The sequence below is a fragment of the Sander lucioperca genome, chromosome 6, assembly GCF_008315115.2.
Source record: "Sander lucioperca isolate FBNREF2018 chromosome 6, SLUC_FBN_1.2, whole genome shotgun sequence".
In the NCBI taxonomy this organism is placed as follows: Eukaryota; Metazoa; Chordata; class Actinopteri; order Perciformes; family Percidae; genus Sander; species Sander lucioperca.
In genome coordinates this window covers 8,111,206-8,213,730 of record NC_050178.1, presented here as the reverse complement: position 1 = coordinate 8,213,730, position 102,525 = coordinate 8,111,206, and the positions used below count along the sequence as shown (strand labels likewise).

Genomic DNA, 102,525 nt, shown 5'->3' with positions numbered 1-102,525 from the left:
TCCACACAATTATTTTATAAACATATGCATGCTGTAATGTCTTTATATAACTTAACTATATATATATATATATATATATATATATATATATATATATATATATATATATATATATATATATATACACACACACATATATATATATATATATATACATATATATATATATATATATATATATATATATATATATATATACATATATATATATATATATATATATATATATATATATATATATATATATCGGTATAAAAGCAATACTTGTATTTAGCCTACTCAGAAAGAAAAAGGGCGAGGAATTGAACATATAACAGCCTGGTGGATAATCTGTAATGCAGTGTAGTGAGGGGAAAACTGAGGCAGCATGGTCCTTTTTTAAGAAAAACAAAAAGTGAACTTCCTGTTTCGGGGTGGTCCAGACTGTGGAGAAAGGGAGGGAGGAGAAGGGGGTGCGCATTCCCGCATTGGCTGTGCAACAAACTCCAGGGAGCTTTGAGGGACTCCATAGCCCGAACATGGGGTTCAATTTTGTCACCGTTTGCGTAAAGTGACTCTGAAGTAAAAAGCTATGGAAAAGCACGTCTGAAACAGGATAAAGTGTCGGTTTCTGTGAAGAATTCAGTCATCTCCATCCGAGTGCGTCTTGCCAGAAAGTCGAGAGAAAGAGAGAGAAGGGAGGCTTTACTGGTAATTCAGCCTTTCGCAGTCCTTGGACACTGAGCTCTTCCAAGGACTCTGGGAATCAAGTCAAAAAGTTTCATGCTGAGTGTTCCTGCATTAACCTGAGGTAAGTAGTACTGATGATTCATATTCGCTTTTCAAATCACAGGAGACCATTGAAATGGCTAATTACGAGTGTATTCGTGGTTGGAACGTTGAGTTTAATTATTCGGCACTATTATAATCACTGTCGTACTTTCTGAAGTGGTCAAACATCTTGCAGTTGTGTTATTATGTTATTAGTGAAGGTTTAGTACGTCCTCTTTTGGCTTTATCTCTTCAGGTGATTGTGCGTGACTTTTACACGTTGACTTAAATTAATAAGGCTAGCTAGTTTACTCTTCCTGTACACTCTAAATTTCAGTAATTGATTTGCATAATATTTGAACTAACCGAGCAAAATGAGTTTAGCCACTGTGATACGCCGGTTTTTGTGGATTAATTCCTCCTCATCGCAGAATAGCGTTGGTCCTGTCTTTGGACAATATACTGGCACGAACGAGTTTAGACATAAACAATGTACATTTTCCTGCATGTATACGTTGATCTCTCGGGGGGAGTGCTTTTTTAGGGGTCTGACTACAAGCACAGTTTAAAATCATCTGGCACAGACGAGGATCGCAGGGCCATCCGAGAACAGCTGTTTCTTGTAACCTGAAATACTTGAGGTGCCGATATTTTTTCCAAATGTGAGTTTCTGTCAGGACACCCACAAAACAACATCATCACAGAGCTCTGTGTGAGGCTGCAGGAGTGATAAAGCTCAGGCAAAAGCTGGCTGAATATTTTGTTGCATTTGGGGTTTTCTTTTGGCTAAAATAAACATGCATTGAATCCTCCCGTAATCCATATCTAATCTGAGATAGATTATTGAATCTAATCTTATTATATGAGGTGACTGTAGCTGCTAATGTGGGAAGATTAGGCTGCTGGTCTTTATGTAGTGGCCCTGGGCTGGAGAGCGTCAACAGTGGACTCAATAGAGCAGCCAAACACTTATTTATTCCAAAGTGACAGTGAGAAGTGCTCAGCACACAAACTCACAACCTCCCTAAACAGTATTTGCACAGACACACTCACATACACATAGAGAGAGTGTATTTGTAAGCCACAAGGGGCCTTTAGATCTCCAAAAACATGAGAGTGAAAGACAATAATTTATTTGGAACGTTTTAAGTGAAATTGTGGATTGTGTACCAAATAATTGTTCTATTATTTTTTGTTTTAATTGATTACATTGGGCAGGAGGTTATGTTTTGTGAAACTTTAGTTTCCGTGTGATGAGAATTGTCTTGTGTGTGCTGGAAAACAAGCTTGTAAACACCTCAGACATTTTGTTTGATTACAGGAAAACCGAAAATATAATCATGTAAACAGCAGGGATTCAGCTTTTTACAGAGAAGCACTCGGGCCCTTCTCAAGGTTGAGACGGGGGAGAGTTTCGAAGGAGGAAAGTGCACTTGTCCTTTGGCCATGTCGTGTGAAAAGCTCTGCAGGGGTGCTTCCTCACCCTCCCTGGTCTTTATCAAGTGTGTTAAGGCCAAAAGGCTCCTTAATGGGAATGCTCTTAAACAAATAGACCATACAGGAAACAACTGTCCTCCTATCCAGTCACAGGAGAGGACTGATGTGGTTTATCACAACCATATCAGAGAACTGATAAGTCTCTATCAGGCTGAATACAATTGGATTTAGTGGGATGAATTAATTGTCCCGTTAGTCCAGTATAGCAAAAGTTGGTGGATGATTTGTACACTTAAGCAACATTTATAGCCAGATCTGGAATATAACATATCTAGACTCGTCGTAAGTCTCTCTGATATTAATGATGTTGTTTCATTTATGTGCGTTGGCCGCCTACATGACACACTGGTACCCAGAGGCAGGCAGCAACAAGTGGTGTGTTTTTGTCCAGATTCCATTTTGGTCCGCTCAGCAAGAAACATGTGTCACGTGATGCCTGCAATCCCCCCCTCCTCCTCACCAATCCTCTTCCCCAACACTCTCCTCCCATCTTCCAGTGAGAGGGAGGTAAGAGGGGGGGAGGGAGAGAGGGGGCGAAAGACCACCCTCACTGGGATCACAGCCCCTCAATCAGACCCTTTCACACCCTGTGAACCTGAAACAATCAGGGTTTAATAGCAGCTGTCTGTCTGTACCGGCCCTGGCTAAAACCATGTAGGCTCACAGTGCGGAGCAGATCAGCTTCAGCCGCTGAGAGAACAGAGTAGACAGCCCTGGGGATGCTCCAAAGGACACATAAGCAAAGACACACACACACACACACACACACACACACACACACACACACACACACACACACACACACACACAATCAAACTCTCTTTCTCTGTCTTTTCTCCCCTGCTACTCTTTTCTCTTTTCATCTTTTAGTTTTCCTCCCCTACTTCAAGGCTTCCACAGTTCGCCGGTGTCAGGGTCTGGTATTTGAAGGTTATTTTGGTTCATCGGATAGAGATTGTGTTGTTTTCAAACTGCTGCAAGGCTTTACTCACATTGTGTGTCGTCATTCATGGACATTGTTCACTAAGACCAGTGAGTTGATTCTGGTCGTTGGTTGTTGGTTTTGGTTATAATTGAGCCAAACTTTATCCCATGGGAACCATCGGAATATCACAACGAGAAACCACAGCTATTATGTGCCAGTATTCTGTCTTCACTGTCCAAAATAATTGCATGAGGTCCGATTGCACCAATAAGAATCCCTCTTTCTAGACATGTAACATTGAACACATGAAATTATGCTGAAATGAGAATGAATGACACCAAAGGGCAGAGGCATTAGCCACTTTAAAAAAGCTTGACTCACATTAGTCAAAGGGCACAGATAATAGAAAGGGGAAATGTTGCAGTCATGGGGAATATTCTGAAAATCATCCAGTCACCCATTAGAAGGCGTATCAGACAAATTGTTCTACAGAGATATTTAGTCCAAACCAGTAGAAAAATTATTGTTCTTGTGTTTTAGTTAGTTGTAATATTTGTTCTTCACCTGAGAATTGGCAGCAGTCAGGACATCCCATAAACAACCCTTTAATGAGGGAACATTGATGTTGGATGATTCTGCGATTATTCTGATTCGGTGGTGTTAAGGTTAGCAGAAGATTGTGGTTACGGCAAATAGTGTATAAGGTTCAGTTTGGGTTAGGCAACTAAAACACTTAATTAAAGTAGGGGAAGGATGCTGGTTATGGTTTGAATAAAAAAAAAAAAATGCAGTAATAGTCTGTAATAAGAGGTTAACGCCGGTCTTCCGCATGAATGTTAGATGATCTACATTCCCATCCACCACCCTGACCTTAAACCCTGTCTCCCAAGAAATGCCAGGTTTACTTTATTAATATTTAATTAATAAATAAATACTATAAATTATAAACCTTGATCAGCAAACTTGTGTTGCCCAAACTTAATTCATGATGCCAACTCCGGTCTCCGACCCCAAACATCTCACTACAAATTCAATGTTGTAAAAAAACGTAGCACTTCCCTCAGTCGAACAAACATTGCCATGGAACCTAATCCAAGTAGCAGATACGTTTTCTCTAAAAATGTATATGGCAAATTAGTAGTATACACGTGTATTTTGAGGGAGACATGGTTGCTGATCCCCACACCCTAACACTTACTTTCTTCCTAAATACATAAAGGGCCCACAACGTCCTGTGACACTTAAGGCGTCTGACTTTAAGGTGGACCAGCTATTCTCATTTTAGTGACAAGATAATCAGCTGTTCTGACAACCAGATAAAACTACTTTCATATTGCTCATAGTTGTAGCAATTGCTCCTCCCTCATTATATATACAGGAAACTCAGGGAAGCAATTTAACTTATTTCTGCAAAAAATTAAATATAAAATAACTTTTTTCATGTCTTTATTTTTTGCACCAAATTACAGAGAGTAGTATCGATAAGAGTATTAATAAGTATCAGTATCGATAAGCAGTATCTGTATTGATAAAATCCTAACGATACATTTAACCCAGTTGTTCCCAACCTGGGGTCCGGGCCCCCCTTAGGGGGGTGGCAAAGATCACAGGGGGTGCGCAAGTCTTTAACTGGTTTGAGGTTGAGGTAAAAAAAAAAATTTGCACATGTTAAACAAATTAGGATAATACACTAGAATATATAATGAATACAAAAGTCTGTATAAAAACTATATATATATTTCTTTTTTTTTTTTTTTTTTTTTTTGTTCTCGCTTAAAATTGTAGGCAGCCAAACCTCCGGGACCTCTTAACCTGGGACCCTTGCTGTCATCAGGTCAGCTGCTAGCTGCTATCATCCTCGTTTGTCCTGCAGCCACGGCATCACTATTTTATGAATGAAACATGGCGGAGAAACGTAAAAGTGCTGATAACTCCTCTATATCAAAAAAGAAAGTAAGGCTCTATCTCGAGAGTAACCTCAACTTTGGTTTCAGGGGGGGCTCAGCTTTTCTTAGACATGAGTAGGGGGGGCGCAAAGGAAAAAAGGTTGGGAACCACTGATTTAACCCATCTTTTAGGCTACATAAGATGGGTGAGGGCAGCCGTGGGGCGCCCGGGGACCAACTCCTCTTATTTAGCCAGTGCCTTTTGGTTTAGGGGGCACTGACAGGAGTACTAACCTAACATACATGTTTTTGGTAGGGGGAGGAAACCGGAGCACTAACCCACGCAAACACATGGGGGAACATGCAAACTCCACACAGAAAGGCCAAGACCGGGGATCAAACCCAGTACTCAGTACACACAGGCCAACCACTGAGCAACCGTGCTGCCACTGAGCCACAGTGCAAGGTGGCCCTGTCAAAGATCAAGTCACATGTGGCGCAGCAGGCAGCTTGGATTTTACAGTAAATGCAGGGTTTTTGTGTGTGCCTGTGGGAATATGTGTGTGTTATACAGATTTAAGCATTGCTGATGACAGTAAGAGGCGGAGTCATTCCCTTCCCCATCGTCCCTCCCTCCTCCTTCTTTGAATGAGGGTGGTGGTTTTTGATAAATTTGTGTGTGTGCATGTGTAAAAGCAGTTAGGCATGCTGACTGTTAACTACCATCTCATGTGGTTGATATTAGAAATCAAACTAGTGCTAATAGGAACCAGGAGAGATTGTGAATTGCTCTCACATGCAACAACAACCCACACTGATACTTACTCATTTCTCACTGTTACTTTAACTGCGTTTGTTACAATGGGCTTGTGGTTGGCTTTTCTTTGAGACATGGTAGTCGGCTGTAGATGACAAAGGCGAAACATTAGCCGCATCTGTGGAGGAGGCAGAGAAAAACAAGATCAGGGATTTTTGATAAAAGTGAATCAAAGCTTTAAACTGCAAGTGATAACAGCATTAATTAGTTGTTTGCAGGTATGTGTTCGTGCATGCAGAGTATTTATATTCTTGCAAGATTGGCTGTCCACTTGTCTTCGGCCGTGTGTGTGTTTCAATGTGTGTGTTCTCAGCCGCTGATGACTCACGGTGTGCTGTCCTGTCGGCAGGCAGAAAGTGAAGAGGGGGCGGTGTTTTGTTATTTTACCATGTTGCCATAGCCACGGTGCATTTGGGTGCTGCCATCATCAGTGTAATTACAACGCAAGTGTCTTGACACTCACCCTCCTCACTGCCTGCGTCTCTCTGACGTCCACCAATAAGACTAGTGTTTCCCTCTTGCTGTCAGCCAGGGAGGGTCATCCTGAGAGTTTTGATGTGATATCATTTGAAGCCTTTTGAGTTCAACATAAAGAAACATCTGGATGAAACCCTGCTCCAGATTAAAGATGCTTTCTTTTTCTTCCGTCTCTAACACAACTGCGATCCCTCATTTGAACTTTTAAGTAGAGAGGTGTAGATTACTCCTCCTTAGCAGTTTGTATGTAAGCCATTAAATTTCCCAGCGCCGTTTTATGTGATGAGCTATAACATTTTACTGCTGGAATAATTATTTCCGACTTGTATGAAGCGAGAGAGAGACAGAGGCAGATGCTAACTTGAGTTGCAGAGACATACCCGTGTTCCGTGTGTTTGTGATGAGCCTTCTGGACAACAAGTCTGTTATCTGAGATGAGATAACATCAGAAGATCCTTGGCTTGGCAGGTGATCTTGGGCAACTTGCAGTTCCACATACCACACACACTCTTTTTAATGTACACAGCAAGTATCTAGGCATTTTAATCTATAAAGTAACGCAGATATTTGTGATCACTCATCTAGTGGTGTGCAGCATGTTTTATGTTTGCTGCACACGAGGGCTGAGAGCTTCTTGATATTTGACGCAGCACCAGTCGGCACCAGCAGTGAGTGCCTATTGGGGCTGATTATAATTTGTCTTTTTTTTTTTTTTTTTTAAATCAGTGCCAATACTATACCTGAGTTTCAGTACTGATAGCAAAGCAATCATTTTCAATAGCTTAGTTTTGGAACTATAAACATGTTCTTTCACTCAACTGATCAGTGTTAAACATATAGAACTAGATCAGGAAATATCAAAGAAAAGGTAAACAAGTCTACAAATGTGTCCGAACATTCAATTCCAACTTTAGATGTTTGACAAGTGTTTGATACTCGGTGTTAAGGACACATTTCAGTCGAGTTTTGATACTAAGAGACTGGGCAGTGGGGTAATGCTGTACCTGTAAAGATCTTGTGAAGGATAGATCAAGCAATTCCAAAATTTCCAAGATAAAATGTGTGAGATTCTCAGTACACAATACACAATACAGAATGTGTATTCTCAGCTGTGTAAACTTTCCATAAGATTTGTGTAAAAAGCTATTTCAGATTTTAAAGAGCGAGTAAATGGAGCTCAGGTGCATCCACCCACTTGTTTATATTTTGAAGTAAAATGAAGCAAATCGCAATGTGTTCCAGGTTTATAGAGTCAGAACTCAAATTTAAACAATGGATGACCCACACCGCATTCACCTCGTACTGCATGTTCATGAGAAAAGAATAGTGTGGTCAGCCTTCTAAAACCACAATAAAAGATGAAGCTTCTTTCTCTTTGTATTTTCTTCTCCTCCAGATGTTTCCAGTTCTGAATAAATCTCCCTCCTCATTCCCATTCTCTCTCCTCCTCCTCTGCTGCTCGGCCTCTTGTGTCTTTTTCTATTCCTGTTTCCCTCTGTAAGTAAGTGACAGTTGTGAGAAGCTACAGTGGCTTGCTGATGCCACGTTAACTAGATCAGATGCCATAACAGGAAGTCAGTCCACATGCATGGACGTAGCACAGTGACACAGGCACATGACTTACTACCACTGCAAGCCAAATGCAGGCAGAGCCGTCACCGATACACTGACATGAATCTGCTGTGGGTCAAAAGGTAACTGCACCCTCAGTCAAACTGCCTCATATTTACTACGGCAGATTTGACATGACATTCTGTCTGCAGAGCGCTCTGATCAGACTTCAGGCTTTGTGTCGAAAGGTGCAGACTCTCACTGATGACTCAGATAAAACTCTGCAACTTCATTTTAATTCAAAAGTAACATCTGATTGTTTTCGTAGCAGAAACGATGCTAAATCCTCCGTCAAAGAGAAGCATCTGCGGCCAAACCAAACTCATTTAGGCTGAAGAGCTCTGCAGCACGTGATTAACTAAATTGATGTGGTGTGCTTGTTTTGTTGGTTTTGTGATAGCCTAAACTGAAGTGAACTGACTGGATGTTTTCTTCTGTAGCATCAGATATTGTTTACAGTTATGTTCCCTGTGGTCCGGTGCCATAAAACGTAAATGGAAACTAGCAGTCTAACTCTGTGTTGAAGCTATTATTGAGAAAATAATTCCCTTCAGGAAACAATAAACTATTGGAAGTTTGTGAGATGTAATTAACTTTGTTTCAACAAAGATTTGCTGCCGTCTCTTTTACAGTAGAGATGAAGAATTCCTCATGAAGATCATACAGTAACACAGAAAAATACAGTTCCTGTGCATTTGCTGCATATTTGCAAACTTAATTAGGTCTTTAGAAAAATAATATTATTGGCACACGTTGAGAAAGAGCTTTCCATTTTCATTAACAGTGGAATTTGTTGGAAAGGAAAGAAGGGCAAAAGAGAGTAAAGGGTGAACGAGAGAAACATTTCATAGTGAGTGTGGAGGAGGGAGAAAGAGAGGGAGAGAGAGAGAGAGACATGCAGATTGTTTTAAATCCGCAGCGAGTCAGGCTCTCAAATTTATGCCCATGGGCTGCTTCTTGGGTGGGCTGCAGAGAGGGCGGTGCGCTAGCTGGAGCAGGGGAAAGTTGCCGACTCCAGACTGCTCGCCTTGCTCTGAAGCTTGGCTTTTCCTGCTGGAACACATTTACAACTCAACCGTGCTGACTGGCTAACTGACTGCCTGGCCCTGCCCTGCCTGACTTAACTACACTGACTGACTTTTTCTGTTGCTTATGGAGCAACCACCACTTTCAATGTTTTAGATGGTTTATCTCATAAAGATTTCTGTTCTTTTTCAAAAATGACACTTTAAATCAAGTTTAAAGAAATTTTAGGCGTAAACTGATTTCCCCCCCAAGAAATAGTTTGTACTCCAGAAACAATTCCCATCTCTACCCAAGAACGTGGATCAGATAAGACATAATTCTGTCTCCTCTGTATTTCATGCCAGCAGTGACTGTTTGTTTTGCTCAGCATGAGAAAGATCCAGGCCCATATCTAGCCTTCGAATAGATTCTGTGATGTTTAGGATGAAGGAGAGTAACTCACTCGACAACCAGCTATCAGGCAGTTCCACGGTGGAGATTCAGGACTGAAAAATAAGCCGCTCGTGGTGGTGTCAGCTTAACATTACATATAATAAAAAGTAAAATGTAGAAAGAATCCTGTGGTACTAAAAATGTATTTCTAACTTGAATTTTAACAGATTGTCTAATGTAACTAGTGAAACACCTTGTTGCCTCAAACATTATAAACCAATTTTGAGTTCTTCCTCATGTTGTTGTGTTGCACTCAAACACGTTTCTCTAAGTTTAGAAAAACAGGGAGTAACAGTAACAGTGCATGACTGAATACACAGCGAAGGGATGACATCAGCAGCATGTAAATCAGCCTTGCAGCATAGCAAAGATTTTAACTTAAACCACACGCACGCACACGCATGCATACCTACTACAACAATAAGAGGCCAGAAGGAAGTAAACAAGTAGTTGCTTTAGTATGAGCAGGGATCATTTATCTTAAAATTGTTGTCAAGGCTTTAATCACAACATGCATGTTATCCTTGAAGTTAAAACATAGAAACTCTGCTTTATAAAGAAAAGAAATGCATGTGGGTGTATTTCTTCCTCCCAGCAGTCTTGGTTTATTCCAGCCAGTGCGTCTGGCTGCTCTGTGAGCTAATTCGCTCTGAAGGTATTACGGTTATTGGAAGGCTTGTAAACCATTAAGTCTTTATTTACAAGAGAAAGAAAAGAGGGTCTGGGTAGCTCTTTGGGGGCGAGCTAGGTCTTGGTACGGGCACTGACCCCACTGTAAGTGATCAGAACAACTGAATTTCTAGGGCCGTGGGAAACCTGGTTCTATTTGCAGCAGACTGCAGACCACTCCTCAATTACATAATTGTGCCCATTAATTACATGAGGAGGGCCTTCATTTCCTGGTAGCCAATAACTAACAAAAAGAGCCAGTAAAGAAGGACTCTAAGACACACATGGTTAAAATGTGTGTGGTGAAACATGGCCTCCCATGTATAAGAGCCGCCCAAGGTTAAAAAGCCACATACAGTATATTGTATTTATAGCGTTATGCTGAGAAGAGTGTGTGAACATTCAAGAAGCTCATAATAATGATAATTTTATTCATATAGCACCTTTAAAAACAGTTTTACAAAGTGCTTTGACAGACAAAGCAAGGCGAAGACATGTAAATCTTCATCTTATAGTCAAATTTCAGAGGAGTGAAGTGACGTGGCAACACAGCTGTTGGTTTAACACTTGTTCTTGAGGTTAAAATCTTTAGACAGCTTGTTGTTTCTTTAGCATCAGTAACCACTGTTGTTGGCCACACACAAAGCTCCCTGCAGGTCATTTCTCATGGAGAAGACCCGGAGAAATGGCTCACCTACACGTTGTGACTGGATGGATGCCGGCGTGATGGCTGTGGTGGGTTTCACACCGCGACTGTGCCACTGAGGAGAACTTCTGTTTGAGAGGAATGGTTACGCTTACCTCAAAGTTTCAGCATGTTTGGAGAGAATGTAAAGAAAAAAAAATTAAAATTTATCAATCAAAAAATTATCAATGAGCCTACATGTTTGGTTTCCAAATGCCCAAATCTCAGTTTAGAATTTAGCAAAATTCAGCTCACTTAAGGGACAGGTCCACAAGATGTTGATATGATTGTTCCTCCTGTCTAAATTGACCGTAAAGAGATCCTTTCCTAAACTATTTGAATATACTGTAAGTGATGGGGAAAAAGTTCTAGGGCTACAAATAGTTATTTTCATTATTGGTTAATCATTTTGTCTATAAAATGCCCCAAATAGTTAACAGAAAGCCTGTTAAGAGTTCTCACAGCCCATGGTAACATCTTAAAAAAAAAGCATTTGTTTACTGTCATGTATGACAAAGAAAATCATTAAACCCTTGCATTTGAGAAGCCAGAAACACCAGATATTGACAAAATGACTAAAAGATCATTTGATTAATTTTCAGTCGATCTGCTAATTGAATAATGAACTAATTGTTGCGGCTCTAAACAATATTAAACCTGTCCTTTGGGCTAAGGATGCAACACTATGACAGTTCTGTGGTTCCCATGCCTTCAACTGACCTGCTGCTGCACTCAGCATGAAACAAATGTTGGAATGACAATGCGGCTGTTGCAGCTGTTGTTTTTTCAGGTCCAGAGCTGTTGTCCTCTCCTCCTCCTTCTTCTCCTCCTGTACTTCTTTCTCCTTGATGCTCTTCTTGTCGTCATCACTGTCCTCATGCCAGGGGGTGCAGAGCGGGATCAGCCTGTAGGACAGGGGCTCACACAGTAACGCACCTGCCAGCAGAAGTCTGGGGAGAGCGTGGGACAACGGAACAAGTAACTGGTGGGGGAGAAATATTGTCTTTCTGCGAGTGTCGGAGAGAGACAGAAAGAGGGCAGCGTACAGTGAAAGAAAGAGGCTGTGAGAGTGAGTCTCTTGGTCTTTGGACTGCGGGGAGGATCGAGGTACCATGCTGGGCATTTATGCTGGGCTTATGGGACCAGACTCTGAATACACAGAGGGTCAACAGGGATCCACGCTCACTTTTCTTTTCACACAGTAGCACAGCACTGTGTGTTCGACTGGCGACCTGTACAGGCTGGTTCTCTGTCTTTCGCCCAATGCATGCTGGGAAATGTTCTAATGTATTCATCGATAGTACTGAAGTACTGTGTAGATTAACTGATAATTGAAAATAATTGTTAGTTGCGGCCCCATTAAAAATGAAATACACTTGATCTACAAACACATTTTTTGAAAGTTTACCAAACTTCAGAAATCAAAATTGTTCTTATAAGTGTATACCTGACCTGATCGACCAATCTTCTGACTACTTTATGAGTTTTTGTAGTTGTTTGTTGTGTTAATTGCTCTTTGTTAAAGCAACTGGGCTTGTAGTGAAATACTGACTTCGGAATACACAATAGAGTACACGATTACTAGGGCTTTCAATCGATAGAAATATTTAATTGCGATTAATTGCAGATTGTCCATAGTCCATAGACGTGATGTACTCCGGTGGTAACTCAGTTCACATGGACAGTACATGCAAATAACTTGAGTCTTGTCGAGAGAATCATCTGGAAGGGCTTTGAAACTCAACTTGCCATTCAAAAGACCCTTTTCTTTCTTTTCCATTTATGCTCAAGGAGGTTTGTTTTCCTTTTTTGGGGTCTTGAGCTGCATTTTAATGATCATTAATTTAGTTCATAAATGTAAGTAATAAAGCCTGTTACACCGAACGGGAAGTCTCTCTTCAGATTAAGTGTATTGCTCTTAAAAGAGCCTTTTATTTGTGATTCAGGATCAGGTTTAACCTCCAAAGCCGTACAGGGTGCATGTATGTGTGTTACTGCTGCATCGCTTCCTGATTTCCCAAACTACGGAGTGGCCCGAGGCCCAAATCACATGCAAGCCTTAACAGTCTGTGCAAAAAAATGAGTGGCGGTAAAAGGAATTTGCGTTAACTCATTATTATCGCGTTCATTTTGACAGCACTAACAAATACACAACTTAATAGAGATCAATCAAGACATGTAAGCTTAAAAAAGCAATACGCATAATAACATTTATTCTAATGTTGCTTCCGTTGGTAGTAACCCGGCAAAAGGCCCAAATTTTAATGTGAGGTCCTATAACTGTGGCAATCTCTGTCTCTGCATGAACACAAAACCATACAGTCTCACTTCAGTTCCTCCTAAATGTGACGACTCCACAGCAGGTTGTGACTTTCTTGGACTTTCCCGACTGCTGATTGTTTCCCCAGCAGTTAAACCCCCTTTGTCCATCACTCTGTTCCAGTTATTTTTATTCAGGACGGGACAGGCAGTTGTTCTGCTGCGGCACATTTATTGGCCCTTATTAGCGAGCACCTGTAGTCTATTAAAAGCCCTGTTTTGCTGACAGACTGACAGATACATATTGTCTTTTGAGTTCTCAGTGTGGTGAAAGGAACACTTCATTTGGGATATGAACGTAAATTTGTTATGCTAGACACAACAATCGCTGGATGTTCTCAGTTTCAAACACTGAAACCCACAGGATCCCACTCATTTATCAACTCCGGTATTCTCATGCAGCTGTGGAGTAGATATGTGGTGAACACTTGTGTGTGTATTTGTCTATGTGAATGTTAAGTGTTGCGTGCATGTGCTTTGGCGTATAGGGGGCGAAGGGTCCCAGATGTGGATATTGTGCAAAAAAGGAAGTGATTATCTTAACCTTTGGGTCCAAGCTTGTGTCCGGTACTGTAATTTCATTGGTGCAAATGTTGAACTACTCTGCATAAAGAACACTGCATAAAAACATTCACTTTACACATGTCAAATTTGAAACATCATTCAAGCAAACCAATGTGTTTGCTGAACAGCTGCCACAATGCCCACAAGTCATTCTGATATAATGGTAGCCTAAATATAAAATGTAGTAACTAGAGAAGGGTCCATAAACTGACTCAGAATTGTTAAGCAATTTAAAGTGTATGTGTAAAGTGTGCAAAGAGTGAATTGAATTGGACAAGGTTGCTAATGAATTACTTTTTGTAAGAGCAAGAACGTGTTATTTCTCCTTCAAAAGTCACATAGTCTCGCTTTAAGTAACGTATGCTTATGGAACTTCAAATGCCTTTTTTTACTTTTTCTTTTCTATAAATGAATTTGTTATATACCCAACTATTTTTTGGCTGGGACTAGTAACTTTCTGGAGTCTTTGCTAGTTGCCTGGCAACTGATCCTAGCCAAGAAATAGCTTGGCACAGAAACCCCATCTAATTCTCTTCAAGAAAGTGTCTAAAATTCTGCAAGAACGCTTTCTTGCAGATAAGCTCATTTCCCCAAATGTTGAGCTGTTTCTTTAAGTCAGTCTTCAAGTCCTAAACTGGAGTTTGGACTGGAAAACCTATTTGCTTTTTATTTCATCATTCTTTTTAAAGATTTTTTTTTGGCATTTTAGGCCTTTATTCGATAGGACAGCAGGTTCAGGTTGTAACTGAACCCGCGGCCGCTGCGGCGAGGACTGGGCCTCTGTACATGTGCACATGCTCTACATGGTGAGCTACCCAGGCGCCCTCATTTCATTATTCTCAAAGAATCTAACAATTTTCAGGTGACACACCAGGGACGTTGTTAGGCCTATTTTAACTGTCAGCTGGTGGAAAAGGCAGAGACGGAGGCTCAACGAGCGAGGTAGAGAGAGACGAGAGAGAGTGCACCAGGTGACATTAAAACAAAGCAGTAAATCAGAGAAATAAACAGTGTGCAACTGTAGCAAGCATCTCACTATCACTAACGTTATCCAAATTCATATTTAGAAACAACAAATAATAATCCAGCAACAAAAAGGCTGGTGCGAAAGTTAGACAGAAGTACAAAGAGTCAATGGCTATGAAGATGATACACCGTCTCGTCTCATTGGTGTAAACTGGCAGCTTTCAGAACGTATCAGACCGGTGCGTTGCAAGTAGCTGCAAGTTTCAGCTCGCCTCGTCGCGAATCTTTGGTCAGAACTTGCTACTGCACCATAGACTGTATGTACTGCATACAACTATGATACAGAGTGAAATTGTAAGTTGTTGTTATTGACTTTTAGTTGCTTAACTTTATCTAAGTTTACTTGAGGTGAAGATAAAGGGATATTTTAATTGGCTATGGAAAACAATAGTAGCAAGAGTGAATGAGTGAAATACTGTACAAGAAATAACTAACTTAGTTAGCTATTTGAAGTTCTCTATTCTTTGCCATTAATATAGCCTGCTATCTCTATAGTATTTAAAACAATATCAGTCCCCATAGAATGTTGTCACAGAAAACGAAATGTCATAGTGTCACTGTTATTGTACCGGTATATCCTTTAATTCATTGAGCAGATGGATACTGGCAGATATTTTAGAAGAGAGAGAGAGAAGCAGGAGTTTCACAGGGCAGCTGATTCTGAGGCAGTAAAGTTAGTGGTCTACAGCAATGGGGTCCGGGGACCCCCAGGGGTCCTTGAGGGGGTTCCAGGGGGTACCCAGCAAAAAGTGAAATAATTTATTTTCACTATAATTCCATCCATAATTAACACAATGACAGAATGCATGACTATTTTGGCCATGGCTTTCATAGACTTTCTGTAATAAAACATCTAAAAGCAAAAATCCTATCAGATGGGGACCCTTGGACAAAATCTAATCAAATGGGGGTCCGTGGTCTAGTTTCTGTCAGTTTGGGGGTCCTTGATGTCAAAAAGTTTGAGAACCACTGGTTTACAGGGCTAGAAAAGTGTGGGGTGTTTTGTTTTCTTCTAACAGGCATTTGTTGGCAGGTCTAGGCACTAAGGCATAGCTTCAACTAAATTATTTCATGATATTTATTATATATGCTATATTTTGACCAACTTAACTTTCTGCATGCATTGGCTGTAGTAAATTAGTATTTAGATGTTGCCTAAATGTAGGCTAGGCCATACATACATACATACATACATAGTAATCATAAACTTTTATTACTCCGCCATCAGGTTATTAAATTCAGACACTAGCTACTTTAAATAGTAGGGGTGGGACAAATAATCAATTCTGAGATGCATCGCAATTCTCTCTAGAACGATTCGATTATCGATTCTGATAAGTTAATAATTGATAAAAAAAAAAAAAGACTACTGTCTCCAGACAAGTACAAATCAGAAAACAGAGTGACTGAAAGAGGATGGGATAATGGACAACAACTTAGAGTTTAAGCAAGAGTGCAGAAAAAAAACACACAAAAATGGCCAAAAGAAAAAAAAAAATTGTATATTGTATATATACACGATTTAATAAGACATACATAAAATAATTAGGCAAAACACATATAGGCTGTTCATCTCCTTTATCGCATGACATCTGACCACCTCATGTTTCATGTTCTAAGAAGCCAATTATCCACCTTTAAACATGACTGAGCCTCTGACATGGAAGATTACTCTGAGAGGTGACTTTCACAAGCATGTTTAAGGCTTAAGCATGGAATGACTACAAAATAAAAACCTTAAAACTTGTGTGTGACAAATACTGTATATGTCAAAATCTAAGCTTTGTCTAGCTGCTTTGTCTAGGAAGTGATTAGCAAACTCTGAGTAGCAAACTCAGATTGATACTGTATGTATATTTTTTTAAATCACACATGGAAATGTACATTAAAAAATTGTTGCATCGAGATGCATCGATAATCGGTTTAGAATCGAATCGTTGGCCTCTCAATCGGAATCGAATCGAATCGTGAGGTGCCAAGAAATTCCCACCCCTATTAAATAGGATCCTTATCAACAGCTTACATGATAAAGTATGCAAAAATGGCCTGCAGAAGAACTCAGCAGGAACACAGTCTGGCCTAAGTAAGTTCACCCCATGCAGCTTTGATGTATCTGAAAGCTAACATTAGAGTAACGTTTGTAAGTAAGATTTTGCAAGGGAAAGTTTTGCAAAGCCTGGGGGCTAAGCCCACCCTGTCTTTCCATCCTGGTGGACAGGGGAGGAAGCAGTGACATTGTTGAATGAGTTTGGCTACAAAATCAGATGATCACAAAATTTTACTTTTCCTCCAAGAATGCTGACGTTTCTTAATAAGTTGATGTTTCCCCATCGCAAAATGTTTGTTCCCCCCTTTGATCTCTGCTTAAAAGTAATGCATTTGATCAGCACTGAGGCTTTAAAGGGTCGTCATTGGAGCCAAATAAATAATGACAGCGCAGTCCTGATGGTTCTGTGGACCCTGGCCCACACCTGATATCGCAAGCCAGGAATCTTTGACCTACATACAAATCTCCCACTTTTATGTGCAGTGTTTTCTTGCAATGATCATATAAGAAACTTAAATAGCACTGACAAATCAATGTATAATTGCAAATAAACTGATCAGCAAGGGATCAGATCCCTTCACATGTAGTTCCAGTTGGTGGTGAGTTAAGGTCTTGTGGTTGCTACCCCCCTCCCTTCCTCCCTCGTCTTGTGTGTCCCAGCTCACACTCCAGCTTCCTGTGGGATAGAGCAGAGCCTCGGGGCAGAGGGATGTCTGTTTCCAACCATCGAGCTCTGTCACACATGCTCCAGCTTGTCAGACTGAGTTTGTGTGAGGGTGATTGGGTGTCACAGTGACTATGTTTACATGCAGATAATATTCCAGTTTTTGCCCTAATTCCGAAAAAGACGATATTCCGACAAAGCTGTTTACATGGCTAATGAAAGTGAATATTCACCTAATATTCCCGTTTACATGTAGCCATGCAAAACAGGATTTTTTCAAAGTTTACCAGCATCGGCGGATTTGTTGGACTATGCGAACGCAGCGTCCCTCTTTCATTCCTTCAGCCAACTTCTTAAAAATGTCGGGGTAGCGATGTTTGCGCATATCCAAAAACCTGTTGATATACAAGTCTTTGATAATGTTTAAAAGTAGCTGTGTTTCTCCTTATCAGGACTGCAGCCTTGCAAACTGTTGGCTGGTTGGTTTGTGTACAGAAACCATAGCAACGCACAGAGCTGACCATAAGCCATAAACAGGCAAGAGGCCGTAAACTGCGGTAAAAACCCAGATTGAGACGCATATTCCGAATGCGCTATATACATGTCCAAAGAATGCCTCTAAAACCTGAATAATACCGGAATAACCCACGTCTTAATCAGAAAATGCTATATTCAGAAAAAGGCCTTATTCGGAATAAACTCACATTAGGAGTTCACTGTGGTCCAGGTTCACCTCAGGTTGCCTAAACATAACTTTGTCTTTGTTTTATTTCAGGGACACAACTCTGTAAAACATGTACTGTCTCTTGTTGCATTGGAAATTAATGGCTTGAATACATGATACTTGCACACAATTCATTAGTGTACAACTGTTAATTCACCTAAGATAAACACAGGAAAAGTTTGTGTGCACTCTCATGTGCCAATAGCTTATATATTTGTGTGCAACTTGCCAAATTAATTTTTTTATGACAAGAGATTTAGCTTTTGGAAATGTGGATTTTATGTGCTTGTTGCACAGCTAAAACTTTGCAGTTTTCCTTTCAGATAATATCTACTAGGGGTGCAGTGGTGGCCTAAAGGTGGATAAGCGAGCTTGACCGGGACCGGAAAGTCTTCTGTTAAATCCCCAGACCGACGGGATAAATCTTGCCCCTCCCTCTTTACCGCCACTTAGGTGCCCTTGAGCAAGGCCCTTAACCCCAATAACTCCAGTGGAGCTGCTCAGTTTTAAACATACTAAAATAGGTGATACACAAGTGTTAACTTTTTCTGATACAGCTTTCCGATACAGTGCATGAAACTGTAAACTCTGCTGTACATTCACTTGATGTCTCTATCTATCTATCTATCTATCTATCTATCTATCTTTCAAACTCTGTGCCAACTTATTTGATGTCCGAGCGCTGCTTGGGTGAAGACAGACGGAATTTGTGTCTGAGATGACAGCTACCAACGGAGGCAATATCAGTCTTTTCCCAGGTTACAATCGGTATATTTTCCCGGGACAAATTACACTGCAGTAGTCACGTGTCCGATCGGCAGTGATGGAAACTGGACGTCCTAATAGCCTTTTTTTCACAAAAAGTTGCATTTATATGCAGGTTTTTTAACACGGGTAAACCCGTTTAAATAACCAATAGACCATTTCGATAAATTTTCATCACTGCGGATCACAGCTGGAGCTGATAAATACCCGTGAATACTGATTGTAACTTTTCCCACTGCAAACAAAAGCCAGATGTTAGTCGGTGCAAGTGTGTTTTTTGTTCAGTGTGAAAGGGGTATTATTCAGTCTCCTTTAAACTTGATGCCGACTAATTTGGAACGGTGTCTGAGCAGGGCTTGGGCTGAGATGGACAGAATTGTGGCCGAGTAGACAGAAGTTAGCATCGGAGGCGATGCACGTCAAAGTATCACGCTGGAAAAGGGGCGAAAATTTGCGTGTCTCGGGTGCCGTTTCCATCATGCTGATCGGAGCTGGAGCCCGGGAGTGAATGTGATTGTAACCTTTTCCACTGCAGACAATAGCCAGATGTTAGTGGGTGTTAGGGGATTTTTGGCCAGTGAGAAAGGGGTATCAGTGAAACTTGTCTTGGTCTATAACATGTCAGAAAGAAGTGGAAAATGTGTGTTCTACTCAAAAACAATTTGTCACATTCGCAAATTTCCTCAATCATATATTATGCACATTGTTTTTTAAACTCAGAAAAACTAATTCTGCATTATTTTATTTAAACCAAAATGTTACTGTAATTTCACACAGTTAGGGTTTGGGCATGTTTATGTGGTTCCACGCCATACCTGATCACTCACAGGCAGCATGTTATGAGACAGTCTGCGGTGTACAAACATCAATGGGATCTGTATGTATTTCTGTGTCGTTAAATTGAACCCACACACACGCACGCACGCACGCACGCACGCACGCACACACACACACACACACACACACACACACACACACACACACACACACACACACACACACACACACACACACACACACACACTTTACCTCAGTACTTCTTCCCCTGCTGGTTGGCCATCAGAGCTGACTGGTGGTGTGTGGCTTACCACCATGTCATTTGCTGGAGGGCTCCTGCTGTCTGTTGTCACCTGCGTGCACACACACACGCACACGCAAGTTTTGTTTCCCTTCTCTGAATGAGCCAGAATTAAGGATAACCTACCATTAATGCGACAACCTGAACATGCAGAAATATAGGTATAGTTTCACAGACCAACCTGGTAAACAGTTCATACTTATTTGTAAAAAATATGTCACTTTTTATTTTCTTAATGCAAAAGAGATGATAAGTAAGAGATACATTTTATTACAGTACTCTTAATAAGGCAAACACGAAGTGAATTTCTTTATGTGCCTTTTTTAACTTTGTATGAATGTGACGGCATTTAATTCAGACTTGAGCTGGGATGGAAGTTTTACCTTGTGACTTTTAAAAGTAACTCTGGGTGCTTATTCAGACGTGGGACTGACGTGTTAAATTAGCATCACATTAAGATAAAGAGATGCATGTCTTAAAGGGGCTTAGGTAATTTTTTGAAATTTGACATTTGGAATAACGCTTCAAAATTCAGGGTTGCCACTGTATGGATATGATAGCAAAAATATGTGAGATATGTAAGAACCAGGCAATAACAATATGCAGTGTGTATGTACACATGTATGCATACATTCATGCGCTCACATTTCTTAATACAACCCTTTAATACAACCCTCAGGTCAACAAGGAAGTTGTTTAACCTTAGCCAAGTGGGGTTTGGAAGTTGAGGGGAAGTGAAATTAGGAAGTAGAAGATAATTCATTGGTCCTTTCCTCTCCTCTCCGTAAACACATTGAAGAGCAAACGTTTTTAACTTGGAGTGTTAGCGCCAGAGCTCTTCTGCTAACTGACCCGGGGCTCTGAAGAGCTGCACATAACAGGCGCCAACATTGGCTTTTGTGTGCAGGAGGGTCTTTACATAACCAAGCACATTGTCTAGCAACCAGCCAGCTACTGAAGGGCCTTGTAAATGGAGGAGGGGGTCTGTTTGAGTGGAGGCGAGTAGCCGGGTTGAGAGGCTAGTGGAGCTAAGCTAAATCATGACTAAAGGCTAGTTTGTTAGCCTGATAATGCCCCTAAGGGTACTGACGCAATGAGCTCCCTCAGCAGCAAAGGGACTATTAAAAAGAACTCTTTTGTTGCAGTATTAGTTTTAGTATAATTTAGAAAAATACTCACATTTAAAGATAAATTATTCCTGCTTGTACACACAAACCCTCATTTTCTAAAGGTGTTTTGAATGGCTCATGTCATTCTCATTACAAAAAGTCACATTTTTGCCAATGTAAATAATTTCCTCGTTACCTAACGCCCCTCACTATCCTCCCTACCACATTACTCCACAAAGCCCGGCCTTCTTCACCCTGTTTCCAATGTTTGGGTCTGAGCCAGAATTCCCTTGCAACTGCCCAGGATGTTGAGGTATATTTTTCCTCCCCTCTCCCAGCGATTAGTTTTTTCAAGATGTTTTCTTTTGGCAGAAAAGAAATGTTTGCATGTCTCTCTCATTGCGCCATCCAGATCACACCCAAAAAAACTACACAAGTACTGTCTGGAGTCATTTTTAATATTTTAGTGGTGGATCTTGTTAACAGGAAGGAAATCAATTAAATTCTGATTATTATTTTAAAGTATTCATGCCTTGTTACACAAGTGTTTATCAGTGGATACTGACGAAAACTGTCAGAACTTAAGGTAAAATTCTTACTATTATTCTAGTAAGATTCTAGTAGGCTATGTATATTAGGCTATGTAGTGTGTGTGTGTGTGTGTGTGTATATATATATATATATATATATATATGAATGTATCTCTGAAGAAACTTATTCAGTTTGACTAACACCAATTGTTCTCAAACAGTTATCTCTCACTGATAACTGTGATTTTGACACAGCGACTAATTATCAGCTCCATACTTCACCTTAGATCAGATGATAATGACCCATTTATCACCGACACTTGATGCCCCTGTCATTCTTAACAGCTCCCTGCCAGGACAGAGGAAGCTTTTACTGCGGTTTCTGAGATGTTGCTATTGTCTTCCAATACACAAAAGACAAGGTGTCCTGATGGCCCGTGATGGCCCCTGCGTGAGTCCCTAGACGGCCCCTAGTTGCACCACTGAGGGTTTTCTCGCTATTGTCACCCTGGCTGCAATCACGAGGCACAGCTAGAGTATGGAGGCAGGGGGAGGTGGATGTGGCTTGTATGGGTGCTTTGAAAAGATGTGTGAAATAGGAGTATGGGTATTAAGGGTCTTGGCTCAGTTGGGGGTCTATTGTGCTGAAGGCTGAGCCCCCTACTGGCATCCATGATCTCCTCCATTGACAGAAGCTCTGCTCCGTTCCCTGTGTGTTTTTTGTCAACCTCTTTCTCATTACTCCATCTCCCTCCCTCGCTTGCTCTCTCCCTTGTCTCTTTACCTCCCTTCTTCAGCCACAGAATGTGGAGAGTCCTCCTCTCTCCTGTTTGAGTTAAAAGGCTTCACACTGATGCGTTTCATGGCTGCGAATGGTGACGATGACAGGTCACTATAGCCATAGTGTCAACTGCTGCTGTATCTATGCATTTTAGAAGCCCTGTAAGACAAATATACTATAACACTGAAATGAGCTTAAATGCGGAATTCCACTCGTCAACAACCACAAAATGTCAGTGTTTTTGAATTTATTTAACAGTTCAGATATATTTCTATCACCCTACATTATGGTCTGAATGTTGTTTCAAAGCTCTCTACCCTCTCTACATGACTGTAATCCTGGTGGTGAATATTACTGTAAATCCCTTTTATTTTATTTTTTATTTATTTTTGTAATAAAACTGTTTCAGGAACAGGTCTAGAAAATACCAGAATAACAAACATGACCTCCTCGGCGGAGGTAACAAATCCAACATTTGTGTGTAATCAGAAAATTGTAACACCTCATGTTATTACATGCCCCAAATTCCCAGAGATATGACAGAGTACAGGACCTATGTGTCCTTAGTGGTATCTTGAGCCCTGCTCTTGGTTCCAGTTTAGGGAAATCTTTATTCTGCAGCAGACAATGATATTTTAATAGTGTGCTTCCACGTTGATGGCAACAGTTTGGAGAAAAGCTGTTCTTGTTTCAACATGAAATGCAGGTCCATGTAGTGGTTGGCTTTCTGATTTTTCAACATATTAATGCCTTTTTTTATTGGGTTTGCTCACAATCTGGATGTTAATTCAGGTGTCCACATACCTTTGACCATATAGTGTGTGTCATTGAGAATCTTAAAACATCTGTTACACTATTTGATGTGCAAGCTTGAGGCATTTTCCACTTGAGATAAGTATGTACACAATTCTTTTAGCTTTGATTTAAAGTATATTCTTCTCTTTCTAATCTGTCTTTTCTCTCCGTTCCCTCCACAATGTGCTCGGGGTGATTCGGTCGCAGGTTGTTAGCGTGTTTCGGACAGATTGTGAATGTGTACATACACCTATTTGCACAGCGTTATCCAGCTTGTGTGAGGCCAACAGGAGTCGTGCGATTGTCAATAGCAGAAGTCAATAAAAACCTGTCATCGACAAAGAGAGAACAAACAGCCGCGGTTTGTTCAGGATTTCCTAACAAACACTCCACAAGGAGGGCCGCCGATAGTGGAGAGAGACAGAGAGGGAGAGAGAGGGAGGCAGTGAGGACTTGACTCTCCCTGTATAACACCCGATCAAACAGGGTATTGTCTCACTCATCAGGTTATTCTCCGGAGAGGAATTATTACAGTGACTGGATGCTGATCTAACCCCCTCTTAAAAACATACATACATACAGTGGTGAAAGGAAACAAAAATAGCAATACCACAATATTAAAGTACTAAATTATGAATTGATTCAAGAAAGAGTATGTAAGTACCATCAGCAAAATGTACTTAAATCAAAGTAAGAGCACATATGCAAAAAAAAACATTTTAAAGTGTAATTATATTGTACTATTGTATTATTATATTACTGAAGCATTAACATATAAGCACTTTTTTATGCTGTTGGTATTGTATTATGAAAATACACAAGTAACCTCAGTTGTAAATCCAACCTCCTGTGCGCACATACTGTACATGTAATCCTAACCACAAGAATCAAGAGTTCACAGAGTCTTTCAGTAATGACCTTGTTCTATAAGTTATTGGACTTATGGCTGACATCCTGACATCACCATAAAAAAATCAAGAAGTTGTTTGACCCTCCCATGTCCCTTGTAAATCTCTTCAGCTGGTGCAGACCAGTCGGACTGGGACAAATGTGCAGGCTGACTGCCTGTGGCCTGCGGAGAGAAAATAAGGAAGGACTGTGGGACCTCGTAAAAAAAAAAATCTATCTATCGTAAGTGTCACCGTTTGGCTTGTCAGGAAGTTTACATGTGTTGGCTGTGGTGGCCTTTAGTTTTTATTCTTGGCACTTGTTGTGTGGTTACTTTCTGTAATTTTTCTTTTCTTACTTATTTCACTGGATATTACACTTCTATGATAATATGTTTTTACTCTCAATTTTTCAAGTTGTATTAATTCACTTTGTCAAACTATTCTTGTTAAGAGCATCTGCAAATAAGTAAATGTGTGAAATGTGAATGACAACAGTGTCCCTGGCTTGCACTGTCCCTCGGGATAAGCCACCACAATAGGAGCGCAACACTAGAGCCCTTATGCAAACAAAGTGTTCTTGAATGAAGGAGGCATTTAAAAATGATCGCTCTCCACAAACAGAATGCGACCCTCCTCTCTGTCCTGCAGTCCCCCTCCTCTTCCCTAAACTCCCTCTTTTTGTCATTCTCGCATTCTTTTTTTCTCCCTCTCCCAATTCTCGTCTGCCCCCTTGTCTGTTAAACACATTTGGCCTGTGCTAAACCTGGAGTGACAAATACTCCCTTCCTCTCGTCATCAAAGGGCTATATCTGTGTCCTTGTTTTCTCAGAGCTTTTGAGGGGCAGATCAGTGGAGGAATGGTAAGGGGAGAAGGTGCTGCAGTACTGGATATAAGTTGGAAAGAGGGAATAAGTGGCCAGAATGAGAGGAAAAAAATAAGGGGGGACTGAGATCGGAGGTGGAGAGTGGAGTGATTAAAATTCATCCCACGGTGCAAACAAAAGGAGGAATGAAAAAGCGGGAGAATGCAGCAGAGAAGAGTGAGTGTTGAGGGGGGGTAAGAAAGATTTGGGGTGAAAAGAAGATTGTAAGCCTCAGCAGATCCCTGAACAGCCCCCCTCCTCTAAATGACTGCCTTCGACTCACAGCACAATTATCCTCTGAGACAACAGAAAACAAGGGAAGAAGAGGGAGGGGGGGGGAGTAGGAGTAGGAGAAAGATAGATGAAGAGCAAGAGGGAGAGAAGGAGAGAGAACATTAATTATTCGGCAGGCTTTTCCTCCCAAGATTTGCAGAGGCAGGCTGAACAGGGGGTCAACAATTGACTCAATTACAAGACAAACTCTCCAAGGGCCCTACACCGACACTCACTGCGGACCCTGCAGCTCTCGGACAGGCTGTTTTTTTCTCCCCTTCTTTTCTTTGCCGGTAAATGTTTGCCCCTCTTCAGGTGCCCCTGGCAGACGCAGGAACTCCAGCCCTCAGCTAGACTTTAACCTTTTCAGCCACTGAATGATTCCCCTCTCGGTTCTCCATGAGGAGCTGGAGGGAGAAAGGGGGCGATGGAGTAAAGAGGCAGCAAGAAGGGCTAGAAGCTTTCTCTTTGTCAGGCTTTATAGCTGGTAATGAATAAGAAACGTCTGGTGACCTAAGAGGATGTTTTTTTTTTCTTGCATCGCACAGGTGGAATTTTTTCTTTAGGTCGGCCTCGAGTAACGGCTAAAACTCTTACAGACGCGAAGGAATTAAAACAAATTCAACTAAAATTCAAAAGGGATTTCACATGTACCATATTATTACATCAGCCATAGTCACTGTGTAATGTTACTTAAGGTGTTTTACAGTATATCAGGGCATACAGTAGGTTTGTATTGTTGTATTATTTTTACACTGGCGGTTTATGTTCTTGCAGTCAAACCCGGTCATTTTTTTTAGTGTTATATAGAATATAATCAAATACTTGACACATTTCAGAAATGATTTAATAATGCTTAAAAAAACTTAAGATATTATTATTCTATTGAATGAAATATGTTTATTAATAGGGCAGTACTTTTCTTTAGGCAATATGCAGATACATGCACTGGAATTATTAACGTCATGAATAAATTCATCGTCAAATTCAGAGAAGATAATAAACTAAAAATATAAGTGATTTAGTGTTGCTCTCTCTTAAAATCGACACTCACAAGAGAAGCAGCAGAAGTCAAGGTATACTGACTTTTAGTAATCGGGTCAAACTCCAAAAACTCTGGATCCTACATTTCCCATATTGCAACTCAATAGCATCTTTCATTAGACCCTCTTTGCCTCCTGGATGTTCACTTTCAAAATCCACACCGTCAGTTTGTAACACAGGGTTGTTAAAAATGTGAAGTCTCAAGCTAACCCTGATGACATCATCAACATTATAATAATATTCATATCATTCATATGTGAGGGCTAAATGACATCATATACTTTTTCTTGCCTCTTAAAACATTTTACAGATACAACACCTGCATTTTCTATTTGCAGTGACACTGTGAACAAATGAGAACTTTTGGGAGCGTTTACAATTGTTCCTGGTGACCCTGCATTGATAAGGTCGGACAATACAGTGAGGAATGGGATTTCAACAATAGGTCTCCAGTCTCTCTCTTCTCAGTCAAAAGGACTGCTCAAGCATAGTGCCGCTCAACACTGTTCACTCTTTTTCTCCCTCTTTTTTTCTGTTTCTCTTCTTCCATCAACTCGCTTTTTCTTCACTTGTTTCCCTTTGTCACAATCATTTTCTCTACCTCTCTGTCTTTCTATCCCTTCTGATTCACCCCATCCCTCTTTTGTAAAGAGAAAGGAGAGCATGAATACCACACACAGACTGTGAGTCGCCCGCTGCACAGCAACATTACTGCCGCCAGATTTTTTTCATCAAGTGAATCACTCTATACCACCTTTTTTTCTCTCTACAGGAAACAGTGGCAAAAATGTACTCTCCCTGCCCTCCTTTTATCTTCAATTTCCCCTACGTCAAATCCAAAAGCTGTTTTTATGTAGTTTGTGTAATGATTTTATGTAATTAGTTTTAATATATTAAGATTTGTATCCCAGGATATTATGTATACATGGGTCCTTAGGCAGGGTCCATGTGAATATCAACATTTCTCAAGATAATTTTAATATTGTGTGTCTATTCATTAAGAACTTGTTTATTATTATTATTATAATGATACTCAAAAGGTCAAGATGTATTCTAAATTTGACTCAAAAGGATCAAAACGTTACATAAGGCAACCTAATCATATCCTAAGCAGACATTTATAAGTTATTGTCTTGAATACTATTTAAGATAAGATAAAACTTTATTTATCATGAGAGAAATTGCTGTGCAGCAGTTGCAATACAAAGTGGAAAGAGTGCAAATACAGAAAAAGGTGCAAATAAGGTCCAAAATATATACAATGCCAATATCAGGATAAAAAGACAAGACATTTACTGTGCATTATACAGTTTATAATTTTTAATTTAATTTTTACTGGTTTGGAAAGTGTGAGCTAGAGTAGATTGACAGTGAATGTTTGATTGTGATGTAGATGTATAACTGCACAAGCCATTAACTCACACCGATACTGATATTCCTGTGCAGTGGAGAGAATGACAGTAAATGTGGGGAAATAGGGAGGGAGTGATACACAACCAAATGTTCCCAGCCTTTAGCTTTAACAGTAGCTAGTTAACTTTAGTTTGCTCTTGTTGTGTAACAGATGTTACTGAGTCAGTTGACCGATTTTAGGAGTCTACTTTTGCTATTATTAACACTATGTTTCAGCACATCACAGATACATGTTAAAATTATTTATTTACAAAAGTAAAACAAAAGTAAAACAAGCAACAGCCAAACACGAAGCACCTTACATAAAGACATGTTTGTTCCTGCTTTTGGTCCCCACTTGCTCTAAGTTAGTCATATTATATGGAAAAGATTGCCATTGCAAGTGCTCACATCAGACAATTCACGATGGTTGTATGTTTGCAGAGTTGGTCATGTGAGGGTTCAAAACACCCTCACCTCTGTATTGTTCAGCACCAACTCCGATATATCAGAGCTTTCAGAAAAATCTGATTTCTCCACTTGATTATGACAATGGTTGTTTAGGATAACTGCGTTTACAAGTCTCATGTTTTTTATGGTTACTCCTACATGACATTAACGCAGCATTAAGTAAATAAGTGACTGACTCGAGAGAAAGTTGGGAAATTCAATCACTTGTCACCAGAGAGGTCGCTGTTCAGCAAATGTTATGTAGAGTCATTTTAGTAACACTTGCATTAGTGGTTTTAATTTTTATTGCCAACTGTATTGTAGTAATTTTCTTTTCAAATGTGAAAGGGCACATTATCTCATACAGGACAGAGCAAGTAATGAAAGCTCCAAGCTTTGTGTGTGTGTGTGTGTGTGTGTGTGTGTGTGTGTGTGTGTGTGTGAGACCAGGGCTGTAATTAGTTTGCATTAAGATAACTAAAAGGCAACAAATCAGCTGGCTGTGAACTGGATGTGGGTGAGGAGCTTAAAACACACACATACACACAAACTGATGCTTGCACACTGTCACACAGGGCCTTTCCCAGTTTGTACATCCCAATTCCTCTCCTCGCGTCTTTGTTCCGCCCACAGGAGATTTGAGCTGAGGAAGAGACTTGGGGAGTCAAGGCAAAAGGCATTTAACAAACGTCAGACATCCATGCTCGGAGCTGTCATTTTAAAGCGATGTCAATTTAATATGATTTGCGGCACAGCTGCATCAGCTTTTCCATGATAGTCATATGCTGTATTTTATGATCTCTTGTCAGATGAGCAGAACAGTGTTCATGACAACTTCTATATTTACTTTTAATTCAATTCACAATGTGGCATAATGTGATAAGTATGTACAAATGTCTCACATTTTTATTTGTTGTATTTAAAACACACTATTTATAATGCACAGTGTATAGCCTTTATAAGCTATTTTAGTGTAAAACACTACAAATGTTTGTATGAAAAGAACTATACAAATGTAAGCAGTATATTATATCCGCATGTAGGCTTAAAATCATCCACCCTCCACCCACCTGAATGAATTATTTTCTCTGATTCAGAGACCTGCATGGACCCTGTGTTGCTTTTTAAATTATGTATTGTATTAATGTATGAGCAGTGACAGACTGGGATCAAAAAACGGCCCTGGCATTTGCAACACACCGGCCCTATTTTTGTCAATAACCTAGCTTGGAAATTAGGAACTCTGCCTTCCGAGTGATTTGCCCAAATTCCAGATGGCCAGTCCATCACTGTGTATGAGTGTTTTCTTTTTACGATTTCAGTAATTGTAAATGTTTCCATGGGCACAGTAATGTAACTGCAGCTATTATTGTGGGACATTTCAGCAGCAAAACTAAGTAGGTTTAAACTTGACAGAGGAAATGCAACTACACATTTAGCTTCTGAAATAATCATAAATTAAACTGTTTCTCAAGCGTCACTTACAAATTAAGCTGTCTGTCCGACTGCAGCTCTGCTATGTTCACATTTTAAAGAACGTTTATAATATTTTCCTTATTGATCATGTATTATTTCACCCACCCACTACGTGCATTTTAGGAATTGGGACGTCCTTCAAGAAGGAGTGCTGAGAATGATTTCCGGGTGACAAGCCGAAGGTTCAAGAAGTTGAGGATGTACAAATTTCTCACAATTGGGAAAGACCCACAGACACAAGAAATACACTTATTATAACCACAGTTTAGGTTTTCCCCTCAAATAAACAGTTGCACAAACTTGTGAAATGAAACTTCAACAATCTGAACTGAAGCTCATTTAAATTGATTGCAAAATCAATCCTTAAGTTAGGAACACATTTTACAAGATTTTCTAATTGTAGTTGAGAGACACCCCACACACAAAGTGTTGTCACTTATTGTATTTCATTCAACTGTGGACATCACACATTACACAATGACAAGATTTCAGACTTTCTTTGGATTCTTCTGAGCAGCCACTTTGCAGAAGTCGTCCACCAATTGTTTTGTGCTCACTACTAGACATTCACCAAAAACAAAAGGACAGAGAACATAATCTGGCTGTGGAAAAGGGCTTAAAGTGCTCATATTATGCTTTTTGGCTTTTTCCCTTTCCTTTATTGTGTTATATATCTTTTTGTGCATGTTATAGGTTTACAAAGTGAAAAAGCCCAAAGTCCAACCCAAAGGCACTTACCATCTCCAACAGAAAACACTGTTCACAAACTGCTCCAAACAGCTCTATTGTAGTCCAGCCTTTACTTCAGTGACAAACGCTCATCACTTTGTAACACACGTTATAATGCTCGCCTAGCTGCTAGCATGGCACGACCTCATGCTCTGCAACTGACAAGCTAGCAGGGCTTACCTAGCTACTGCACATGTGCGACTCCCAACAAAGATGGAACAGAAGTGAGACTCTGTAGCTAAAACAGAGAGCTCAACACACAGGGTGAAAAGAGGAGCTGCAGCAATGTGTAGTACAACAAAAATATAGTGTTTTTTGAAAATTAAACCATCTAAACCTATTCTGGTAAAACCTCTAAATACAATTATGAATCTGAAAATGAGTATAATATGAGCACTTTAAGGTGAGCGTTCATGCAACTTGACAGTCTTTGCAGGACTTTTGTTTGTCCATGTTTATTTGTCGCATCAGTAAGCATCATAAAAAGTATCACCGTCAGTAGATGTTATGATTAATTTATTAGGTCTCTGTGATGTGTAATCAGAGTAGCTACAGGTAAGTGAGTATTATTCAAGGTATGAATCGACACTGGCACAAGGTTTTACTCCACAACACCCACAATTCATTAGTTCTTCAGGAACAAAGGAAGAAATCAGGACTATGCATGCCATAAACACATATGTGATATGTATGGGTAGCAATGCCACAATAATACAGGAGAACCAAACCCCACTTTAACCGACAACAAAACACAACAAAAAAAGGTTTCAAAGCATTAAAAACTCTGCAAATGTTGCATGTAACAAATTCAATGTGTTTTCTAGGCCTTAGGCTATGTGTTCTGGTGAGAAATGTTAATGTAAACAAAACAGTGAAAATACAACTGGTTACATTTAACATAGTGTATGTGACGTGTAAGAATGAGCACCAGAGTTATCTACTAATACAAAGACGGGTTTTAGGCTGGAACCGTTGCCGGTTCCCACATCAAATCAAAGGGTTCATACTGTAGTATTTCCCTTTTTTTGCAAGGCGCCGTCAACTTGCATGTCTCAGCCATGGAACCAGTAGAGCTGGGGGTAAACGATTATTTATTAAACGATTAATCGGGCGATTATTTTATCGATTAGTCGACTAATCTAACGACTAATTGGACGATTAATATAACGATTATTTTTCTGTTGCTCGATTAATAAAAACCATAATGTATCTCAAATAAATACCAAAAAATTCTTAATAATATATTTTATTAAACAATTTTGCACAGCAAAAAATCTTCTGCTTTACACAAAATAAAATAATTATTTTACTGTTATACAAAATGAAAGGCCAGCCTGTTTACTCTTTTACAGTACCAACATAACTCTCTTGTTCAAAAAAATCAAGTTGTAGTGCAAAAAAGAAAAACACTGTGCAGTGCACAGTACAGACATTCCTTGGATTGTTTAACACAACATAACAGTCCCAACATAAAACCTGATGCATAATCAAACTGACTCTCTTAACTGCTATTCTGTAGGTTTACATGCTAATGCAGCACTTTGGTGGTGCTAGGCTAACCAACGCACCTTAGCTCTCTGTGCAGTTTGTTCGTGCTAGGTTAGTAGCTAACGTTCACGTTAGCTAACGTTAGCTACTATAGATAGCTGTGTTCTGCAGCTGTAAGTTAGCTACCATTCAAGCCAACATTAGATTATAACTAACGTTAGCTAAACACAGCTGCCTAGGCGCCAGTAGCTAGCTAACGTTAACGTTAGCTACTAACCTAGCACGAACAAACTGCACGGAGAGCTAAGATAGTTAGCTAGCACCACCTAAGTGCGCAGGCTACACAACACACTATACAAACATGAAATTAATTTAGCTAACGTTAGTACTTGGGACTATATTTTAAGTATTCCCATACCCTCGATGATTAAGGGCGAGCTGTTTTTTTAGGACTTCTTCTTTTCATGGGGCTTTTTGCAGAGCTTTGTTGGGAATTCTGTGAGGAGGTTGCTGTTTCCTGCAATGTTTTGGTCTCCCACATGTGTGTGTGGCGAAGCATCGACGCAAAAATACGACGTTGACGTAATTTTGACGTCGATGCGTCGACGTCATCGACGCGTCGCTGCAGGCCTAGGAACCAGTGATGTCAGATGCAGGGGTTGAAACAGACATAAGCAAAGGTTTGCACTGAATGAGTTTCCATACTAAACAGACTCACAACAGGTTGAAAAGCTTAATGCAGACCACAAAAACTGCTAGCAAATCAGTACTGTACAGAAAACGCTACAATCTGAGATTACATACTGCCAAACTTGGACACAACGGGCAACAGTCACGTAACGGTTGGTATATTTCACTAAACATAATTGGTTTACAAAGCATCACTGTTCACACAAAATGAATGTTGATTCATGTTACTGGTTACCATTAACATTCGGTCAAAGACTGGCCAGATTAAGATGTGTAATCGTCTGTCAAATGCTGCAGTTTACATCAGAAAATTGTAGATGTTTTGCAATCACAGAAGTTTTCTGCTATTTGTGCATGTAAACACTGATCATATCTCATCCATGAGGAAGAGGCTCCCTTTCACTGTGTCTCAGCCCTAAATTCCAGTCTGTATCTCCATGCAGTGCTCAGTGATGCACAGGGAGCACATGCACGAACACACATAAACACTGACTCTCTCTGCAGACTCGAGCATATAAAGGCAAACTGTACACGAGGCTCACTTATTTACACATAAACTGCCTCACATACACTGAAAAAAGATAGACATGCAGATATACACACGTGTATACAAACGTATACACACACACATACTGTATGTAAATAAGAGGGGCACGATTTACGTCAGCAGCTCGTAAATGGCTCACTAAAGGCACACACATGCACACACACACACAAAGGTAGACGAGCTTCAACCTACAATCAAAAGAAGCCGTCCACCGTGGAGAAATAACATTGTTCTCATTGTTCTGTATGCAGCCGTGCACAGGGACCATCTACAACAAGGCCGCCCAATTTGGGGCCCGCGGGCCAAGTTTGGCCCGTGCTCTCTTTGTTTTGGCCCGCCACGCATTTGACATGCTCATGCTTATTCTCCTCTTATTTTAAAAGTAATGACTATGAAATGTACATTTTGTGCAGTTAAAAAGTACGTAATCCGCACAGCAATGTAAAGCACAGTGCTGGTAAAATTCCCATTTAAATTACATACATACGTTTTATCTACGGAGAATGGCAAGAATTACTGTATTTTTCAACATCGACATTTATTTTTGGCCTGTGGCCTTCCGTCCAGATACATTTTGGCCCTTCATATGAAAGAATTTGGGCACCTCTGGTCTACAAAGTGCAACACAGAAAAGATACAAAAAATTATTCAAAAACGTCATTATTATACAGTGTAGTGTCACCAAAATCACTTCACACATCAATTGTCTCATTTTCATTATACTAGTTACAGTTTGGAAAAAAGAGAAGTTATTGAATATTTTTGTAGTAGACTCTTTTCGGTGTTGCACTTTGTTGACAGTCCGGAAGTCACACACACACACACACACACACACACACTAGGCAGCACTTTTTAATAAGTGATTGCTTGCTTCTGTAATAATGTATGATTTGTGAGAGTAACAACTGAAATGTATACACACAACAAAAAGTATTTTTCAGTCAAATATGTATTTGTGTATATGCAAACAGAAATGATGTACGTGTTTATTTGCATATAGAGTATGTGGACACATTGTACTGCTAGGAGGGAATGCACATACTTACATACTCAGGACAAAACCAGTTAAGAACAAGGCCCAAGAGACATACTGTACTGTTGCAGAATCTTCTTCCCCTCCCCCTCTCCCTTCTGTAGTATGCATCTTTTTATTTTTCGCTCTAATAATTAGCTCGTAAGATATCATGGCTGCTGCTTGGCGTCAGTCAGTCCTGGGATCTCAAAGATTTAACCCTCTGTGTGTATGTGCATGGGTGTATGTTTATGTGTGCGCGTGTGTGTTGTCTGCGTTTGTTTAGTTTGTAGACTCCTCTGGACGGCCATGACTCGTCTCTTCCTGACAGCATATGATCCTGAACCCGGCCAAGCCTTTCATTCGTTCAGGGAAAGTGTGTGTATGCTTTTGCCTGCCTGCGTGTGTGTGTGTGTGTGTGTGTGTGTGTGTGTGTGTGTGTGTGTGTGTGTGTGTGTGTGTGTGTGTGTCTAAGTCTGAGTCACAAGCTAAGCCCCAAACACCAGCTCAGGGATCCCAGCCAATTAAAAGCTAACGCAGGCCCGGATGCCTTGCCCCTACCAACATCTGGGTATTAAACTAAACGCCTGCGATATATTAGTTATGAAGTCAGCAGCTCTGAGAAAGACCACACAGAAGAAGTGCACATTTTACTGTATGTCTCTGTGTATATGATCCAAATAGCTGCTCTGTAATTTGTTCACTGTGTAAATCGATGAGGTTTGTTTAAGTAAATGGCAAGCAGAATGAAAAAGAACATCATTTTCATCCCTACTGTTTTGTATCAACACATTGCAGCAGTCAGTTCAAATTTAATTTATAGTTTACTACAGATTCCTAGTGGGCACACAAGAGTTGTGGATTGAGAAAAATGTGTGCACAGGAGAACACATACACACACAAAACCCATACAAGGCAGGTATCAAAATGAACAGCAACTGTAAAAATACACTAAATAAACACTTTATGAAGATGCAGAGAGTGAATCAGGAGCAAATCCATGGAAAAAGAAGGAGGTAAGAGGGTGAAGAGGAAAGTTGAGGGAAAGCACAAGTGTGAAAGTGATGATATAACATCGTATGATACAATGACCCTTGATCAAAGGGTGTATACACAAACATACACAGAGACTCACACAGACGTGCACAACTGTGAACTGGTGAAGACAAGTCTCCACATGTGTGTTCTGCTGCTGGAACAAATTTAAATACAGTTGGAATTGATTGCCTTGCCATATTTGTAGTCTTGATTATTTATCCTTTATCAGATTTGTCTTGTTTAAATTAGGAAACCTACAAAAATGGCTGCTTGTGTTTTTACAATTGCTTTGGCCCAATTTTCACAAGTTTCAACCTTCAAAACTATTACAGTAAGACAACATTAAACACTGTATTGAGAAGTGTGACATATTTTCTTACATAAAGAAATGACGATATTACCCCAAAGTACTGAAAAGTATAATTTTAGTATATGAATAAATTTGCATTCTATAAACAAGTTGGGATAGTGACCGAGAACACAATAATTGATACTGTGAGGAGCAAGTTTTTAATCTGTCTGTTGAATTGCGTTCATCCATCTTCTCCATCTAAACGTCTACCAATTTGTTAGTCTTTCCATATAACCACGTTTTACTGCCAGTCATTGCATTTACAGTATCTGTCTCTCAGGTTGACCCTGACTTTAAAAGCCCCATTTTGAGCACCTGGTAGTAAAATCCGATCTGAGTGGACAGCTCCAAATACAGCTGAAAACTCACTCAGGAAGCATTGAGATCCGATCACTCAGACCACATTCGGAGGTGCATTCTTATAGCAGTGTGTACGGGTGTGTGTTCGGCCAATGTGTGTTTTTTTATGTTATTATCATACTGTCGGTGTTTTTGTTTCTGTGCTGCCTGCTCTTATATCCTATTGGCTGTCTGGAGGTCTGTGCAGCACGGTTGCCTGGAAAAGACAGCTGCCAATTTCATAAAACGTCCCCAAATTATTCACCAATATGTAGGATATTACTGTAGACATTCCTGCTCATACGTTGCAACTTCAATTTATTATATTAATTAGTCTCGCATTGGCAGACCTATCTGCACAGTGCTGTGTTAGCTCTGGAGAAAACCAGCGAGCCTGAATGGTCCAGGAGTGGCCGTGAACGGTTTAATTTCCTATAAATTCTTCACAATAAAAGTCTGCGGTTATTTTGTTACTTAAAAGCTTTTATAATGAAGCAGCAAAATCACACAATGTTTGGCCTTCATCAGCAGTAACTTAACGACTCATATAAGCGAACATGAAATGTAAAATAAAGCAGATATCGAAACTTACCTTCAGACTACAGAGATTCAGCTAGAAACTACCTACGTACTGAGAGCTGAACAAACGTATTTCTCTCCTGCACAGGTCTCGGTGCCATCAGTAGACATCCTTATGTCTGCACAGACTGTGGCCAGTGCTTTTTCATTACCCATCACACGTTTCTAATGTAAGATTTATGTGATAGGAACAACTGACATGTATACACACACACACACACACACACACACACACACACACACACACAACCAGCCTATATGCAAACTGAAATGATGTATGTGTTTTTTTGCATATAGAGCGGGGAAGTGAGATCCGATCACAAGTGGTCACTTAGGCGGATTTCGAGACACATTTCACTGCCAGGTAAAAACTCACGTACTTAGAGCTGTCCACTTGTCATCGAATCACTCAGGACAAATGTTAAAACCAGGTCAAAACAGGCATTACATGTATACATTAGTACAGCATCCTCCCTTCCTGAAACAAAAAAGCCCAGTAATGGAAAAATTAGCAGTCAACAAATTCCACATAGCTTTGTCTTGATTAATCCTGCCCAGTTGATTTTATGGTTGTGTTGTCTGTGTCTTGTTTCCCTTCTGTGAGAGGCTCTCAGAGCTGTGGTCACTGTGTGCGTCTGGTGGCCTGCAGGCCTCGTTGGCTGCGGTCGCTGTTTGGAGCGACTGTGCAGCGGTTTCTCAAATACAAATACACATAAACACATCCCCTCACATAGTGCACTGTCTGGCTAGGTCTCTCTCTGCCTTTCTCTGTCTTGCTCTTGTTTGGTATCCGCCCCCACATGCTCTCCCTCTTCCATCCCCCGGAGCCCCTCTGTCTCCCTTTGCTCTGTCTCCTCACCAGTTTTCCACCTCCTCTCTCTCCTCCCTCACTTCCAGCTGTGTTATACAGCTAAGGAATATAAGTAGCAGCAGGCCGGCTATAAATATCGTCTGCCCACCCAAGACTGTTAGGATTATTATTTTTCTTATAATCACTGTGGTCTTTCTATAAACCGAACAGATTATTATCTGGTTTTTGTCCCCGTTTCAATGTGTAACAGCCAGCTCCAGTGAATTTCTGCAGAGGACATTTTCCTTTTGCTGGTGTCAGGGAGATGTTTGACTGGAGATGATTTTCAAGGCCTTGATTTGTAGTTTACCTGCCACAGTGACAGTAAAGCCTCAGCGGTGATGAGTAGAGTGGACAAAAACAGGAGGAAAAATGAGTATAGCTGCAGAAGGATGAGAGGAAAAGAGCAACAAGCAGCTGGGTGACGTTTGGGAGTGCTGGTGAAGGTGAAGAGGAGTGCTTAGTGTGATTTACAATGACAAAGCTCTGTTCTTCTTTCTTGAAAATGGGGGTTGGGCTCCTAGTTGTTTATAGATGGAGCATTTTCTACGCGCTGCCTCGGTCTACAGCTGGGAGCCAGCTGTGTGAATCAACCTCTCCTCATCTGCTTTATTCATCTATCCTTCTCTCTTTTTTTCCTCCCCCTGTTTCCTCCGCTTCTCCTCCTTAAAAGGAGTTCAAAGAAATATTTGTGGTTGGGGCATTACCTACCTGATACACAGACATAGTCGTAGAAAAAGAAAAAAGAGGGGAAGACATGAGTTTGATGTTACTTGGTAGACAGAGAGGGGAGGAAGGTGTGTGGGGGGAGGAGAAGAGACTGGAGGTAAAGAGAGAGGTGGGAGGAGAGAAGGGGAGCAGGGTACAGGAAACCACAGGTATGTGCAGGATGGCGGGTGGGTGGCCTGGAGAGAGGACAGAGGAAAAGGGGGATTGTGGAGGAGTGAAGGAACAGCAAGTTATTGGTCGAGTAAAGAGGAAGGAAACACTCACATGTCCTCTTGATAGGGTTGTTGGTTGTAATCACTAAACCGATAAATGTTAAACATCGAACTGCCTTTGAGAAAGCAAAGCTGCTCAGCGGCCAGCAGTACAAAACTGTGCTTGTGCAGGCAAATGAAAACACTATAAAGTCACTGACTGATCAGGCCAACAATTACAAAGGTGGTAAAACAGTAATCATGAGTGTGCAGCAAAGGCAGTGTGTTGCTCGAACAAGGCAGCTTTAGTAAATTAGGCACCAAAATTGGTTGTTTGGTAGTGTATTTAGCAAGCACTTTACCTTTTTTCCTCTTCTCTACACCCTCAGCGGCTGTACGTAACCCTATTTTCCTCTGCAACTGCTGCTCCTGGCATAACTTTTCATCATGTTGAAAAATAATATGGCTTTCAGCTTGCCTTAACTTAAAAAAAAAAAGTTCACTAAAGCTCATCAGTTGCTGTTTTCTGCTCTGTTTGCTCGACTCCTTTTTACTGTGCTTGGTTTAGCCCGGCTCACGGTTCTACTGTTTGTAGTCATGTTGAGCTGCTGCTCTCAAGCCCTGATGTCTGTCATCAGTCACTCCGGCTGTGTAGCAACAAGGGATCAACTTTTCATTCTGCCATTTCGACAAGGTGAGAACCCCAGCAGTGAGACATCAGCATCACAGCTTCCTCACAACACAGTTTACAGTACAGGGATACATGAGGTGTGAATCAGTGTGGTTGAAACCTGGGTTATGGTGTTGACTGTATTCAACCACAGTGGTAGTCTAGTAAACATTAGTTTAGGGCTTCAGGGATTCTCCTTTCTCAACATAGCTGTCAAATGACAAGTTTCTAGTCTTCCCCTTGTGAACCCAAGATCATTAGTAGTATTGTAGTCATGTGAGGACAGTCACTCATTTCAGGTCTCATTTAGAGGGGGGTCCATGACATCAAGATTTATCTAATGTATTATCTTCTAATTTAGTGATTTCATTTCATCTTTTTTATTTATTTCAATCAAAATGCATGAATATTTTTTTTTTTTTTTTATGACTTTGATTCTCATTTAATTTTACAAGCCGACTGCATCACAAACGCTACTAGTTTCTTCTGTGAGTTTTAAACATAGGGCTCCCAAGCGCTGCGATGCTCTTCCTTCTCTTCATTGAAGCCTTTATGTTTACAGGCTTGTGGTGATGCGCAATGTGCTATAGGTGCCAAACAAAAATCTATGTTTGGTACTGCCAATTTGTTTTGTTTTGTCATGGTTCATGTGTGCAATAAACATTACACTTCGTGAGAAAAAATTGTGGCAGAAAATCGTGATATCAATTCTAAGCTAAAAAATCGTGATTCATATTTTTCCCCGAATCGTGCAGGCCTAATCACAATAGTACTGAAAGTCAATACAACTTGTTCACCTACTCACAGTGATGCTTACTTTTGTTTGGTATCCATTGAATTTGTCTTTTTTGGCTTATAAGCAATTAAAGCTGTTTAAATAAAACTCAAAGTAGCTGATTAAGTAGATATGACATTAAGCTTCCCTGCAGCAGGTCATTGAATAGGGCTTATTGTACATTACAGTGATGTCTCCAGCCCTGTGGCCTTTCGGTGGTCACACCATTAGCCCCCATCACATTACAGCAGCTGTGAGGAATTCAGAGAGTCTGAAAAAGGGGTAAAAAAAACACAAGGGAGGCTGGTGGGGAAGAAAAGCAGGGAAGGAGGAGAGTCTGTGTTGGGTGGGGGTTACAAAAACAAAGCCAGAATTTAAAAACAAAGTTTACCACCGAAGGAAAACAACAGGCCTAGAAAAAGTTGGTGGGTGAGGAGAGAGAGAAATAAAAGAGGAAAAAATGAAAAAGAAAACGAGGTAGAATCTGGACTGTGGTTGGCTGCGGGCCCGAGCCCCCGCCTTTTTCCCCCCCCCCCCCCCCATGCTCAGTCTCCTGCCCTAACACAACAGAATCCCTCACAAGCCTAGCCACATCAGGAACGGCTGGCTACATTATAGCTGCCATTATCGTCTCTCAAGTCATAACAGCCAAAGAACACCCACCTCGACTGCAGCTCCGCCAGGAGGGGGAGGGGCGAGGGAGAGGTCGCAAGAGCAGGAATGAGCCGAGAGAGAGGGAATGAGGGAGAGGGTGGAGACAGCGGGGGAGAAGAGGGGGAGAGAGAGAGAGAGAGAGAGAGAGAGAGAGAGAGAGAGAGAGAGAGAGAGAGAGAGAGAGAGAGAGAGAGAGCAGGAGATAGCCAGAGATAGAGATACAGAGCAAGGGAAAAGGCAGAATGAGAAGGGGGAAGTAGGAATGAAGGAGAGGGTGGGATAGTTCCAGATGGGTGTTTACACTGCACGACATGCTCCAAAGATGTGTGTTTAGTTTGATTAAGGCTGTTTTTTGTTGTCTAAAGTAAAAGATTATCCAGCAAACACACACTGTATGCTCACATTCCCATCTGAGAGCAGAGGAGAAATGAGGTTAAGAGGAGAGGGGCTGTCATTAAATGCCACTTTCTACATTGGCTGGGGAGGGAGGAGGGGGCGATGTGCGAGTTCCAGTTTAGTGTTACACCCAAGAGTAAAGGAGCGTAGAAGCAGAGTGGAGCAAGTCTGGATCAGGCCTTTTGTCTGACACAACCAGTGACCTGTGGAAATGTCTGTCCTCTCTGGAGACTTCCTCAGAGGGAGGACGACTGACACTTAATGGGAAAGTCACAAATGGCCAAACCTGTGCAAGAATAAACAATGTTTCTCTTTGTATACCACAAATACAAACTATCACCTGAGAACTGAAGTTTGTGGGACAAATGCGTACCTAAAGCCATTATGTATAAAGTCACCTATGCAGTCGAAGCCCTGCAACAAGTGGGCTACAACATATGTGAAGCTTATAGTGTTGATTTGCTGATTAATAGTTAAGATAATATTACACTTTAACGTCATCAGAAAGCATGAACACACTCGCTGAGCCATGTTCCTTTTAAATACAACATGGCTTGGTTTCATTAAGTGAGACTGTTTAACTTTTAAAAGATTAAATAGCACGTCATTCCTCTTAATAAAAATCCCTTCTTGCTTAATTCAATACTCAGGTGTTGCTGCTACAGCTTTACTTGGTTTGGTATGACCAGTTTGGTGGCTAATGTTAGCAAACTTTGATTAGAATTGTTAGAATGAGGCTTTTCTACTTGACCTACTGTGTTATGCATTAATGTGTAATGCGTTAGCATTAGCATTGTCCTGTAGCAATGCAAAACATAGTGTAAATTGTGTACCTAGTTTGCTAACATAAGCTACTGGTCATAACAGACCAAGTAAGGCTGTAGCAATAAAACCGCTGAGTGTGTTGTACTAAGTAAAGGGTTTATTGCTTGAATTCAACTTTTGATTTCTAAGAGGAAGAATATGTCAGATCTGCAGATGTAGTTAGCATCAGCTTTTGCTGAATGGTGAGTCTTCACAGTGCAGCGGTTGGGTTTCTGACAGTAAATGAGTAATAGACAAATTAGGGATACAAATAGTTTTATTTATTGGTGGTAAGCTGTGTTGGTTTGGTGAGTAAGTAGGTAAGGCGGAATAGAAATGTATTAGGCTAGACCACAGTCAGGGCTTCTCGGCTCGTTTAAAAATATCCAGTAGGCTAATATCATCTATCCAGGATACCATCCAACTTCAAGCATCCATGAGCTTGTCTCTGTAAAAATATTACATTGCCTGGGAGCCATGCTTTAAAAAGACACATTTTGATTGGTTATATTTTAGAGGTCACTTTGGTGTCTTCATAAACCATAGATTTGATCTTCCAAGAGTTTTAAAATGTTTTCTTCTTTTTCAAAACAGGATGATTTTCTATATATTGTGTGCCAACTACTAATGCTACATTCATGGCCAGTTTTTTCACACCGGTTTCATCATATTCCTGTGTACGGTTGATGACGTTGAGGACAGAGCAATTTAGAGGTGTCTGGCTTTTAGGTGTGGCTTACTTGTATGGGGTGGTGATGTTACAAGCTTGGGAAGCTGGAGTGTTTGAATAGAGAGGTTTTGAGTGTAGAAAGTGGCTGGACATCCTGTCCTCATCCTTGGCCCTTTGGTTCCTGCCCAGCTCGCTGTGCCGCAGCAGAGCAGACTTGTTTAGTTAGCCGTTTGATTTATGGCCTTGGGGTTTTTAACATGCTTCTGCCCCATCCCTCTAAAACCCAGCACCACAAAATTACACTGGGGAGCAAACTCTGGGAGTTTCTCATAAGATACTGACCTAAAATAGCACAATGCCATGGTACCTGTGTCAGTAGCACCATGCATGTATGAAATATGTGCTTACATGCTGTACAAAAATACATATATCAAACATGTTCACATAGCTTACAGTAGATAGGTGCATTAACACATGCGTTTTGCACATTTGTACTGGGATTTATTGTTGTTTGACGTTTTGTAAATATATTCAGTATCAAATAGGGCTGGACCGAATAGTTCAAAGCTTCATTTAGAACATTGACATTCAACTTGTTCATCAACGTTCGAAATCTTGATTAATTAACTTCACAAATGTATATATAAATGATATATCTAAAAATTCTAAAATATCTAAATGTAATTTCTAGAAAACAGGAATGCTCAGACTTATTCTACATTTGGGTTTGCTTTACGGTAATTCACTGGATAAGAGCATACTCTGTAGCCTAACATGCAAATTAATTGCACAACACACAGATGAGTTTGTGTACACATAGCTACAACAGTAACACTCACTCACACATGCTGCCTTGCTCCCTGGAGAAACATCGCAAACATAAAAATTCCAGCTTGCTTATGCGCAGGTGGTCTCATACATTATTCACTTTTACTCTGAGATCCATCACCATTTATCATGTAAAACACACTCTCTCTAACATACACGCTGCACTGCAAATACACTTGTCCCCAAAACTCCATTCTCATACACACCTGCCACTGTGGTTAAGACAGTACAAACTGCTTTGCTATATTCACAGTTATACTCACTCTTTGACACACATTCTCTGCAGACTTGGTGGCCACTGAATTATTATGCTACCCCCTGGCAAGACTGACAGGTGTGTCAGTGTGAGTGTGTGTGTGTGTGTGTGTGTGTGTGTGTGTGTGTGTCAGGCTGCCTGGCTACCCCCTTCTTGGTATTTATGAGTTCTGGACAGCTGAGGTGTTCTGCGAGATCTCTATTTAGCGCTTCCGGCTAATTATCATACACACATCCGAAGCAGCCGCCCACATCATTTAGCCACTCGCTAACTTTGCGTATCAAATCCCCCTGGTGGCTTGTGGGCTTAAATAGGTCCCTACTGCCCTTTTAACACTTGTGCTACTACATAACAGGCCTGGCAACCTGTTACACTCAAACCACAGAGCTTTCATCTGCACTGGTAGTGAGCTTTCCCAGTTTGGGAGTGAGCACTTGTCACATGAACAGCAGCAATGGGATATTTTGATTCCACATGCATGGCAAGGATTTTATAGAGTTAAAGAATATGGTGAATAGATATAATAGATTTTAAAACTCTTTTAAAATCAATGTATATATTTATTGTTGCATTTTCTTTGAGACACAGCATGTTTCTGATCAAAAAGGGTAAAAAAAAAATATTGACACAAAAATGATGCAATAGGCCATGTAATTAAGTTGATTTGACAAATGATCAAGATTTATATGAACACATTTTTTGGCTTTTTTCCATTTGTGGTAGCTCTGACATCAGTGTTTATAGTCACTTGTAGGTCCTAATTACCTGTGTAACCATGTAAGAGCCCACAGTCCTGACTATTAGTACCTGCACTGATGTGGTTGGATGTAATGAGCAGGTGCTTGTTCCCAAGAATTACCTTACACATGCACTCGTGCTGAGAGATACCATCTCAATATGAGTTTCATACAAAAAATGCTTTGTTCTACTTTCATTTTTCTCTGTTTGTGTTGCTAACATCGAATAACTATTTGTTTTTTTAAGCGTTGAGGCAAAACTCAGAGTTTCTTGTGATCGCTACTTTTCAGGATGGGAAGGTTTGGCAGGTTTTTAGTGTCTATCAACAGTGTTTGAGGTGCATTACTTTGTTTAGAGAAGAGAGATTACAGCCAACTCCACTGTTTTTTCACAGGGTTTTGTCTAATCTGTCGGGAGTGTTTCAGGGCACATTAGTGCCATCACATGAACTGATTTTAAAATCTCTAACATACAATTACCAGAGCTGAGAGTTGTATATTCCTTTCACCAATTCAAGTTTCTATTTATGTGACATTAATGTTAATTTTATGTAATCATATGTACTTGTGGATGTCATGATTTTGTTAACCAATTAGAGCTTTATATGCTTATATTTCTATAAATGTGTGACTGCAGGAGGGCAACTCAAGCATTGTGCTCTCTCAAAGTACCCTATCGAAGGGTTGAACAACTTCTTAATACTCGGACAGAAATGAACACTCAAACCACTGCACAACTGACCTTTAAATCCCATTTAACAACAAACCCGTAATGGGGTTTGCCTTCAGTTTACCTCAATGTTATGCACAGACTGTGTTCAACATGTTGTTGTTGAAATGTCTTTTTTGTTGAATTGTCTGTTGTTGAATCTGTCGTTGTCGTTTATCTCTTTTCCATATTATTTCCATTGTATGAAACTTTATATTTTTGGAAAATGTTGTAGCTATTTTATTTGTATCTGACTGACTATAGTTTTTAAACATTTTGCAAGTATATTTATTAATATTTCAAACATACAACTAATCCAAAAGTTTATGATGGATTAAAGCAGGTATGGATCATCTACAAAATATTAATCTAAAATTCTAAATCCAAATCTTTCTTTGCATGTCTATTCATTCTGTTTAAACCCAGTATTTCTGCACAGTTACAGATAAAGATTAGGCTACACTAATATTAGCCTATTGTTATTATACTATTTGTAGAATTAGATTCCAGCGGGGGCTGTGTAGGATTGTTTCCGACTTGCGTGATCCAAACATTTCCAAAAACTCCAATGCGTTGTTTCTGTCGTGAAATAATGTTGCTAAAAGCTAGGGCACGATTATTATTTCATCATTATTGTATGCCCTTATTGGATTAGCCTACATGTATTTATGTTGACAAAACTGACAAGTTATATTCATTAAAGAATTAATTTAATAGGGTGATGACGTCATTAAATATGACGACAGACATTCAAAGCTTTATTCGAAAACCTCAATAGAAGCTTCAAATGTAAAAAATTACATTCAGTACAGCCCTACTTCTAACCTACAGTATTTGACTTACTGCAAGTTCAAATTTGAATGCAAGACTGCAGGATGTATTTTTACTATGTGTTTAAAATGATTTCTATTGCGGTTTTTACATTTCTACTTTTACTTAAGTAATGGATTTTTTTCCAGCTTTGTTTAAATTAAGTATGACTCAAACTGTTTGGCTTGATTTGGTCTGTTATTACCACCCTACATATTCTTTTTTCTTTCCCCAACCGCAATTGTTTTTGTTTATTTGCCTTTTCTTTCTAGTGTAGTTTAGTTTGGTGGGGTTTGTTTGGGTTTCCTCACTTCACCCTAACCGTATCCTTGTCTTTGTGTGACAGGTCCAGGGTGTACGGGGAGCAGTAGGTCTCGGAGCTCCAATGCCAGTGGACATGCAGCCACACCAGGGGCTGTATCACTACGAGACCTCACCCAGCCAGCCCTCCAGGGGGTAAGACAGTAGTGTGGCTGCATTTTAACCTTTATTTGTCATGGTGAATTCCACAACGGTTTCACATAAGAGAAATATATGGAATAGTTCAACATTTTAGGAAATACGCTTATTTGCTTTCTTTTCAAGAATAAGCTAAAACTTATTTTATCGATAAGAAGATCGATACCACTTTCATGTCTAAAAGTCAAGTAGCTAAAGTGATTTCAGGGGGAGTTACGTGTTGACCTCAACCAATGCTGGATGTTTGTGGCAGACACCCATATGGATGTGAGAGTTAAAAGAATCTAAGAATATATCACCCAATATTCCTTATCTTTTTTTCTTACAAATGTACTAAGCATAACATATTACAGTTGTAAAACAAACTTTTCAGTGCTGTATAGAGGACAAACTGTGTTTTTTTTACTTAGCAGACAACATATACAACAATAACGGTATATCTGTGAGAGCTAATGTCAGTCAACATATGGACCCAGCAGATTAATGCAGGCTTACATGTTTATTGACAAACAGTTCATCCATCCTCCCAGCACATCTATTGCATGGGTTGACAGATATGGTTGGCACAATGGTATAAAACCTGGCAACCTCGCTGTGATGACAAGACTGAGATGACAAGTTGTGCAGTCACTGCTCCTGGCCCAGCATTAACGCTTCCCCTAAAATCACAAATGTAGTTATTTTCTGTTTTTGTACAGGTTTGACTTGTGTCAATAAGTTTGAAGGTTTTGGTAGATATATTTTCTAACTTTAGACAGAGGCCGGCTAGCCGTTTCCCCCCACTTCCAGTCTATATGCTGAGATTGATCAATCTTCTCAGAAATCGCAGAAGTCCATCTCTTAAAGCAGGGATCATACTCATCTTAGAGGCTCGGAGACTGTTCCTATTTTAATCACACAGATATTCTGAGGATGCAGAAGTCTAGGTCTCGCTGCAATTGTTGTGGACACAGTGCTAGCTCAGCCCCTCACTCCTCCCCTCTTCTCCCTCCCTTCCTCATGCCACCCAGGTTGCGGGTGGACTCGGCCTCTCTCTGACAGCTGCTAATTACAGGCTGACCAGGCCCCGCTGCGCTCTGCATGACTGCCTCGCGCCCCGCTCAGGTTACCTAGAGTGAGGGAGAAACAGAGAGAGATGGAGAGAAAGGTGGCTGGTCGGGACAGAGAAAGACAGAGGAGCAGGAGGAGGAGGAGGAGGAGGAGATAGAAAGTGACAGACAGAGACAGAGAGAGAGAGAGAGAGAGAGAGAGAGAGAGAGAGAGAGAGAGAGAGAGAGAGAGAGAGAGAGAGAGAGAGAGAGAGAGGTAGAACAGAAGGGATGAATGGGAGAAAGGAGGAAGAATGGGAGGGAGAGGTAGAGTCGGGGGGAACCAGCACAGTGGATTAGAGAGGACAGATTAAGCTCCTGTGTGGAATACACGTTGTGGTGAAAGAATTAAAAACCTGAAAGGATGATTTAGGAGAAGGTGGATAGATGAAGTCTGCCCCTTTAGGAGACTAGGAGAGGAGCGAGAGAGAGAGAAAAAGACAGATTTTGAACTAACCAGTGAGACTGAAATAAGGTCAGAGAAAACATTGAAATTCATAAGAAGGTTGGAAAGTTCCAATGGAGCTTCCCTTCTCTAGTTCGGTAGGGGAAAACCCAGATGAGTAAGTTTCCACAGTGTAGACCAACATAAGGAGTATACCCCATCTAGTGGCAAGAACGAGACATCACAAGACATTAGAGCAGAGATGAGCATCTGGATCTTTTTTCTCAGAGTTCAGCTCTACAGACAGTGCTTCCTTCCATGTCTACTAACTCTAAAAGGTTACTATAAAAAGGTGGAATTTATAGAAGCTTTTACAATTGCAATTTAAAAAATGCCATAATCTTCTCTCATTTATATGGGCCCAAAAGTGACACAGGAAACATAATAACAGAAATATAATATCCTTTCAATATGTATTGCCCATTTGGTTATTTATGTATTAAGTTTTGGTAAAATGTAAATTTCTTTTATTTATTTCTAATTTATCTTTCTCATTAATGTCTTACATGTATTCACTTTAGGGTCCCTAATCTACTCACCTACCACTACTGAATATGTTCCTCTGTAATGCTTTCTACCTCTCAGTGACTTGCAACACTCTTGAACCTTAAAATGTCTATTTTGTGATAAAAGTACAATGTTTCAAGCCCAATTTTGCTCTTCATCATGTATAGAGGAGAAGGCATTTTAAAGAGAACATTGTTGCACTACATTCTACCAATTCTACATCATGTCTTTTTGCAGTTGCCATTTGATTTTGCACATTAGTTTAGATTATTTCTCATAATCAATAACTGTTTCTTTTATATCTGCAGCCTAGTCCCATCAGAACAGTCTCCCTACAGCGATGTGTCCTCGCTGCGCGCCCCAATCCTCAACGGCCCTTCCCAGGACTGCCGCGCTATGTATAATCACATGACTCCCAGTATGACTCATGGATCAGGCCCAGGACAGGGGATTGGCCACTGCATGGATCAATATATGAGGCCCCCTCAGGCCCCACTGCCACACAGTATGATGGGCCACAGGGGCATGCCGCCCACAGAGGGTGAGTCAGAGTATCTTTTACATCTCCTTAATTTTACAGCTGCTACTGATTTGGGCATACAGATACCTGAGTACCTGAGTCTTTCTACTGAGTAAGAAACAGAGACTACCCAGATTTTAACAATAGAAAAGATGTTGTACTGCTGAGATATAAATGTGTCAGCAGCTTGAACTAATCTAAATTGAGATCAAAATAGACCCTGTAAACATTAAGTATGTAAATAGTGAATCTGAGATGCCAGTGGATTACTGTTGCATTATGTTACCATCCCTTTGTTTCCAATTCTACTTCACCAAGAGGAAGAGTCTAGACTATAAAACCTCCCAGGACAGTTAATTGGCTCTCATCCTCACTTGTCATTTCATAAAAGCTAGATTTTACAAGTGCTACGTGCTGCTGTACCTACAGTAAAACTTCAAATGACATGATTGTTGTGTGGCCAACCCCAATTCAAGTAGCTGTCTTTTCTTGTTCAACCAATGAGCTCATTAGATGCACAAGACTGCAGGTCAACATCATGTGTAGTTGAGATTTTAAACATGCACACTGGCCATTGTGAGTTACATAAAACTATAAACCCATTGTCTGCCTGCGTTAAATTGACACCTCAGACCACTTACGTAGGCTACGGCGAAAGCACTGCGTAGAGCGTGGAATCATAAATCCGCCTTAAGAGATGTTAATGTGGATCTTTGCAGTGGTAGGTTTCATTGTTTTTGTCTGTTGTCTATCCTTAATTTCTAACAGGTGGCAATAGCACCCCCTACTGTAACCAGAACAACATGATGTCCTCACATCACAATTTCTGCCAGATTCAGCCTGGCTCTGATCAGATTTGCTCAGTCGATGGTATGTCAACACTACCCACTCTTTCCTTAAATCTAGTCTCTAAAAGATTTTGTACCATCAAAGCTAATCCTCCTGCTCCCCTTTTAGGCTCGAGGTTCTCCACGCCTCGTTCCATGCTGAAGCTGAGTAAAAAGAGAGCTCTGTCCATCTCTCCTCTGTCTGATGCCAGTGTAGACCTGCAGACAGTGATCCGCACATCACCCAACTCCCTGGTGGCCTTTGTCAACTCTCGCTGCAACCCTAACGGGGCCAGTTCTTATGGCCATCTCTCTGTGAGCACCATGAGGTCAGATATTTTACTAATCTATGTTAAGCACAAAAATGCATTTAAAAGCCAGAAATATCCATATCCATCACCTCAGACTAGTAAGGTCTAATATTCAAGGTAAGTGATTTAAGGTATCTGCTACACATTTCCTTTTCCCTTAAAATAGAATATGCAATATTTTACTTTGAGGCTTGAAGTTTGTTGTTAGTTCCTATCCCCTCATTAGCATATTTATTACCTTACATTTATCTTCTACTTCAAAACACCATCCATTATGAGCGTGAGCTAATTACATCTCTAAAGCCACCACAGATGGTTGAAAACAGACATCAAATGCAGATAAACTGCAATAAAATACATTTAAGAACAAATCAAAACTTTGGTGAAATTCAACAGTGATTGATAGCTGCAAGCTAGATGCTCAATTGCTCAGCAAACAGCTTCAAACAGTACACATGTAGATATACACCAAGTCAAATGAGGAAACTTGGCAAATAATTAATAGAAACCTACACCTACAGATTTTAATATTTTAGCAACTTGGCCACCGGTTATATTCATTTTGATTTGACCCGTATCATTAGCTTTTAATCTCCTAAAGTCATCATATTGTTGTTTTCTCTGTTACTCCACAGCCCGTCCCTCGGCTATTCCAGCAATATAAACTGCCAATCCAGGCAACAAGGTTCAATGTATGGAGGAGGCGGAGGGACGCCTTTGGGTGGACACACACCAGGTCCCTGCCAAGGTTCCCGCTTACCCCCCCACAATCCTCGGCTTCACGCTCCACCCAAGCATGGACACGTAAGACAGCTCAATCACTCGCTATACAAAGCTGTCAGAACAATTCAGTATCAGTGCACTCTTTGCTTGGGAGAGGATGGATGGGAGGTAGGAATAGGAAGCTAAAACAGGTCTACGATAGGAAGAATTCAAATGTACAATTGTATGAATGTGAATAACTGTGTGAAAGTGTCAGAAACAAAAGGTGACATGATGTGTGTTTTGTTTTGTAGCTAAAAACAGAGCCAGGGCTGGGAGGTATGATGGATGGCATGAATGTGAAGAGCCTGGAGGAGCGGTCAGAGGGAGATGTGGCCAGTCCTTCTTCTACTGGCACTCAGGTACAGAAACAGTCTTATTCTCACAAGTAGTTTTCACCTTCACACATTTCCATTTTAGTTTTTGCATTAGATTTGTCAAAGACAAAGGAGTAAAAACATTTGTGGAGTCAAGAAAAGTGAGTGGAGGACAAACAAATTGCTCTTGGTATCTACAGTATATACCTAAGGGATTATGCATTGATCGGCTTACCATGGTCACTTGCCAAAGAACATTTTTTAAGACCATTAAAATATATTTTCATGCATTTTGCAATCTATATTTTTTATTTAAACAATAACTCTGTTTCCCTGTTAACACCTGAGGGTTTAACTAATACCTCAGGTGTACCTCAATTCCCATGCCATAAGGTTCCTATGCAATGCAAGCATTGTTCACTGCTCCAGTAAATAGGAGGAACTTATACGACATGGCAATGGGAGATATTTCTTGTCCGCTCAGCTCATAGAACCACATCCATGCATAGAACCCTTTGGCTCAGCTACGAGCCGAACGTTAGCCAGCTAACGTTATGATAGCAAGATTTAAAGTCCATAACTTATTGCGTACGGTTGACAATCAGTAAATGTAATTTGACAGTATGAATACAAGCTAGCTATTAGCCATTGTCCCCAAATCAATATCAAGACTACTGTCGGCTGCAGCGAGTTGAATAGTGAATGTGATGTGAGATGATCGCTAAACACAGTGGTGTTTTAGGTGGAAACAGTGGTGGGGCATCAACTACTTTGCACAGACACAAAACCGACAGAATACCCTATTTCACATTTCCCACATAGTTAAATGACTGGGCAATATGCCTACCTGTTCTCAAATTGCTGTTGTAATGCATTCCCATCAAATACCACGTTGTCCTGCTGCTTTCATGTTTGGTAATCCTCTCAGAAAGATGCTTGAGATCCTGAAAGCCCGTTCTTGACTAGGTACCATCCCATCCTAAAAACACACACGGGAAGCAAAAAAGTAAAAGTGTCTTCTGTGATAAGCTAGCTAGCAGTTAGCCACGTTTCTTGGAGAACCACTCCAGGTTATATCGAATATTTCTTACCAAGGGTTTGGTTTATAACAATATCACTGAGGTGTTAAATCTAAAGTTTGTCTTTAAGAGGCAGACTTTCAAATTTGTGCTGTAGAACATAATCCACATTGTTCACAGTGACTGACGTTACTTTCTTCTTTAAAACAAATACTAACGGCTGCCAGTGGCTAATAGCCAATCAAGTCGCAGCTGGGCAACAAGCAATCAACCTCACCTGGCACCAATTTTATACCATCCAATTTCATTGCCTAAGGCTTTGGGCATGCGCATTGTTGTTTTTTCCACAAAAAATAATATAGTAGAATAATGAATAAATAACAGCAGCAACCGAGGATTTTTATGTTATGCATTAATCCAGAATTATATTAATTTCTAAATTACTCAGTACCACTAAAACCACACATTTTCATCAGGACCCCCTCCTGGGTCTACTGGATGGCAGGGATGACTTGGACAAGGAGGATGGGAAGCCTGAACCAGAGGCCATCTATGAAACCAACTGCCACTGGGAGAGCTGCAGCAAGGAATTTGACACACAAGACCAGCTAGTTCATGTAAGAGATAGCTCAACCAATATTGTAGAATAGAGAGACAAAAAAGCAGGAAAAATTCAGCATTTGTAACATCTACAATATACCACTTTGATTATTAAAGGTTCTCTCTATTTAACAGCATATCAACAATGAGCACATCCATGGAGAAAAGAAGGAGTTTGTGTGTCACTGGCAGGAGTGCTCTCGAGAACAGAGGCCTTTCAAAGCCCAGTACATGCTGGTGGTTCATATGCGCAGACACACAGGAGAAAAGCCACATAAGTGCACTGTGAGTGTACCTTTAGTTTTCATCTATATAATTTCTTTCTCTCTGTTTCTATCTCTGTTTTTGATTGGCTATTGAAAGTTGTAGTTTTAGTAAGAAAGTATGTTGACTTCTGTTTTAGTTTGAAGGCTGTAATAAGGCCTATTCTCGCCTGGAGAATTTGAAGACCCACCTGCGCTCTCACACCGGAGAAAAACCATACGTGTGTGAACATGAAGGCTGCAACAAGGCCTTCTCCAATGCTTCAGACCGGGCCAAGCACCAGAACCGAACTCACTCCAATGAGGTACTGTAGTATGCACCACTGGAAAGTAATCCAGTAATCTAAATTGAACAATACCTTGACAGCTAAATTCATTAACTGTCTTTGTACATTATTGACAGTGATACTGTAGTGAACCATACTTTATCTTTCAAAGGCTACTGAGCCTTGTAGAGATTCACACTGAAAAATTCACTGACATTAGTTTGTATTGGGTCAAGAATGGTAATCAGCTACATATGAGAGACACTTTCAGTAGCAGTAGAGTAAATTTTGGTATGCAAGACTGTGTACACACAAACATGATTTTCTGTATTGACAGAAGCTTTGCTCTTTAACAGAAACCATATGTATGTAAGATTCCTGGCTGCACTAAGCGGTACACAGATCCAAGCTCTTTGCGTAAACACGTTAAGACGGTGCACGGCCCTGAAGCCCACATAACCAAGAAGCATCGTGGAGACACAGGACCTCGACTCCCTGGTTCAGCTATGACCCCTGGAGGCCAGAGCTCTGAACTACTGCTGGAGAAAGAGGAGACACGCAGGGAGGACTGCAAACTTCTGGCTCCTGAGACTGCTCTGGTGGGTGATGCATTTTATGTATGGCCTTGCAAGATCCTTTAAAATAAACAAAGCTCCAATGTTAAAACAGTTGGTGTTTTCAGCCCATTTGGTACAAATCATATATACTTAGCATTTCTGCCATTTGAAAAGGGTTGTCATGACAATACATTTATATTACTTCTTTCAGAAATCCCAGCCAAGCCCTGGTGGTCAATCATCATGCAGTAGCGAACGTTCTCCACTGGGAAGTGCCAATAACAATGACAGTGGGGTGGAGATGAACCTAAATGCAGCTGGAAGTCTGGAGGATCTCACAGCACTGGAGGATGGAGTTGCAGGTGGAGGAGGGGAGCCAGGAAGTGTAGGAACAATGGGAATGTCAGCACAGGCTTTAAAGAGGCTGGAGAACCTGAAGATTGACAAGCTGAAGCAAATCCGCAGGCCAACCCCTCCTGGCCGCTGTGCTAACAAGCTACCTGCACTTCCTGGTATGTTTTTGGATGAAATAAACATTCTTAGTTTATATTTGTGAAGTCTGAGTTGTTGCAGAAAATAGAATATTTCAACTGGGCTGGAGAATGAATTGTTACAACATAACTGACCTATGACTGATAAAGAATTCAGGGATTGTTTTAATGGTGCATCTAAATTAACATTCTTGGTTTGTATTAATGAAGCTGTTTCCTCCTTTTGGATGTTCATTCTCAGGTCCAGGGGAGAATATGGGAATGTGTGCACCTTCTCCACTCCTCTCAAATCGACGAGTTATGGAGCTGTCCAATCACGAGTTAGGAGGTGGCACATCCATTGGCTGCTCTTCTAATGACAGGAGAGGAAGCGGTACCAGCAGCCTAAGTTCTGCATATACCGTCAGCCGTCGGTCCTCCATGGTGTCTCCTTACCTGTCCAGCCGGCGCTCAAGTGAGGTCTCACAAATGGGAGGAACGGGAGGGGGAGGGTGTCACCTTCTTGGCCCAGAGCAGAGTGGTGGAGACCCCCTCTCTCCTGAGACCAATCGCAGAGGAGCTCCATGTCCTGGAGGAGGATTGCCAGGTCTTCCAAATTTAACACCCGCCCAGCAATACAGCCTAAAGGCTAAATATGCTGCAGCAACTGGTGGACCACCACCTACTCCTTTACCAAATATGGAGCAGCCAGGTACTCCAGGCAGAAGAGGAGGTGTTTTGAGTGAGTACCAGGGGCAGCCTCTGCCTCCCTTCCTTCAACCAGGTGGGCCACGTAGGCACAGTGCCAACACAGAGTATGGCACTGGTGTTATCTACCCTCACCAGGCTCCAGGTAACAACAGCAGGCGAGCCAGTGACCCAGTTCGATCAGTAGCAGATCCACAAGCTCTCCCCAAGCGCTTCAATAGCCTTAATAATGTAGCTATGATGGGCCGAAGGAATGCGCTGCAACACCGTGGCTCTGACACCAGTCTTTCCCGCCACCTGTACTCCCCTCGTCCACCTAGCATTACAGAGAATGTAATGATGGAGGCTATGGGTATGGAGCCCCACCTTGCCCCTGTTGATGCCAGGGATCGTTCCATGATGATGCCCCCTGGAGAGAGAAGCTTCATGGGATACCAGCAACAACATCAAACTCTTGGAGGAGTTGGAAGTTCTCTTGGAAACCAACTGTCCCCAAGCCATGAATCTCTGAGCTGCCCAGACCAGGGTTACATGCAGGGACACTACCAGAACCAGGGAGGGGAAGTCACTTCCAGGGCTGGTGGAAATCCAATGGGCCAAGCAAGGCCTAGTCACTCAGAGGGCATGTCTAATACACTTCTCCAGCAGGCCGAGTACAGTATGAGCACCTGCCAGCTCAGTCCCTCGGGCCCCCATTACCCTAGCATAGGCCAGGGTGGTGATGCTGTGGGCCCATGGAGTGATTCACACAGCCAAATCCAAACTTCAAACCATGCTCTCCAGAACCAGCGAGGAATGCAGTATTCAGATCCTAGCCTGCAGCCTCAACAGACACAAGCCCACTTCAACAATCAGACAGCCCTCTACAACAGTCCTGATGGAACCCACAAACTCACCATCAAGCCTGAGCAGCAGTTTCACCCTGGGATGGGAGGTGGAAATGCCTGTCAAAGTGCAAAGCTCCAACAGCAGCGGATGCTCCTCCAGCAGACTCAGGGTTACCCACAACAGACAGGCCAGGTCCTGATGAGGAACTCTAACAATACCAGCTGTGACTTTCAAGGGCAGAACCAGAACTCCTTCCCCAGTGGAGGGGGCTTGAGCTTGGGTTGTGCTGGTACTGCGCTCTCAGATGGGCAGAGGTCAGAAACCCCCATGATACAAGTGAAGGAAATGATGGTGAGGAACTATGTACAGTCACAGCAAGCACTCATGTGGGAGCAGCAACAAGAACAGCAACAACAGCAGCTGCAGCAGAGTGGAATAAAACCTCCTCCAGCATCTGATAATATGGATGTGAGTGCCCAGACAGCAATGATGCAGCACAGTCCACAGCACCAAAACCATAATCTTTATTCCAGCCAGCCCTATCCATCCTACCCCAACCAGAACCTGGTCATGAGTCCTCCAGCCCACAGCCGAGTGCCCAGCTCTGTGACACCTAAAGACCAGCAGCTGACAGGTCTCCAAGGCTCATGTTATGGCCAGGAGATGGTGGTGCCCAGGCCCCCTCAGGGACGGAAACCTCTCAGTCGCCAGAACAGCCTATCACAGGTAGGAGGAGGCTACCTCGCTAGCCCACCACACCTTAGCCCTGTCCACTCCACTTCCAGCCCCAGGCGAGCGGTCCGACTTCCTCCAGTTCAGCATCCACAGCACCAGCAAAACGAAATGTTCTCTCCTTCCAATAACAACAACATGTACTATTCGGGCCAGATAAACATGGATATGGACAAACACATGGACCCCCAGAATGGACCTTGTCTCAACCAGCAGCACAGTATGGGGTCCAACCTGAACCCATCAGGTGGTACAAAGCCTGTCCCTATGACTCCCTATCCTGAATCTGGCCCCATCTCCAATGCCTTAGAAAACCTGGACCTGGATAATGCTCGCATAGACTTCACCTCCATCATTGATGATGCTGAGTCTTCCTCATATAGTCCAATCAACAATCCCCTACAGGGTCAGCCTGGGTCTTCCTCCCAGGCCTCATCTCGCCTCACCACCCCCCAGACTTCTGTCAGCCTAGCTGCAGGCTCTGGCCTGTCCAACATGGCTGTAGGAGACATGACGTCCATGCTTACCTCTCTGGCTGGGGAGAATAAATACCTGAACACACTGTCTTAGAAGAAGACTTTGTGGCATATTTTTCCAGATGAACAATCAAGTAGAGGCCTTGGCCAGTTCTTAATGTTTTAATTGAGATCCCACATGGAAATGTATGTACTGTAGCCCAGTATCTAGAGGCAGGCCTGCCATAAAGGGGGTCAAAGGGTACAGATGACCCCTGCCCGAAGGTCAGGAGTGGCCCATGCCAAGGTCTATGGTGCTGGAGAGTGTGGATGAGGGGCCCAATTTGTAAAATGTTAACACCCCTGTCCATAATTCCTGACGATGGACCTGTCCAGAGGTAACCAGCCTGGGGTTTAAAACACTTAAGTGCTGTTGCTTATACTGATTTTACCTGTTACATTGCAAGAAAGGTCAGTTAGAGTAAGATAGACAAACTTTTGAATGGACCATTTCATGTAATGGATCATAAGTCTGGGCTGTTTTTTTACATCCCCATAAGCCTTGATACGTAAACCCAACACACATTAACTTTTATTCAAGTCAGGATCAAGAACTGGCTAGGGGTCTGTTGCTACTGGATACCCATGTAAAAGGAATAATGATTTGTTGTAATATGTTTTGGTTGCAAGTTGAGACTAAGCTACTAATGTGATCCCATCACAGGTTTCAAAATTGTAAGAATCCCCACCCAATACCTTAAAACCAAAGGTGCCTGATCAACCTCCCTCGCTGTATTGTTCCTTCGCTGCCTTGGTACTTGTTTTTTTTTGTGCCTTACTGTATACTGTAGAGCTATATGCCTGATGTGAAAGTGATATTAACCTTTTTCCAAACAGGTATTCTGGTCACATGGGGCTCTGGCAACAGTGGAGCAGAAAAGGATGCATGTAAATAAGTTTTAAATACATTTATATATGTTGTGTATATGACAATGAGACAGTGGATAAATCATCCCGTCTTGTGATAGACTGCTTGGATTCTGAAGGCCAATATTCAGACGGGAGTTTGTAAGACGGTTGTTTGAAGAGCTGGGTGAAGACTAAAGTTCTGTTTTTAGTGATTGAGAAATTATTTCTCGGTGCTACTAAATATTAATCTGTATTGCTAAGGATTTCTATTCCTTTTCATGAAAAAAAAACACTCTTTATAGTGGCATATCAGTATTCCCACACATGCACAAATGCAGTCACAGACACACAGATAGCCTACACACAGACACTCAGGACTTGTTGGTGTTTGAATCTTTGGTATTTAGATTACATGTATGTTGTAATTGCCTTTCCAGACAGAGAGTTTGCACTCCACATGTTTACTGTAAGTGTTCCTAAAGCAGCTGTGTACTTTTTTTTCCAGTGGTGTTTATAACTGCAAAACAGAAAGTTCATTGCTCTTTCTAAGGTACATACATAGGGGATTATGAGTAAAGGTCAAATATAATATGTGTGCAACAGTCCCTGCTACAGTACAGTAAGTCTGATATGCCTTCGCTCAAAATTAACCCGACCAACGACTCGTACATGACTCAGCTGAGGATGACGGCTATTTTGAATGAAACCCGAGTCAGCTGGTCTGTATCTGTAAACAAATCAGTAATAGTTGTCCATGTATGAGAAACTGAGGTACATTCACAGTACAGTGCTGCTGCACTTTGGCTCTAATCCCAAAGAGGAGTTATTTGGAAAATTCTGCATTACTAATTCAGGAAAGGGGATCAAGAAGTGGGAATTTGATCAATCGCTACCACTGTAGTAAAATACATATTGCATGGGTACACTGAGGTACTTTTTTGTGACTTTTGAGCTGTTACGGAAGAAGGCTGCAGCTATTGGTAGGACAACTAATTTTACACTGTGGCATTGCACTGACTACAGCACTGTGTGGAACGGTCTCTGTCTCTTATGACTATTCACATGAACCTCATTTTGATAGCGCTAAAGAATTATCACAGTATTTTTCAAGAACATATCTCAGCACAGCAAGACTCTATGAGGCCACATTAAAGTATTGCTGAAGCATTTTACAAGACTTTTCAGGATAAAATAGTAGCGTCACTTGAAAGTTAACTAAGCATTAGCGGGAATGAACATTTCTTCATTTTGGAAAAAGTGTACAAGCTACCAAAGACACCTTAAATTGACTGACAAAAAGATGCACAAATAGTCTATTTTAACACAACACTAACACTAGCAATAAGGGCATGAGCATTGATTGATAGTGCTGTTCTTTAGAATGTATGAGATGTTTTGTATAAAATTATCTTTTTATATCAATGAACTTTATGGATGTTGCCTTCTATGTGTGCGTTTTTTTTTTTTTTTGTTTTTTTTTTTTTAACTGTCATCCTGACTTTTTTGCTGGCAAAAGAATATCACATTTAGCAACAGAAAGCTAAAATAGTAGCATTAACTACAATAGACAGAAGTCAAGTGTTATATTTTGTGTACAATTTTCTACATTTTTATACAAATGTGCTATATTTTACCAGTTTATGAATAAAGATGTTCAGTGGGATGGATGTAGGTTTGTCAAACTTTTATTTTAATGTCCGTTGTTGTACAGCAATGTGGCCATATCTGCACAATGTGTACATCAAGAAGGTTTAAAGTAAAGACATGGGTATAATGCCTGCTCTGCTGGATGACATTTGTTTCTGTGCCTGGTGGATTAATGCAATGACTTCTTTCGTCCAATAGAGTGCAGTACAGCCTGAGAACAAGCACAGATAGCCATACCATTTACCCCAGAATTATTGAAAGTCTAACCAACTGACCAAGCAGAGGACATATCTAAATCATCCTTCCTTTTTTCCTTGTCCTTATTGGACCCCTTGTTATGAATATGATTTAGACCTGCCTGTCACGGCAGCTTATTATGAGCTGCAGTGATCTGCTAGGCTGCTATAGTAACTAAGTTGGGGAGCATTAAAAAATGGCTGCTCTCTGTGACATCAGTGCCTGGACGGGCTCTCTGCGTTCAGTGGCGACTGGCACTGTCGGCCACTGAATGCTGTAAGAAAGAAAAACTACACAAATCTTGCTCGTAAAATATTATCAACATGACATCTCTGTTTTAAAAGACATCAAATAAGAGAGTGGTGGGAAATCTTGTAGAAGATATGGTAGTAAAAAAGTTCATACCCATGATGACACTGTTTTATATTATGATACTATACACCAAGGGTTTCCCAATCGTTTTGGCTTGTGACTCCTTCAAATGAAGTTATTTCTATTTGTGACCTCACATCACAGGATATAGTGCCGTGGAAGTGAGTTATGAGCAGTGCAACCAAAGAGTGATTTCCCCCTCAGATTGAAGCATAACTAGAACAAGTAAACCTAATTCTGTGTATTTCTTCTCTCTCATCCCTTTACTGTAATCACCCTCTTGGCCCCTCAGATTTATCTAGGAACTGATACACTTTTAGGCCTACTTAAACTACATGACATAGTAAAACTAATAGCCTAATTATAAATAATTAAAATTGGGTAATTACACCATGGCTACTGAAAATATTAATTTCCCATGTCAATTGTTTGTTCAAAATCTTGTAACAAACATAGTCCCAGTCAAAATGCACCTTTACTAAAATAGGGGTGCAAACTGTAGCCTAATTGTCGGTAACTACAGCAACAGTACTCTCACTTTTAACGAACCAAGTTATGGTTTAAACTGACTTTAATTTTTAAAGCGTCCTGACAATTTGAACACACCTAGGGTAAGTAGCAATATTAACCACTAAAATATTAAACTACCTGTAGAATATCCTGATAGCTTCTAGAAACTATAAGGGACTTATCCAGCTTGTCTGTCAGTTTTGTATTACACCTCGTCATTAATGTGCATGTGCTGTGTTTGGTGATCTTAAAAAGATGGTTTACACTAACTACTTTAAAACTGTATCACCACCATTACTTTTTACAGTGTTGGATCATTTTGGTTCAGGGGCCCCAGTGTGCTTAGACTATATTGGCATTGTGGTGTTGTGGCATGGCACAGTAGACTCACGGCAGCCACTACAGCCTGGCAGTGGTGCTAAAGTTGACTCATTTGCTCCGAGGCAAGGGGAAGTTCTCCTGACGGACTGGCATATCCAGAGTTGTTTTTGAAACAATAGCTGAATCTCAACAAAAGGGTCAAATAGGGTGTTTGCAGGAAGGGCAGCTGATAGGAGATGAAAGGGAGATTAATACCATTTTGCAATATACACATCTTTGAAAATATCAGTGCAAGGAATACTAATATTATAGCTATAGACTCATAGCCTACACCACGGTAAATTTGAAGAGGTCACTCTTTAGATGTAGCCTACCAGATTATAGACATCATGTGTGCACAATACATCAAAAGTCGTTTTTACTCATTTGAAACTACATTCAAACTGTCACCCAATTCCAATGAGGTGCACAAATTAAAGTAAATCAGAGGTAGGCTATGCTTTTTAGAATGGTTGATGTAAATATTGAATAGGCTTGCTGTATTTGTTTAATGTTTAACTAAACTCCTGATTTGACACACGTACATACATTTCAGATCTAAAGCACAGTGACTTTCACTGATTCTTTTTCTGGAAACATTGTCCTGCCTCATTCCAAGTCATTGTTATGCAAAAGGACAATAGCTTCTTCTTCACAAAATTAGTGTGTGTGTGTGTGTGTGTGTGTGTGTGTGTGTGTGTGTGTGTGTGTGTGTGTGAGTGTGTGTTTAAACTATATTCGTGAACAGGTTTGAGTTAAACTCTAATGTAAAAAGTTAGACAGTGATCTCCTCTTTTCTGCAGAGTTACAAATGGAAATGCCAAAATAAGAGTTTTTTTCAAATGCAAAGAAGTGGGCAGCATAATGACTTTTCTCTTTTCTTGTATTGCCATTCAGAGGGAGGCTTTCTTTTCCTTTGTCACTAAGGTTGGCATATAATTAACTCCTGCTTAATATGCTGTTTAAGGGCTCTCCTCCCCATGCAAGAAGCTTTGAACCCATAGACCACAGTCAGGGACAAAATCCCAGTGGGACTGCTTCCTCTATGCTCCTCCTTGTGTGTGTGTGTGTGTGTGTGTGTGTGTGTGTGTGTGTGTGTGTGTGTGTGTGTGTGTGTGGAGACAGTAGAAGGTTATAAACTATAGCGCCACAGCATTGGGTACTTATTTTACACTGCACAACTATTAAACCGAAATAAGACATGCACACACATTCAGTTATCACGTGAATAAACCCTTACAAACGGTGTGTAATTAAGTGCATCTAAATGAAGTGCATTAGTGTATAGTAGATGAGTGTTTTAAAGTAAAGGGCTCAGGAATAAACAACAAAACCTATAGCTCTAAATTCCACGAAGCATGCAACAAGCTTAAAACTATACATTTAAACAAATCAGGCCTGAGTTAGAAATGTACAATTTGATTGAACTCAATTGAAATTTTGAATAAATAACATATTCACTTAACCTAGCCAACTGATATACTACGCATATGAACATAACTTAACATAACATAACAGCTCCCAGGACCTCTGAAGCACCTCTGCACCTCTGTGACCCTCATCTGCAGCAAAGTTTATTGCCCCCACCTCCTCAACCTCTGCCCCCACCTCCTCAACCTCCTCTCCCCCCTCTTTTTCTCATCCCTCTCCTCTATCCATCCAACCACAAAGAGCGTGATGACCCTTCTGTCCCTCTCTTTCTTCGGCCCTCCGCTCTCTCCCCACCATCAGGATGCTTTCTCTGCCAGAATCCATTAAGAGACAAACCCACAGCATCCATGATGGGTGAATGAACGAAAGGGGATGTATTTTGTTTTTCACCATAAGCTGATAATGTAGTGAACAAGGTCTTACTTAAAATGTGACCTTGAGCTATATATACAACATGTATAGTACTCGTAATTAGTGATTGCCTTATTGTGCTAAGGTATGCTCTTGTTTCATCTGGGACTATATATATTTAGTTATTATAAGTAGCCTAATTGATTTGTAGTGACTTTTTATACTAATCTGGTGTGTATGATTTGATAGTGTAGCCTAGTTAACACCTAAAATCATTGTATGATTCGCCTATAATTTACTTGTTGTGGGGGATTTAGGATTTCAATTGAATCATCTGTCTCTAAAAAATGCGTTCAGGTAATCCGTCTTTCACTTCTCTAATCTGTTTCACAGTGTCAAATCCCAGTTTGTTTACTCCGCTCAGACTCTATAGCAGGATACATTATGCGCTGTGAAAAGCTACCCGGCTCGCTTGTATTATCTCGCAGAAACCCTAACCCTATAGGTGGGGGGCACTAGAAAGCCAAGGTGGGGGTCCTGAACGCTGCGTTAGAGTTTTATTTCGGATGTTTTTTTCAGTTGCAAAACAGATTACGGTCCAGGCTGCAACACAAAGGACTGTCAATGCACTACTTCCTACAGCCATCTAGGGGTGAATGGGGCGCAGGACGGGGTCCACCGCAGGGTACTTGAGCGCAGGTGCGACGTGCATAATAACAGTCAAGCCGTAAAACATGAAGGAGGGGAGTGGAGGGGGGTGGGGTGCGCACATACCTGTGCTCATTAACCTGCAGTTAGTATAACCTCTGCATGGTGAAAATGTAGCAAAATGAATCAAAGCCTCATTTGCACTTCGCCGAACAACCTATAGAATCAAGGCAATACGCTACCACTAGAAGCTATGTATGTGCACACAGTTATTGTCATGTCTTCCTTTTCCTTTGCTGTGTTTGATCATGCTGTAGTCCTCTGCAGCAGCAGCCCGGTCTTGCTCCCATTTGTGCCCACAAGTCGTATTTGTTTGTTTTTCTATATTTCTCTGTAGCCTATAGTGTGTGTGTGTGTGTGTGTGTGTGTGTGTGTGTGTGTGTGTGTGTGTGTGTGTGTGTGTGTGTGTGTGTGTGTGTGTGTGTGAGGAGTTTGCGCTGCAGCATCGATGAGATGCAGCTTCACAAGTTAGCTTTTCTGATCAGTTCTGTCAGTCAAAATGACACAAGCAATGAGGAAAAGTAAAAACTTAAACTCCAGCATCAAGTTGCGTATCGCTCGTGATTAGGTCCTCTGACCGTTATAATTTCTTTTAAATCATTTAACAGATTCAACTGTAGACTACTTACCCAGAAGCAATAGGCATATGGTAGAGCCTATTCATAAAATTATAACGTATTTTTGGCGATACTGTATAGAGGAAAAGTTAAAGTAGAGTAGACTGTAGGCCTATTCCCACGTTTAGATGGAGAGAACCAGAGCATGCTGATGCATCGAAGCTCTCGGGATTCCCTCTCTGAAGAGGAGGTGCAATTTAGCGAATACGGGACCATGTTTTGTCAAAGTATAACGAGTGTTTTAACTGGTGGGCTATAGCCTATATACGGGGCTCACTAATATTGACTACTTTGTAAATGAGGACGGTGCACGTTTACGACGCCAGGACTGACCTCAGGGGCCAACCTCTGCTGCTGACATCACTCCGCATCGCGGCTCGTCGCCTCTGCCTGGAGTCCCATCAAGGTCTGAGTCTCCCGCTGTGACCTCATCACCATTCATTCTCAGGCAGGCACTCAGGACAACACACTCACTCGCACCGCTCCCTGGACAACTTTTTATAAACGAAATAAAGCGTGATGATGACAGAAGAAAGTAGGGGCAAGCGAAGGAAACAAGCCAACCCCAGGAGGAATCGAGGTAAGAATCGTGCAGCGCTGGAAAGTTTGAAGTAGTTTGAAGTTTGAGTTGGTAAATGATGCAGGCAGATATTGCAGCAGCGGACAGAAGCTCTCATGCGAACCGCGTCGATTTCGTCTGCAGTTTGTAAACACTAAATTTAAAAATGTTATCGTTAGTTTGACTACATTCATGTTTTAGACTCACGTTTTTGCGTTCGTGGCTTGTTATTGCCTTGCAGCATAAATTGTAGGGATGAGCAGTCAATTTTCGCCTGCCATTAGCAATCACTGAGATTATTCTACCTGTAGCCAATACACACATCTGGGCAAAACCCTGAAATGAAAGCCCACAACCTGTGGCTGCACACGTTTTGTCAAATCCCATGACCCTTAACTTGAAAAAAGTTATTTTCTAAATCAATGGTAAATCATCAGTTTATTAGAAGGATTCACACTGTCTTAAACCTTTTAGTGAAGTCAGAATCATACTTTGATTTTAGTTATTTTGAGTAAGAAATATTTTTCTGTCAAGCAGAAAAGCTTCTTTCAGTCCACTGTTAGTGTACTTCTTTGTGACATTCTTTTACATAGACTACTGTGTTGCTTAACCTACTCTGAGACCGAAACTTTCTTGTTCCCATATTATCTTCTATGCCGTGCTATGCAACGTGATATGACATGTTACTTCAAATTTTGACTGTTTGATACTGTTTTTTCATCAACATCAAGAAAGTAGACTGCATCAGAAGTATTAAGATGAAAAATTAGTTTATGTGGGAATGTTTAACTGATTTAAACCTATTGCTTTTCTTGAACTTCAATGTCCTCCGTGTCATAACTTTTTTGATGTATGAAAAAAAAAATTACACAGATAGTAAGTTTAAAAATATATTTAACTAATTTTGGCTATTGAGTTTTTCTATCACATATGTATAAAGGTTTTAAAAATATGGTGCATTTATTTAAAACAGCTTACCATGTGCATGTGGAATACATTCTGCTGCTCATTTTGAATTCTAACATGACTATCACTCACCTTATCAAGAATGAGTGGAAAGCTTCAGTTGACCTTAAAGATGTCAGTTATCAATTTCTATAAATGCACTTCCTACTACAACAGTGCTGAGAGGAACCTCTAGACCAGAGATCTTCAACAGGGGGTCCTCAGAGTTACTGCAGGGGGGCCTCCAAATTGTTAATTCTTTTTTGAAATGTTTTGAATCCAACATATTATTAGCAAATATAAATCATTCTATTTGTGAAGAAAAAAACCCACTGATGATGCTAACTGGCCTGTAGGTACGGTAGTCACTAAGATAGCTATCCCCAGATCCAGGTAATCCTAAGGATTCACTGCTCCACATGTATGTTTAACATTAAAACATGATTTGTAAAATCATGCCAACAATTATTATTTTAAAAAGCTTAGTATTCTATGCACAAAAAAGGTATGTATTAAGGCCGTAGACCACTCTACATGTTAGTGTAGGCTCAGTTTAATATGCAACTTATTTTATAAAATATATGTAGTAGGGAGTCCCTGCTCCGTCTCTCTTTCACTTAAGGGGTCCTTGGCTTAAAAAACATTGAAGACCCCTGCTCTAGACAGTATGCTCAATTTAAGGACTTTGTTAAGACTTTGTTCTACATGCATCTGGTAGTGCCTTGTTTGTGTGTGGCTCTAAACTCACAAACAGAAGAAAGGATACACACACTTGTGCATGGATACATATATAAACCTTTGTTTTTCCTGCTGATGAGGACTGAACATTTATTTTAAAGTACATTTCTACTTCCCTAACCCAAAATAAATTATCTACAACACTGAACGCTTCTCTAACCCTAAATTTAACTGGCAAATCCTTTCTAAATAACCAAAATGTAAACCTAACATTGAATACCTTAAACCTAAATTATTGTAATACTAATGGGGTGTATCGGTGATGTGTTCCTGCCAGTGTCTTGTTGCTGGCTCTGTATTTAATACAAAGTTGTTAGGTGTTGCAGGGAAAGCCATAACATATCCCCAACAAACCTAACCATTACCCCAAATGCAAACATAGCTGCAAACCCAGAAAAAAAACAACACATAATTAAGTTGGCCTCTAAATGTTCTTTTTCATCTTGCTATCACTGAGAGGATATTTTGTCTTCAGAAACATCACATACACACACATACACACACAAACATTGCTGGCTTTATTCTTGACTCTCTCGAGGTTCATGAAAGCCATTGCAAACCATGTGATGTGCTTGTTTGTCTCTGATCTGACACACAACCACCATAAACCTATTTACTGTAAGGAGTCCGTTTACTTATATAGTTTATTAGTTTGCTGTAAGTGTTTCCTCATTTTATTCAGAGAGGTGTGAAGCCCAGCAGAGTGTCACCTCTGTGAGATCCTCGCTGGCTGCCTAGCGATAACGGGTACTTGTGTGTGCATGCGTACACACACACACGCACACTCTCACCTTTGACTGTCACGTAGCAGTTTGTCGACCAACTGCACTCTATTTCACAAATCAACACCATCACACTACCGTGAAAGCTATCAGCAAAAAGGCACACTTACTGACAAGGACCTGTCACTTATCAGACCACCAGCAAAAAACAGTCTAGTTCCTTTAATTCCTGCAGTGACCTCAGAGGAAAGCATGTATCACTTCTGGTCAATTTCCAGTAACGTTTACTAATTAATGGTGGGTTTTGAAGAAGTAAAGGCATTTTAAAAGTGCATGTAAAGAAAAAAAAGATTATAAATTGATATTTAGCTGAGAATCCGAAAACTGTAAATCTCATGTTAGACTGTTATCTTTAATATATTCTACAATATATTATCAGTAAGGGCATAAGTTCAAGCTGCTTTTTTCCCAATTGCACTACGAATTGTTAGCGAATCTGCATGCATGCATGAGCTGATGGCATGCTTTTACATATGTGTATGTCACACATGCGTCAGTGCATGTGAAAAGTCTGTGAGTGAGTGTGTGTACATCCTCGTGTAAATGTAGAAATGTGTGTATTAAAGCTCTGTGTTGGATTTGGAATGTGCTGGGCTAAAGGCGGCTGTGCGAGTAGGGAGTTAAAGGTCCTTGATAAAACCAAATGAATTTGGCAGGCCCGACTCATAAGACAGCGATTTAGGGATCTTTTCCAAACCAGAAGAAAGAGAAAAAAACATAGGCGGACTTTTCTTCTCTCTCCAAGGCGCCTATTGATTATGTCTCTGTCTCCCCCAATAAAACTGTCAATGTTCACCAATCTTAAGCAACGTGAGGAAATGACTACCCTTCATTCCTGGCAGATTGAAAACAGTCCTAAGACAAAGGAAGAAAACATATCCATTGGAGATGATGACCTGTATTTACTGGCTGTCAGTTAGTGATTTGAGTTACAAAGAGTGTGAATTAATTAGCTTAGCACTCAGCAGGTTCAACATCCCCCCTTCAGGCCTGTATACACAGTCAGTTAAACCAATGATTTCTGACACCATGGGGTCATTTGCCTTGTTCCTTATTGAGAGAGATAATGGTGGAATTCATCCCATATTTGTGAATGATCAAAAGTGTTGTTGTTTTTTTGCTCAACTTTACTTACACTTTTTTGTGTGTTTATCTCTAAAATCACTGGATGATGAATAGATGAGATAATATATATTTTCCTCAACAAAACATTATGCCATGATAGCTTTTTACAGTGAAATACATTTATAAAGAAATTAACGAAAATAACTGAAATTTCATTTCAGTTTTTTTAAGACAAAGCAACTCTTTAATATCCGTTTAATCCAATTCCAGTTTTAAAAAAAAGTCATTTATTTAAGTCCTCTGGCTGTGTTATGTACAGGCTTTCCACTTCCCTCAAACTCATCAGGCATCTTCGCCAGAATGACATCCGCACAACAGAGCAGACTCATTCAAAGGCTCGCTCTTGAATCAGATGTAGGATTACATTTCATGAGCACCCTCACAAACATATTTAGTCCTGTGCCTTGCACTTTATGTTGTGTTTGTCCATGAAAAACCTCCCTCTGTTGTTGAGTTGATGTGCCTTTTAAGAGAGAGCTTTCGCTCTCCCTGTTTCCCTCACTCCCTCATTCTCGTTTTTCTTCTTTTTTCAAGTGCCAATTTATTTAAACTCCTTTCCCCTTTTCTTCTTTCTCCTTCATTGATTTCCAAACCCCAGTCTTTGTATGCAGCTGGGGCCCAGCTGTGTGTCTGTGACTGTATGTGTGTGCATATGTATGTATGTATGTGTGTGTGTGTGTGTGTGTGTGTGTGTGTGTGTGTGTGTGTGTGTGTGTGTGTGTGTGTGTGTGTGTGTGTGTGTGTGTTGTGTGTGTGTGTTTGTGTGGGTTTTTCTGGCACAGTACTGCCACTGTGAGCATAGCACACTGTACACAAAGGACTCAAGCAGCAGAAAAGAGAGCGAAAAAGAGAAAGAGAGAGAATAGAGGGGAAAACATTTGAATGTTAAAGACTGACGCGCTTGTACAGTACAGAGTGGTGGGGCCGGGCCTTTTGGACTGGGCCTACTTTAACGGCAGATGTATCTGCGCTTTGGGATGAGGGCTGGGGAGAGTGAGACAGCAATGAAGAGCCCAGGCACCACAGTTTATTACCAGGACTCTTCAAGAGGCTCAGCTCAGGCGTCAGAACCAACGGGTGGGAGGGATAGAGGAGGAAGAAAGTAGAGGACGATGACAGAGGTGGGGAACTGATGGGGTTGACAGGGCTGAAGACAGCGAAAACAGCTCTTCGGCGTGAGAAGACAAGAGATGGAGGGGCGTGAGGAGTAGAGACAGAAGAGACGGGACAGGCGACAGAGTGGGATAATCTAAGTTTTTCCTCATTTGTTCCTCAACTTTCCCACAGCTCCAAGTGTCACAGATTTCACCCATAGCTCTATGTGTGTGATGCCAGATATGCACTGCAGTAATGGGGAATCCCTTGATTGAGTCCCTCTGGTATTTTTCACATGTTTATTCAATTATTGCTCTTTCTGATGTTTCAGATGTGGCCACAGCAGTCCCATCTCTTACTGTACATTTCTGCCGCGTGGCTGCCACACTGTCGATCCCCTCCAGGCGGAATTATTTGGAAAGTTTTTCGGTGCCATTGCAGGATTTATACATGTAGAGGGGTTTTCCACCATATTAGCTCCTGCACATGACTGTTTGGAGTTGTATGATCTCTTTTGTCGAGATCCCTTAGTAGATGAATGTGATAGCCATCATCCACCAATAATTAGAAACAAGTTGAAAAAACAGTGCTAATAGACCAGCATAGCACAATGGTGAATACATGTCTTCATTAGAAACTTGAGAGCTGAGTTTATGTCTGACGATCACACTACTTTAAACTGTAAGATCACGCTAATATACAGATCATGAGGTGTGTGTGTGTGTGTGTGTGTGTGTGTGTGTGTATATATATATATATATATATATATATATATATATATATATATGTGTGTATATAGGTGCCTGGATATTCACTTTTCACACGTTCAACACCAACTGTATTTCTTGCGGTTTCTCACTCATATACAGGCACAATTTTCACATCAAAGGTGTTTTAGCTGATAAGGTTTACATGCTGTATAGTTTTGTATTGCAAATTGATCCCTTTTCATTCTTGACATATGCCATTTGCAGTATTATTATTACATTCTTTGTCGTTACTTTGGCAAGACTCCTCGTCATTAAGTCTATTTGTGGATCTTCCTTGTGTGCAGACAGCCTGGGTATTGTGTGTTTGATGCTGCACATGTTTGACAGAAGAAAGAGGTTAAAACTATCCAGATAGGCAGGCTCTCTGCACACAATTTATAGATATGTGCTGTTTTATCACACCTCAAATTAAATTTGGAAACCCTGCTTCAGCTGTCATGTATTACAAGGCCCAGATGGGTGGCAGAGAGAGAGAGATAGAGAGAGAGAGAGAGAGAGAGAGAGAGAGAGAGAGAGAGAGAGAGAGAGAGAAGAGAAAGACATTGGACAGGGAGAAGGAGGAGAGCAGGCAGGCAGGCAGACTGAGAGTGTGCCAGTATCTAGATACTGTATAGCAGAGCAGCAGGTTGAAAGAGGAACAGTTTGATATGTGGTGTGTATAGGCAACAGACGGTCACATTTGTTTAGGATCTCACCTCTGACGCCAGAAAACCTCAGACCTGCTGGTGTTTTTGGTTTCATCAGTTAAACACTTTGTTCTTTTGACATGCTTCCATGGGCGATTTTAGACCCTTTTTAGAGGGGCTCAAGCCCCCTAAATTTCATCTCAGCCCCTCTAAAAATTATAATAATTATGTGACAGTCACATTCTCATTAGGGGCTGAGCCCCCCTAAAGGTCTGATCCTACAATCGCCCCTGCTTGCTTTTCACCACTTTTTCTGCCTGTCTTTTATTCTTTGCACCTTTCACTGAGTCCAAGTTGATTTTCTTATTGTTTTGATGTTTTAAACCTAAAAATGTGTCTGTCTCGCTTTGTCTCATGTGTATCTGTGTTTCCACTTGCCATTAGCAATATATACACACACCACTGCAGCTCACAAAACATATTGTAGAACTCAATAGCTGTATCAAAAGAGAAATAATCAATTACCATGTTTAGCTGTGCATTGGATTCACTTTGTGATGACAAACAAAGGGACATTGTTACTCCAAAACCAGAGCATGGCGCTAAATACAGAAGATAAAACATGTGCTCTATATGGATTCATTGTAGGGAATTGATAGTAGGAGTGGGTGATATGGATACATTTGCCTTTTACTGTATGTGAAGTTTTATGATACGATAGACGTATGTCATGATATAGTACATTTTTTGGAAAAACAATTAAAGAACTGCTGGTGGATAAAATAATCAATCTAGGAGTGCAACCAAGGATGATCTATCAATCATTTCATTTATGAACTGTTTAGTCTATGAAATGTCAGTATAGTGAAACAAATCTGTTACAAGTTCCCAGAGCAGAGGGTGAATTAACAGTCCAAAACCCAAATGTATTCAGTTTACAATGATATAAAAGTGTGAAGCAGCGAATCTTCACCTTTGAGAAGCTGGAACCAGGGAATGTTTGGCTTTTTTGCTTAATGGATTAATTTAATAGCCAAATTGTTGACAATTAATTTTCTGTTGATCGAGTAACTCTAGTAAACTCTAAACCAGATAAAGATAGGCCTACATCATCACATCAATGCAAAATTATGCAATATTTCTGTATAAACCTGCTCAGTCCTCCATCATAATTTCTATCTGCAAATAAGGTCAGTATTTCTATCAGCCTGTGAGAAAAAAAGTTAAACTTGGACAGACAAGAAGAAAGGCATGTCAGAGGTGAGCCAGCCAACTCCCCCTCTGTCTCCCTGTACCTGTGATCACCTGGCACCACCTTCATCTGACCTGCACATCCCACTCTCTTCACACACACACACACACACACACACACACACACACACACACACACACACACACACACACACGCTTACCTGGGAGGGAGTGAACACATTCCATCATGGAGCGAACATGCTTCACTGATCTTTTGGCCCACCTGTTACGGTCTTAAATTTTACACAAATCTTTATCTATCTGACTCCATTTCTCTCAATAACCTCCTCACTCTTTCTTTTGCTGAAAATGTCTCATTTTAAACTCATTTCCACTTTGTCTCCAACAGACACCTTTCAGTAATGGCAGCTTCGCCTTCTCAAATTTCTCATAGGCAATTAATGTGTTCACTCATTAATTCAGTGTGACACATTGGTCATGTTATTACTGGTGTAACAGAAAAGTATCTCCAACGTAAAGATCACAATGAGGGAAACTGTGAGAGTTTATGATTAATGAGTAATGAGAATGCTATTTGTGTAGTTTTATGCCTTTAAACACAAAACACACTGTTTAAACTCCAGACAGTCTCAGACAGAAGAAATATATTAATGTTTGCTAGCTGCATGCAATATTAGATCTGCAAATTAATCTTTGGTAGCTCAGGTACGATAAAGAACAGGATCCATTCACCGGAAGTATTTTGTGCTAGAAAGGAAGCAACACCAATAATATCAGTAGACATTGGTCCACTCTGTCATTTATCACTGTGTAACAATCTAGTAAACAGTCTTATCTCATCTTTGTTAAAGAATTTCTCATGATACGTGACAGGTTATCATGTTTTTGTTGGTATTGCAAAATTACAAAACCAGGGAAGGTTTTAAGTTAAAAAGACCAGTCACTGTTCAAAATAAACGAATAGGCAAGGAGAATAAAAAATAAGTCAAAATAAATCAATTTATTTTTCCTCTTTGGCTTTGTGGCTGACTTTGGTACCTCAGGGAAACAGTGTAGTTATGATTATACGGTGCATGTGTCCAGCATGCAGGAGGGATGGAAGGGGAAGTAAAGTCATAAGGCAGTCTGGCAGCATATCAGAGGGAGGTAACGTCATCTAAATGATACAAGTAATAGGTAGGTGTGAATGTGTCCAGGCCTGATATTGGGACAGGGCTCTGAATTTCAGACACAGATCTGGAAGGTTGACTTTATTGTCACTTTTTTTTTTCTCCCCTTCTCAGATTTGCAGCTTTTTCTGGCTCTCATCTGTTGCCTTTCTTTCTTCTCAGCCTCTTTGTCGCTATTTCTCTTACTGTTTCAGTGTTCTGTCTTCGTTTCTCTTTCTCCTCTGTCTTTGTTATCCCTTTGATTCTTTGAAACTTCTTCTGCTTTCTTACCCTCTCCTACATCCTCTGTTCCTCCTAGCCCAGACTCCCCAAGTCCTGTACGGTCGCCATCATCCCCCCTCCACCTCCTTTCCCTGAGCGCCTCCCCTGTCCCACTGACACCACACGCTGCTCCCATCCCCCGAAAACCACTTCAAACAGCTAGCGCCATCAAAGCCCACAGTCAGTCAGCCAGGCAGCCAGTCAGCCAGCCAGCCAGCCAGCCTTCTGCTTCGACTTAAAATTACTGTCGTCCCAGTCGCAAGGCTGCTTTCCTCTTCTGATACACATCAAAGATCCTCTTAAACTCCCAAAGTTTGCTTTTTAAACCTTTCTTCTTGTTGAGTCTTTTTTATATACACATTATTTCACTGGTTGAGGTCTCTTTCTCTCCCTCTCTCTTCTTGCCATCATTTTTTTCTCTCCAACTGGGCCAGGTCAGTAATGACATGCACACACTCTCTTGTGTGGTTCTGCTGTCTTTGCATTTTTCTCCATGACTTTAATTAGTTTCTTTTTCAAGGCGTTGGTTCAGGCTGCAGAGCACACATTCACTTTCTCACACACACACACACAAAGCTGTTACTAATGAACATATGTGTGTGTGTGTGTGTGTGTGTGTGTGTGTGTGTGTGTGTGTGTGTGTGGGGATTAATATGCAATATGACTCATACATCTTCCTAATCAGAACTGCATAACCACTAAAAGACCAGTTTAATAGTGCGTTCCCATTTTTGCTGCCTGTATTTCTCTGTGTGCGTGTTTAAGGGGCAGAAAAAGTGTTGAAAGAAAGGCAGGGACTAAGAGAGAGAGAAAGAGAGAGAAAGAGAGAGAGAGAGAGAACATAGATGGTGTGTGCAGACATGGGAGGAACAATTCAGAGAAAAAGAAAATAGAAGCAGAGTGACACATTAGAAAGGCATCCTTTCTATGTTTCAAAGCCTCTGAGGTCACATCACTTGAAATGTTTCGGTGTATCATCATCTTTTGAGTGGAGGATGTAATGTCGACATACGCCAGAGGATGGCGCCCCGTCTGTATGTTAACCAGGCAGGAAGGCTGCCGGGTCTCATCTATAGGCTGTGTCTATTAAAACAACATTTGTCATTATAAAACAACGTATATTTAGATACAGCTATATCCTATACTCTCTAATTTTACTGAATGAGTTGTCCAGCAGCAGCAGCAGTGGATAACAGTCTGTTGATGTATTTTCAAGTTCTTTGCTGACTATCAGGACATCAATACATTTTACTTTTAGTGGAATAACAGGTTGAGATTGTTACTATTGTCAGTTATAGTGGCAGTAAGAGCTGTAATATTAGTTGAATTTATGTCGCTGTGACTGCATGTGTAGTGCATACCTTCACATGGTCTGCTCTGATCTTTTTATATCTTATTGTGGGTTTCTCAGAATTCTTGTATCTTGTGTTTTAAATCTGCTTTGAGTGGTTAGCTTAAGACATTTTGGGCTTTAATGCAGTAAATTGTCTTTTTCAAGAAAACCACATCACGCAAAACACCTCTAACAGATCGTATACACAGATGTTTGAAGTAGACAAGGTCAGTGGGATACCAGGCATATTTGTTTCACAAACAAATCTCCCGTAGTGAGTAACTGAAAGTTGCAGCCCGAGTTGAACTAACAAAATCCCACATTGTATAGCTGTTAAGCTCAAAGAGAAGTTTTATTTAGCGTGCACCCCTATTAAAAAACTTCAGAACCTTTGTGCTCTGTCAGAGAATGTTTTAATATTCAAAAGGAGCCACTATTGTGTGGTTTCTTGCGCCAACGTACAAAATAAAGAGCCACATCAGAAAGCTGGAACAGTCCCTGAGCATTTTCATGTGTAAAGAAAAAAGAGGGAAAACTAATTTGGAGGGGGGAGACAGGGGTATTTATAGAGTGGTGTGAGAGTATTTGCAATGACAGGAGCCTAATGAAGTGGAGTATGGGTTTTGATTCACAGTGTGGTGAGTGCGTGGGTCCCTCTGTGACCGTTACTGCATTCCAGCACCGATCCCTCACTACACGGAAACCAGTGCGGGCCACAGGAGGAGGCGGAGGGCCAACTCAAAATAACGTGTTCCTCTAACCGAGCTAACCTTTCTTACCAACATCAGTCCTGCTTCCAGTGCAGCAGATGCACACAGGGCACGATGGCACTGAGCTCAAAACATAATAACAGGGCTTTGTTCATATATGCAAGCTCTCACAGCACAGTGTAGATACAGTAGTTAAGTTAATTTTGCCACTACTGGTGAGTCATTGACATGGCAAATGAGTCACATTACACAATCTATGACATAGCAGGGACTTCCAGAATGATATCAACAAAGTCTTGAACAAAAGTCTTATTTAAAAAAAAATTGGTAGTCCTGTGGAAACTGTATTGTGTGTGAGAGCTTATTACAGATGTGTAATGAGAAAGCGAGAAAGGGACAATGAGTGAGATCAAAGGCTGTAAGTCATCATCATTGTAGTGAACGGTGTGAATGTTTTGGATGTTAAGTTGCTGATAGAACAACTAAGCAATTTTTTGGCACAGTTTAGAGAATTCAACTGAAAGTATAGGTATTTTATATATTTTTGTTAGATGTAAACTTCCTATATCTTTGCGACAGAACAGATACTTAAATGCATTATTTAAAAAAAATCTTCTCCTTTTTACTGTGAAAGTGGAGAGAACACTGTGTTACTTTTGCAAGCTGCCCATAAAGTTCAAAAAGTGGCACTAAAGAAGAAAGCCACACTCATCTGCTTTGAAGGTGAAGGCCGGTGTCAAACAAGGTAAAACATTTCTTTGGTAAATGTCATGTGGTGGTCGACAGGACAGGTAAATATGGCGGCAAACATGTTAGGCAGCAGCAAACAGGAAACCTCCAAAGGAAGGAGACAATCAACCACATGGGCTCTTTGCACACCTCTTCTCTCACACCTTGCCTCATTTGTGCAAAAAGGATAACTGATTGCTGCATATTTTGCATACAAATTGATTCTGTCTCAGATGTTAGTATCAGAGAAGTAGGGGCTTTAGTAGTTTTTAGTACTTATTGTTATCTGTTAATGAGAAAAGTACAGTATACCACACAGCTGAAAGGTAAAGGAAAAACGTGAAGCACCACTTGTGTGGTAGACAAAACATTTGAACCTCGTTAAATACATTCTAATATGAACTTTGACTTCTATTCATTTTCATCCCATCCCTACTGTGTTTCTATTTGTCTAAAACAAACAGGGAAATAGCAAATGAGACTGAGGTGCTCATCCACTTTTTACCCAAAGCGGTTTGTTTTGGGTGATCTGTGCACCTCCTATGGCTGAGATGCTTTATGTTAAAAAAAGCATACCCTATGGAAAGAGGCGGCATTATCAGAAGATAACAGCTGACACACTGAATAATGTAGGGTATCATTGCCTCTTTAAGCTCTACCTGTGAGAAATGTAAAACTATTAATTTGGAAGTTCCTGTGGAGGCAGTTGTCAACTCTGTGAGAGTTGAAATCATTATAGGCCACAAAAATATATCATGTATGTCTAGAGTTGACTCACCACAATCTAAGAATACATAGCTCGGCTGAGAATCTACAAGACGGGATGGATGTATGTACCCTGTGAGTGTGTTTCTCCGTCTTCTTCACACCGCCTCTCCATGTTTGTCTGCAGTTTAACGCACTGTACCTCCAAGGAAGTCACAGTTGCCTCACTGTTTCACTAGCATGTATACGCACCTTTGTGGTGCGATTACCGGTCTGGGCCACAAGTTATTTGGGAGCCCTTTGCTGTCCATGTTCACTCTAACTTGCTTCTATTTCTTTTATTTCTGTCTCTGTCTGAAATGCATAAACACAGACTGACACTGTAAGATAGAAAATGCTGTTTGAGTGTATGTTTAGTATATTTAACAATCACGTCATATTTGTGCTTTGTGTTTTTAATCACAAAACAATACAGATGGTGAAAAAAATCCCATATGTTAGTTTGGCAAATTAAACCTTAAAATAGAAGTGTTGTATTTAGTGAATGCACACATACTCAATGCAAAGATGTGCAGTATGCACGGGTAAAGTGCAAAGATGAGTAGAAGGAGATAAGATGTAAAAGCAGAAAAAAATGTTGTCTATGAAGGTGAAAGATAAAGACAATGGCAGACAAGTCGATATCCTCTCAGTTTCATCACAAGGTAGATAAGTTTGCCCTGCATACTTTTGTTACAGCTTTGTTAACTTTTTGTTTGGTGGTTTTGCTGTACATTAGTTCACTTTATTTGCTGTTGGTTTAATATGTTGGTCTTTTGAAGTCACATGAGAGCAGGTTTCCACTCAGCAGATGTGGTTCACCATTGGGTGCAGTGATGTGACATGTAGATAGAGAATAACAGATCAGTGATTCTGATTTCATTTGACTTTCAGAAGCTTGGGCCCTTTCAGAGCAGCCATGGCAGCTATACACAACACCACACTATGTTACAGCGGGTGTCTCGGGGGATGTGCTTTGATTCGCAGAGGCTCCTCTGAAATCGTGCTGAGGAGCTCATATGTTAATAATGAAACTAACAGCAGCGCACAGTCACACTAAAAGCAAAACTCGTTGACAAATCAACTTTGCGAGTGTGGTGTCAGTGAATAGCTCGGTGGCTTTGAAGCTAATAAATTCCAAAAGGGATTCTGTTTTTGTGTCACAAGGGCCCTAATTGAACAGAATCATTAAAAGCCACAGTGAACAAAGACAAAATAGTTTCACTACGGTTTTTGTTGTCAGTTTAAAAATGCAGAATTGCGCTGCAGTTGTCTTTGCAGAGCCTTAATCAATATGAGGAAATTAGCTTGGTGTTTATTTCTTGAGCTGATTGTTCTGTGTGACTCTGAGTGTTTCAAAGGGCAGATGTTGCCACTCAGCTGCACATTCTGTGGCAGTGGTTTAAATGCTCTGACAGGGTGGTGTCTCCTAATGAGCAGGACATCTAAAGGCACAGAGCCGTGACTTTGCTGCTGTGGCACCGCATGGGCTTTAACTTTTCTATCTCCGACTGCTATTCAGATATTCATGGACGTCACACACACACACACACACACACACACACACACACACACACACACTGACATTGTCATGTCTTTTTTTTTTGCTGTGTTTGATCATGCTGTAGTCCTCTGCAGCAGCAGGCCGGTCTTGCTCCCATTTGTGCCCACAATACAAGTCGTATTTGTTTGTTTTTCTGTATTTCTCTGTACTCTAGTTTGTGTGTGTGTGTGTGTGTGTGTGTGTGTGTGTGTGTGTGTGTGTGTGTGTGTGTGTGTGCGTGTGTGTGTGTGCGTGTGTGTGCGTGTGTGTGCGTGCATGTGTGTGTGTGTGTGTGTGTGTGTGAGTTAAGGGAATTTCCCTCTGTAGCATGTTTTTCACAGTCGACATCAGTTGGAGGATTTGTATCAGAGACAGTTTCTGCCTTCTGTCTTTCTCTCTTTTTATTCTTATTCTCCAATTCCTCACTCCTCTTTCTTTCAACTCTCTCTTTTTCTCCATCACTTTTCTTTCTTGCTCTCAGTTTAGTTTATTCTCTGTGCAGTATTCTTTATGCACTGGTGTCTCTGCATCTCACTCTTTTCACCCCCTTTCTCGAACATACACACCACAGCACTGTGTACCAAACACACTGCAAGAATGCAAAAATCACATACACACACCACACATCACATTCAAGCATCTCTTCCTCCACACTAATATGACCTTTACAATCCCCATCACAGTAATATGACCTTTACGATCCCCATCACAGTGTCACAGTTTCAGTCTCATTTATTCTTGCCGGCAGCCATTTCTTTTTTTTGTGACTCGCTGCCAGCCGGCTAAGAAACGACTGTAATCAATTGAACTAGAACTTGACTGTGTGACTTAGACTTTCATATCAATGTGTTTGTGGTTATTTTCACCATCATTAGACAAGAATGTTTGTACTTCCTCTTCTCTGGTCACAGAAATGCAATAAATGCAGCAAAACATCACATTACCACCATTCCTGTTGGTTAACATGTAATTTAGAGCATTTAATCCTCATTTTGCTGTCCGCATTCATAATATAATCTGTAAAACATTTGGATAAATTATAATCAAGAGTTGCATTCCAAAATGAGGCTACCACCAAAAGGAAATTTCAACATTCAAGTTTTCTGTAAAGTAAATTAAACTCACTTTGGAATATTGTTAGTATCATACACTATCCTATGATCTTATAAATGACACAATTTTTAAATGAAATCTTTTTGTATTAAAAGCTTTTTTGTTGCAGAACATGTCTAGGAAAGGACAGTGTGTTCATTATGTATTTGGTGCATGTGCAATATTGGAATGTGGGCATCAGTGTGTTTTTGTCCCTCTCAGTGTTACTAGTGCAGGTCAAACCAAACCAGATCAGGCCAAGGTGCCAAAGAACCATCCCCCTGAGAGACAGAGAGAGTGTGAGTTGCTGCTACGATTGAGGAGATCAGGTGGGAGGTGTTTGTTCTTGGTTGCGGTCCTCCCCTGACTCATTGTACAAATGTCATACAGCAGGTATGACTAAGAGAGCTGCCACAGTGAGAATTTTTTAAACACTTTGTTTGATTTCTGCAATATATTGAAAGATGGGTCATCGTGAGCGCACTCTGCAGATGAATATGGATTTACCTCGTCTCTAAACTGCTCTCATAGGTAAAATGACAATACACACATCTTCCTGTGCTTACTTTTTGTTTGTTGTTTAGCGTGTGGGCGTCAGTGATCCTCGTGGTAATATATTGAGTTCAAAATAGCAAGTGTTGAGGTTCTTTTGACATCTGTGAAACCATCACAGTTTTAACAGCATGAAAGAAGCATTATATCATGCATTAACTAAATCAAATAATTTAGAAATATTTAAAATATATATCTATCTATATATATATATACACACACACACACACACACACACACACACACACACACACACACACACACACACACGTTTTATATCAAAAGAGTTCTGTTACAAAAATATGATGAATCAGTAAGTTTTTAATTATGCATCAGTGTATTCAGTTGACTGTATCCCTTCTTGTTTTATCACAATTTTGTTTAAAAAGTGATTTGAAGTCAAACTTAAAAACATTACAAAGTGTCAAAAGAGTGTAAAAATAAAATTGAAAAGTCATAACCTAAAAAAATGTATTAAAATTAAAACTAAACTCAGAACTTAAAAATATGTACTCTATTTTTTTCCTACGTATATTTAAAGGTCATTTTAATGGTATGCATATGGTGTGTGGTTCTAATGTTGTGTATATAACAAAAACTGTACTTCTATGACACTTTTTATTGAGTCACAAAGTTTTTCTAACACATTTATTAACAACCGTATCAGAAATACTACTATTTCTGTTCAATTTGGGTGTTGCTCAAAATGTATTTCTGCCAGTTACCAAAATGTCTTAAACTGATATTTGCATAAAAAAGGGTTGGTTGGTTGGTTGGTTGTTTTTATCTCATGTGAGAAATAAAAAAATACCATTGATATCATAACATTAACATTATTCTGGCTTTTATGTAGCAATCTTGAACTATAAGAATCAACAGAACGGTAAGGATTACATTGCGTGGTAAATTGGGCCTGGCCTTGTTTGTTGCTTTTAAAACCAAAAGAAACAAACAAGGTAATTTCTAGGTAATTATTCCATGCTTACCATTTAGCCACATAATTACTAAGTTAATACCAGATCACATGTGTGCGTCGTAAAATAAACTGCAGCTTAGCGTTTTGCTGTACAGTAGATGCCCTCTGGGGTATAAACAGTGCAGAATTAGACTGATACTGAAGCTCTCTGTGCTGTTGTGAGCCAGTGCTCACAAATTGGGATTTTCTTTGTCTTTATCTTAATCTATCTGAATTATTTTTAGTTGTAGTCTGTATTTTAATGTGGTTGTGTAAAGATTCTTTCTCTCCGTGTCATGCACATATGTGCTTATGAATGTATCCAGGCGTTATCCGTCTCTGTCTGGCTTTAGAAAACTGACTAATCTATGTAAATAATAAAATAACAACAGTAGATCATCACTTTTTAAGGCTTCAGATCAGATTCAAGATGGATCACAAGTCCCCAGATAACCCAAATAGTGATGCGTTTTCTCAGGATAAAACTCTGGTGTCCCAAGCTGAAAACAGTAGACCTCTTTCTGGCAGGCAGACCGTCAATCTTTCAGAGTCACTGTCAGGCAGGGAAAGCGACAGATAGATTAAAATAGTGCAGTACAGTGTTTGATCTGAACACACTGTTGTCAAACCATCAGAAACAGTCCCCAAAAGACAGAGAGATCGCGATTGTCAAGCATGATGCAGCACAGTTCAGTTAGCCTTCTCTGGATATGAGTCACATTCTTCCCACACACAATAACAGTGCATACACAATAGCAGTGTACTGTGCTGTTCTGTGTGTTATTCTGTGTTCAGCATCTTCCAACAAATTACACATTTTTAAAACTCTTACACATTGCATGAATTCATATCTCCTTTGTACCTTGACATACAATCTCTATTTGCAGGCAATCCCAAACCTCCTGCGCTGTTCAAAGATTTAGCTGTCCTGCTCCAACAAATAAAAAAAAGACCAATTTGAAGGATGCAATCACTATCCAAATAAATAAATCAACGGGCCCGATAATGAAAGCCATCCCAGCGCGGTGCTGCTTTAATGACAGCACATATAGGCTCAGTGTCACTCACTGTCATGGGAGAGAAAATTAGAGCCAATTTTACGATAATCCGGACCAGATTTTTCTCTTTTTGAGCCCAGCGGTATGTCCTATCATCCCAGAAAAACTCCTGCAGGGTTGATAAGTCGACCTCAACTACATCATATAACTTCATAGCTGTCTGCTGTAGGGAAGCACATTTGATGACCAATTTCACCCCCCATAAGAGCAAGTCATTCCTCCCCATGTTAGTAGAGCAGCATGGAGCAGAGGCCTGAATGACTGGCCTCGGCTGAATCAGAGTTTTGCATGAGCTCACTTTTTACAGCGGTGTAATGAAGTTGGGGAAGGACATGCAACTAGATGATACAAACAGATACACATTTGATTAGCTAATATACTCATCAGAAGAGTGTGTATACATCAAGTGTTTTAGGTTTGTGTTTGCGGGCCGCCCCCTTGGCAGCACTGGGTCCCTGTTTTGCTCTTTTAGTAACAGAGTGAGTGTGGGTGTGTTATCTGTGTGTGTGTGTGTGTGTGTGTGTGTGTGTGTGTGTGTGTGTGTGTGTGTGTGTGTGTGTGTGTGTGTGTGTGTGTATGTGTGTCTGTGTGTGTGTTTGTGTCTTCTAGATGTAAATTTGATGACTTAGATGTGCTGAAATGTCTCCACCGGTGTATAGAACAGTCTATGGCCTTTGTCGCTGTGGGCTGTGGGCCGTGGGCCGTGGGCCGTAACTGAATGTGTCAAAAGCAAAATACTCATCAATTATTGCGTCCACCAGGATGTATTTGGAACGGCATAAAGTAAAATGAAAATCTTTCACGAGCGACTTAGTGTTGTTTGACAGTTTAATGAGTAAACTTTGTTTGTGTTTTGTGAAATGTAATGAGCTGTGAAACCTTATTTACACTCTGATCTGGTGAAAAGAGGCCAAAGAGGAAAATGTATTTAAAACTAAGAAGAAGTATGGCAATGTACTGTGATTTTAATCAGACACTCATTAAAAGCCATATTTTCACAACAACACTAAAAGAAAAATTGCCCCGCTGTGTGTTGGCACAGTCCATGTCCCTCCTCGACAATGGTTTGGCTTTCTCCAATTAAATATATTTCAATGCACTGGCAAAGAGTCTATGTGTGTTCTTAAATGGCCATTACTTGGTTGTGATTAGATTTTGCCAATCAGTGAGAGGAAAACAGAGTCCTCAAAAAAAGCCTTGGAAATAAGAGCCAACAGCTGAAATCCCAGGCATGTGTTTGTGATTGTCATTTATTGTCTTTGCCATGGGAAAAAGAAGTGCGCCTTCCAGTTGTGCTGTAGCCTCTTTTAAATTACAATATGTTATTTATCATTGCTTCTTACTGCTGCACTATATCTCTGCCGCATCACAAGTCACATACTGCACATGTGCGAAGAAAGCCATAAAAACGTGTTTTTCTACAGTCACACCAATTATGTTCTTTAAGAGCAATTACACATAAACACTTAGTTTCACTTCAAAATTACATTTTACCATTTGATACAAAGAAAATTTAGAGATTAAGCCTAAAAATGATGAAACCTCTATTGAGTAAACATTGTAATTACAAGGATTAATGCTGACATTAAAATAAAGTGTATTTTACTGAACTGACTGATCGGCAACATAACACTTCTACAAATGCCTTTTTTTAGTCAAGTCCTTATATTTGAATTCATTTTTTTTAATGTATTTTCAGTTTTATAATGAAAGCCACACTTCACTCTCGGTACCGTCAGAGTAAAACTATCCCTTTGGAAATTACACTGAAATTGATCAGAAATGACTATTAACATTTTATTTTTCTGTGTCTGAAGTTTTATATTGTGATGATAGCTCAGTGAAATATTTGAAATATCATAATTTCTAATTAGGGACCCCTTTGTTACAGTTCTGGATCTGCTTTGCGCAAATGTGTATGTGTTGCATGTTGAGCGTGTCTCCTTGTATTGGTCATAATCGCACATCAAACCATGCAAAGCCATATAAAATATCTCATGATAAGAAACACACGTGAATGTAACTGCTCTTGCCTACAGAGAAACAACATTGAAACAAATAAATAATAATACGGTTGTTCATCTTTCAAACAACTTGTAAGATAGTTTAGAATTTACTAAATTATTATTTTTTAATTTCTGTTCAGTTTTCACTGTTTGCTTTCGGGTCCTGACATACAGTATATATTTTTTAAATGATGTAACATTGTCTTACTGTTTTAGTCATTATCTACAGCTGAAATGATAAGAAACTCATGTCTCTTGCATTTTAAATTATGTAAAAAATAATGAATATATATTTAGACACCACAAAATAATAATTGGCATATCATTGAATGTAGAATATAGCCACCAGGTTTATGATATTTGATTTACAATATATTTGAAAATATAGTATGGTACATACTGTATTCCCTAATGAGCATACTTTTTACGTTTGCTGCATGGCAGTGTGAGAGTGTCTTTTGTCTCCCCCTAAATTGAATCTTTTCTGTTTTTCTCCTACTCACAGTGGATGCTGAGCAAGTGAGTTCACTGGGATCTGAGGGGAAGGATGAGGTGGGCTTGTGGAGCCTGGAGCCCCAGGACTGCCAGGAGAGCCTGGACAAGACAAGCCTGACACCTAGCGAGGGGACAGAGGAGCCTGGAAGTCCTGCTCGCTCCACGCAGCCGCACAGCCTCAGCCCCAGCAGCAGAAACTACTGGCCGCAGGTGGAGCAGGAGGCCGAGGCCGCAGAAGACGCCACCGCTGCATCCGCCACTGACAGGGAGGGAGACCAGGAACCATTGAGGATGTACTGTAAGTTCTGAAGTATAAAACTCTGTAAAACCTTTGCTATTTCAAGTTATGCCTTTATTTTTTGAATGCTTTCTGAAGAATGAAAGCCTGACCAAGCAAGTATGTGAAATGTGATACATATACTGTGTAAGACTGCTGTGTAGGACACCACTGTGTGTGTAAACAATTTTTCTGATGCAAGACACCACCAGCCTCATGATGCCTCTCATGGCCCTCTAGATACACCTTCACATCAGCTCCTTGAAACCATGCCTTCCCTACAAGCTGTTCCTCTTTTTCACTCTTCTCTTTGAAAAGGCAGCCTTATGAAAGCATGACAAAAGAACTCATCCCACACAATGTCACAATATTTCCATGCATCAAAGAGGTGACGTTACGGTACTGAAATCAGCACTGCGCGACGTGAGGCTTCCCCTTTTATTTAGGAGAGATCAAAGGCTCACGCGGCTTGACTACTAACAATCACTTAGCTCCCTCGCGTCGTCTGATTTGGCCTTGCCTGATGAAGGCAAAGCTGAGTTTTTACAACAGTCAACCACACAGGCTCTTCCCTTCACCACATAAAAAACAGCTAAAAATATGCCAACATCTGCAAACATTTGAAAAATCTCCCTCAAAGTCGCTGTAAGCTGACTGGCTTGATTCATAGGATAGGAGGCGCCCTCTCTTTGCATGGCTTTCTCTGTCTCTGTCATTGCACTCAAGGGCACAAATGAGAAAGAATTCTTCAAATCTAGTTTCATATCTGGCCAACTAATTCCCTGAATACATTGTTTTATCTGCCAGTCTTCAAGTAAACAATTTAGTTCCATTAGATTCAGTTGCGCATACATGACTATATGCACAAGTCATGTACATTCACACAGAGTCAGCAGGCGTAGCAAACAAAAATGTAAAAGCAGCAATGGTTCAGCCGCACTGATGCACCTACTGTGCAGTGTACAGCTTGTATAACAGTGTAAATGTGCTGTCCCCTCAAAATAACTCAACACACAGCCATTAATGTCTAAACCGCTGGCAACAAAAGTGAGTACACCCCTATGTTAAATTCCCATAGAGGCAGGCAGATTTTTATTTTTAAAGGCCAGTTATTTCATGGATCCAGGATACTATGCATCCTGATAAAGTTCCCTTGGCCTTTGGAATTAAAATAACCCCACATCATCACATGCCCTTCACCATACCTACAGATTGGTATGGGGTACTTTCCATAAAATCATCTCTCAATGCAAATCAAACCAGCTATTAGGCTAACTGAAATAAAACCATGCCAATCTCTAGGTATGGTGAAGGGTATGTGATGATGTGGGGCTATTTTAATTCCAAAGGCCAAGGGAACTTTATCATGATGCATAGTATCCTGGATCCATGAAATAACTGGCCTTTAAAAATAAAAATCTGCTTGCTTCTATGGGAATTTAACATAGGGGTGTACTCACTTTTGTTGCCAGCGGTTTAGACATTAATGTCTGTGTTGAGTTATTTTGAGGGGACAGCACATTTACACTGTTATACAAGCTGTACACTTAATACTTTACATTGTAGCAAAGTGTACTTTCTTCAGTGTCCCATTAAAAGATATAATGAAATATTTACTAAAATGTGAGGGGTGTACTCACTTTTGTGAGATACTGTATACATGCCCGTATATAGAGGTTTACTCCCCAACGCAGCAGGACCAGTTTGAGTCCAACCTGTGGCCCTTTGCTACATGTCATTCCCCCCCCCCTCTCTCTCCCCTTTCATGTCTTCAGCTGTTCTGTGAAATAAAGGCCTAAAAATGCCCAAAAAAATCAGCTTTAAAAAAATTATAATAATAATAATAAATTCTTCAACTGGCAACTTTACTGTATTTTGTCCCAAAGGGGCAATTGTTTTTACAGAAAGGCATACAATACATGAAAAGACATAAACATACAGTGCAGAAAAAAACGAATACTTATGAACAGACAGACATGGACATAACAGCAGTGGCGGGCTGTGTATTTTACCCCTGGGCCTTCAGTACTATCCTACAGCGATTAAACCACCTTTGAATAACCTCACTATGACACTAGGACATTATCGTGTGGAATAAAGTGATTTAACACAAGGCTCAACACCTAGAGAGTTTCAATACACTATTGCAGAGTCATGAATACACGGTGACTGAAGCCATCACTTTTACACAGTATGGCAGGGTGCTGCATCACATATAATCCAAATTAACGTAATTACCAAAGAAACAACAACCGGTCACATTTACTCATACGACGACCACAAAGCGATCAAAATACAAATAACACAATTTGGAATAGACAGACCTACCCACAAATTCCAGCCAAGCCGCTGGGGCTCAACAACACACATGCCACCACACACACAAGGGCACAGCAGCCACTGACACTGCTCAAACCTTCAACACCAGCAGCAAACGATCTAAAGCAAGCAGTAATAGCTAGTAAAATTATTTTACTAAAATGCAGAAAAATCCATTAAACTTACCAAAAGCTGCTCATCATGTGAAGAAAAAGTACATACACCTTTCTTTCTTTCATTAACTTTACATCTAAAACTCGAAACAAACTTGAACTAATGTTACTGCTAAGGTTATGTGACGCTAGCTAGTTTGGCTTCTCGGCTACTGTATACTAACTGGTCCGAAAAATACAGATGGACCTTTTCACAGCAGACATTTTTGACTTGTCATAGTAGGAAAAGCACAGCTGAAATTGATAACCTTACCGATGACTCAAGTGTCCCACTAAGCTATTTCAGTGAGTCAGCATGCACAATACCAGGGCCTCTCCTAAGTGGAATGCAGCCATCATTAATGGTTTTGAATACACCTGTTCTTTTCCTACTATGACACGTCAACATGTCTGCCGTGAAAAAGGTCTAGATTTTTCACCCAGAGACAGCACAGAGGGGAAATATGGATAAAAGCTCTAATTTATGAAATGCACTGGAAGCCGCAAAACTGAGGGAGAGAGTAGCATGAAATTATCATCCTCATGAAATTACGGTAATAGACTCATGGGAACAGACTTTGTAAAATACAAATTAAATTAATAATATATATTTTAAAAAAAAAAAAAAAAAAAATAAAAAAAAAAAAATATATATATATATATATATAATTTTCTGATTCTGACAATCTCTTGGCCAGCAGAGAAGGCCTTGCTGGCCCTGAGGGCCCACCTCAACACCTGCTGCCGATCGCTGCACGAGCATGCACCCTCAATTCATCTACTTCTCAAAAAGAGAGGTCATGGAGGAATGCCATATATTAAACTGCATAATAACTGGATATGGTTTATGGTCTTTTGTGCAGTGTGTGACACTGTTCTTAGCCTGTTTTTGTCCTCTGTATTGTATTTATTCTTTGCTTTTATGCTACCTTCTCTGCCGGGATTTTTATTTCTGTGGAACTTTAACCCCATTAAATAAAGGGAAAAATAATCTAATAGTTGTGTTGTCTTGCAAATGTCACTAATAAGACAGAGCTTGTGCATGTAGCCTATCAGACTTATGCATAACATTTTACAAAATGCCAGACAATGCTCAACAGCTTACTGTAAGAACTAACCCCTACTAAATTATATATATATATATATATAATTTAGTAGGGGTTAGTTTTTATTTAGTTTTATTATCAGGAAATGTACTTAAAGTATTAAAAGCAAAAGTAGTCAATGCAGAGAAATCCTCACATTTTAGAAACTGGAAACGATCAAAACTGTTCTGTCAATCAACTTATTGTTTCATCGGATAATCATTTCAGCTGTACTTGTAGGCCGTTATATGGTTGGGTAGTTTAATTTATAATAAAACATCGTATTACATGACTTTTGTGTGCTAAAATCTTAATTTGTAAAGTAACTAGTAACTAAAGCTGTCAGATTAATTTAGTGGAATCAAAATTACACTATTTCCCTCTAAAATGTAGCGGCGTATAGAAGTAGAAAGTGACATGAAAAGAAAAGACTCAAGTAAAGTACAAGTGACTCAAATTTGCACTGAAGTACAGTACTTGAGTAAATGTACTTTGTTATTCCACCACTTTATATTTTAATCGATATTATAGTTCCTCTGTATCTTTCTCTCTGATCCCAGGTAAGAACTCAGACTCTCCGAATGCCTTTGAGGACCTGGACCACTATGAATTTCTGGCCCAGTTGAGGAAGGCCTCCACCTCAACCAGTGTCTTGGAACACCTGAACCGCAATGGCACGGCACCAGTTTACCAGCTGGGCAGCAGACACGACGAGCTGCCACCTGCTATCTGGTCACCAGGAGCTCAGCACTGCTCACCTGAGGGAGCAGGTAGGCTGATGAGGGAACAGCTGCAATGATACTAAATAGAAAAAAAATCAACAAATCTCAAAATCACTGCTCCTGACCCAGGTAGTAGGTTGTTAGAATGCTGGACCTCTTAGCTGCAGGCTGACAGTTATATAGTTGTAATACAGCACACAACAGATTGTGTATGCTAATATTATTCTGAGAACATGCTTTTCACACATCAGCTTATTGACCACTAATGGTCTCATTTACACGTCTATGTTCAAGCAATTCATGCATGTAATATGTTGCTTGTGGTTCAATATTTTATATCAAATAATGTACCAGGTTTATATAAAAGATTATATCATAGTCAAATAGTTTATTGAGTTGAATATTGCAATACAAACATATACAATAAATAACTTAAAAACATATAAACATTAGGGTCGAACACTATCCCATACAACATACTGTCAACACAAATAGCTACAATTAAAACACAGCCATGTGTCAGTATTTTCAGGCAGGTATGCAACATACGTAATTAAGAGTTTCTTGTCTGTACCGATAAATAGTAAACTAAGATCATTTAATATCTCGCTCAATACATGCTGGGATAGGCTCCAGCCTTCCACAACCTTGAACAGGATAAGCGGTTAAGAAAATGGAAAAATGAATGGACATATTTAATAAATATGTGAACATTTCCATGGTCTGTTTAAAATGTCCCCTCTCTGTCTGGGCTCTAGACACAGAGAGGAGCCAGCAGGCCTGTCCATTCTGCCACAGGATGTATCAGCGAGGAGCCTCTTTGAGGGACCACATCAAGTACTGTCAGGAGAGGGAGGGGGGCCACATGGTCTGTCCGCTCTGTGGATACACTGCCACCCTTAGGGCACAGATGGAGCGGCACCTGGCACTGCACAACCAAGTGCAGGACAAGGTGAGATACACACAGACAGCAGAGAAACTTGTATAACTGCCGAATTATCATAACTATATTCTATAATATTTAGTGTTACAAAGTCATTTGTTTGTAAATTTGTGTTGATAAAATCTTAAATTTGTCCCTAAATGTGTATCATAAAACTAACAAAAATGTCCTATCACCCTAGAGTGTCATCACTTTGGATCAAGGCATTGAGACCAGGAAGTTCAAATGTCTGCAGTGTGGGAAAGCGTTCAAGTACAAACACCACCTTAAAGAGCATCTCCGCATCCACAGCGGTGAGACAAAATAACATCAAAACAGTTGTACTCACACCCATCAATTTGCTATTGTTTCCTCTGCATCACTAACCCTTACTTACTGTGCCAGTTTTATAGTATGAAATTATACATAATTTGATGTGTTGACAGGAAATAAGTTAAAATAATCCACGACAGGACAAGATAATTATGAAAAATGTTGAAGGTATTTTCAACCTACCCATATCCCGCGTGTCTGTCATCCTTTAGGTGAGAAACCTTACGAGTGCTCCAACTGCAAGAAACGTTTCTCTCACTCTGGCTCCTACAGCTCCCACTTAAGCAGCAAAAAGTGCCTGAGTGGTGGAGGAAATGGAAACACAGGAGGAGCCAGCTGTGCATTTAATGGACATAGCCAAAGCTCCTACCACCACTCATTTCCAACATCTCCCTCTGCAGGCGTGGGGAGAAAAAGTACCGACAAGGGCTCTCCGTTGGCTTCACAGATCCAAGATCATACTGGGCCTCTACGTCGAATAGCAGAGGATCCTCACCAGCTTTCACTGCAGGACCCTGACCACAACCCCACAGGCTTCGCCAGAGCGTCAGACTTGGCTCGGCTTTGGGACCCCTCGGCAGAGCTCTCTCTGAGGGCCAGTATACTAAAAGGGACCGCCCTGCTGCCTTATCTGCACTCTGGGACCAAGTTTGAACAGATGCTGCAGGAGATGCTTCACAGGGAGGTGAAGAAAGATGAGGATATGGACAGAGGAGGAGCAGCTGCAATGGAGGAAAGGAAGGTGATTTACAACGGAGGAGGGCCTGACAAGAAGGTGTTGCCTGATGGGAGAAGAGAGGCAGTGAGGTCAGGTGATGGGGAGAGAGGTGTGCTTGGGGTGACGTGTCGTTGGTGCTCCCAGCTTTTCCCCAACGTGGCGGTGCTCCTGCAGCATGAGCGATACCTCTGCAAAATGAACCGAGATGCAGTGGAGGTGCCTGAGGGTCTTCGCAGCAAAGATCACCCCTTGCCACCTTTATTCTTTCCCAGATCTGCTCTCCAAGGGGAGAACAGCAAACCGAGTGAGGTAACCAACGGGCTCTCTGGAAACAAGTCACCATTACAGAAGCCCAGCTGGCACTCTGTACCGCAGCAGCTTTTGGTCGCAATGCACACTCCCCCACAGCCCCACCATGATGCCCTGTCCCCACGAGCATACTGGTCTGTCCAGGAAAAGGGAAGTCCAAGACAACTCATCAACCACTCCCCAGAGATGTCGTCACCTCGAGTCAGAAGAAGGGTTCCCTCTTCAGGATTTGGTTCTCCGGTCTGCATGGACCTCACCAGCTGTCCTCCTGAACTGACCTCCCCTCAGAACCAGACCAGCAGCCCTTGGTCTGCACAGAACGAGCCTCTGGACCTCTCCTTGCCCAAACAGCTCTCAGACAACGAAGGGAGAAACAAAACTGTAAATGGAAACTCAGCCAAAGGAGAGAGGAGAGAGCACAGGACCCAGCAGCTTAGGAGACCAAGTCCAACTTCACATCTCCCCCTTCACCACCATCCGGTCTACAGCGGGGCCGGAGCTCCTATGTTTCCAGGTTCCTTATATAGTGGCTTTCCTATCTTCAACCAGTCTGGTTTAGGGCTTTCAGGACATGACGGCATCACAGCGATTCCATTCAGCCAGCAAGCTAATAGCCCTGGGTTTCTCTCTCCTATGGCTTACATGATGGACGCAGACACAGAGGTGACGCTGAAAAAGATCCACCAGGAGAGACAAGCTCTTATGGTGAGTAAGGCTTCTTTTTCGGGTTGGTTTTAAAGAATTATGTGTATTTACTGAAGAACAACCTCAAATTACAGCAGAAGTAGCAACACAAATACAATAAAATATCAGATTATATTGTAAACCACTGCTATGAGAATATGTAGAATTAGAATAATATAAATCTAAATAAATCGTGATACACGTTTTCTCTGTAGGATGAGGTGTTAAGCCGTGGAGCTCTAGACTACCTCTCTCTTATGGATGAAGGACTGGAGGGAGAAGGAGGACCAGGGAGGAAAAGACTGAAGAAGACTGATGAGGGTCTTTACGCTTGTGACATTTGTGAAAAAACCTTTCAAAAGAGCAGCTCGCTGCTCCGACACAAATACGAGCACACAGGTTTGTAGCTTCTGCAAAAGCACTTTAGTTATGTGCCATTTCCAGTAGTTTATAGATTACTACAATATTTGTTAAAATGTTTAAAGGAATAGTTTGTTTCCCATTGTTTCCATGGACTCATGAATTCTTTGCCCTAAGATAAGCAATTTCTCTGTAATCATTACAGGTAAACGTCCTCATGAGTGCAAGATCTGCAACAAGGCCTTCAAGCATAAGCACCATCTGATTGAGCACAGCCGGCTGCACTCTGGAGAGAAACCCTACCAATGTGACAAGTGTGGCAAACGCTTCTCTCACTCCGGCTCATACTCCCAGCACATGAACCACCGCTACGCCTACTGCAGCAAAGACCAGGATCCAGATCAAGACCACGAGGAGATGCCTCTCACCCCAGTGGCAGGCGGCAATTTCAGGGGCCACCTTGCCAACGAGACCCCTCTGTCCATGGAGGATAGCCAAACTGCGCACTCCTTCCTTAGTGATTCCAGTCTGGATGGAGCTACAGAGGCTCTGAAGGAGGACGAAGAGGAGGAGGATAAAGAGGCAGGAGTTAGTGATGGTCATGTAGGAGAGGCACATGCAAGTTTGTCAGGGGCAGCAGAGGAGCTGGGAGGTAGCCCCATCCAAGGATCACCTACAGGGGAGAATGGAGTGCAAAATGGTTACGATGTGGGAAACCATATTGACAATGCAGAGAGACAATTCTGGGGCCGAGACACTGAGGATCAGAATGGAAACAAATGTGAACTGAGCCTGGATTTAACGGAGTTACCCAGAATAAAAACTTAAGGTGACTTTAACAAGCCAAAACAATGCATATACTATATATATTAAGACTTTTGATATACTTTTTCTCTCATATATACGGTATATATATATATATATATATATATATATATATATATATATATACAGCTCCACTGATTTATTTTAAACTCATTTTTACAACATGAAAAAAGAACAACCAAAGCATAGATGGTCTTAAAGTGGATGAAGCCATACAAACAAAATATATGTGACAATACAAATTATAATATTTTATCATGCAAAATAGATTTGATGTACCTACAGTGTTTTTTGTTTGTTTTGTGTTTGTTTTGTGTTTTTAAATTTTTGTTTGCCAGGACAGCTGAAAAACATTTGGGTGACTCATCTGTGGTCATGTCACATATCCAGATGTGACATTGCAGAAATCTCACTTTTTATAAGCTTGCTGACTGTTGCACAACCCATGAAGAAGAGGCCTTTGCATTTTTATGTCCAGTATATAGTTTACTTTGTTTGAAACATTTCGACTGTTCACATAGATGCACACCAGTAAGTGGGTTATGAAACTAGGTCCCGAAGGAAAGAATCCATTGCAGGATGGAAAGACTACTGTGCACTGTAACATGCCATCAAAGTTTAAATGTTAGATGCAGCCATATCAATCAGAATCGCTTGATGCTCAATTAGTATATTTATTCTTCCTCGTGCGAGTAATATTCAATATTCTGTGGTATTATTTCATACAAATCCTTACCTCTATTTTAAGAAATGAGCAATAACTTGCTAAAATGTTGTACATGAAAACACACACATGCAGCTATTACTTTGTCCCAAAGCCAGTGAAGGCTTGAGAATATATGGAAGCACTCCTTTTATCATTCATGCTGTGAAATCACAAGGTACAATCAGCTCATCTCTTCAGGTGAACTATGGTGCTCCGTGGCTTTGCCTAATCAGCAGTCTATTTAGTAGCTTAGAGCAAGCAGTAAAAAGAGGAAGGTGATTGTTTATTTATTTTTTAAACAAAAAGCAGTGGACTGTACCTTTTAAATTGTATGCCTGGCCTGGGGACAGCCATTTCTGCATCTCTGTATGTTATTAAAGGGGGTTAAAGTGAAGTCAGTCTTTGGGGGTTTGCCTTTGAGAGAGCAGTTAAAACTTGCACTGTCTCACTGTTTGTGTAATAATCACACAGAGCTGCTTTATTTTATTTTATGCTAAAATAGCTCCTATTTCTTGTAATAATTTACATGTGCTACAACCTATTTTGTCGCACATTTGGGCTGTCTGTTGAGGTCTGGCAAGAGGGCCAAGACTCAGGACACATACATCAGCTTTTAACTTCCTCTTTTTGACTGCAGTGTAGTCAACGTGAAAAGTGCCTCAGATGTACTCAGACACTGTGAGTAATGCGACAAAGCCTTGGTACGACGAGATAAGACGGTGGTGCATGAGGTGTGACTAAGCTTGTAGCATTCATGCATACCATGCGCAAAAGAATTCTTATACTGTGTGTGTGTGTGTGTGTGTGTGTGTGTGTGTGTGTGTGTGTGTGTGTGTGTGTGTGTGTGTGTGTGTGTGTGTGTTTATCACCAAAGATATGCATATGTGACACACCAACTGCCACTCTACTCGTGCATAGTTCCTTACCTGTTATTTCTGGGACGGAAAATAGGCAAGAAATGGTTTACTTTCACTCAGCATCTGCATCCTTTTTTATATCAAGCAGTGTTTTTTTTATCTTTTACTGGTACCCTTTGCAACTTTTGTAATAACTTCTTTATGTATGGTTTTTGCATGTTTGTGGATATTTGTAATAAAATTGTACATACTTTGTCAGGAGAATCTTGTATTTATCAATCTGTCTATTTAAAAATCATCATCAATCAGCATTTTCTTGTGTTTTAATTGCTGTAGGCTTTACAAGACTGTAAATGTAAGACTTAAGTGTAATCATTTCATGCCAGTTTTCATTCAGTGGCTATGAATTAGGCTGAATTATTAAGTTATTTCAAAAGAGAATTAAATTATCACTCAAACGTTTTGAAATTTCAGTGTTAAACACAAAAAAAACATCTTTAAGCATAAGACAGTTCTGAAGCTCGGCTGTGGCCTGGCAACTTAGTTACCCATCACAGTAAATCGTTTCCCTCACCGCTCATGATCGGCAGACTGCTTTGTTACACTAACTTTTTTTGTGTGTCTTTCTGTGTCAGTTTGCATGATGATTCATCAGAGGTGGCTGCTTTGTGCCTGAGAACCTGTGGCTGTGGCTGGAACACGCAGGGGCTGAGCAGCTCTGCTGCTATTTGATACACTGAGCTTTAGGTTAATGGTTGGTTGAGTAAACAATCGGCTAACTGTAACATTAACAAACATAACGGGTGACGTGGGTCAGATACTTTGGGGTGCCATGCATCAGCAGCATTTAGTCAACTGTAGCACCAACAATTGGCGATGTTATGATGTTTTCTGATTGCTTGTCTGGTTTCTGGCCTGAATGTGACTAAGATGACATTTAAATGAGAACTGCCTTGACTTATATTTGTAGTGTACAGAAATCACCACAGTCAACAGCATCAGCATCACTTGCAACAGTGCTGCAAGACCCATCCACGAGCAACAGGTTGCCAGCTTGGGTGCTAAGCATTTCAAAGTTTCAATTCCCCATATCAACAGAGCAAGCAGACTTGACTGTTAAGAATGAACACAGCTAGGTGTATTTCACTGGTGGGCAGAGAAACTGTTCTGTAACCATAGCAACCAGGTCAAGGCACCTGTGTTAGCCATGAGAGTGCAGAAGTGTCTCTTTTCTTCTCAAATGAATTGTACACAAACAACTTCACATAAGACAAAGCCATTATATACAGTATCAAAAAGGCCTGTTATTTGCCATGAGCTGTCACACTTCAGATTCATTAACATACAGATTCATTAACATGCTGTATTACGATAAAGAACACTTTCAAAAGTGGTTTGGAAATTTAAATCAGTTCACGACTTATATATAATAAATACTCACACAAACTCAAAAAACGTTTTGTTTTAGTGTTGCAGCAAACAAAATAACTACCTACAGATGCAAAATGACCAGCCTGTTACATTGCATCAGTCCATGCATCAAAAATCTGATGATCTGAAACAAATTTCTCCAAGGTTTTGCAGCACTTCTGCTCTTTTACTTGCACATTAGACTGTAAGACTGTAATTTTCATATGGATTGTTTTAAATTTATCAAGGAATATTCAGACTGCTGTTATGTCATGAAGAAAGAAAGAAACTGAAGAAAGAAAAAAGGGCAGCATTAAAAGACAAAGTAATAGAGTTTGACTTTCACTGCCAACACACTACTGATTAGGAGGGAGGGGTGCTTGTGTCTCTGACAGACTGATTCTATTTTAGGGAGTAATTAACACCATCATACCAACTGAAATTAAACACATCACAGAGCTAGAGGCTACAGCAGTTTAATGCCACTGTGTTTTTATTAAAAGAAAAATCCCTTAAAATTTCAAAATTTTGAGAGAGAACAATCGATACGGTTAAAATACTTTGTGAATAAATGTTTTGGAGGGTGTTATATTTCTTTGACTAATATAATAAATGTTAACATTGAATCTAATGTGAGGAGGCTCTGGGACACCCATCTGTCAAAAAGACCAGAAAAAAACAACTGAGAAGCTTCAGTACTGACTGAGGGATAAACTGTGATGACTATGTGCATACATGCATTTGGATCGAATAAACAAGTGTGGTTGTCTATTGAAAGTTGAAAATATTTCTGTCAGTCAAATATAAGGACGACCTTGGACACACAATGATCAAAAGTTCAGATGACTCCCCATCAATCAGCTACACATCATGGTAGTCCATCCTCACACACTCACAATACTTGAAATAATACCAACATAAAAATGAATAAATACATCTAATAAAACTTTGCAAAATCTATGAGCTCTTCTCCTCCCCCTTGTCCCTCTTTTCTGCTCTTTTTTGTCTTTTGCCAAACCCACAGTCAATATAAAATTACCAAAGCCACAAAGTGAGAGAGTGAGAGGGTTTTTGGGGAAAATCCACATTTTTTGAACATATGCATTTCCAGTTCCCCTTTTGTTCAGTTATTAAAAGCAGCATTTGCACCAATCACAGAGGATAACTCCGCCCGCTGCGCCTCTGAGGCCCACATAACTCCACACGCAAACCCATCGCTCGGTACAAACAACCTGACAGACACATCCTGACCAAATATCAAAAACAGATCAAATCAGTTTGTTCACTTTTTTTTTTTTTTATTGCAGGAGAGTTAACAATCAGGTCCAAGCAATATTTTAACAACATACTGTTCATTTAAAAGCAAATGTATCAGTTTGAATTTGGCTAATATATATGTTTAAGTTATACACTGTATACAAAGTGTATAACATAATAATGTAACAATAATGTATGTAAACAGTATTTCACATATTTACAACTTCATATATTTTTTTTTACTTAATGTGAGGAGTTTGCACTAATAAAAAACAGTTCCAAATTTGTCCAAAAGGTCCACAGACACACACACACACACACACACACACACACACACACACACACACACACACACACACACACACACACACACACACACACACACACACTACAAAATACAAAGGAACATTTGCTGCCCTGTTGGCACATTATCCCATCACTAAAATTGTGCTTTTATCTTTGAAGAGATCCCCTGTTGAACTTCACATCTTCATTAAAAAACTGTATAACTTCAGCAGGGATGCTGTCACATTTAAATGCCCAGCCTGCTTCCTTCTTGTTTGCATATTTTACTGTATATCTTCCGCTTTCCACTGCAGGTGGGATATGTCCATCCTTGCTGCAAGAGGTGCTGGTGCATAAGTTTTCACAGTGAGATGGTTCTGCAAAGTTTTGTTTGAGTGCCACGTTAAGACACATCCTTCCTCACATTCCTTGATAAATAACTGATTAATACTCAGCTAGCTAGACGAGATTTATCACGTTTATGGCTTTTATATATCTTGATCGAGTCTGAAACATCAAGGAAATGTGACAAAGGGGGCGTCCACTCCAGCAGTAAAGAACACAGAGGCTGCAATCCACATCTGCAGTCAAAGACACAAGTAGTGCAGCTAAAATTGGTTTGTTTTACTATTATTGTTTTAACATGGCTTTATATGGAGGCCAGATGTCATGATTAGCAGCTTTCTGTGCTGGTTCTTTTTACCCCGTAATTATCTTTTGATGTGAAACCTATTTTACACCACATGAGTCAATAGGCAAAGAGGACAAACGCTGCACTACTTGTGCTTTTGTCTGATCTGGAGGAGCTTTTTGAATCCCCCCACCTTTTTCCTCCTCTGTCCATAAAGATCAAGAAGGCCCTCTTGTTCCAAAGATGTGGTCAAACTCGCTGAGGATGAGTTCCACCGCCTGGTTCTGGTAAACCATATTCACCGCCATGTTGCCGTTGTCCCGCTCTGGACGCATCAGGGTCGGACCGAACACAATGCCGATGTTCTGGGTGGTCATTCGGTTGTTGCCTGAATGCTCCAATACTCTGCAGAGAGATCAGACACAGAGAAGAAGAGATAGGTTTAATAGCGAAAATATAAACAACAAAATTAAAATAGAAAGAACAAAAATGGCTCTGGACAACGGATTCAGAATTGTTGCAGCTTGTGGATTTTAATTTCTAGTCATGTTAGCCTGGTTCTAGGGATGGCAATGTCAGTCAGCCCACCACCAAATATGACAACTGTTGGACTGCTTGCCATGAAATTTTGCTCGGACTTTAATGGTCTTCAGCTGTTGTATCACAATTACTTTTTTTGTGATCCCCTGACATTTCCTTAAGCACCACCATGAAGTTGACATTTTAGGTTTTGAGTGAAATGTCCAAACAACTTCTGGATATATTACCATGAAATTTGGTACACACATTCAGTCCCCCCCCCCCCTTCAGGATAAAATGTAATGTAATAACGGGTGATTTTTTTCAGCCATCAAAGTCACATTTTTAATCTGTCTAATAATTTGGTTTATGACCAAATACATGCAAAACTAATGCCATTCCCATCAGCCTCAGCTGTACTTTGTGTTTAGTGCTAATTAGCAAAGATGGTCAACATGGTAAACCTGCTAAACATCAGCATGTAAGCATTGTCATTGTGGGCATGTTAGCATGTAGTTCAAAGCACTGTCATGCCCGAGCACAGCCTCGCAGACTTGGCTGTAGACTTTATTCTTGTTTGAATTCATCTTTGGGACTGCAGACCTGCAGACACATAGATGGCTGCTAACTGCCCATATAGTGTAGCTTCATTCTTGCGGTCAGCATGACAGCTTTATATTTCTTACAAACTTTAGTTACAAAACAGTAACTAAAAGAATCAGTGTCTACCGGTGACATCTTGTTTTTGCATGCATGTTCATGTCCATGTATGTGCATTTTACAATCTAAATTTGTGCACATACAGTAATTGTCTAAATCCACCGCCTGTATCCACCTATGTTGGGGGGGGAGCAGCGCACACGCAGGAATGGGTTTAAGCCACAGCATGAGGCATTCTTCTAAAAATGCCATTCCCACCAAGCCACAGAAGCAGCCAGCAATTGCTCAAAACTTCCACATTAAAAAGAGAGGAGGAAAAGAGAGAGAGAGGAGATTGAAGAGAGAAAAAAAAGAGCGAGGGAGGGAGAGGGCGAAGAGAGAGAAAAGAGAGAGGTTCCAGTGGTGGCGGCGGTGGTGTTGGTATGCCTTCCAGCAGACGAACCACAAGGCTCCCATGGGACCTTTGAGGCAAGGAGGAGAGCGTGGGGGGAAGGAGGAGGAGGGAGGAAAAATGAGAAAGGGATGGAAAGAGGAGGAAGAGGGGAGGAAAAGGAAGGGGAGAATTCATAGAAGACAAAGAAGAGAATGAGGAGGAAGTAAAGGAAATGAAGGTAGCAAACGAACAGGAGAGGAGGCGACGGGGCTGATTGAGCAGGGAGATAATAAATGAGAAACAGAGCGAGGGGGGAAAGGAATGACAGCGGGGAGAAAATGAGAGAAAGACACAGAGTTGACAAATTCATGGGGCCCACCACACCCTGGCACAAACATCGGCCTCAGAACACGAACACTCACCCCTGGAGTGGAAGGAAAAACCATAGGCGGTAAAAAACACACATTTTATGTACTGTAAAAGAAACTGGCTCGCAGAACATCATACACCATTCATCTTCCTCCAACCTTTTCATCTTCACAGGCACCCAAACTTAACAACAGTGTGATCCTAGTACAGCACTGGCATACTTTGAGAGCTGTGGCCAAAGAATCCCTGACATTACTGAGAATGACAAGGAAACTACCCCCTCTTGTGGTTAGATTTAAAAAGAAAAGTTATGAGGAGGAGATTTTATTTTTCTACAAGGGCATCTGGTTCATTCCTTTGTGCCAAAATATCCCGAGGGAATATTCAGCGTTGTGAAATGTGCCAGTATCAGGGCAGACAAATGACAAAGACAGCAGAGACAAAGACAAACATCAGCAGAGATGTATGTACCATAGGTGGTTTTATTCCCACCCTCTCACCGTTTGAGATGGCGACACATGAACTGCAGCGTGTCATGGTTTGGAGGAGGCATGTTAAGCACCAGACACTTCAAACGATCCACTTTGTCCATGTAGTCAGACATCTCTGCAACACAGAGCAAGAGACATGCCAGATCACAAAAAAATGCCATAATTTGCATTCCAGTTCATGAACTTTATTAGCATCGGAAACTTGATTCACATCCACTAACTGATATCACATGTAATCTATGAGCATTTTTTTTAATTTATTTTTTCTTTGATAATTTCAAATTGAACCACATACAACACTGTACAGCAATAATTACAAAGGCCACATCCATGATCTAATCTGATGAAGCCGCATGCAATTATCAACTATCACCACTGCTGATCACTCCCTCTGCAGCAAAAAATTCATTCATACCAATTCAATTCAATTTTAATTATAAAGAATGCATTTACGTGTCTTATCATTTCTTATTAATGTGCAAGTTTTCTTACTGAATGTAACTGATTTAGAAATGCCTGTTTATCTACTGTTTTAGGATAAGTAAAAGATATTATGATACATTTCTGTATCACAGAACTTCATGCAAATGAATTGATGAAGAATGCAGTAAAGGAAAGGTTTGGTGATATTCTTATCTTTTTTTTTTTTCAGTCAACAAATCCCAAGAAAAAACTAACAACTACTAACAACTGCTGTATGCAAGCCTGATTTGGTTTATTCCTAAATGCAATAGACCTACATCTGTGTTTAAAACTGTTAAAAACAGCATTGAGCCTCACCTGCTGCACTGCATGACATGTTCCTTTATTATCATGCTATAGATACTCACCAGAGCATTAAATGTCTATTAATCCACAGCTGAAAATAGTCCCTGGTAAATGCACTACTTGTTCCTTTTTGAGTAAATAAACTATATTAGTGGCATGTCTTTGACAATAGGAAAAGACAGACTGCCACAAACAGGATAGGGAAGTGGTAAAGTAGTGAACACGTTGTTAGTTTTGGTCTTTTAATGGCATTTGTTGACAAGAAGAAAAATATAGAATAACACATATGAGTTGAGGATTATGGGAGTCATATGAAAAAAAGAAAGCTAACCTGCGAGGATTTATACTCTCAGGAGTTTTATGCAGTAAAACCATCACTTCATTTGAATTCAATACTGCCCAGTACATTTTAGTTTTGTCAGTATGTAATTATTCTTCTCTCGCCTTGGAAACTCATGTAATTTTCTTTTTGGGAAGCACCATTTTATATTTTACTGGGTCCATGTACATTTCATGATATATGTGGCGTGGAAAAAAAGTGCTGTAAATACAGAATATTCTATAATGATGAAAATGACTTTCACCACAGTTTGACAAAGTGTGAAAGCACCCAAGTACAGAGGAGGGGAACTCTCTAACCCAGACTGTCCTGGTTTTGACTCATTAAAACCACATCAGTCTTGTGAGTATTCAAAATAAAAGCACAGCAGAAGAAAAACAATAAAGTGAGATTATAAAGTGACCAATGCCGACGTCCTGGAGGTTAAAAGACTGATCATGTATTTGCAACCTCCTCACTTTGTCTCCGGCCAGTAACTTTTATGCCTTATATTCCCCCTTTCTTTCTTTCCCCTTTGTCTATATGCTTTCTACAACAAAGAATCAAATAAAAAAATACCTGAAAAACCCCTGTCCACTAAAAATGTCTCACCTCAAATACAAAGGTGCTTTTAAATAGAAATTTGGTTTTTATTTCATACAAACTTTGTTAACAGATAACTGAAAAAGTTATTTAATCTCTACCTTAAGACTGATCAAAGATGAGTGCCATTCTGTGTAAAGTGACACTCCAAATGAAGGGGGGAAGGTATATATAAAGTATATAAAAAATAAACTGGGGCTGAAGCTGGTCACTCACTAACTGTCTCCACGATGTCGGTGAAGAAGCCGAAGGGCACCAGGGGCTCAGGAAGCTCGCGAAAGAAAAGTTTCAAAGCTCCTGTGATGACATGAACGTCCTCCCAATCACTCTCGTCCAAATTCAGCTTCTCCTCTGAGAGACAGGGAGGGAGGAGGAGGG

At 40.5% G+C, this 102,525-nt stretch overlaps 3 protein-coding genes across 11 annotated transcripts in view; 2 read left to right on the top strand and 1 right to left on the bottom strand.

Annotated features, from left to right (window-relative positions):
- The first annotated feature begins 445 nt into the window (after positions 1–445).
- gli1 (GLI family zinc finger 1) lies at positions 446–59,128 on the top strand. The gene is made up of 13 exons (XM_031301927.2): positions 446–790; positions 45,765–45,874; positions 48,226–48,458; positions 49,206–49,307; positions 49,395–49,593; positions 50,211–50,379; positions 50,592–50,699; positions 52,150–52,290; positions 52,409–52,558; positions 52,677–52,841; positions 53,159–53,401; positions 53,571–53,871; positions 54,092–59,128. The coding sequence occupies exons 2-13, from the start codon at positions 45,804–45,806 to the stop codon at positions 56,665–56,667; spliced, it is 4,458 nt and encodes a 1,485-aa protein (XP_031157787.1). The 5' UTR covers positions 446–790; positions 45,765–45,803; the 3' UTR covers positions 56,668–59,128.
- A 4,995-nt stretch (positions 59,129–64,123) lies between these two features.
- On the top strand, positions 64,124–92,987 carry LOC116051595 (zinc finger E-box-binding homeobox 2-like). Of its 3 annotated transcripts, none has more exons than XM_031302115.2 (8): positions 64,124–64,274; positions 84,204–84,491; positions 88,587–88,796; positions 89,507–89,700; positions 89,873–89,984; positions 90,405–91,735; positions 91,930–92,113; positions 92,280–92,987. In XM_031302115.2, exons 1-8 carry the CDS (start codon positions 64,214–64,216, stop codon positions 92,900–92,902), a joined length of 3,003 nt encoding a protein of 1,000 aa, XP_031157975.1. In that variant the 5' UTR covers positions 64,124–64,213; the 3' UTR covers positions 92,903–92,987. The 3 variants fall into 3 exon arrangements, with proteins under 3 accessions (XP_031157975.1, XP_031157973.1, XP_035858347.1); XM_031302113.1 differs by having other exon boundaries at positions 64,214–64,274; positions 90,216–91,735; XM_036002454.1 differs by lacking the exon at positions 64,124–64,274 and adding an exon at positions 79,443–79,658 and having other exon boundaries at positions 90,216–91,735; positions 92,280–92,902.
- Positions 92,988–97,507: 4,520 nt separating this feature from the next.
- arhgap9 (Rho GTPase activating protein 9) overlaps positions 97,508–102,525 on the bottom strand; it is a 52,066-nt gene continuing 47,048 nt past the window's right edge. For all 7 annotated transcript variants that reach the window (XM_036002590.1, XM_036002591.1, XM_031301724.2 and 4 more), the window contains 3 exons: positions 102,364–102,498; positions 100,467–100,572; positions 97,508–98,450 (listed from right to left, as the gene is read on the bottom strand). In XM_036002590.1, the coding sequence (XP_035858483.1) occupies positions 98,264–98,450; positions 100,467–100,572; positions 102,364–102,498 (428 nt within the window). In that variant the 3' untranslated portion in view covers positions 97,508–98,263. The remainder of the gene's footprint in view (positions 98,451–100,466; positions 100,573–102,363; positions 102,499–102,525) is intronic.

Coding starts and splice junctions, on each gene's coding strand:
- gli1 (XM_031301927.2), top strand. CDS start 45,804: ATGCCAGTGGACATGCAGCCACACCAGGGGCTGTATCACTACGAGACC. Junction 45,875..48,225: donor CCCAGCCAGCCCTCCAGGGG/GTAAGACAGTAG, acceptor TTATATCTGCAG/CCTAGTCCCATCAGAACAGT. Junction 50,380..50,591: donor CTCCACCCAAGCATGGACAC/GTAAGACAGCTC, acceptor TTTGTTTTGTAG/CTAAAAACAGAGCCAGGGCT.
- LOC116051595 (XM_031302113.1), top strand. CDS start 64,214: ATGATGACAGAAGAAAGTAGGGGCAAGCGAAGGAAACAAGCCAACCCC. Junction 64,275..84,203: donor CAACCCCAGGAGGAATCGAG/GTAAGAATCGTG, acceptor TCCTACTCACAG/TGGATGCTGAGCAAGTGAGT. Junction 92,114..92,279: donor ACACAAATACGAGCACACAG/GTTTGTAGCTTC, acceptor TAATCATTACAG/GTAAACGTCCTCATGAGTGC.